This window comes from Bidens hawaiensis, unplaced genomic scaffold, assembly GCF_021521415.1.
Source record: "Bidens hawaiensis isolate Kalapana, Puna unplaced genomic scaffold, B.hawaiensis_p1.1 tig00017381_1, whole genome shotgun sequence".
Classification (NCBI taxonomy): domain Eukaryota; kingdom Viridiplantae; phylum Streptophyta; class Magnoliopsida; order Asterales; family Asteraceae; genus Bidens; species Bidens hawaiensis.
In genome coordinates, this window is record NW_027492633.1 from 282,287 (window position 1) to 424,908 (window position 142,622).

Sequence of the window (142,622 nt, forward strand, 5' to 3'; positions counted from 1 at the left end):
CATCAATGCTATAAACATGAATTAGGTACTTACGAGTGCACTACCGACGAAGAACTAGTGTTTTATTCATGTTTAAGATCCTTAATAATACAATTAATACAATATAACTAATGTTACATAAGCATGATCAGTTGATCACCAAGTTACTGCAAACAGGTTATTTGGGCAGCTGGCTCGAGCGCGAGTGCCCCTGGCCTGACCGACAACGATTTGTATATCTGAATTATCACCTTCTCATCGTATTCCTTCATGGGCCTCATCCCAAACTGACATATCTCTGCCCCGGCGCCATATCCGCCTATTGCTCCGCCTCTTACCACCGAAGAACTAGCCAACTTCATCATCATCCTCACATAAGCACTATGAACACTATCAACTAGCTTCTTAGGGTTCCACCTCAGCTTAATCTTCAACCTACGAGGCATCCTTATCCATGACCACCTCCCACGCTTTGATCTTGACTCATTAGTGGCGGTGGCGAGACGGCGGTAGCCTCGCCTTTGCCGGTATCTTTTAACTCTGCTAGTTAGATCACCCATTGTAATATTTTGTGCTCTCTTTAGGATACCAATGGAATATATCTATATAAGAAGAAGTTGTGGTGAAGATAATGGATATAATTAGTATACTTGTTTAATACTTTAATGTTTTTTGAATGGTAATGTGACTTTTTGTGTAATGTATCTTTCACTCACCTAATTTTATGCTATTGGTTAATAGTTTAGGGTTTCATGTCACTTGCTCCGGCCCAAATCTTTGGCACTTATTAACTTTTGACATTTGTCAAAACACAAGACTTGGTCTTTTTTTCAATAAAATAATTACAATGTGGGGAATGTGGTAGGAAAATTTTGTCGTTTGCTTATATTTTCGTTTCCAAATCTTTGACAAATAAAAAAAAACGTAACACGTTACAATTTATCATTGGTGACAATTTTAGTTCCTTGAATTTTCATTTCATTTGTGAGATTTAATTTCTTTTAATAAATATATTTTAAGAACCAAAGGAGTTTAACAATGGACATTCAAGCTTGGGACTTTGTGAGAGTAGACTTTTGTACTTGATGTTGGATGAATTTCATGTGTGGTTTAAGTTCTTTACATATTTAGCTTGATGTGTTATATAAATTAAGAGCATTTACATTACTTGTTTGCACACTCTTGAATTTCAAAACTATTTACTTGTTATGAACCGAATATATCTCAACAAAAACAAGGGGTTATAAATTATGTTGAATCTCATCGGTGCAGCCAGGTCATAACTTGTCAAGCATTTAATGCCAAATATTTTGAGAGGAACCAATGCAAAACAATACACAATGGATAATATCTTTATACCATGAACATCCTTTGCGTCTAGCTTATAATGACGTGCATGATAGGCGGGCTTAAGACACTGATTTTCATAAGCTTTTAATACTCTTAAATTGACTTTTGAAGAGAGAGAAAAACCTATATCATATATAGATATAGGGCATTAAGTATTCCTTCGCTACTCCTCTCTTGCATTTTTGATTCACGATCCCCGACACTCTAAGTTGTAACATTGTGCTCATATTGGAAGAGGGGGTCAATTGTCTTGGTGTTATTGACCACAATCATAATTTTATCTACAAGAACTTTGGTAGCAACGTTGTGACAGTGTTTGGTATGCAGAAATAAGAGACCGAATGAAATAGATTATTGTGAAGAAATAAAAAAAAGGATGTTTTGTTGGTTAATGGGATAGAATCACTTATTACCTTGGCCATGTTATTTATTCTAAAACACCTCAAACTCATTTCATCCACCTCATTTATTTTACTTTTTCATTCCATCCCATTTTTCACCTTGCATTACCTTCACCACACTCCCACCACCACCACCGACCACCGCTGCCAAACAACATCTACCACCGCCACCCACCACCATGAGCGCCACCACCATCCACCACCATGACTGCTACCACCACCACCCATCATCATGACTGCTACCACCACCCACCACCACCAACCGCCATTACCCCCCCCCCAATCCACCCACCACCATCACTGCCCACCACCTACCACCGTCACTCGCTACCATTTTAATTTTGTTCATACATGTCATTTCATGTCTACCAAGCAACACAAATTAATGATTCAATTCATTTTACGTGGTAATCAAACATCTCAATGAAATGATGATGATCCATTTCATTCATTGTTCATTTTATTACTTCATCTATCTCATTCCTTCCCATTTATTACCTCATATCAAACAAAGCATATTGTTTCTTCAGATAAATAACCGGCTTAAAATGAATATGACAAAATTAAGTTCGACCACATGTAAAATATATATATATATATAGGGTTGGTATCATTTAAGAACTCCGAAAAAGTTAAGAACTGTTAGGAACTCTAAACAATCAAACATTTTTTTAATTTTTTTATATACTAATATTATTTAAGAGTAGTTTTATCATATTTTATATAAAAAATTTTGATTACATATATAAATCACAAGTTTACATATGTGTAAAATTTATGTATTAACAAATTTACATAGGTGTAAAATAAAACTTAGATATGTATAAAAAACTAATTTTCAAAACTGTAATTATAAATATAGATATACAAAATGATGAAACTACACTCAAATAACATTAACATACAAAATTTTTTATAAAAAACGTTAGTTTTCAATGGTTCTTTCAAGTTCTTAAATAATTTAAGGGTTCTGTAATGATACTCATCCTATATATATATATATATATATATACACACCTATATAGGGGATGGATCTTGCGAGAAGTGATATTACAGCGAGAAGTGCGAGAAGTGAAGGTATAACTTCATTAATCCCTAATTTCACTCCCTTTCAAATGATGTTACATACATATATGTAGGTTGGTTGTATTTATGTCTTAATTACATATTCAAACCCACCTACAAACTTATAAATGTACCGAGCCACATTCAAAACTATGTACCTACACACATACAAACATACATACACATATACAAATATACGTACACATATACAAACATACGTACCTACACACATACATATGCACCTACACAACGCACCTACATATAATAAAGGGAGCGAAATTAGGGATTAATGGAGTTACACCTTCACTTCTCGCACTTCTCGCTGTAAAAAAACTTCAATACCTATATATATATATATATATATATATATATATATATATATTCATTTGAAGAAGATGACATTAATTATATATGTTTTAAATGTTTATGTCCTCTTTAATTAGTCACTTACCCGACCCCCCTCGGCCCTCCCCTCTTTATAATCCTTTCTTTATGTATTTTTTTGCTTAATCGCCTGCAAATTCACATTTAAATGGCTGTTTAACAAGTCACATCTTTTTGCTACAATAGTTTAATAAAGTATTCAAGTAACAATAATTATATAATTTCGTAATGTGTAATGTAAATGCTCCGAAACAATTTGTGCCTATTTACGCGTTTTAAAACATTCTATACTATAAGAGAAAATGTCATAAAATATATTACTACGTCTATTTGAATTCAGTCTATTTGAATTCGTAAAGATATGATATCAAGGTTAAATCCTATCCAAGTATTTTATTAGAAAGTTTATGTTAAATATCTGACGAGTTTCGGGGATTTTTAAAGGTTGTTATGTGTTAAGAATATAGACAAACATATAAACTAAAGTTTAGAATTTAAATAATAAACCGTTAATAATAAGTACATGAGTATTAGCATTTGATAACCCAGTTTAAATAACTACATGATAATGATGGTTTAAAATTTTCAAGAATACTAAATATTTGGATTATTCCAATTGTATTGTTCATTTGTTGTAGAGTGTTTGTACTTTCTATTGGCCCATTTGTTATAAAATGGTGTGGATAATTACATCTTAAATATAATTATAAGTTTAGTGACCAACATGATACATTACAGCATGTGATGTTAGATTGTAAGTAAGTAGGACTTATACTCAACTTTGTAAGATTATTTATTAGTTATCGATCTTGATTTGTTATTGTCTAGTCAATTGTATGTCACATTGTGCATATAATGACTTCCCCATCTCCCTTGAGACCACTAACATGTATAATGTATTATTGAGTTATTCCGTGTCCCTTTTCAATTACTATCAATATAAATCAAGTTGTCGAGATTATTAAGAGATTCGGTACTTAGAAATGCACACAAAATTGTTTATTAGTGTAGTCCCCATGTATGGTGTATATATACTACGCAATTTATCACATAGCAAAAAGTGTTGATCCTGAATTGTGATAACTACTATGAATAAGACTTTCAATTCGTCTCTGTTTTATTTAAATCATTATTGTATCATCAAAATTTATATGAACATATTCAAACCTTTAATGTACATTGTAAAAAATAACATGCGATCGAATTATTTGTTATAATACGTAAAAATTATAACTCGAATTCTATCAATTGATCAACTTTACCCTTCAGCCTCATTTTTTTTACTTTGGCATAAAGTTTTGTATTTGGATAGTACTTCAACATAAGAAGTGAAACTTGTAACTCTATACGATTGCGCTAAATCCTTATTAAAAAATGGAAGTCCATAGGTAAATAAATGTTAAAACTAATGTTATACATATACTCTAGTACAATACTAACGATTGTTGTGTTTTATATTTCGAGTTATGGATTATGGATAGTTGGATACCCGGATGTTTTGGGCTGTAAGTTGGATGGGCTTGGAGTTGGACCCGATGCTTGTGCCTTAAGAGTTTCTAAATAAAGAAGAGAAAAAAGAATGACACACTCGAGATATTTTTCGGTTACAAAGTTATAACACACATATATGTTTTGGGAGGAAAACGAGCTCCACAATGAACTGCACACCGGGCTCCCCTCGTTCCCGTGCTTGTTTTTCTAGGGCTCGTCGTATACACAACGAGATTGTGTGGGTTGGCTGTCCAATTATATGATTACTTGCCATTGCACCACTTAATTTTGAGCTTTGTTATGAAGCATTGTATCACTACGTCATTTTTAAAAATTTAGTCATTGCTGACTAAGATGCCATGTGTCAGAAAACTTCCAGTTGTGCTTAGTTACCACTATCGTAGGACTATTAACGTGTCGAGCCAGTGTGGTTTCAAGATCGAGCTTGAAATTAAATGAGGCATCTCAGTTAGGGTTGAGCTCGATTTTGAAGATAAGCAAGCCTAAGATCGAGCCAATGAGCTGAGCCATAACCCGAGGCGAGCTTGGGTTGATTTTGGCTCAATTATAAAAATGAGCAACTCTGCTCATATTGTTTAAAATCATGTTTTTTTAACTAGTTTTATTCAAGTTTTTATCGAACTATCAACGAGCCCAAGTTTTAAACCATGAGCTTTTTGAAAAGGAGTTATAACAAATAAAATAATTATACATTAAATTTAGTTAAAATCGTAGTATAAAACGAAAGAAAAAAGAAGGTATAAAAGGAAGAAAAGGGCATAAATTGGCAGTCTCCAGCTCCGCCACCACCGAAGGCGGCGATACACATCGGCTATAACCTTATTCCGGCGCTACCCTCAGAGGATTTTTAACCTAATTTGGAATTTGTGAGTTATTGTGTCTTTATGCTAGTTTTTGGAAGCTGGTTAATTCGATTCGATAATTGATGTTTGTGCTTAATTTGCTGCAACAGTTTTCCTGCTTTTTTTCTTGCATTGTTTGCTACTTTACTATATTATTATTAATCCTTGCTTAATACATTTGTTTTCATGATTCCTTCAAGGCTTTGTCTTATAAGAAGTAGTTGACAACTTAAATTTAAAGCTTTTTGATTTCTTATCCAACATTAGTTCTTAAATACATCCTGCAAAGCTAACACTACAAAAGTAAATAATTCAATTACTGAATATATTCTAGCAGGATTCAATGGAGGGTTTAGACAATGAAAATGATAGCAACATATTGATTATGGCACCAAAGAAAAAGAAAAAAACTAAAGACAAAACTTCAAAGCAGGTATGCTTGTCTTGATATTATTTACATAGGTTTTAAATCATTGTTGTTACATCTTTATATGCAATGTGTTTCTGTTTTTATTTTTTGTTTGAAGGGATCTCTAAAGTCAAAAAAGAAAGGAAAACTTAAACAAAGCAACTCCCAGAAGAGAAAGCTAAAGAAACTTGAGGTTTCTACACTGTTTTTTTGGTGTTTCAAAATCGGTTCAAATGTAACTGACTTCTTTTGTAATATGCAGGAGGACAAGGAGAAATCGCTTCTCTTATCTAAAAGCCTCGAGACATTAGAGTATGTGATGTTTTTTTTAACATGATTTAGTTTGATCTTTTTTTTGGTTTAACATTTATTTGCTTTTTTTAACTTTTTAGGAAATACAAAATTCAAGATGATGCGTATTCACTCATGTGGTCTTCACGCAATTTGGGCCAGGTTGAAACAGCCCGTGAGAAACGAAGAAGAGAAGTGCAGTTTGCTAAAACGGGTCTCATATTGCAACATAGTGACCGACCTTTAAAAAGGAGAAACAATATAAGTGAGTCAGCTGAAGTCGACTCTGATCTAGATAACGTAGAGGACGTTTCTGTTCAACCCATGAACGAAGAGATTGAAGTCACAAATGTCGAAGTTTCTCCTTTAAGATCTTCTCCTGAACCACCATGTAACAATGGAGCTGATGCTGATGCTGATGTCACTGGTGCAATGGACCCACCTTCATTTGCTAAGAAACTTGAAAACGAGCATAATGATACTTCTGTTCTAGAAGATTCTAAACCTCCGTTTACGAAACCTAGCAGTCCTGAAAGCATGGCAAAATCAGTGGTATGCTTTATTGAATGTTTAGTTTTACTTTTAAATATTTCATTAATACCAGGTGTGTCAATCGACAATTGTGCGAACATGACCCATATTTATATTAGTGTCAAAAGCATCAACCCTAACCCACGCACAAAAATTGTGTAACCCAGACATGACCTATTTAACCCATTTATCTAACGGGTTGGTGGGTAATAATCAAGTTGTAAACTTGTTAATTGGGTTTCATAGGTTGTAAAAATGTGTTAAACGGGATAGTAGGTTGATCTGTTTAACCAATCAGGTTGGTGTGTTGACTTGTTTAACTAAATGGGTTAAACAGGCCAACCCGCGCGTGACTCTTTGAATTAAATAGCCCATTTTTTTACAACCCACCAACCTGATTAACAAGTTTACAACTTGATTATTTTACAACCCACCAACCTGCTTGGCCTGTTTAACCAATATCTAAACATGCCAAGCAGGTTGGTGGGTTGTAAAATAATCAAGTTGTAAACTTGTTAATCAGGTTGGTGGGTTGTAAAAAAATGGGCTAAACAGGTCATAAACGGGTTAAACAGGTCAACCTGGACACGCCCTGCTTTGTTAAACATGTCACTAACTGAACATGATCTGTTTAACCCATTCATCTAAACGTGTCGAGCGGGTAGGTGGGTAATAATCAAGTTGTAAACTTGTTAATAAGGTTTCACGGGTTGTGAGAAAATGGGTTAAACTGGTCATAAACGCGTTAGTAGGTTGACCTGGTTAACTTAACAGGTTAAACAAGTCAATCCGTACGCGACCCATTTTTTAAACGAGATAGTTATGTCAACCCAAAACCTGTTTATTTTTCTGTCATCCCATGTCGGAAATTGCAACTCCTAATTATTACCAGCTTGATATGTTACAGGAGGTAGTTGCTTCCACAAACCGTACCGTTTCTTCACCGAAACGCATGGCTACCCCCATAGTGATTCAAGTATCAAGACCAAAAGAAGTTGAATCCAAGCGGATGGATCTTCCAATAGTCATGATGGAACAAGAAATTATGGAAGCAATATATGATAACATTAGTGTCATCATATGTGGAGAAACCGGGTGCGGTAAAACAACACAAGTTCCTCAGGTAAACTTATATTATCGCGTTTGAATTTATCATTGTTATTATAATTGTTATAACTGTTGCGTGACATGTCGCATTTTGCAGTTTCTGTACGAGGCTGGATTCGGTTCAAAAAACCATAATACTCGAAGTGGGATTATCGGTGTAACCCAACCGCGCCGTGTAGCGGTTCTTGCAACTGCAAGGCGGGTGGCTTTTGAGCTCGGTGTTGGTCTCGGGAAAGAGGTCGGTTTTCAAGTTAGGCATGATAAGAGGATTGGTGACAGCTGTTCAATTAAGTTTATGACCGATGGAATATTGCTTCGAGAATTACAGGTCTTTTGTTTTATTGTATTTTAGTTGTAACTATTATTGTGTGTTGATCTCGTGTTTATGTTGCAGAATGATTTTTTGTTGAAGCGATACTCAGTTCTAATATTGGATGAAGCTCATGAAAGGAGTTTGAATACGGATATACTTACCGGGATGCTATCTCGCGTTAAAGTAGAGCGCCATGTAAGCGGGATTTAAATTTTTTTATTAATAGTAACTAATAATATACTAATAAATTTAATTATTATTACTAATAATAATTAATAATTAGGGTGTACATGGGTCCGTTTTGGGCTCAAGCCGTACTAGAAACCGAATTTTGGCTTTTAAGTTTTTGAAAATCGTTCAGCTTCGGTCTTTCTGGTTGTCATATGGGCTTGAAATTATTGGAACTAAAGAACATTGGCCCAAATTTGGGTCTAAATCTTTTTGTTGATTAATAACTAATTTATTCTTACACATTTGAGCTGGCATACACTATTTATAAATTCTTATAAATTGCTTAAAATTTAAAATGAAAATCCACAAATTCGTTTTGGCTCAGTTTTTTTTGGTTTTAGTTACATGTAAAACAGAAAACCTATTAACCAAACCATTGGTTTTTGAGCCAGTTCGGTTATGGATTGGTTTTCATGAATATTAATTGATCTTGTGTTTTAATGGCAGAAAATACACGAGCAGCAAAAAGCATACGAGGTTTCAACCGGAAAAACGATTACAAGCGACAAGAAAATATTTCCGCTAAGATTAATATTAATGAGTGCTACCATGCGTGTTGAAGACTTTGTGTCAGGTGGTAAAATCTTTTCGAACCCGCCACCTGTCATTGAAGTGCCAACTCGACAATATCCCGTGACAACACATTTTTCAAAACAAACCGATATTGTGGACTACATTGGTCAAGCCTATAAAAAAATATTATCAATTCATAAACGACTTCCACCTGGCGGAATACTTGTGTTTGTGACGGGTCAACGGGAAGTAGAATACTTGTGTCGCAAGCTTCGCAAAGCATCTAGTGAGCTGACCAAGAGAAAGTCAAACGTAGGTACGGTTGTCACGAACGAGGACACGTGTAAAGATTTTGATACTAAGGAGATCGATGAGGCGTTTAAGTTCGAAAACCGTGAACAAACCGACCGATTTGGAGGTGATGGTGAAGATGAAGATGATCGTGACATGTCGGATGATGATGATGTGTCATTTGATTCGATTGAATCTGATGAAGAAAGTGATTTGGAAGTTGTTAAAGATTCAGTTACTCAAGATAATGAATTTGATAATGTTTTAACGGGAAACGATAACTTCAATGCGTTAAAAGCTGCTTTTGATGCTTTATCTGGAAAAGCTACCATAAAATCTGATGACAATTCAACCCAACAACCTACTGCTGACGTGCCACCTGGTGCATTGTCTGTTTTACCCTTATATGCCATGCTTCCTGCATCCGCACAAATTCGTGTGTTTGAGGAAATTAAGGAAGGGGAGCGGTTAGTGGTGGTTGCAACTAACGTTGCTGAAACGTCTTTAACAATACCAGGCATAAAATATGTGGTTGACACAGGTCGAGAAAAGGTTAAAAATTATAATTCTTCAAATGGGATGGAGACATATGAAGTGCAGTGGATAAGTAAAGCTTCTGCAGCCCAACGGGCTGGAAGAGCGGGCCGGACTGGGCCGGGCCATTGTTATCGTCTTTATTCTTCTGCTGTGTTTAACAACATATTTGAAGAGTTTTCGACTGCTGAAATATTGAAAACGCCCGTTGATGGTGTTGTGCTTCTTATGAAATCCATGGGTATCAAAGAGGTATTATTTCTAAATTTTAATCTCATATTTCCTTGGTCAAAATGGCAGTTTGGTGATTTTACATCTCATGTTTGTGACTATTTTTCGTTTTGTTTTAATTTGATTCAGATTACAAAATTCCCATTCCCGACACCTCCGGAAGCCAAATCCTTGCATGAAGCTGAACTTTGTTTAAAATCTTTAGAAGCACTTGATTTTGACGGGAACTTAACGCCTTTAGGCAAATCCATGTCACACTATCCAATGAGTCCACGCCATTCGCGTATGCTAATTACCGTTATTCAACTCCTGAAAACTGGTAATGGGCCTGCAAGAAGAAACTTGATTTTAGCATACGCGGTTGCATCCGCTGCAGCTTTAAGCTTGTCAAACCCGTTTGTAATGCAGTTCGAAGGCGGTCAAACTGAAAACGATGATGACATCAAGGACGAAAAACCTAAAAAAAGAAAACTAAAAGAAAATTCTAAAAACGCTCTTGCGAAGTTTTCAAACCCGACAAGTGACGCATTAACCGTAGCTTACGCGTTACAATGCTTTGAATTATCGGAAAACCGCGTCCAATTTTGTGATGAGAATTCGTTACATTTAAAAACCATGGAGGAAATGTCAAAATTAAGAAAACAGCTTTTGCATTTAGTGTTTAACCAGCAGGGGTGTATTTGGGATGATGGAAATATGGATGATGTCGAACGTGCTTGGATGGTTTATAATAATAAGCACCCGTTAATGTTGACCGAAGAGGAGCTTTTGGGCCAAGCCATATGTGCAGGCTGGGCTGATCGGGTCGCTAAACGGGTCAGAGGTGTTTCCGGGTTATCAGAACAAGACAGGAAGGTAAATGCAGCCCGTTATCAGGCTCACAAAGTAAACGAAACCGTGTTCCTTCACCGATGGTCGTCGGTTTCTCGAACGGCACCTGAGTTTATGGTTTTCAGTGAACTCGTTGAGCGGAAACGACCGTATATTCACGGAGCCACGAGGATAAAACCCGAGTGGCTCGCTAAATACTCAAGCTATCTGTGCAGCTTCTCGGCCCCACTTGTGGACCCGAAACCTTATTACGAACCTCGGACCGACATTGTTTATAATTGGGTGAGTGCAACGTTTGGGGGCCGGTTATGGGAGCTTCCGTTGCATGGTCAACCGGTCAAAGATGAGAAGGTTAAGGTTAATGTGTTTTGTTACTCTTTGCTTGATGGGCTTGTGTTGCCTTGTGTGAAACGGGCTCGAGAGTTTATGGCGGCCCAGCCCATCAGCGTTTTGAGGCCCGAGGTGGCGGGCCATAAGAGATTTGGGAAACTTGTTTTTGAGATGAGGAAAAGGGGTATTGATAGTTGTGAGATGTTAAGGAAGGTGTGGGAAGAGAATGAGAGAGTTTTGTATCATGAGTTTTCCGATTGGTTTAAAGAGGAATCTGATAACGAGGTTAAGAAATTATGGAAAAGTATGCAGCGGGAGGTGCGGTTAGATCCTCAGCAACGGTTTGTTAAGGCGGTTAAGAAAGAGAAGAGTAGAAAGATTAAGAGTTAATTAGTGGTGGTTTGGATTATGTATGTTGTGTTCTTTTTTAAGTTAAAGTTGCATTTTTTGGTATCTGGCACTGCAACATCTTTGTATGCAGTGTGTAGTTAAAAAAACATAATTTAAACAAACCCTTTTAAGGTTTAACCATTCATCTCTATCAAAGTTATAATTTTTTTGATCTCTTAGTAGTCTAGCTCCATTCACTAAATCTTTCTTATTTACTTCATTTGATATGCTAAATATGAACAGAGTGAGAAAATAGAACTTTAAGAATAAGAGTTTGTGCTAAAAATGAGGTTAAATTGTTGTGGTTATGACTTATGAGTGAGTTGTTGAAGGTATGTACAGATTACAAACCTCATATAATAAATAGACTATAAATATAGTACTGGTAAGAAAATACAATAAATGTAATATAAAATAAGAATAATTGCCGAAGTAATAACTAAAATCTATTACAAAAGTTGCGCGAAACATGCTTCTACGTGACGTACCTTCCTCTGCCAAATTAGTCACACCGTCCCTTTACCCACCAGGAATACGTTTAAGAGTATATACGTAAGAGTTTTATTTCATTCAAGGGATGGTTTACAAATGATGAGAAATTTTCATTTTATAAGCAAGGAAAAGCTAACTAACCTCAACCTCATAAGACAATAACATAAACGTAAGCCAATACATATGGACTAATCCTGACAACTCACTTTAAGAGTGATTAAACTCAAACAACACACAGAAAACACTATTATTACTCAACACACATAATTATTGAGAACTTTCACAAATTACGGCTTGGACCATCAATTTCCATTTGTATTGTTTGTGCGAGGTCCTGTTTGTTGGTCTTGTGCCTTCGGTTTTTCCATAATATCTTTTGGAGGTGTCTAAAAGCTCACCAAGACTTGAGGGGATTTATCTTCTTGTAATTCATTTTCATTTGGATTTTTTGAGATTCCATTCAAATCTATAATTCAACAATTTCTTTCTTTATTATTTGAGATACCCATATACACATTGGCTTCAAAGTAGTCGTTGGTGGCTACTTTCCATTCTTTTACACAAATGATTTGCCGTCCGGAAAAATGCACTCACTTAAATTGAAAACACAACACATGGTTACGATAAGCTTATGTTTTTGGTTGAATTGTTTTTTATCCAAAACATGTTACTTTTGAAGTACATTAAGATTTAGGTTTGCTGTACAGCCAACTTGTTAACGCCAAACTGACCAGAGTGACGATGAAATAAATTAGAAAGACATGAAGAAAAACAAAAAATACGGCAAATGCCACAAGTATAGCCAACATTAAACGAAAGTACTACAAGTAGGCAGCCACGTCTAAATAAAAGTGTTTTATATAAGATAACAAAAACAGCAACAAACATATCAAAAAAGTAAACCAAACTAACAAAAACATCAACATATTCTTCACCTGCCTCACTTCTTGGATTTCTTTGGTGCCCTGCCAAAACAAATTTCAATCATAAACATGTTACTAAACCACACACTCTTAACCTTAGCTTGGAAAAACAATTAACATCAAGACTTACTGTGCAGCCGGCTGTGATGCTGGAGCAGCCGCTGGTGCAGCTGCAGGTGCTCTCTCTTGTGGGCCCTACATAAAACCAAAAACAACATAAATCCATATGCAAGTATAAAGATTAGTCACCGAGCAATCAAGCAGACTACTATTACAAGCAACAAACCTGAGCCAAACGTTCCTCTCTGCGTGCTAACTTCCTTTCCCTGCTGGCCTTGTTCTTTGCACGCTTGGCCTCAAACTGGTCAGACAGTGTCTTCTCACGGGCCTTCTCAGCCTTAGATTTGTGAATACTTTCCATGAGCACACGCTTGTTCTTGAACACATTACCCTTCACCTTCATGTACATGTCATGGTACATATGCTTGTCAATCTTCTTTGCCTCACGGTACTTGCGAAGTAACCGCCTCAACACTCGCATTCTCCTCATCCACAAGATCTTTGTTGGCAATCTTGCCTCTCGGGTACCCTTACGCTTACCTAAAGTTTGTTACCAAATTTAATATAAAATCAGAAAAAAGTAACAAACACCCCGATATAAATCAATGAAACAAAAGTGGATTAGTTTTGAAAAAGATAGACTTAAAAGTTATTACCATATCCTGAATGTCGACCCTTTCTTTTTGCTTCCTTCATGCGACGAGCACGGGATCGTGAGTGAATCTTGGTAGGCTTCCTGATGATAAATCCATCCTTGACCAGCTTACGAATGTTCTGACCTGCAGTCACCAAAAATACAATAAACAAGATAAATCAAGCAAATAAATCTGTCTTACTAACCAATATATAAAATTAAATACAAAATAATTCATCAATAATCAAACTGTCATTTTTAGTAACAAAAAACACCAGCATCAAAATCAACACAATAAAAAAAAAATATTAATAAAAACTATAAACTTCAGCTTTGTTTATAAAAAAGCACCCAATACAATAACATAAGCTAGCAAATTATAGCTACAAAATCTACTGAACTAATTAAAATACATACCAAACACGGACCAGCTTTGAGATTAATATATATGATTTCAAGGTTTTAATGTTCAATACAGGTCTCGCGTTAAGCAATATGTAATCAAAATCTTATAAAATCGCACAGTTCTTAATAGCTTTCAGCTTTAAAACAAATTCTAACAGCTAAACATATCGAATCATTCAACAAAAATAATAAACATACACTATAGTCATAACAAATTCAAAACGAATACATAATCGGAAAGTAGAGTTTACGTGAATTGGCCATGGAGATTTCATTTCCTTCATTTGGATCCAGCCACACCTTGCCTCTGCCGCACTTGAGCACACTGGCGGCAAGCCTCTTCTGCAGCTTCAGTGACACCATATCTTCGTCCCTATCCGAGCCTCCTAGGGTTTCTGGTACCACTGATTGTTAACCTTTTATATCCTACCCACCTTATTTCTTACAATATGGGCTTTTCATGTTTGGGCCTTAAAATAAGACCATATAAAAGTCCAAACCATATTAGGCCCATATAAGAGTATAGAGGTGCACAAATCGGGTTTTCCAAATACTCGGGTTTGGGTATGGAACTAGGTTCGGGGATGACCGGTATTGGAAAATCGTGTATTGGCAATACCCCGGTCTGGGTCGGGCGCGGGTCCGGGTATTGTCTCTAAAAACCATACCCTATGTATCGGGTTTGGGCGGGGTATAAAACTGTGTATTTTAAAACCTGATATTTGAATACCCTATTACCGGATATTGAAAAAACCCTGTTTTCAGGCTTTTTTCCGATTATTTTTCTGGTATATATCGGACTTTTTTAAGGGGTTGCACTTTTTAAGGGGATTTTTGGGTATTTTTTAGGTATTTTTCGGGTATAGACCGGATATGTAAAAAACCGGTTTAGTGTATTGGAGAAACTCGGTTCCGGTTTTCGGGTTTACCTGGTATAAATTGGGTACGGTTTCGGGTACGAGTTTTGGTATTAAAATGCATACCCTATTCGTACCCTATAAATAGGGTGAGATACGAGTTCAGATATTAAAAACCCGAATATTAGAAAAACCGATTCTGAGGATTTTCTTCAACCCCGTTTCCGGGTTTGGATTTTATGTGCACCTCTATCTAATATATAAAGTTAATTTATTATTATTTTAGCATCGTGCTAGCCAATAATCATCCACTATGTTTGCACCTATTTGTTAAATAATGATTTGATTGTATAAGTAACTTATAATAGAATATCTATAAATATAAATAGGGTGTACGGGTAAACTCTTATAACACACTAAGGGCATGTTCGTTTCAAGGATTTGTAAGGAATTCTAAAGAATGGGATTTTAAATCCCATGAATTGATATGTTCGTTTCATTAAATGAAATAATGAGAATGGAAACTAAATCCCATCAAATCCCACATTTCATGGGATTTTAAAATCCCATCTATTTAAAAGGATTTTCTTATTAACAATAAAAACCTCTTCAAAAAAAATTCAAAAAAATTAATAAAAAAATCATAACTCAAAATATAAATCAAAAACGAAAAATGTAAAAAAACTAAAATGCTTCCGCCTTTGCCCTCGTTCTTCAAAAAAAAAACCATGAATGAAGAAGATTTCAATTCCAATACATATTAACAAACCAAACACATGATAGGGATTCTCAAACATTTCATTTCAATTCCTATTCCAAATCCTTTAAAAAAACTCCGTGAAACGAACGCGCCCTAAAAACATTTTTCTTAGTTTTAAAGTCTCCAAACATAACCAACAAGATGGAAGCGAATGCCACACGATTTGGTTCAGTTTTGCTTTTGTTGGCGGTGTTTGCGATGCTTGTGTCTGCTTCAGCTGATAGTGGTTATGGAAAACCACAACCCGAGGGATATGTACCATCGAAGACTGCTACACCAGAAGAGCATGATGCCTATGAAAAACCCATTCCCAAGATAGTAACAAAGCCGGTGATCCCAAAATGGGAACACGTAAGTTATGAGAAGGTCGATCCTAAGATACCAACTAAGCCTGTGATGCCAAAAGATGAACATGTGTCTTATGAGAAGAGCAATCCTAAGTTACCAACAAAACCCGTTATACCAAAAGAAGATCATGACACCTATGAGAAGAATATTCCTAAGTTACCAACAAAACCCGTTATACCAAAAAAAGATCATGACACCTATGACAATAATATTCCTAAGTTACCAACAAAACCCGTACTACCAAAAGAAGAACATGGTGCCTATGACAAGAGTTATCCTAAGATACCAACAAAACCTACACTGCCAATAGAGAAACACGGCTCCTACGAAAAGAGCAATCCTAAATTACCTACAATGCCAATGATACCAAAACCTGAAAAGCCATTGCTACCCGAGGTGCTTAAGCACCCGAAGAATATAGCCGTCCAAGGCCTTATTTATTGTAAACATGGTTCCAAGCTCATCCCACTCCAAGGTATGTAAAATGTGAAGTTTACATAAAATCATAAGTCAATAACAAAAACATAAAATAAATAATATAAGATTAATGCAAACATACTAGGATTGTAGAATCAATTTGTTTCGATTTTAAACCCTAACTAGACCTGAATCAAAACCGAAATTTTCAATTGCCTTTTCTTAATATTTACGCCGTATACTTAATATTTGATTAAAGATCACCAGGAACATTTTCGTCATCAGACTTTCGTAAAGGTTTTTTATATATTATAATTTTGATGAAAACTTAAAAATTAAGCTTGATGGTTTACAAATGTGGTTTGTTTTAGTTACTTTTAATTAATGGGTATTACATGTTTAAATTATTATTTATCAATATAAACAGGAGCTACGATGAAAGTGACTTGCTTGACCGTGCCTAAGAACGGATACGGATCAACATCATATTCGTTCTCGAGTTGTCCAGCAGACGAAAAGGGTTACTTCTTAGCCAAGATGCCATTATCGGAGCTACTAAAAGACGCTACATGGGAAATAACCGAGTGCAAGGCTTTCCTTGAAAACTCACCATGGACTAGTTGCAAGGTTCCGGAAAATACCAATGGAGGACTTACTGGTGCTCGTCTTACATTTTCTCGTCACCTCAACCGCGATGGATATTGTTTGTCGTCGGTAGGCCCTTTTATATACAACCCCGGTCAAAGAGTCTTTACCTAAGGAAGGTTATTAGAATCATCAATCCAATCATCTTGTTATTTTACCAATGCAATTCATTGTTTGTTTAGTATTGATTTTATTGTTTGTTGTTTGTTTTATGATGAGTTCACATTAACTTCATTGGATTATGTTCAATGTGACATCCCAGAATATCTTTTATTTCTGTTGAGTATATTATTATTAAAATTTAATTCTTTATGAAATGTTATTTGAGAAAATCTTTAAATTAAGGTTTGATGTGTGGAGGTGGAACCCATGATGTTTTAAAGCGTTACATGTGTCCCAAGTATAGAAAAAGAAATGTGAATAAATCAGAGACGTTCACGTATTGCCAACAACCAAATCCTCCGCACAACCTACCTACTCGAAAAAATGTAAATATATTGTTGATGATGCTATCCACGTTACTAATTCATAACTCACTTATATATTTGTATTATATTACTTTTTATATAGAATGATTTTTATTTTAATACTCACCTTAAAAATGGTTTCTAGGTTGGTTGGTTGTGACGGACCATGTTAAATCCATTACATGCATGTTCGATCACATCCGCCTCTTGACCATTGCAACATTCGTCATATGTCGCCTACAGTCTCTCGTCATCGTTGTCATTGATGCCTTTGCTCGCCACTCTGTCGTTCGTTCTTTTTTCCTTTCTCTCGAATCTGGTTTCTGAATAACTGATAATAAATAGGTTCACTATATAACTTTTCGGGGGTGTTTGGCCTAGTTTTTTTAACAAAGCTTATAGTTTTTTTACAAGATAAGCTTAACTTGGTATTGGTTTAGCTTTTTAAGCTTGTACTTATTAGCTTATATAAGCTAATTTGAAAAAGTTTATTTGAATATGGTTTTTTAACTCATTTGAATAAACTCATTTATGTAAAGGGCCAAACACCCCCTTCATAAGGAGTTGCATCTTACCAATAAGTCAATAACTTCAAACTCAATTTTCTTATTTAGTTGTCAGACTTTTATATATGTGAACCTAATTAACCTACTACACGTTACAACTTACAAAAGTTTTTTTTGTTTTTTTTTTTTTTTGGAAATAATCCTGATAAATCTATGAAGTAATAACCATAGGAAATATTTAAAAAACAATTCATATTCTATCTACAAGAAACACAATACATATTAATTAGATTTAAATTAAATACTTCTATAAACGTGTACATATAAACTGCAATCTTTTTACAATGCATTTCAAAACAAAATCATATTACACTTAAATACACTATGGACCAATAACCCCTATAAGTTACAATTACAATGTTCCTCAATAAATTACATAAAGGATATTCACAAATTATGCTTAATAAAATGCACAACAAAAGTCACTTTCCTGGTGCATAGACATTATAAACACTCAAAGCATTTGAGCATAACTTCCTAACGTTTTCATTCTTCTTAGCCACTTCCTCCACCATGGGACTCTTCCTCCCACCAGCAATGCTCTTCTCACATGTCTCCGCCGTCGTCATCGCCGCCGTTACATTAGCCAACACCTCGGTTTCCGGCCCAGTCGACAATGCACGAGCCGCCTTCCCCATAATTTCCACTAGGCTAATGTAACTCATGTTACAGTCCGCCAATGTCTCCTCTTCTATCCCATCCTCCACCACCTCTTTATTCTCTTCTCTCTTTCGTGCCGCCTTGATCAATTCTGACGTGGCGGTCGCCTCATTTGTGGCCGTCTGGATTGCCACCAATGCCGCTTGTTTCAAGTCGTTCACGTCGCTAATGGTTTGTGCCTTGAGTGTTGAAACACATAAATCTTTCTCGGGAGCTTGTGCACATGCCTTGTCAACCACTTCAGGATTCGAGATCAATATTCGGGGGTGGTGTAGGGCTGGATGCATCGAAGGGTGAATTCGAGCCTCGGATGTGACGTATAGAGACAAGAGGATGAAAAAACATGTTAAGAGAGTCATGATTTGTTGTGGAATGTAATGTGGTTGATTATGTTGTTTTTTGGTTTCTTATGAGTTATGAAAAAGTATGTGAATTGGAATGTGGTATGAAGTTATAAAGATGGAGATGAAATATGAGGCCGGATATACAAATTACTAAAGATAAGAGACTGGTTAGGAGAAGTTTACGCCTCTTAATCTCTTATCGCTAGAAACACACGGTTCCTATGTGTTTTCTTATTGAAATACAAATTTTTTTCTTTCTATAAGTTTTAATATATAATGTTTCATATAAATTTTAGGAAAATTGGATTTTAATAATCCCAACTTAGTGCAGTTGGCCGATAATAATCTCAACTTTAAAAATAGCCGTCACTCACTGGTCCCAACTTTCACACTATTTATTTTCATTGGACCTCCGTTAAACACTGGTCTCAACTTCACCTTATATTATCTTTATACACGTATAAAGATAAATACATTGTAATGGTGTATTCAGATTTATATAAAACCTTATATTATCATGTCTAATGAACTTGGTTTTAACTCGCACCTTTTATAAGAATTTGAAATTTTACTTAAAAACTAGATTCAAAATATTTCTTTTGATTTTTTTTAGTGACATAGTTTTACTTTAAGATCTGGTAATCTATGTTTTTCCAAATACCAAAAATGCTCTCCTCGTATTTCTTTGTTTGAATGTACATCAAAGCCGTAGTTAACGAATATAAGATGTCATTTTTAATATATTTTGTATGAGTAATTTTCCTTAATGTCTTAACTAAATTATTTTTCTAATAAAAAGAAATAAGTAGTTGAATCAAACCATATGAAAAAAAAAATCAGTAACTTCGGAAATGAAGAATAAAAAGGCAAATACAGCTTAAATTTTGAGGAGACTCGTATAAGAGAGATGGAAAACGATAGACAATAGGGAAAAAGAAAAAATAAGAAACAACCGGCCAGTCGGCCACCCCTTAGTTTCTATAATAATATAATCAACTTCCATGCTTTTTTCATTTCTAATTAATAATTATTGTTTTCCAATCCAACTACTTTGACTTCCAAATACTTCGTTTTCTTCAAATGTGACATGTTAGGCTATCTGTAGTGTAAGGGTTACAATCGGGGGCGAATTGTGATACGTGGCGTCCAGTCAGCATGGAGTGAAAATTTGTTTTTGGGGTGAAATGGTGTAGGGGCTACAAGTTAGGCCCACAGTGTGTTTTTTTATTATTTTCTTTTAATAATTAAACTAATTAAATAAAAACCAATTTATTTAAATAATTAAATTAAAATGCATTAAAATTAAAAAGAAATACAAAAAAAACATAAAAAAATACATAACTAAAAATATTAAAAAACATAACTAAAGAAAAAAAAAACATAACTAAAAAAGAAACTAATATCCGTAATATTCGCGCATTTTTTCACGTACGCGTTGCATCAATAATTTGGCATCCTCGTGAAACCCCTCCACTTTGAGGGATTCGTAGTCGTCTTTCATTTGTTTTAATTTGAATGTCTGGTTCAGCTTTTCTTGTTGTTTGTTGGATGCTCGAATGTTGGCTCCAACTACGGTGGCATTTGTTTCCAAACGACCGACCAACTCGTTTATTTCAACGGGCTCCGTATTGAATCGTGTTGACGACGAACCTTCCCCCTTATTTTTCCTCTATCCCCCGCGTGGTCGAGGCAACTCCTCTACCTCATATTCGTCGGGTATATTCAAATCATCGGCTAAATTGACCGTGTTGTCGAGGAAGAAGCTACGAGCATCGGAGGGTGTGTTTGGTGTGCTCGGATTTGTCGACGACGATGTCTTCGACCTTTTTGAAGGCCGGGATGAGTCGACTCGTCGGGCGGCCGGAACGGTTGGTATCACATTCCATTTCGAGCAACGACGTAGCTTTTCCCAAGAACTCAAATACTTGAACAGTTTCCCGGGCCGCTCAACAGTGTGACCCTGAGCTCGAAAGTCGCTCAAGGCTTGACCTATAATGTCGACGTCGTTATTTACGCTACGCCAGCCGGACCCCTTCAACCGGTTAATTATCCCGGCAAATTTTTGACAATCGGCGTTAAACCCCTTCCAATGGGCCGCTTCTTTTCCCCGGTAGTCTTCGGGTTTACCGGTTATCGCGAGCCAAGCTTCAAATACTTTCTTCCAAAACACCTCAGTGGTTTGAAAGTTAGCTACAAATTAAATTTATTTGTAACAATTAGTATATATTTTAATAAACACTAAATACATTTTAATAAATACTTAATATTAAAAAACTTACCGACGTCGGGATCCTCCGAAATGTTAATCCAAGCCCTTGCAAGGGCCACCTCCTCCTCCTCGTTCCAATGCTTGAATGGATCACGTTGTGCCATCGTCTCCCCCGGTTGTTTTTTTTTGTGTTTACGGGTCGGATTTTTGTTTGAACCGGAGGCCCGTGACGTTTGCGTATCCGGTACCGACTCCGGTGGTGTAGACCCGAACGCCGGCATTGTGTTTTGGGGGCTGAGAAAGTTGGCGTACATGTTTAGGTTCGGGTCGGAAATTTGATACGGATAGCTCGGTTGGTTCGTTTGGCTCGGTTGGTTCCATTGTAAGTTCGGTTGGTTCGGTTGGCTTGATTGCGAACCATACCTTTGACCAAATGCAGGGAATTGGTAGTTCGGTTGGTTCGGTTGGCTCGATTGCGAACCATACGTTTGACCAAAAAAGAGGGAATTGGTAGTTCGGTTGGTTCGGTTGGCTTGATTGCGAACCATACGTTTGACCGAAAGCACGGAGTTGGTAGTTCGGTTGGTTCGGGTTGTTTCTAGGATTCATTTTGTTTATCTTTTGTAAGAAATTGGGTATGATTTGTGTATAAAATGGAGAAGAATGGTGTATGTTTATTTATATATATATATATATATATATATATATTGTTTATTTTTATTTATTCATTTTTAAATTTGACCGTTTCACAACGGTCATTTTATTAATTTATTATTATTTTCTTCTTCAACGGGGCGACAAATATATCCCGCCCATTTTCGCCCAATTATCACCGGGGAGCGGTGTTCCACCAAAAAATCGCCTCAAATTCGCCCAAAGTGTCACCCAGTACACTCAGCCTTATATAACATACATGTACGTAGATACCGGCATAACTGCATAAGTGTTTCTTTGCTGTAATTACTTAAATCCCAAGCCATCATATATATTTTTACTATAATATGTAAATACTCATAAAAGCTTGGTAATTTATTTTTATTTTTATTAAGAGAATAAAACAGATACATCAAAATATGCAAATACTCATAAAAACTATCACTGGCTAGTTCTTCTAATAATAGTACGTATTTTTTTTTTGAAGTAGATGGTTCTTAGGAAACCAAGTTTTTCTAAATGAATGTGAAAAACCTAGTCACAATCGGAGAGTCCGGTATCTAAAGTAGCAGACTAGCGATTCACTTATTACGCTGGTCTACTAGTTCAAGTTATTGAATAACAAGTTTGTTTTATTAGAACGATAACTTTCTTGTATTTAGGTTATCGCGGTTAATAAATTTGTTAATACGATATATTTATGTTTTCATATTTATTATTAGAGGTGGGTGGGTGAGGTGAGCACATGAATATAAATATTGTTTCAACAAGCATTGTAATTTTGTCTTTAAACACGAGCCAAGATATACATGATACTCTTGTCGTGTCTTCTAAAAGCATTTATCCTTATATATCTAATCCAACATACACTTCAATCCCAACAACAAAAACACCACTTTCAAAGTCTCAACAAGATTCACCCACAGTTCTTGGATTATGGAGGAGATTCCTCGTAAACATGAAGACGACAGCAACAAGAACAACAGCAAAAAAAAAAAACCTGCCGGTAGCATTAAATATCGGAGCCGGTGGGCTTGGAATAGGAGGTGTTGTGTTGGTCGGTGGAGCTTTGGTCACTGCAACTATTGTATCAGCTTTAGCTTTCAAAAATAGACGTCAACGTCGAAGATCATCATCGGATAATATGAAGAAGAACATGTCACCGTCTGTAGATGCTCCAAGGTTGTTGTACGTTATCAATGAATATTAATTATGTCTTCAATTATTTTAAATATAAAACTGATTTGATAATTTGTATTGAAACTGAAGCAGTGATGAGGTTAAAGGCATAAAGGAGATCAAGACTGAAAACATTCAAAGTTTGACTTTGGTATGGTTAATTATATGTAATATTATTCATGACTATCTTAATTTGGATTATGTACTATTAATTTGTTTATTATTATTATTAGGACAAAAAACATGAAATGGATATCAAAGATCAAGAAAACACATGTTTAGAGAGAGATGATGGTGGTGGTAATGAAAATGATGAACAAGTTGATGCAAATTCATTGGTTTCGGATGAAGCTGTCATGTCGGCAGAGGAATATGAAGCAATTGAAGATGGTGAAGACCATCAAGAAACAGTGTTCATGAATACAGCAGCAGTGGAAGATCTTAATCAGGTTAAAGTGGAAGACAGCATTCATGATGAAATTGTTCTGGATAATTGTGAAGGAGACTTGAGTGATGAAACAGGTTATGCGGATCAGATTGTCCATGAAGTAGTAACGGAAGAAGATGAAGCAAGCCGATCGATAAATAAAGAAGGGGAAGACGAAGAAAGAGTGCAAAAAGTCGAAGAACAAGTGATTATAGAAGATGAAGCGGTTAAAGTTGAAGAGACGGATAACGCATCAAGGAAATTGGTGAAGAAAGATGAAACAGATGAAATCCCACAAGTTAAATATGGTAAAGAAGAACACGACAAGGAAGAAAATGTTATGGTAAAAGTAGAGTTAACTTCTGGTGACACTTCCTCCTCTATGCAGGAGGAAGCGTCACCAGAATCAAAGATCACTATCCACACGATTGAAGAAACTACGCAAGGCGAGGTAGAGATGATTATAGACCATGAGTTGGTCAAGAAAGATGAAATCCCACATGTTGAAACTGTTAAAAAAGATGAAGACGGTACGGTTGGAGTTGATTTACGTTCTGGTGTTAGTTCCTTCTCTATACAGGAGGAACTGACACAAGAAGCAAAGATCGATAATCACAAAACTGAAGAAACAATTGTGCAAGTCAAAGTTGAGATGATTACCGATCATGAATTGGTTAAGAAAGACGAGATTCCACCTATTGAATCTGTTAAAGAAGATGAAGACAGCGTGGAAGATGTTGAAGTAAAAGCTGAGCTGGAATCTAGTGTCAGTTCCTCCTTTATGCGGGAGGAACTGACACCAGAAGCAGAGATCAGTAACAAGAGTGAAAAAATCAACGCGCAAGTCAAAGAAGAGATGATTGTAGACCATGAGTTGGTCAAGAAAGATGGAACCTTATATGTTGAATATGTTAAAGAGAATGAAGACAATGAGAAAGACGTTACTGTAAATGCTGATCTAGGTTCGGGTGTCAGTTTCTCCTCTGCATTGGAGGAACCGACACCAGAGGCAAAGATCGGTAACCACAAGATTGAAGAAAACATGAAGGAAGACCATACAATTTTGGATAAAAATCATAAAGACAACCATGATCACGGAGTTACAAAAGAAAAGGCATTTGCAAATGAGCCATTGAATTCTAAACTAATGGCATTGTTTGTATTGATATCAGTATGTTGTCTTGTAGCTAGCTTGCTGTTCATTTTGATCTTGTTAGCCTCTCGTAATCGCACTACAAACTTGGTTAAATTTAGCGTAGAAAACTAGAAATAGAACCGTAGAAGCCCCAACATCTAGTTTTATTGTATCGGCACTAAAAGTGGCATTCTAGGACTCATGTCACATGTAATATAATCATCCGTAATAAGTTATATAAAAGTTAATATTATCAATAACTAGTCCTTATTCTATCCCCGGTTTGAATCCTAAGATAGTGTTAACGTTTTATCATTACCTCATTATCTTGTAATTTTGTTACATCTTTATATCTCAAACGAGTTGTATCGTGGTTTATCAATATATAAAAAGAATCCCTGAATATTTCGTAGTTTCATAATCCCGATGACCAAATTACTCTATTTTTCTATTTGAAGGCTTTCTCTTTCTATAAATCAAACACCAATCCTGACTTTTCAAAAATAACAAAAATCAATGCCGTGTTGCATAGACGTTATAAACGCTCAACGCGTTCGAACAAAACTTCCTAACATTTTCATTCTTTTTAGCCACTTCCTCTACCATGGGACTCTTCCTCCCACCAGCAATACTCTTCTCACACGTCTCCGCCGTCGTCAAGGCCGCATTCATCTCAACCTTCACATCACCCTCTGGCCCGGTCATCAACGCACTCGCAGCATCCGCCAGAATCTCCACAATGCTAATATAGTTCATGGCACAATCCGCCAATGTCTCCTCTTCTATTCCATCCTCCACCACATCCTTATTCTCTTCCTTCCTCCGCGCCGCCTTTATCATTTCTGACGTGGTCACCGCCTCCCCTTCTGCCGTCCGGATGGCCACATAAGCCGCCTGTTTTAGGTCGTTCACGTCGCCAATGGCTTGTGACTTGAGGACCGAAATGCAAAAGGCCTTCTCTTGAGATGGTTCACATGCCTTTGCAACCACGTCGGGACTCACTAGCCCCGTTCGTGGATTGGTTTGGGACGGGCGTATTAAAGGGTTAATCCTAGCGTAGGCTGTGACATAGAGTGACAACAATATTATTAACAAACATGTTGAGGGGGTCATGATATGTTGTCCTAAGTAATGTGCATGATTATGTTCCTTTGGTTTATTATGAATTATAAAGATGAAGCAGAAATTTCGGGCAGAATTTATAAATTACTAAAGATAAGGGACTGGTTTGGAGAAACATACGCCTCTAATTGCGAGAAACATATGCCTGGCCTTGAATTTTGGATACGTACATTATAGACCCTACAGTTTTAATTACAAATCAGTCCTTTATGAATATGATACATATTGCATTTAAGACAAACATGTGCCTGGCCTAAATTTCTTAACCATACTACTTCGCAGGAAAAAGAGAGAAAAAAAGGAATTTCTTAACACGTATAGGAACCGAATTTGAGCTCGCCTAAGATTAAGCTCCGTTCATTAACTTATGAGAATTTGAGCTCAAGCTTAGCTCGTTTCAAGATGTATTAGAAAAACTCGAGTTCGGCTCATTTATAATTTCTTAACTAGTTTTATATATGTATTTATAATTGTAATTGTAATTTTACATGTAACATATTGGTTATTACTATCATAATTGTATATACAACAATAGTTATATATTATTATATGTATATTAAACATCTGCAAAATTGTAAATAATAGGTATGCTTAGGCTTGAAGGCTTGCCGGTTTCAAGTAGCATGGACCGCATTCAATATAATGGTTCCAGTGGGGCATTTAGATGATTAGATCTCAAACTCACAAAGGAGTATATAAATGGTGGTGGGTTGGAGAAAACGGTGGCCGGACTTGAAGAATTGGTGGGAGTGATGAAGTTGTGAACAGCTTTATCAATCAAAAGAAGCTGAAAGAGAAGCATCACCTATTCACCTATATGACTTCATAAACAAGTTCTATTTAGTTGTAATTAATCCGATAAGCATTGTAAATTTGCAATAGCCAATAAGTATGTTTAGAAAATGGATACACTACTAAAAGATAAGGTTTTTCATCAACTTGAAAACTAAAGGCCCAACTTATATCCTAGCATTGCCATTAATATTGTACTAAGTACTAACATCTATAACAACATATGGACATGCCTAACTAAACGACCAAAACAACTGACCTAGGTTTTAAAAAATGTTAGGCAGACCTATGAAGCGTTTAGGTTCAGAAAACGAAAGCTTAAGGCAAGAGGTGTTTACATACATAAGGTTTTGCTATAATGTTAAATCTACAACCAAATAAGCTTAGGCAGCTTATACCACATTTCTTCTAAAAGTTTATAACCTCTAGATGTGCATGAAGTAACATCTTCATCTTATAAGACTTAAAATGAAACTCTATTTTTTTAAAACCAAAAAGCAAACTAGTTAAAAGAGGAACATTGAAGGTATACAATTACATAAACAAAATTTGTTCATTCAACTATTTAGTTCTAAACTCAAATTTGTTTTGTAATGAAGACTTTACATAAACAAAATAGCAAAAACATGATATTTAATCATTCCAATATTTTTATAAAAAATAGCAGCCTAAACCAAAAGTCCAAACCTCCAACTTCATTACCAAAAGAAAAATGGATGTCAATTGTCAACAACAAAACTTTCATAAGTATGCAAACAACTAAAAGTCTCAAGATAAAAAACACAATATTTGAAATATGGGAAATAAAACTTAGAAACAATAACTTAGTTTCTAAATCCCTTGCTGTTCCTTCTACCTCTCGCCTTCTCAAACTTTCGTCCCTTTGACCTCACATAGGGCTTGGTGTGACTGTGTGGTACACCAGGAGCTTCACCCATATGCTTAAGTGCTTCACGGCTCTTTGGACCTCTTAATAGAACCTGCATCACACAGCCAATTTGTCAATATGAATTATTCATATTACAAAAATCCAATTTTCCAGTCAAAAATAAAAAAATCGCATACCGTGTTCTGGCCAAGAGGAGCTCGAAGAGCCAGCTGGTCAAAGGTCAAACACCCGCCACCAGCTTTCTCAATTCTTGCCCTTGCAGTCTCGGTAAACCTCAGTGCTGCAACCTTGAGACATGGAATTTCATGCACCCTAACATCATCTGTAACGGTTCCCACAACCACAGCAATCTTGTCATCCTAAGTAAACAAAATAAAACATCAAAATCAGATTCATGCTACAAGAAGATACAAACAGTTAAGATGAAAAAATACATTCACAGCATTAGTATCGATGACAGTAACATTAAATCATAGAAATAGAAAACCATAAAATCGACAGTGTTTTGAAATCACAAGGCAGACGGACATTCACTGTATTCAATCTGTCCCAATATTTTAGTTTCTGTCAATCAAAAATGATGTGAGTGTAATTTGTTTTTGTTATGAGTTTAATTTTGTAGTTAGAATTTATTTCTTCTTTTTAATAACAGTGTTTTAAAATATTTATGTACATTAAACTTGAAAGAAAGTGTTCCAACCTATGCAATCAATATCAGAGGTATCTCGGTTATCAGTCTTCATGTGAAATAGTGTTTCAAGTCTTAATTTTCAACTTTTAGTGTTTATAGTTATTACTCTAAGTCTTAATCAGTTTTTACAAGTATTTTGCAAGTTGCAAAAAGCTAATTTGTTAATTTACAAAAAGCTAGTGTAAAGATAAAATCTGCATGATATTACAATATCGATATCGGCCAATATCCAAAAAAAATCCACATTAATTTCAAACTTTTAACCCCAAATTATAGACAGTGTTTCATATTTACAAATCTAATAAACATAATTTAATCAAACTGTTACAATAACTACTTAGCATAACTGTAAGAAATAATAATATCCAGGTTATATGAAAGATTTAAAAACAAATACCTTGGCGGACATGTAACGAATGAGGCGAGAAAGTGAAATCGGTGGCTTATTGACTTTGCTCATGAAGAGCCTCTTCAATATGACAGCATTGAAGTTGCTTCCAGTCCTCCTCACCAAAAACCGATAAAGCTGATCACAATTAAACACGACATTTGAAGCTACAACATGTTAATTGTATTTATGATTAATTGATGGTAAATGAGATGTGTGTTGTTGATACCTTGACGAGAAGCTTGAGGTAGATATCATCGGATCTAGGGGCGGTTCTTTTGGTTCGCTTGCTCTTACCTCCGGCAATAAGATCGATACCCTATCATCATCAAACACAAAAGTGAATTAGTAGTGAAGGAGTTAAGTTAAGGAACTCATATGGAAACTAGGGTTCCGGTGAATGAACGATACCATGACGACTACGGCGGCGGAGGCTAGTAAGAGGAGAGAAATGAAAACCTAGGGTTTCTGAAATAAAGAGAGAAGAAGAGGTAGGTAGGTAGGTGTGTGTATTGACAAATGATGGGCTGGCTAGGACCCACTAATTGAGCTCAGTTGGGTTGTTGGATGGCCCAACTTAATAAGCGACTGAATTGCAAAGATCCGGCTCTAGAGGTTAAAAAACCCAAACCTAGAACCAAACTTTGAAAAAAACAAACAAACTTGGAACCAAGTTTTCAATACATGAACTCGTATCTGACACTACCCCTAGGATACGAATAGGGTACGCGTTTTAATACCAAAACACGTATCCGGAACCGCACCCGGTTTATACCCGGTGTTACTCGAAAACCAGAACCGGTTCCATACCCTGAACCGGGTTTTTCAATACCTTAAACCTAGTTTTTCAAATACCTAATATATACCAAAAATTATTCGAAAAATATCCCAAAAAAGTGTAACCCCTTAAAATATCCAATATATACCCGAAAAATACCTAGAAAAAAAAACCCGCAAATAGGGTTTTTTTAATACCTGAAAATATGGTATTCAAACAAAATTTGAAAAATAGGTTTTTCAATACCCAGAAATAAGGTGTTCAAATGCATGGTTCTATAACCGACCCGAACATGATTCATAAGGTATGGTTTTTAGAGTAATACCCGGACCCGAACCCAACCCAGGTATTGTCAATACCGATTTTCAAATACCCGATCATGAACTCACCTTATTTATTCAATTTTGTGATTTGTTATTTACAAGTTTTAACTGATTTTAAGGGGAAAAAATGTGTTCATACAAGTAGTAAACACAAATTGACAAATGCACATAAACAGTAATTGACAAATGCTCGATACAAACTCATACAATTCTAGGATATACAACTCGCATAGCCCTATAGGCTATATGAACCGCATTTGATATTTGGATAAACAACATGATGTTTGTATTTGGATAAACTCACACAATTCTAGGTTACCTCTTACTCATTCAGACTTAAGTTTAACTCTTAACAAGTAAGAGGTTATGATCCATTAGGGCGGACAGGGTGGAGCGTGGTGAGAAACCATCACGCGTGATGGCATCACAAACACCGACACGTGATGGGGTTTTTGCGTGATGGCCATCACGCGGTGAGCCCCAATGAGGTGACCGTTGAAGCCCAGTAATTGAATCAGATCTGCAATAAATGTTACCGTTGGGGGAGAATTGAACCAGATTTGATCGGTGGTTTGCCGGAGTTTTGAAGTTCCGGCGAGGTGGTCGTCGGAAAGTTGTTGTTGGACCATGACGACATTGTTTTATTTATTTAGTGATGGGATGGATTGTTATTATTGTGGATACGCCGGTGGAAGCGGTGGACGGAATGGTGGTGGACGGCCGGAATTATACGACGGTGGCGGAGTTAGGGTTTTGGATGAAGTGGCGTGCGGCGGATTGTTGTGAGTGTGAGGTGAGTGGTGGAAAGTGTGGATGAAGTGGACGGCCTGTTTGTTTTTTACGAAAAAGTGGGTTTGGGTTTGCAAGAGGCTGCTTGTTTGGGTGGGTGTGGGTTTAATTAAAAAGCTATCACACCGTCACACCACACCCCTATTAAATTCCATCACTTGTGATGGAATATGATGGGATGAGGTGCCACACCACCATTAGGTGTGATGGATGATGGAAATGGAACCACCCATCCCCCTTATGAATGAGGTATACCAAACATCTCCTTAATCTCTATTGGAATACCCGTCTCCATATTTCATCAAATATCATATTCACTAGGCTATATTCCCGTGTGACACACGGGCCCGAAAAAATAAATGTGAATAAATCAAATTTGAAATTGTAGTATAGTTAATGATATATATGACATAAAATATAATAATAATATTAAAAAAAGTTATTACAAATTTCTAAAGTTTTTAACTATTTTGTTGTAAATCAAATCTTTATTGTTTGAATAATAAAATCTTATAAACAGATTCGAATTTTGTTATGTGTTATCAAATCTAACTATTTTAGGTATGTATCTAATCCCATGAACTTATGTCTTTGTTGGAATTCGTCCCGATGTGTGATTTTAGAAAAAGTTTTTGAAAGCATGAATAGGTTTCATCAACTATATGTCAACCCTTTTTATAACATGGATACTAAACCTATTTTAAGGTGTTTGAGGAAATAAAAGTAAATGTCATGTTTAGATAATAAAGTTTTAAAATTTTTTGTTGTACATCAAATCTTTATTGTTTGAATAATGAAAGCTTATAAATTGATTTGAATTTTATTATGTGTTATCAAATATTTTAGCTATGTATCTAATACCATGAACTTATGTCTTTGTTGGAATTCGTATCGATGTGTGCTTTTAGAAAACGTTTTTGAAAGCATGAATATGTCTCATCAACTATATGTCAACCCTTTTTATAACATGGATAATAAACCTATTATAAGGTGTTTGAATACTTCAAAGTAAGTGTCATGTTTAGAGAATAAAGTTTTTAACTATTTTGTTGTAAATCAAAACTTTATTGTTTGAATAATGAAATATTATAAATTGATTTGAATTTTGTTATGTGTTATCAAATCTAACTATTTTATGTATGTATCTAATCCCATTAACTTATGTCTTTGTTGGAATTCGTACCGATGTGTGATTTTAGAAAAAGTTTTTGAAAGCATGAATATGTCTCATCAACTATACGTCAACCCTTTTTATAACATGGATAATAAACCTATTCTAAGGTGTTTGAAGACATTAAAGTAAGTGTCATGTTTAGAGAATAAAGTTTTTAACTATTTTGTTGTAAAATCGAGTCTTTATTATTTGAATAATGAAATATTATAAACTATTTTAAAAAGATAACAATATGAAATATGAAAACATAAATGTTATTTTCTAGTTTTAAAATGTAGTTGGAATCCGATTAAGTAATGTATGTGTTTTTAGTAAAAGTGTATGAAAACATGCATAAGTCTAAACCAACTATGTGTAAAGCCTTTTATAACATGGATAATAAACCTATTTCAAGGTGTTTCAAGATATCAAAGTAAGTGTCTTGTGTAGAGAATAAAGTTTTTAACTATTTTGTTGTAAATGAAATCTTTATTGTTTGAATAATGAAATCTTATAAATTGTTTTGAATTTTGTTATGTGTTACCAAATCTAACTATTTTATGTATGTATTCAATCTCATGAACTTATGTCTTTGTTGGAATTCGTCCCGATTTGTGATTTTAGAAAAAGTTTTTGAAAGAATGAATAGGTCTCATCAACTATATATCAACCCTTTTTATAACATGCATAATGAACCTATTCTAAGGTGTTTGAAGAAATAAAAGTAAATGTCATGTTTAGAGAATAAAGTTTTTAATTATTTTGTTGTAAATCAAATCTTTATTGTTTGAATAATGAAATCTTATAAATTGATTTGAATTTTGTTATGTGTTATCAAATATTTTAGGTATGTATCTAATACCATGAACTTATGTCTTTGTTGGAATTCGTACCGATGTGTGCTTTTAGAAAAAGTTTTTGAAAGCATGAATATGTCTCATCAACTATATGTCAACCCTTTTTATAACATGGATAATAAACCTATTATAAGGTGTTTGAAGACTTCAAAGTAAGTGTCATGTTTAGAGAATAAAGTTTTTAACTATTTTGTTGTAAATCAAATTTTATTGTTTGAATAATGAAATATTATAAATTGATTTGAATTTTGTTATGTGTTATCAAATCTAACTAGTTTAGGTATGTATCTAATCTCATGAACTTATGTCTCTGTTGGAATTCGCAACGATGTGTGATTTTAGAAAAAGTTTTTGAAAGCATGAATAGGTCTCATCAACTATATGTTAACCCTTTTTATAACATGGATAATAAACCTATTCTAAGGTGTTTGAAGACTTCAAAATAAGTGTCATGTTTAGAGAATAAAGTTTTTAACTAATTTGTTGTAAATCAAATCTTTATTGTTTGAATAATGAAATATTATAAATTGATTTGAATTTTGTTATGTGTTATCAAATCGAACTATTCTAGGTATGTATCTAATCTCATGAACTTATGTCTTTGTTGGAATTCGCAACGATGTGTGATTTTAGAAAAAGTTGTTGAAAGCATGAATAGGTCTCATCAACTATATGTCAACCCTTTTTATAACATAGATAATAAACATATTCTAAGGTGTTTAAAAAAATAAAAGTAAATGTCATGTTTAGAGAATTAATAAAGTTTTTAACTATTTGTTATAAATCAAATCTTTATTGTTTAAATAATGAAATCTTATAAACTATTTTTAAAAGTTAACAATATGAAATATGAAAACATAAATGTTATTTTGTAGTTTTAAAAAGTAGTAGGAATCCGAGTTTTGTAATACATATTAAAAAAATTATTGTCTGTCTTGCTAGAGAACACTAAATGATGGTGAAAAGAAGATGTCTTCTAATATATCGGTATTAAATTCTTTTAAATTGTTTGACTTTTGTTATGTGCTACCATTTCTAACTATTTTAAATATGTATCAAATCTCATTTAACAAATCTATGTGATTTTAGAAAAATTTTTGAAAGCATGAATAGGTCTCATCAACTATATGTCAACCATTTTTATAACATGGATAATAAACCTATTTTAAGGTGTTTGAAGACATCAAAGTAAGTGTCATGTTTAGAGAATAAACTTTTTAACTATTTTTGTGTAAAGTCTTAATCTACTATTTGACTATGTATATGTCTCAATAAACTATTTGACCACAAGCATTTCTTATATGCATTTTAATGTTCTAAAAAATATCATGTATAAAGAGTTTAAAAAGTATGTTGAAAGTGGTATATAGAAGATTTGATACATTGAGTATACATCATGTCCAAGTGCCTACAAACATAAATATTTAGATGTTTAATATGAGATTTGCAATTATAATAATTCAAACCAGTTATAGGATTACCATCATAAGTTATAACATGAGATTTGAATTTTGTTTTATGAACTGAATTTAGATTTATAAAAGTTAATCTATACTTATAAAATTTTTATTTGAAAGTCTGTATATCTAATATAAAGTAGAAATCAAATTGTCCAAATGAAAACCTACAAGTGAACAAATAAAGCTAATCTAATAATTTGACACAAATTGAATTAAAAGAAAAAATATCCAAACCTGAAGAACAAACAATAGATTTGTTAATCTTAGTCAGATCTTCAATTGCTTCAAATCCAAAAATCAAAATGTCCAAAAGAAAACCTAAAAGTAAACAAATGAAGGTAATATAATAATTTAACAAAAATTGAATTATAACAAAAAAAATATCCAAACTTGAAGAATAAACGAAAGACTTTTAGATCATAGTCATATATGTAATTGCTTCAAATATACAAATGAAAATTGTCCAAATTAAAACCTAAAAGTAAACAAAATAAGATAATTTAATAATTTCAAATACATTGAATTAAAACAATTAAAGATCCAAACCTGAAGAATAAACGGAAGACTTTTGGATCATAGTCATAATTGTAATTGCTTCAAATCCACAAATGAAAATTGTCCAAATTCAAACCTAAAAGTAAACAAAATAACATAGTCTAATAATTTCAAAAACATTGAATTAAAACACATAAAGATCCAAACCTGAAGAAGAAACTGTAGATCTGTTGAACCTAGTCAGATCTTTAGTTGCTTCGAATGCACATTAACCTAAAAAAATAAAAATCGTCATGAAATAACACCAAATGAAGTAAATTCAAAGAAAAATATATTCATACCTGAAGATTGACTCACAGATCTTTGGTTGATTTGACTCACAATCTGATTATTGTGAGTAGGAGAACTATCAACCGGATCAGAAAATCAAGAGAAATCACATATAAATCTTTGAGAAAAATTTAGATTATTAGATTAAGAGAAATCCATATTTGAGAATAATAAGAAGAGAATGATTTGAAGAAAAAGAGAGAAAAGAAGAAGAAAAGAGGCAGAGTGAAAGAAAGAGGTGAATGTATGTGATGATATGTTTTTTGGGTTTCTCCAATGAACCGGTTTTTTATAATAATAAACCGGTTTTTTTAAGGAGCATTGTAAGGTTGACACATCAGCATGGTTGCTTATATAATTAACACATTAGCACTTTGAATGTGGGAAGGACACGTGTACAAATTGTTATTCCTTCTTTATTATATAGTAAGACTAGGTTATTGACCCGTGTACGACACGGGTGGAAATATATAAATCGTTAAATAACAACACTCGAGGAAACAATAGCATGATATATAGTTGTTAATATAACATATTCTAAAAAAAGATACCTCAACATACGTACAACCAAAATAACATTGTTTGTACAACTACTATTTACATAATACAAAATTGAAAATGATAATTTCATAAACAACAAAATAAAATTTGTTTTACAATTCTTTTATAGATAACAAAAACTCAAAAACTAAAATTTCATAATAACTTCATATATTACTAAACAGTTCCTTATAAACGACATTTGTAGTTTTATTTGTAACTTTACCCTCCTTATCTAAGATAAGCATTTTAACTCTGGCTCTACTCTTCACTCTGGATAAAGCCACATATAGCTGACCATGTGTAATTATATTATTAATAATACCTTAAGTCAGCAAACTCCATGATTCTTCGATTCTGATGTTGTGACTCTCGGAAGAATGAGTTATTGTTGGTTAAAAACCGGCTGACATGCCCGATTACATCTGTGATAAAATCCAACATAATGAAACATATATTAAACGGTCCTGTTATATGTAATGATTGAATGTAAAGAATGTAAAACTAAATTGTTAATAAAGAACCGAGGTAACCTATCGTTCCGTTTTGAGGTATGTTCTTGGCTTTGATATCATCAAATGTAGCAAATGACAATCCATACAGGTGACCTTTAAACTCATCGGTAATAGAAAGACGAGTTTCAGATGAGAAATAGAGCTTGTGTGGGCTGTCAACATAACGGTATGTTGACAGATTTGCATCAAGTGAAGGTTTTCGAACAATCAATGACTGATTCTCACCTAGCCAAACATTATGTTTCGGTATACAAGGTTTCCTTACATATGCTTGCATCCTGTCACCCTGTTACATTATTAATACAACAAACACTATTTGTTATTAAATCTAAAAAATGAGGCAGAAAAGTTTTGTCTTCAAAACAAATGTATTTCAAAAGATTAATACCATCTCATCTTGTAAAATCATTTAAATGGACCAATCCTCTCCGGTTTTATTGTTGTCCTTCAAACGCCATAGTTTGAGAATACGAACCTTCAATACACAGTCGGTTGGAAACATCCAAATCCTTGAACATGGTGATGTTTGATGCTTCCATGATGCTGTGTCTATAAAAATAAGATTAAAGCAAAAATTAAAATTTGATATTTAAAATTAGAAGAAAATAAAAAAACCTTGAGAATGAGACAAATATGAATGTTCAGTGAAGATGTGAGAAATGTGAGATCTTCTTTATTCGGTTTTGTAATATTTATAGATGAACATATTCTGTTACAAAATTTGAAATGTTAAATTAAAAGAAAATGTGTAAATATAGTAAATTTTTGGAATAAAATTAGGGATTTGAAAAGTGTAATTGATAATTCATATTGACTTAATTCTGTAGTAATAAACGAATGTAATTAGGGTTTGATTAATAAAACAGTAAAAATAATAACAATAATAAGTCATAACTCATATCATACGAATATTGAATATTTTTTTAGTTGATTTCAGAATCAGTTACACATTAAAAATTGAATATTTAACAAATACCATAATTGCCCGAAATAAATATAGGAAACTTAGGAAACAAGTAATATGATCAATATGAATAAATGAAATAAAATGGCCAATTCATGTTTACAAAATTAAACAACTAAGTTGAATTTGAATTTAAATTGAAATCCGTAAAAAGTTGTAAACTTATAGAAGTGATATGAGTTAATAAAAATGAATTATTGTTAATGAAATTTGGAAACAGTTACACATTAAACCATTTAAATTACTAATAAATACCATAATTTATTAGGAAACATATCAATTAACAATTACACATTACACATATAATAAATACCAGAATTTAAATTTCTTTAACATTACACATTGAACATTAAACATTAAAAATTACAAATCAAACAGAGGAAACATATAAATTTACATAAACAATTAACAATTCAAAATAATAACATAACAATGTAACATACTAACGTAGGTTAATAATCTAAAATATAGGTTAAAAAAAACATTAAACATTAACCATTCATAGGAAACATATGAATTAAACATTAAACAGTAAGCTAAGAATGTAAAATAATAACCTAGGTTAATATGTTAATGTAATACTAACCATCGATTTGAAGACACAAACCTAACAAATTAAAATACTAACCATCGATGTGAAGATCTGATTAACAATCGTCATCTATCTTCTGAAATCGATTCCAGGATCGATTCAAAGCAATCATTATTATCAAATAACGGACAGCTGGTTTTACCGTCGATTGGCCGGTTTATAATAAGATATCCGATGTCGATTTTATATGAACAACCTAATCAAATCTTTATCTGATTGATATACAATAATGGGCGATTGAATGGAGGCTGTGGCTGATTAGGTTTTTTAGGTTTGGTATGAAAGAGAGCGTGTACTCAATTGAGGATGAAAGATAACAAAATAGGAAACCGGGTTTCTCTTTCATGGTTACATAACTATTTTAATTAATTGTTTTAATTAATTTTATTTTTGATTTATTTAAATGTTAAGAAAAATAGAAAAGTGGTAGTCATATTTGGAAAATAAGGAATTCGTCCAATAGGAAAGGGCCGTGTGAAGCCAAAATAATTTGTTTTAATAGTATAGAAGGACTCACGTTGTTTATATTTCTCATTTGGTTGACACCATACCATCGTTATCCTCACCACTAAACATCAAACCACATAAACACTATCACACCACTCCCAAACCACCAGCTTAGCTTCTTCCTCTTCCTTCATCCATCCTCCCACAAACCACCACCCAACAATGGAACACCCAAAACCTCAACACCAAGACACCCCAGAAGACCAATCCCAACCCCAACCCACACTCCCATTCACCTCTCTCACACTCTCACTCCCAACCCACTTCATCACACCCACCAAAACCCCTCATTTCCCACCTAAAACATTCAAAATCCCAAACCAATTAACCTCACTCATTAACCTCACTCTCTCTTCAACCGCCACCAAACCCTTATCAAAATCCACCGTCTCAGCTAACCCTCTTCAAAACCCATTATCCCTCAACCCCCGCCGCCCTTCCGACCCTTCCAACGCCGCCGCCGCCCGCCGCACAACCGTCGTATGGTTCCGAAACGACCTCCGTCTCCACGACAACGAATCCTTATCCTCCGCCAACAACGACTCAATGTCGGTCCTGCCCGTGTACTGTTTCGACCCCCGCGACTATGGAAAATCGTCCTCTGGGTTCGATAAAACCGGGCCCTACCGCGCGTCGTTTTTAATCGAGTCGGTTGCGAATTTACGGAAGAATTTGCAATCACGAGGGTCGGATTTGATTGTGAGAATTGGGAGACCGGAAACGGTTATAACGGAATTGGTTAACTCGGTTGGGGCGGAGGCGGTGTATACGCATAGGGAGGTGTCTCATGATGAGGTTAAGGGTGAGGAGAGGATTGAAATGATGTTGAAAGATGAAGGTGTGGATGTGAAGTACTTTTGGGGGAGTACATTGTATCATGTCGATGATTTGCCGTTTAAGTTGGAAGATATGCCCACTAATTATGGCGGGTTTAGGGAAAAGGTTAAGGGGTTGAAGATTAGGAAGACGATCCAGGCGCTTGATCAGTTGAGAGGGTTGCCGGCTGCGGGTGATGTGGAGGCTGGTGAAATTCCGTCGCTGGTTGATTTGGGGTTGAATCCTACGTCTACGATGACTCAGGTAGGGGTGTTAGTCGTTTCGGATTGATGAGTTGGGGGTTTGATTTGTTCAACCCGAACACGTGCCATATTTTTATTCATTTCTAAAAATGACTCATTTAATAAACTAAACGTGTTAAACGGAGTGACGTGTGATAACTAAGTTGTATACGTGTTAATCGAGTTGGTAGGTTATGAAGAAAGTGGGTTAAATGGGTTACTAGGTTAACCTGTTTAACTAAAAAGGGTTGTCGGGTCAACCTGCTTAAACGAGTTGTAAAAAGGCGACATCTTGTTTAAACAAATGGGTTAAAAAGGTCAACCGAACATGACATGTTTTTTTAACAGGTTAAATATGCTAACCCAAAACCTGATTATTTTCATGTCGTGTTCGGGTCGTGCCGGAAATTGCCAACGCTAGAACCGGGTATGAATGAAGGTTTTTACAAGTTATAGCTGGTAAATTTTGAATTTGTATACCGTTTGCAGCAATTATGTTTACCTGGGGTGTGCAAGGGTCAGTTTCGGGCTCAGACCGAAACAAAAACGAAAATTTGGTTTTTTAAAGCTGTAAAGTTTCTGTTTTTTCGGTTTCCAAAATGGTTTTGGTTCGTTTTATTTTTTTTGTTTTGCCATTGGGCTTTAAATTCTTGAGCTTCGAAAAAAATGCCCTGAAATTGAGTTTCGGTTGTTTTGGTTTCATAAATGTTTGCTGTTGTTTCAGGCGAAAGCAAGTGAGAATGGCTCACTTGTTGGAGGGGAGACTGAAGCATTGGAAAGGCTAAAAAGATTTGCCTCTGAATGCAAGTCACAACCTGCAAAAGATGGAAGCAACGATAGCAGCATGTATGGTGCTAAGTTTTCGTGCAAGATCTCGCCTTGGCTTGCAATGGGATGCCTTTCTCCCCGTTCCATGTTCGATGAGTTGAAGAAGTCTGCATCTAGGTACGTTTGTTTGTTCAAATCTTTATCGTTTAGGCGTGCGTTTTAATTTAAAGAAATAATCATAACCAGATAATCAATTAGCTGTTTTAGTTGTGTTTACAAGTTCTAATAATGGTTGTTAAGATCCTGATCATCTTAATCATAAACACTTCTTAACGCGTTCAAATTCATGAGAGTTGTATTGATGAAAAGAGTAAATTGTAGAACGATTTCTGCCTCCTCAAACGGGAAAGATGGTGATAGCGGGATGAACTGGTTGATGTATGAGCTTTTATGGAGGGATTTCTTTAGGTAAGTACACGTGGGTTCTTGTTTATGTTTATTACTGCCATGATTTATATGTTTTAACTTTGAAGCTGTTTATTTGTTTCTAAATGTTGCAGATTCATTACCAAGAAGTATAGTTCTGCAAAACAGAATAATGCGGCTCCAGTCACCGCTTGCACAGGAGCAGCCGCGTGAGGAGTTTATGTTTTAAGAGCACGAAATGTGAGTTGGATTCTAAAAGAAAATATATATTATGTGTAGCTCATGTTAACATTTATTTGGATGAAGTTTGAACTTCAAACTATTGAATGAGCCATCTAACATTTCACCTCCAGTGACCACTCATTCTTTAGTCTGTCTTAACCTGTCATTTCCTATAGAGATCTTAACTACCTCCTTGCAATCAGTCTTGTGTAAGTGGTTCAATATGTCCATACTGCACTGGTGAAGAGTCCGGTTTAACCAGTCAGAATGGTCTTTGAATGATACGCTTTTCAAAACCATGGTAAAATCCGACTGTTTGTTGGTTAACTTCGGCTTGTTTTCTATGTGTATGACTGTCAACTTGGACAAAAGTTGCCTTGAGGTCTTGGATCAACTTAACGTTTTATCCTAAGTATCAATAGGGTTATGAATGAAGGCAAGTAAAGTTTAATAAGGGCGTAAAACAGATTTGATTATTAACAAACAAATTTTATAATTAAAAGTTTTTATACATGTATAATACGATTAGATTAATAACAGATACTAAATAAAAGTACTTATACATGATGATTATTATACGTGAAAGGATAATGTTTATTTTCTTTTGATTAAATCATAAAGATTAAAAGGAATCAACTCTAAATTGAATCATATTATGTAATCTGGCGGCATTCTAGGCAACATTCTCCGTTGTTTTTCCAACTTTTTATCTCGTCGTCACTCGTCAATGCTCTTGTCCAATCTGACCGTCACGGTCCTGTTTAGACCTTACACAAAATTATTCAGGCCCGGTCACAACTGGCCAGTTCAACCCAACTGACGAACTGATTCAATATATGCAAACCGCACTGCTTAAGGAGTCAGTATAATCGGCCAGTCAGGATGATCCGAGTTTCAAACTAATGGTAAAACCGACTGCTTGTTGGTTATTGGTTAACTTTGGCTTGTTTACCAAGTCAAGTCTGAACTTTACACTTTGTCAACTTTGCCAAAAGTTGGTCTTGTATGGTAAACACATATATATCAGCTTTGGTAAAATCGCAATTCATGCTTAACAAATTCCACTTTCAAAAGTTTAAAGACAAGTAATAAAACCACATAAAACAGACTAAATGATACGCAGACATCATAATCAAAGTTAGCTTAAAGTGCAATAAGTCAATAACGTAGGCGTTTTGATGATGACCATTGCGTTTCTTTCTTATCCTTAGGGTTTCTAAGTACAATGATGATGGAATCCCCTCGAAGAAACATCTTGCTGATAAACCTGTCTTTGTTAACCGGAAGCGCTTTCTTCTCACCTTTACCTGTTTTGGGCACCTGATAAAACACATAGCATATAAATAAACAAGGTTTTTATATAGATAAACATAAAGCTGTTGAAATTAACTAACCTCTGTCCACATCTCCCTAACGTTTTCCAACACCATGTTGCAGTGCCGGTCAAACGCTCTAACACGCCCCAATAGCTTTTTATTATTCCTGCAGTTGATGAGTACCTACACACACAAATATTCATAATTATAAACAATAAGAATAGTAACAATGATGTGGTTCAAGATGGTAAAGTAAAAAAAATCGAATTTATGTAAATAATCTTGCCTGAGTGTTATGTTTTATGCTTGTCATCAACACAGGCAGCGGCCCGGTATTGAACTCAACTTCCTCGTTTATGATCTGGAAAATATCAAGAGCAAATTCGATTAAGAAAAGCAATCAAACGTACGTAATAAAACCGTGGTAAAACATACATAGTTATTAGGGGCAAAAATCCCAGCTGATATCAGTGTTTAGAAGTTCTTGGCATCTTATTAGGGTTTGTGAGAGACTGGTATGTAAATAAAGCTTATTTAGTTGCACATTACAACAGTAAACTAATCTATATGCAGTTAATATTAAGTTATTGTAAACACAAACCGACGATAAATCAAGCAAAAGCGACTTACCGGTGCGTCTTCCTCCATCGGTTGACAGCTGCATATATGAAACAAATAATTAGATTCATAAATCGAATGGTAATAAAAAACATGCGGAATTAGCAGCTTAAGGCGTGTTAATAAACGAATTACCTCATGATGAATGTGCAAGATAAGCTGAGCTGAGTTGGTACGATCTAACAGTATAGATAACCTGGTAACACGAAGAAAGAAAACTAGGGTTTGGCGTTGGAGACAGCAATGGAAGATTAATTAGTGGGTTTATGAGTTTATAAACCCTTCGGTAGCTTTTGGTTTCGGATCGGGCCCCAAAGGAAATCGGGTTTAATAAATAAAAAGAAGATTTGCTAGTTTTTAAAAAGTGTTTGGGATTCTTTGTTTTTACCTCCTTCGACGTCACAAATTTATAACTTATTAACGTTTACACTCACACAATAAGTTATTTTAAAAAAGGTTATAAGTTAACTAAAATAAGTAATCCCAAACACCTTTGTGTCACGGTTAATTTCAATCGGAGTTAACGGCTAGAGAGGTGGTTCCTCAAAATACACCAACACTCACCAATCCTACAATGTCCATTTACACCATATGCTATTCTAAAATCACTTAAATAATCAACAACACCCCTCTCAGCTACCACAACTCTCTCTCGCCTCTCCACACACACACTCTCTCCATCGGGTACTAGTCATTAACTCACTCTCTTTCTAACTACTCTTAAACAATAGGGGGTGGTGTACCCCAATGGGGATACCCTACTCGATTCATGGTGGTCGAGGCCACCAGTAAGACGGTGTTTGGGATTGCTTATCTATGTCCCTTATACCTTATTAACTTTTTATAATAAAATAATGATATATTTGGCAATTTCATAAGGTTTTGTGTTTTAGCTTATAAATATTGTAAATAAGGAGCTTTTAATAAGTTATGAGACTGTAAATTTTAGAAAAAGTTAATAAGACCTTTTTGTCACTTTCAGTATATGATTTTGAAGGTTTATAATTAGGGAGTAAATGTTAGATGAATCTTAGAGTAAAGATTGTTTTGTGTCTTTAGTGTGTCTCCTTTGTTTATTCTTCTTCAATGTATGTAAAAGGGAAATGCCTTCAGAATTTCATAGTCGTTTCTTCATTCAAACCTCTTATGATTGTTTTTGGTGTTATCTTTGGTTTTCATGGTTCTATTCCCGAAAGATTCGGCTCATAGCTTGACGGGAAGGATCAAACTATATCTAGTATTTAATGCCTCTGATCGTTGTGAAAGGGGCCTTTATGTTGACTTTGACCTCTCACCTTAACATTGATAATGCGGTTCCTCCTATTTTTCATATTCCGAAAACCACTCATGGTTTCCGGTTTCTTAGTATAAGAATTGGAGCTCTTAGACAACTTGCATGTTGGGGGAATTTCTAAATAAAACGGGTATCTTGGAAATTTGAGAGTTGTGAATCACTTTCAGATCAAAACTATTTATGGTTCTAAAATGTTTTGATCAGATAAAACTCAGATTGATTAAGCAAGAAATTGAGTATAAATAGCTTTATTGAATCAGGATGTTTCATCATATGATCAAGCGTTGGTTATTAAGTTTAGGGATAGACAACTATTATAATTACCATGTTTTGAATTTCAAAATTACAAATCTCACTCCTATTTTGACATTAAAATTACCTAAGAAATTTAACAAAATTAAATTTCTAACACATTTTATAATTTATATAATGCAACATATGTCAAAAAAACTCGACCCCGGCCAGGGGCTCTGCCCCTTGGACCCTGTTATCAGCGGCGCTGCCCCCGAACACCCACCAAGGAGGCGTTACCCCCTTTGTAACCCCCATTACTTAGGGCTTTCACAAACGCTTATATATTCATATTAAAGAAAACGGAGGACATGAATCTAGCGGAAGATCAAAACAAAAACAAAGAGATTTCACAAATTTGTATGATGTTTCAAATCAACCAATGCCAAAGAGATAGACCGTGTCACATGCTTAAGGTGCAAAAGTGTTGTAGCACACATGCTTAAAGGACTAAAGGTATTAGTTGAAAGGTCTACACCCGTAATTTAAAAGGGTTACCTGTTTTTTCTTAATCATCTTTGATTAAACCGCACAAGAGACAACACTGTGATGTGCTACCACTCGAAGAGTTAAATCAACGACGGTGACGGTGAATATAACACAAGCTACCGTATATCAAATTAATCTTTCACACATATACAGAGTGAACTTATCGTGCATCAAATAAATTGTGCAGTTGATAGACAAGTACAAAAGCATAGTGTGCCCTCTCTTCATTTCTCATTAATTTTTTTTGTTTATGTCTGCTAAATGAATGACAATTCATTGAATTAAATTTTGAAGAGTAATAATGTAGAAATAGTATTTTTATCTAAGTTTCATTTCCTGGCATCCCTTCTACTCAAATTAGTGTACTTGTCTTATTACAATAACAAATAACAAGGTATAATTCATACTGAATATCCTAAAATTGTCTAAACCTTAAACTTCCTCAATGCACTGGCCGGAGCAATTGAACTTGTATGTACCAATCGTTTTGACTTGACCCAAGATTGAAGCAGTGGTGGAACCGGAAATTGTTTTCACTGAGGAGTGATCGGGGGCTTAACACTAATTTTAAGGAGGTGATCGAGATTTCCTTTAGGGTGAGCATGACCCCCCCCCCCCCCCCCGGATTGAATTAAGAACTTCCATTGTTTTATCAATTCCCTTGGTCTTTTCTCGGTTGTAACTTACCATGAACACTTATAAAACTTTCCCGTCTCTTTTTTGTGATGTTATAGATTTGCACCCGTCTCTTTTATTTGGAATTCCTCAAACTCTTCAGTTTCTCTTATCGTTTGGTAATTAAACATAATTGCTATGGGACCTGCTAGGATCAAACATGTGAGTTGGATACGTCCCTAATAGCTTTAGCCAATCTACTTAAAACAAACTGTGTTTTCTTTTTCCACAAACTATAGGGTATTTAAATTGAGTTACCCTTTCGTGAACTTTGTTGCCACAAACTATTGATATGGATGAGACAACTTCGCATTTTCGAGTGATTTCGCTTCTAATGATGGTGATTAAGGACGTCACATGAGCTTAAATATGTAACATTCTAGCGACCAATCTATAAAATTGACTTGTCTTGTGACCAAACGTGAAATTTCAAACTACACTATCAAAGTGGACTGAACTCAATTGTGTTTTAAATGATTTCTCTGATACAGAGACGTCAATTCAAATAGATTAGACATTCTAATTTCTAAACGTTCGTTATGAACACATTTCACAATTTCAATCAAAGCCGTAATTTCTTAAACTTGTTACCAAATTTATAATTTCTCAAACATTAAACGACGTTTAATTTAACAGTTGGTGACTTGGTGGAAGCGACTAATACCAATTGGATTAACATCAACATTATAAATAACAAAGGGAAAATGGTAAGCTACAACGTAAAACTTATCTCTGTAAAATGCCAATTAAGTTCCCAAATCACGTTTAACATAATAACAACAATAACAATAATAACAATAATAATAATAATAAAACCAAAATACAAGCCCGAAAAACTAATATAGCCAACTCAAACCCGAACAACGGTAGAGAGGGCGGGCATAAACTCTGCTACACTAGTTGTTCTGGGAACCTCCATATACGCCTTACTGGTATAAAAAGTGATGCAGTTTAAGCCGAGGTGGCACCACTGTCCTTATGATCCCCAAAGATCCTCTGCCTAAAGTCAGACACCATCATAGGCAGACCTTTGCGTAGAGGCACCTTGGGTTCCCAACCCAAAAGATCTTTGGCCTTGGTGATATCGGGCTTCCTTTTGTGCGGGTCATCTTCTGTGTTTGGCCTGAACTCTATCCTTGCATTCGGGTCGATTGTCTCCTGGACCACCTGTAAACAAAACAGCATTCGTGTCAACTGTCTCTTGCATTTGGGTCAACTTAGATGATCACATCATCATCTTTACTCTTTAGAGGGGGTAAACAAGCCAAGCTGTTTGTGAGCTAGTCTAGATTGACATGCTAAAAACTCAAATTGAGCCAAGCTTAACCAAGCTCGGGTCTAAAAATAAGCTCATTTGATATATGAGCATGAGCCCGGGCTTCACTTATCAAGCTCTAGCTAGCCTTTGAGTCTATTATTTATATAATTTATTAAATATATATTTTTATAAAAATTATTATAGATATAATAATAAATTTTGATAAAAATAAGTAAAAAATTTATAATATGTTATAACGAGCCGAGCTCAAGCTCTTGTAATTTAAATATATTATATTTTATAAATAAAACTTATAATTAAAATATATATGAAATAACTATAAATGTAAATAAAATAACTCATAATTAATTAACGAGCTGAGCTCAATCTTGAAAAACTACCACGAGCTGAGCTCGAGCTCGAATGAGTTAAATACAATATACAATATGTTATATATAAAAATCATCATTAAAAAATATATTAAAATAACTATAAATGTAAATAAAATAGTTAATAAATGATAAAACGATTCGGGATCAAGCTTGAAAATCTATTAAGCTCGAGCAATAGAAATAGAGCTTGAAACTAACCAAGCTCAAGCTCTCTTAAGTTAAATGAACCAAGCTCGAGCTCTCATAAGTTAAACGGGCCGGCCGGGCCGAGCTCGGGCTCAGCTTGTTTACACCCCTAAAGTATTTTGAAAAGTGGATAGGTGGCCTATACCTGAGCAAGTTCAAGCATGGTGAATTCACCAGGATTTCCAAGATTGAAAGGTCCAACATGTTCGCCTTCCATCAATCGCATCAAACCTTCCACCTTCATATTCAAAGCAGAGTTAGTTAAAAGCCAATATGCATTTCTATATCTGAATAATAATAGCCAGTTGGTTGACATGTGAACTAAAGAAAGTGTTTGTTTCTTTGTTTTTACAATACAAACAAATAAATATGATTGTAAAACTAATAATTGAGAGATAGGTAATCCATATTAAGAGTTCTAAAATATCAAAATTCCATAAAGGTTGGAACTATTTGGAAGGAATATATGTCGGTGTCGTGTTAAACTATTTTAACCCAAAGTGACCCACCCCAAAAGAAATATCCCAGATTAATCATGTAACATCCTAATTCCTAATTTTGTAACGCGAGACGTTTGTTTTGCCATACAAAACAAGTAAAAACCCTGTTTATGCATGTTACCCAAACAATAAAGATGATCGACACTAAATACATTCACTTTCACATTCTTTAGGTAGAAAACTAAAACACCCAAAAATAACATTTACCAAATTTAGGATAGCCATTAGCCTATTAGCATCATGACAGATTGACATCATCCCATGATTCATATAATTCCAAACAAGAGGAATCAAACAAACATACAAAATTAGAAAACTAAAAAACAATTAAAAACCTCAAAATGCAGGCGGCTAATTCGGTTAAACCTTAAAGAACAGAGAAAGACATACTAACCAAATCTGAAACAAACTGGAAGCTTCTTGTTTGTTTGCCATCACCGTAAACAGTCAAAGGCTCCTTTCTCAGTGCCTAAATCGTTGTTAATAACCAAATTTAATTATATGTTAACCAAACCGATTATTATATATTGAAATTCGATAATTAACAACTAAATACCTGAGCAACAAAGTTGCTAACCACCCGCCCGTCATCAATGCACATTCTAGGACCATACGTGTTGAAGATCCTCGCAATCCTCACCTACATTATTCAAACAAAGCAATTACTCAATTTCCCACAAATCAAATAACATTTGTTAATTCACAGAAAACCAAGTAACCGACCTCGACACCAGCACCACGATGGTAATCCATGGCTAGCGTCTCGGCCGTTCGCTTCCCTTCATCATAACAACTTCTAACACCTGCCCGAAATCACAAACACAGTCAGATCTTCATCTACAAGTCTACAACCACCAGATCTATATTCTAATTAACCACAAACTCACCAATCGGATTAACATTCCCCCAATAAGTTTCGACCTGCGGATGCTGCAGCGGATCACCGTACACCTCGCTGGTGCTCGTTAGCAGAAACCGCGCACCGACCCGCTTCGCTAACCCTAACATGTTCAATGTCCCCACCACATTTGTCTTGTACGATACAGATCACCGTTAAGAATTCACAATAATTAAAAACAAATAGCAATTAATAATTAATAAACAATAATGTTATCAATAATAATTATAATAATAATAATAATAAAGGATATGATGGTTTTGACGGGATTGTGTTTGTAATGAACAGGTGAAGCAGGGCAAGCAAGGTGATAGATCTGATCTACTTCTAATAACAACGGCTCAACGACGTCGTGTCGAATAAGTTCAAATCTAGGGTTACGAAAATGATGCATGACGTTATCTTTATTCCCAGTGAAGAAATTGTCAACGACAATGACGCTATCGCCTCTGGCAATCAACCGGTCAACGAGATGACTTCCAACAAAGCCAGCACCACCAGTAACAACGATCCGTAACCCCTTCCGTTTAAGCCCTAACGGAATCTTACCGCCGGAGTTCAACGATCCGAATCCGACGGGTCGCCTAGGGTTTATGAGATCGATGGTGGTTTGGAATGCGTCGTGGTAGGTGATGTGGCGGGTGGTGGTGGTGGATGGGATGACGGCGGCGCCGATGAGAATGCCGATGAAGACGAAGAGGAGACGTTGTTCACGGAGCATGTAGCGGATGGGGCGAATGACAGAGAGCCAGGGTTTGCTGGGCTTTGGAGAGTATGAATCCGACGTCGTTTGGGCTTCGTGGCCTCGGAATATTAACTCAGATCCCATCTCCGATATCTAAAACTAAAACTGAATGTATGTTTTATTATATGTGTTATGTATATGGGTGCGTTTGTGTGTTTATAATTTATAATTTATAAAGACTGTGTGTGAGAGAGAGAGATGGAGGTGAAGTATATGTAGGGCTAAAAGTGTCAGGTGGCGGTGGCTTAAACACTCCGGCACGTGAGGTGGGGTGAAAGAAGAGGGATGACCGTCAGCTTGGTGAGTGTGAATTGACGAAAATGGCCCTGATGAAAATTAAACGGTAGGTTCTGATAATGGCCCAACACGAGTGACACTAGATTAAATTCATAGTACATCAATTAATATTTTGGGGTTTATAGATATTTCGTTGCTCTTGTTTTTATAACGGTGATTTTCTATTTTTTAAAAGAAGTTTGAAAAAACATGTTTGGATTAACTTATGTGTTAGAGAAAATCAAAATGATTAAAAATGTCATTTAAAAAAAAAAGTGTAATGAGTTTTGAGGGTTAGAGGGGTGTAAAAGATAAATCAAACTCGTTAAGTTAATAAGTTACATATTCCTAATTTTTCAAAACTCGTTTATTTTTCCTTCTTCATAAGTTAAAGTTCATATGGACTTATGGTTTGTCAAACACCTTATCCATCTTACTAACTTTTCAAAAAGTTTATAAGTTGATAAAAATAAGGAATCCCAAACGCCCCCTTAGAATGCCACACTTTTTAAATTTGAAAAGTTTCGACGTCCCACTCTAACTAAACTACGATGTCTTAACCGGATCCACGCTGACTTAACAGTCGTTGTGCCACCATAATAGCAGAACTCTTTGACATAACACACGGTGGAACGAAAATCCGGATGAGCTCAGGGTTTGAACCGACAACCTTTACACAATGCCTAGCTTGAATTTTTCATTGTAAATACCCACCCAAAAGTGACATAAGTGAGATTTGAACTTAAGTTTTTATTGTATAACATAAACCTCCTACCATTGAGCCACATGTGGAGGATATATATTTCGTTGCTAATAATAATAATAATCTTTGTTTCATTTTCTGTTTAATATACATATTTTTTTTACATAAAAGAAAATCTCTCTAATACATAATTATATATTGAAATCTTTCAATAAAATTTTGTGACATTAAAGTTGCTAGACTTTTATATAAAAACTTATTACTAAAAACATTTAAATTAATGTTTGTTATTTTTAAATTAGACAAAGTTTTATAAAATAACATTCAACTTTGGCACACACAAAAAATATATACAATCCTATCAAAAAACATAGCAAGAAACTAATTTTTGTCTTTGTGATTTATTCAAATATGTTATTTTAATCCAAAAGTTTAAAATTGTAGTTCATCTTCGTTGCAATTTGCATCCCTGTGGTTTGTTAATAATATCTACTATATTTATTTCAATCTTAAATATGTTAACAAGAAGAACGAAAACTGCAACAAAACAAAATTATGAAGATAAATAGCACGGTTTTAACTTTTTAACTGAAATAACAAATTTAAAGAAAATTACATAAACAAAAACGATAGTTATCTCTTTGGGATACTTCAATCATAACTAGCCGAATTCTACTTCAAAGCAAATATAGAAATTTTAATACATCATAATTGTGTTAAAATATTTGTATTTCATTTTCTTTTTGTTGGCGTGTTGAAGTTGCTTAATATGTAAATTGAACTGATTTACTTTTGTGATAAATAAAAAAGTGTTTTAGTTTTTATTTTTAAATAATGACATTAACCATTTCATATGCTTTATTTTTATAATAAAGTATATCATCATATTTTATTCTTTTAAAAGGGTGATTTTGATAAAGCATAACAAACTTTAACCTAGATTGCTTTTTTGATTGTGTGAGTAACGTTTTGAAAAGTGGTTTTTGACGGAGAGGGTATTGAAGAGGTAGGTCCCAGCAGAGCCCAGTTGGTCCCGCAGGACTCACCTTGAACAGAGACGTCTGCGCAAAGGCCATCTGCTCCCGCAGGACCCACCATGCTCAGAGAACCTTACGCGCAGTACGCAAGCTGTACACGCAGGGAAAGCCTCCCAATGGTGAAGTACCCCGCCTGTTCCCGCAGTTGCGGATACAAGCCATCAGGGAAGGCTACCCGCAGACAGCAGGGCTACACGCACAAGACACTAGCTACTTCAGTAGTCACATGAAGGAATGAGCAAGGCGGGAACAATCCCGCCTAAATGAGCCAGTCTGTATGATTCTGAAAGATCTTTTGTACTATACCTACCGAGGTATGGATAGGACAGACGATCTGACCAGAACAGCCCATGAGTCAATCGCAGGGTGACAGCTCACCGACAACAGTGCGAGGAGGAGCACCCTCTAGTACTGTTTGTCACTATTAGCCGCTGCCTACTCACCAACCCTTACTGTGGGGCATGCGCAGCCTACAGTTGGTGGAATAGTGTTACTGTTGGCCGTAACCTATTCACCAACCAGCATGGCCTGCGTACAATCCACAGTATGTGGGACGTGCATAATCTACAGTTTGTGGAATAGTGCAGCCGACTTTGTTACTGTTGGCCGTAACCTACCCACCAACCAGTATGGCCTGTGCATAGTCCACTGTTGGTAGAACATGAATACTATTCAGCCGGCTGTACCTTCTAGGAAACCTACATTCGGCTATAAATACTACAACATCTTGGAATGGTGAGATCATCTGCTATCCTGTTATCTAGCAATCTCTTAATATACACTTATATTCAGAGCAATCTAGTCTGATTCTCACGCCGGAGGGTGGTCACAAGGAGGAACCCCCCCCCCCTTCTCAGTGACGAGCTTACGGTGTTTGTTTTGCAGGTCCCCTGAAGAACAACTGTCTCTGTTGGACCTCATTCTCGTGGGAAACATTACTTAACCCCCAGATTATCTATAATCTGCACCGGGTCACTTAGTGTTTCTTCATTGGCGCCATCCGTGGGACAATGAAACACAGATCCGGCTAGGTGGATGAGCTTCCGCACGTCCTTTGGGCAAACAGAACGCTGAAGATGGCCAGTACGGGAGAAACCCCGTTCAGTCTCACTTATGGCACTGAAGCCATGGTCCCAGTCGAAATTGGTTTACCCTCACCAAGGGTCTTGATCCAGCCAGAAGACAATGATGCGGAAAGACGGTTAGACCTTATGCTAACCGAGGAACGCAGAGACTTAGCCGCAGTGCGTGAAGAGAATTACAAACGACAAATGCAAAAGTACTACAACACGCGGGTAAAACTCTGCAACTTCAATGAAGGAGACTACATACTGCGTAACAACGAGGCTTCGAACCAAGAACGCCCAGGAAAGCTGGCCCCGGTCTGGGAAGGGCCATACGTTATCAAACAAGTTCTGGGAAAGGGCGCATACCGGCTCGAAAGGCTCGATGGCACTCCCATCCAAAGAACATGGAATGGAGCTCAATTACGCAAATGTTATATGTAGATCAATTCCAAACTTGTAAAGAAAAGGCCTAAGAGCCACTTCTAATGGAAATGATTCTCCTTTCACAATGTGTTGATAGCCTTACCTTTAACTTATGAACTTCCCATGTGTCGGTATTCACCGCATCAATGTGTGAAGAAGTAAGTAGTTGCGTGTGGAAGGCGGCAAAACCCGCATAAACACAACGCTAAAAATGTTAAAAAGTTCTAAGGAAAACCTACACGCAGGTCAGATGTAAGTAAAGTTTAGCCATCCTTGTAAGTGCAAGTGACGGTCTTACCCGCACAATCACGAACAAAGAAGCAAAACTTCAACCTATCATCTACCACGTTCAAAGGTTAACTTATTCTGAACACTTAGAAAATTTCAAAGGAAAAGATGAGGTAAACTTCCACGCAGGTTAAATGTAAGTTTAGCCATCCTACTAAGTGCAAGTGACGGTCCTACCCGCACAATCATGAAAGAGGAAGCAAAATAAACTTATAATTACCACGTCAAAAAGTTAACTTATCTAAGTACTAAAGAAATTGCTAAGTGTAAACATGCGTAAAATAAACAAAGAAAAGGACAAACACATTCTTTATTCCATCGAAACTAGAATATTACAAACATTGCTGGGTATATACCCGCATACAAAAGAAATACAAAAGCAAATATCTACGCTAGTGGTGGAAAGGGATCTTCTGGATCATGCTTCAGGACCACTTCCACTTGGACCCGCACCATCAGCAGAGTGTGACGGTTCAAGGAAAGCTCTAAGGACAGCAAGCCCATCATCAGCAGCAGCAATTTCATTCACCTTCTCCACCACCGGATGCGGGAAGGCAGCATACTGGTTCACTGCTTGGTCGTAAATAGTTTCAGTATCCGCATTATACAAAGGGAAGTTGGAAGGCGGGACGCCTTTCTCAGCAAACCCTAGACCAAGCAGGAAGCCGGTCCGCTCATAGCATCGTCGTAAGATGTCTCTGAAAAGACCCGATGCACAACCTACAAAGAAAATGTACAAGTGTAAGAAACTTCTGTCGCAAAGGAAAGCGTGAAGACAAAGCTAAAATACCTGAGGCAACGCTTCTCGAAGAAGCCATTCCTTGGCAACCAGAGCTTCTTGGAGGGCGGCTTGAGCTTGGGTGCGGGCGCGTTCGGCTTCGCTTTTGTTAAGGTTGGCAAGTAGCACTTCCTTTGCAGCAGCCTCTTCAACGCCCTTAAGCTTCCGCTCGGTGTGATCAAGCACGCCCCTCTGGTCCAGGATCTCTTGGAGCTTCTTGGCATCTTCCATCGCCAAGGCATCATGAGCACGTTGGAGAGCCTCCAATTTGGCCTTGAGCTTCTCGTTCTCCACGCGTAAAGGCTCAGCAACGGCTTCAGCCTTGGTGGCCCTCTCGGTCGCGTTCCTCGCAGTCTCCTTAGCTAGCCGAAGCTGTTCGTTAACAGCTTGGGCAGCCTTGGAACGGGCCTCGAGTCGCGCTTGAACCTCAACCTCGAGGGCCTTGAAGGCCTTATCCTTCTCCGCAGCCACTGCGGTTAGTTTTTGGTTCTCCTCCCGGAGAGCACGCGCCTGAGATACTTCTTTAACGCGAGCTGCTTTCAACTTGTCGTTTTCACGACAAAGCAGCTCGACGCGTGGCTGCATCCGGGCCAGGAGAACCCGAAGCTCGTTGGTTAGCCTACCCTCCTGGTAGCTAACCATGGCTTCCCCCAACGCACCATGGGGAGCAGCGTGGCGAGCCCAGTCCACGCACTCCACAGGTGTGCGAAGGGTTGTTCTTCGGCGAATGTTCCATCTTGGAACATACACTTCATTGGAATCCGACACTGCAAAAGAAACAAAGCAGTTAGGAAAAGATGATATAAAAAAAAATGTATAAAGGCCAAAAGAACCCTACGCACCTGTAGGGTCGATCACAGGCCGATAGCCACCGAACCCATCACCTGAACCTAAGGGAAATCCATCCAAAAGGTCAGGCAGATGGGAAGGTAACAAAGATTGGCGAGAAGCCTCGCGCGTACCTGAAGGTTCGGCCGTCGAGGCCGATGGCGGAGGAGGCACAGTTTCCGCCGCAGAAGATGGCGGAGGCATGGTATCCGCCGCGGTCGCCGCCGTGGAGGCAGCAGCAACAGTAACCGCCGGCTCCGTGAAGGATGCTGTAAAAATCGCACTCACGGCCGGCGGTGACGTCATCTCGGCTGGAACAGTCGGCTCAAAGGAGTGAGCAACTGGACCAGCGGATGCAGGCGCAGGCGCCTGGGTCGACGCCTCAGGTAGGCTGACCGAGCCTACCGTCATTGGCGGAGAGGTACTCCCCTGCGCTCCACCCTGGAATGCGTCAACATCCACGCCTGCACAAGAAGATAAGTTTCAATAAATTTAGTGATAAATCTACAAAGGACGTTTGTACTTACGGGTTTTCTTGAGCCTGAACGTACGGACGGGCGGGGACGACCCCGATGGAGCCGGTCTCTTGATGCCGGTCACCGTCGTCGTCGTTGGTTCTCCGGAGGCAACAGTCGTAGCCTCCGGAGCAGTGGTCTTCTCACCACCGGGGTTCCCCGCCACCTCTTCACTATCTGACTCAGTGTCAGATAGGAGCACGGGATCGGCTGTGGAGGCCACCTTCTCCTTCCCCTTTCCGCCGGCAGCATTCCTCTTCCGCACCAGCGAATGACCATCTGCGGATTCCTTAGAAGAAGGGATGTCATGAATTCCGGCAGCGGGTACAGCATTGAGGGATTGAGGGTAGAATATCGCCTTACCTGGCCGCCAGTGGCTCAGGATCTCGTGGCCCAGCGGATAGACCTCCACAAACCGATCCGCCGTTTGTTCCAGGATGGGCAACTCGCCCTCGTCTAGAGCACGAGTACCCATCCGCGCGGGACCGTCAGCTTCCCGCGGGTACAGGAGCGACTCCAAATCGTTCCCCTCTGAAAGAAAAGAAACAGTTAGAAGACAAACTCGTATCAGTAAAAAAGACAAGACATACCATAAGGAATAGAGTTCAAACCGTATTCGAGAAGTATGGGAACCTGAGACGCCTCCTTCCACACCCGGCTCATCCCCAACATCACCATCCAGGACTCCGCAAACCGGTAAACCGGAGATTGGACCAGGGATATCTTCGAGAACCATTCCGCCTCCTGGTAGTTGGGGGCGTGAAGGCTCGGAATTGCTTGGCCATTTTTAAACTTCATGGCAAGGGGGACGACGCGGGCGGATATGTAGAAAAACTCCCGCTTCCACGATCGGAGACTGCGCTCGGTCGCGCAAATCTTTAAACCCTTAATACGGGTTGTCAGGGTGTACCACCCCTGGATGCACCTCCAAGTATAGAAGGTCATCAGGCGGTCCACATGGGGCTCGATGCCCAAAATCCGGCACACCCACTCGAAGTGGCGAATCTTGGCGACCGCCATAGGGTGCAGCTCGGTCAAATGAACACCGTGCCTCTCAAGGACACGGTAAACAAACTTTGTCAATGGGAACCTAAGATTCCCATAGACAAAGAATGCTGCATAAACCCCGATCTTGCCTCTGGGGGCATCGTACACGGTCTGATGGGGTTCAGGAAACTCAGGCTCGAGAGGATCGAGCATGAACTTCCTAACAACATACCGGTACTGATCGCCGGGCAGAGCACACTGGCACTCGCCAGCAGTACTCCTATCATCGGTCGTAGACTCGAAATCATGTGAAGACATCTTGCAGAAGGGAGAAGAAAACGATTTCAAGGGAATGCTCGACTGAATAGAGTATTCACCGGAAATCGCTGTAAAGATGAAGAGAAAATGTGAGTGTGAATTGGAAAGGATCCTCCACCCCCTTTATATACTAATCGCAATTAATGCGGTGAATTTAATGCGGAGGAGTGAGAAATTGAATGTGCAATGAAACTATGACGCGTGGCAAAAAGCAAGCTGGCAACAGCTGTCAAAAGGACGCGTGCCAGTAATTTTGCGGCCACGCGCCCGAAAAATCGCGCCCACGCGCCTGAAAAAGCGTCTGGAATGACCATGTACTGTCACGTCACCATAACTTCCTGCACGTCCTGACACAGTCAGAAGAAACCGTCGCACGACGTTTCAGAGGTTTGGACTGTTCTTATCTTTCCACCAACCCTTCGAATTTCAAAAAATTCAAAAAGATTCAAAAAAGTAAGCGGGAAAATACCCCTTACCTTGGCAAACAAGTAACCATAAGCCGGGTGCGGGTACAGTGTTAAGGCAAAACCCTTCACATACCTAGCACCCGCAGGGAATTGAAGTCAAGAATACCTGGGCAACAAAGTAACTATAAGACAGGTGCGGGTACAGTGTTAAGGCAAAAGCCTTCACATACCTAGCACCCGCAGGGAATGGACCCCAGTACCTTGGAAGTAAAGTAACCGTAAGACGAGCGCGGGTAGTGTTAAGGCAAAACCCTTCACATACCTTGCGCCCCGCAGAGAATTGAAACCAAGAAGGATCTTCCGAGCAATGCTTGCGGATAGAGGAATAACATCCCCGCATAACGGGAACGTCGAGAATTATATTGTTTGAAACTCCGTAATGGAATTGGTGGTCTTAACATAATTGATCACTATGTTGAAAACCACCAGAACCCCATGGAGAATATATACAAGTGAGACTCAACGCTCCTGACTTGCGAGAAGGTTACATACCTACCCGCATCATACCCAAAGATCAAGCAAAAAAATCGGGAATTTTTGCAAGTGACATTAGGAAACCCGCAGGAAGAATCCCCACGGAGAACCTTAAAAACTAAAAACCCCTTTTCAAAACCCCTTGCTTAAAGTCCAAATGTTCACCTCACTTTATTAAACATTCATGAGAAGAACATTGAACTGGGGGGACTTGAAGAGGTAGGTCCCAGCAGAGCCCAGTTGGTCCCGCAGGACTCACCTTGAACAGGGACGTCTGCGCAAAGGCCATCTGCTCCCGCAGGACCCACCATGCTCAGAGAACCTTACGCGCAGTACGCAAGCTGTACACGCAGGGAAAGCCTCCCAATGGTGAAGTACCCCGCCTGTTCCCGCAGTTGCGGATACAAGCCATCAGGGAAGGCTACCCGCAGACAGCAGGGCTACACGCACAAGACACTAGCTACTTCAATAGTCACATGAAGGAATGAGCAAGGCGGGAACAATCCCGCCTAAATGAGCCAGTCTGTATGATTCTGAAAGATCTTTTGTACTATACCTACCGAGGTATGGATAGGACAGACGATCTGACCAGAACAGCCCATGAGTCAATCACAGGGTGACAGCTCACCGACAACAGTGCGAGGAGGAGCACCCTCTAGTACTGTTTGTCACTATTAGCCGCTGCCTACTCACCAACCCTTACTGTGGGGCATGCGCAGCCTACAGTTGGTGGAATAGTGTTACTGTTGGCCGTAACCTATTCACCAACCAGCATGGCCTGCGTACAATCCACAGTAGGTGGGACGTGCATAATCTACAGTTGGTTGAATAGTGCAGCCGACTTTGTTACTGTTGGCCGTAACCTACCCACCAACCAGTATGGCCTGTGCATGGTCCACTGTTGGTAGAACAGGAATACTATTCAGCCGGCTGTACCTTCTAGGAAACCTACCTTCGGCTATAAATACTACAACATCTTGGAATGGTGAGATCATCTGCTATCCTGTTATCTAGCAATCTCTTAATATACACTTATATTCAGAGCAATCTAGTCTGATTCTCACGCCAGAGGGTGGTCACAAGGAGGAACCCCCCCTTCTCAGTGACGAGCTTACGGTGTTTGTTTTGCAGGTCCCCTGAAGAACAACTGTCTCTGTTGGACCTCATTCTCGTGGGAAACATTACTTAACCCCCAGATTATCTATAATCTGCACCGGGTCACTTAGTGTTTCTTCAGGTATGCAACTCTTTTTTTTTTATTGTTGAAAAGTATTAGTAACATATTTTCTCATCAAAAGCTACGGTTAACACTTTTCCTACTTATATGTGTTTTTTCTATTCGAAAAAGAAAAACATGTGTTTGCTCTAATGACTTTTGCAATGATACGTCAAGTTTGTTGAAAAATATAGTGCATGAGAATAAGTATCTTACAAAAGCTAGACAAAATATATAATATAAAGGAACTAAAAGCAAATAAAAATTAAATAATACAGAGCTGGTAACCTAATAACATTTTTTTTCATTTAAACATTTTTTTAATAACCAATGAATAAAGTTCGGATATCCAGGGTAACCAAATAGCAAAAGATAATTCCACACACTTGAGATCGACAAATGAACGTGGTGTGGTGCTTATTTAGTAGAAATATCATATATAATTATAATTACTTTTTAAGTAATAAACTTCAATACCATTATAACTTCAAAAAATTGTAACTCAATAATAAAAGTAAACACGTCATTTACTTATTTAGGTTCAATTACTTTGGGTTTAGAAAAGGTTGCTAAACACGAGAGAGTTTGTTTGGAGAATCAATACGTGTTTATCCCCTTTGCCTTTGACACTTTTGGTTTCTTAGCTCCGGATGCCGTGGACTCTTTGAATAGGGTTCAGAAAGTTGTGCATAGTAACGTATCGGCCCATAAGAATTGAAACTTTGTTTTTAGCAGAATTGGGTTTGCTATCCAAAAGGGGGTTGCGACGGAGCGTCTTTGCCCGCTTACCTGCCACTTCATTGTAAATTGTTTGAATGTTTCTATGATATTGGTGATGTTCATTGCAAAAAATAATAATAATAATAATAATAAATAAATAAATAAACCTTATAAGTGAGAAACATTATAGAATACTAAATCATTGCACGAAAATGCATGATAAATCTAAAGTGTTTTTTTAATCAATAATATCTGGGTTTGGTAAAACACATACCCGTGAATTCGGGTCAAATGAATGAGGAGCCTCTATTTAAATATTAAGCAAATCTGATGACTCCAAAAAAAAGAGGAGCGACCACATTGCGACACGTATGATTTTTATGTTTTCATTTATATATATTATAGATTAAAAAAAATTGTTTTTCCGTTGCATAACACAACTCTAATGTATTTAGAAAATCGATACAAACCATTAGTCATACGTTCATGCCTCCAAGACCGGGCATGACATGATATATTTAGCGAATAATGAACCACGTTCAGCTAGAGGTGCACAACAAACCCGAACCCGGAACCGGACCCGAAAAAAAAAACCCGGAACCGGTTTTTTTAATACCCGAATCCGTACCCGACCCTACCAGTAGGGTACGGATAAGGTATGCTTTTTGGCACTAAAACCCGAACCGGACCCGATTTGTACCCGGTAATACCCGAAAACCCGAACCAGTTCCATACCCGGAACCGGGTAATTCAAATACCCGATGTATACCCGAAAAATACCTTAAAAATACCCCTAAAAAGTGCAAACTTTTATAAAATCCAATCTATACCCGGAAAAAACCCGAAAAAACCCGTAAATAGGGTTTTTTCAGTACCCGAAAATAAGGTATTCAAATACCCGGTTTTAGAATACCCGGTTCTATACCCGACCCGAACCCGATGCATAGGGTATGGTTTTTAGAGACAATACCTGACCTGAACCCGACCCGATTATTACAAATACCCGGTCATACCGGTACCCGATTATACCCGAACCCGATTCCATACCCGAACCCGGGTATTCTAAAAACCCGATTTGTGCACCTCAACGTTCAGCCAACCCATAATATACGTTTAATGTTCTTTATAATCTGACTATACTAATAAATGAATAATGAGGATGATGTGGCAATCACACATTCATTATAGGTCTAATCTCTCTTCTCATTCATCATACATATCCATGGGTTATGAAGCAAAACCATATTGACAAATGAGTTATAATGTCACACCCCGACCAAAGGCGGCGGAACATGCCGGGGTGCAACGATTGCTCATAAGCGCATGACACTATTTAAAGCGACAATATTTAACAAACTCATTTCATTTCACATCATCGAAAATGTCACATAACCAAATATTCATAACTCAAATACAACAAAATATAACAAAATATAGCAAATCAAATATTGTTCAGTTTTGCTAATATCCTAACGGTATTTGTGACGTTTTCTTCACCGAACTCCATAATCAACCTAGATGCAAACCTGTAACATTTCATAAAATAAAGTTTATCAACACAAAGGTTGGTGAGCAATTCATAAGTTTGAACATTAGATATATAGTATGAAAAGCCACAAAACTAGTATACAAAACCATAAATAATAGCTATAAACTTGGATAAATAGTTATCGCTAACAAGTTAGCGACACCCAACTATAAGGGGTTGCCAAATAGTTTAGGATTTTATAGTTATCGTTAATTGCATTACGTTAACGACACCTTGCCATGAGGGGTTGCCAAATGGTCTAGGATTTATAGTTCCACCATCCAAAAGCGATAAACACATAGTCAAATAAGCATAGAACACCAAATCGAGCAATTATTCAAGTAAGGTATACAACAACGTTTGTGGTTTAAGACCCAAGTATAAAACATTTAGTTTAGATAAGTTGAAATGTCACCCCCAAAATAAAAGATAGAAAACGGGGTATGAAGTTACTCACGTTCAAGTAATAAACTTGAAATATTGATTATTTGGAGATTTGCCGGAACGACGAGTTTAACGTATGAAGCCTAAATAAAAGAAAGTCTTGGATTTAGAAAGGTTGTCTTGAAGATCTTTAAATAAAATAATTGCTGCAAAAACTAATCAATTAAAGTTCAAGGTTTAAAATGTAACTATTTAAGAATTTATAATAATAACCCTTTTAAAAAATGTAAGTTTGCTCAAAACCGGGTTAAAGTATCTAACCTTGATATTTACTTAACCAATGTTAAGTAATAAGGTGGGGAAAATGCTAAAATGCAAGTTCCATTAGGCTAAAGATACTAAAACGGGTTTTTAACGAGTGTTCGGGTTGTCGGTTCGGGTCTTGACAAATGATCGAACCCAAAGTCAACTTTCCAAAATATTAATTGTTATGAGATAACTCATTAAAACATACTAACACTTAACCAAGTACGTAGATCTATTGTTTAGAACTAACAACGCACGTTAAGCGAGTGTTCGGTTTTGTCGGTCCAAACTATGTTATGAGATCAAGTTGGATCCAACGATTCCAAGTACTTAAGAAAAATAATTAAAATCAGTTTGTAAACTGTTTTTTAAAGAAATATACAAGTCTTGATAACTAAAAACACACTTGTGTGTCTTAAGCGAGTAAAAGTCGGTATAGTTCGGTCTCCATCTCACAAATAGTTCATAGTAAGCAAAAGTTTCGGTTTAGTTCGGTTTCCATCTCCCAACGAGTTCATAGATGGATTCCATATGCTTAATATCAAAGAACTTGTAAAAATGATTTTTGAAACTCAAATCTAGCAATAAACATGTTTAAACAACTATTTTAACAAAACTAGTAAACAAAAGTTCGGTTTCCGGTTTGGACTAGTTTCGGTTAAACCGAGGTTAGTCTTATACAAACCCACACCATGGAACTTGTAAATAAGATGAACAAACTAAAGGGTTAGAAGTTAGTCATAAGTGATATGTATAATAAGTTATGTGTGTGTAAATATATATCAAGAACACGAAGTCCTTCATGAAGCCTTGCCTTATGACATTCGAAACTTAACCAACCAAAGTCGGTGAAGTAACAAATAAAGGAAACAAGGGGTGTGTATTATATATATGTTGTACCACCATATTCAAGAGTTAGTAATGTCAGATGAACAAGTTAGAATGAAAGACTATAGTTAGTTTGACTTGAGAAGTCAAAACTTCAAAAATACATAAGAAATAACAACCTTGAATCTATGGAGTTTGAGAGAGTTTTTTTTGGAGATGTAGCAAGAGTAAAATGAAGAAGATGGGTGTGTATATATAGGGAATGAGTGAAGGGTTGGGTATAAAGATTATTTTATGGTTTGCATAAAAATGGGTATGTTTAATTGGTCAAACAATGCATAATATAAAAAAAACAATATTTTATATATTTTAAATGACAAGATCCAATATTTTATATATTTGAAATGTTCGGGTTACAAACGGGTCGGGTTTACATAACAAAAGTGACCCGAAATTGACGAATGTCACAGTATTCCCTACTTTAGGAAATTTCGTCCCGAAATTAAGATGAAGACGACGATACAAACAAATGTGGATACTTCTCTTTCATTGCGTCTTCTCGCTCCCAAGTAAACTCCGCGCCACGCCGTGATTCCCAACGAACTTTTACTAACCGAATACGACTACGTTTGGTTTTCTTCTCGTTGCGATCCATAATCTCAACGGATCGTTCAACCATAATCATAGACTCATCAACATGAACTTCATCGAGGGGTATATGAAGATTACCCTCGGTTAGGCACTTTTTGAGATTCGAAACATGAAATGTCGGATGAACACCGGCAAGTTCTTGCGGTAGTTCAAGTCGATACGCTACTTTCCCAACACGCTCAAGAATTTTAAAAGGACCAACGAAACGAGGAGCTAGTTTACCCTTCTTTCCAAAACGGACTACCCCCTTCCAAGGAGATACTTTTAGAAGGACAAGATCGTCAACATTAAATTCGATCGGTTTTCGCCGTTTGTCGGCGTAACTCTTTTGACGATTTCTAGCGGTTAGGAGATTTTTACGGATTTGATCAATGACGTCGGTGGCTTCTTGGACCATTTCGGGTCCCGTGATTTAAGCTTCACCGATTTCGTTCTAACAAATCGGGGAACGACATTTACGACCGTAAAGAGCTTGAAAAGGAGCCACATCAATGCTGGAGTGGTATCTATTGTTGTAGGAGAATTCGATGAACGGAAGATGAGAATTCCAATTCCCACCGAAATCAAGAACACATGCTCGTAGCATATCCTCGAGTGTTTGGATTGTACGTTCGGATTGACCGTCCGTTTGAGGATGATAAGCGGTGCTAAGATCGAGACGTGTTCCCAAAGCTTCTTGAAGTGAACGCCAAAAATGAGAGGTAAAACGGGCATCGCGGTCGGAGATGATAGACAATGGCAAACCGTGTCGGCACACGATTTCCCGAACATAGATTTGAGCAAGCTGCTCGACAGAATACTTCTCGCGGATCAGAATGAAATGAGCTGATTTGGTTAATCGATCGATGATCACCCAAATGCTATCGTTGCCTTTTTGGGTTTTGGGTAATTTGGTGATAAAGTCCATAGCAATGTCTTCCCATTTCCAAACGGGAATCGGTGGTTGCTCGAGTAGACCAAAAGGTCTTTGATGTTCGGCTTTGACTTTCGAGCAAGTAAGACATTTAGATACAAACAACGCTACGTCCTTTTTCATACCCAGCCACCAAAAGGTAGCACGAAGATCGAAGTACATCTTATCCGCACCGGGATGAACGGAATAGTGCGAATTATGAGCTTCGTCGAGAATACAAGTACGAAGGTCATCGCGATCGGGAACCCACAAACGATTGAGAAAATACAAAAGACCATCGGGTTTGGTTTCGAGTTGAAGTTCGGCTCCACATGACATTTCGTCATACATGTTACCTTCTTCAACGGATGTGCGTTGAGCTTGAAAGATACGAATTTGAAGATCGGTTTGAACAATGACGCTTAGAAGCAGAACAGATTTAATATTAACCTTTTGACTTAGGGCGCCGGCGACAACATTCGCTTTACCGGGGTGGTAGCGAATCTCGCAGTCGTAATCACTAAGTAATTCGGCCCATCGTCGTTGTCTCATGTTGAGATCTTTTTGGTCAAAAATGTGTTGAAGGCTTTTATGATCGGTAAAAACCACACATTTTGTTCCATAAAGGTAATGTCTCCATATTTTGAGAGCGAAAACGACGGCACCAAGTTCGAGATCGTGAGTCGTATAGTTCTTCTCGTTGACCTTAAGTTGCCTTGATGCGTATGCGATGACTTGACCTCGTTGCATGAGAACACAACCATGTCCTTGATGGGATGCATCACAAAATACAACAAAATCGTCGTTTCCATCGGGAAGAGTTAGAATAGGAGCATTGCAAAGCATGTCCTTGAGAGTACAAAAGGCTTCCTCTTGCTTCGAACCCCAATCGAAGGGTTGTCCCTTATGGGTGAGAGAGGTAAGAGGCAAAGAGATCTTGGAAAAATTCCGAATGAAACGCCGATAATATCCGGCCAAACCGAGGAAGGATCGAATTTCCGTGGGAGTCATTGGAGTTTTCCAATCCTTAACAGCTTCAATTTTAGCGGGATCAACATGAATACCTTTGTCGTTTACGATATGTCCCAAAAATTGAACTTACTCGAGCCAAAATTCACATTTGGAGAATTTGGCATAGAGTTGTTCGTTTCTAAGGAGCTCGAGAATGGAACGCAAATGATGTTCATGTTCGGCTTTGGATTTAGAGAAGATAAGGATGTCATCAATAAAGACAATAACGAATTTATCAAGGAATGGTTTACAAACGCGGTTCATGAGGTCCATAAACACCGCGTGTGCATTTTTTAACCCGAAGGGCATAACCAAAAATTCGAAATGTCCATATCGAGTACGGAAAGCGGTTTTTGGAATGTCTTCTTCGCGAACACGCAATTGATGATAACCCGATCGAAGATCAATTTTGGAGAAACAAGTTGCGCCTTGAAGTTGGTAGAATAAGTCGTCGATACGTGGCAATGGATAACGATTTTTAATAGTAAGTTTGTTGAGTTCTCGATAATCGATGCACATACGAAACGAACCATCCTTCTTTTTCACGAAGAGAACAGGAGCGCCCCAAGGAGAAGAGCTTGGACGAATGAAGCCTTTATCGGAAAGTTCTTCGAGTTGGTTTGATAGTTCTTGCATTTCCGACGGGGCTAGACGATAAGGAGCCCTGGCCACGGGCATCGCGCCGGGCACAAGATCGATTTGGAATTCAATCGGACTAACGAGAGGAAGACCTGTAACATCATCGGGAAAGACATCAAGGAAATCACGAACAATAGGAATATCTTGGATCTTCCTTTCCTTTTTGTCTTTTGTCACCGAGAGAGCTAAAAACGGAACATACTTTTGGCGTAAGTACTTTTGCGATTGAGCACACGACATGAGATTTAGCCTTCGAGACGTTGTGTTTCCAAAGACCTTAAGAACCTTGCCGTTGACAAGCGGAATGCGAATGAATTTATCAAAACAAACGACTTCGGCACGGTGCAAAGACAACCAATCCATGCCTACTATGACATCGAAGCTACCCATTTGCATCGGGATGAGATCGATGGAGAATTTATGCTTAGAAAGAATAAGAGAGCAATCGCGGACGACGGAATTGATGGTAATAGAATTTCCGTTGGCGACTTCAACAGAGAACGGTCGGGAAAGCTTAGTTCGAGGCATCGCAAGTTTCGACTCAAATTTCAAAGAAATAAAACTTCTATCGGCACCGGTATCAAATAAAATAGAAGCCAAATGATAGTTCACCAAAAACATACCGTTCACAACATCGTTTGCTACTTGAGCTTGATTTGCATTCATCATAAACGCCCGCCCTTGATTACCATGGTTGACTTGATGTGCTTGTTGTGGAGGTGGAGGTGGTGCTTGGATTGTTTGGATGTGTTGGATGAGTGGTGCATTGAGTTGGGGAATTTGGGGTTGGTAAGTTTGAACTTGGTAAGCTTGTGTTTGGTAGTATGGTATGGTTACGGTTTGAGCTTGGTTGGCAAAAGATAAACGTGGGCAATTTTGGCGGAAATGGTTGGGATCACCACAATTAAAGCAAGCTCGGGGTTGTTGGGGTTGGTTTGATGGGTATGGTGCATAGCGGTTTTGGGCATTTTGGGGAAAGTTTCTCGGTTGGGTTGGTGGGTTAAGTTGGTTGGGTTGGTTTCGTTGGGTGGATCGGCATGTGTTGGGGAAGTGACCAAATCGATTGCAAATTGTACAATGGCGACACGGCGAGTTCGTTGGGTGGTGAAGTTGGCAAGTGTTACATAGTGGGGAGTTACCAATATAAGGTTTTCGGTTTTGGGGAAGAGTTTGGGCTTGTTGTGGTGGTTGAGGTTGGGTGACGGCAAAGTTTCGGTAATTAGTCTTGGGTTTCTTCTTGTTGTTGTTGTGTCGGGAGGAGTTGGAGTAGTTTATAGCTTGTGGTGCGGGTTCAATCTTGGCTTGGGGAGCGGGCTCGGTTTTGGTTTTCTCGATTGTTTTCTTGAGGGTTAGGGTACCCTCATTCACGTGATTTTCCGATAGCCAACCGGCTAGTATGGAGAAGATGTTAGTGTTAGATAAAATATAAAACTTTGTTTATAAATAACAAAACCGAAAACAATAGTAAATGGTTTTTTTTTTTTGAGAATTTAAAGCTTAAAAATTTGATATTTTGAGATTTATAGAGTTGGAAAAATCGTGCATGAACCACCATGACTTGATATTCCAACACTAAAAAGTTTTATAAAACAACATATTGGAGTCTAAACATGTGTACGAACCACCGAAACTTTTTCATGTTTTCGACTCAAATAACGATAATAACACAATAAATCGAGATACAACGTCATGTCAAAACACTAGTCCACGAAATCACCGTAGTTCTATTGTTTTAACACCGAAAATTAGGATGGCGACCGGAACGCTTGTATTCGACTACTTAAAGTATTGACATTTATAACACGATTTATGGCCTAGAAAACGAGCATTATAACTCAACCATCCCAGGTAAGTAAATCACCTTTGATTCTTGGAATCTTTTTGTCAAATGGTCATTTTATAATTTCTTGTTTCCTATGATGGCTGCAAACCCGAAATAAACGCAACCTTTAAGGGATTTGAAACAACGGGATCCAAGTTAATCTTGTAATCCATAAAACACAATGAAAATCTACTTTTTGCGTTTTAAGGTAAGGATACCTTGGAAATACTATGAAAGTGTGTGTATGTGATCATTTAGGATATTTGTGAATTTTAAACAAGTTAATAAATAAACATGCGATATGAACAATTAGATAGAGTAAACACGTACGAACACACGTATAGGACCCTAAGCATAACAATTCTAGGTCGTTACGTCTAACCACCTATCTTAATTGTCATGGCTCTGATACCAATCTGTCACACCCCGACCAAAGGCGGCGGAACATGCCGGGGTGCAACGATTGCTCATAAGCGCATGACACTATTTAAAGCGACAATATTTAATAAACTCATTTCATTTCACATCATCGAAAATGTCACATAACCAAATATTCATAACTCAAATACAACAAAATATAACAAAATATAGCAAATCAAATATTGTTCAGTTTTGCTAATATCCTAACGGTATTTGTGACGTTTTCTTCACCGAACTCCATAATCAACCTAGATGCAAACCTGTAACATTTCATAAAATAAAGTTTATCAACACAAAGGTTGGTGAGCAATTCATAAGTTTGAACAGTAGATATATAGTATGAAAAGCCACAAAACTAGTATACAAAACCATAAATAATAGCTATAAACTTGGATAAATAGTTATCGCTAACAAGTTAGCGACACCCAACTATAAGGGGTTGCCAAATAGTTTAGGATTTTATAGTTATCGTTAATTGCATTACGTTAACGACACCTTGCCATGAGGGGTTGCCAAATGGTCTAGGATTTATAGTTCCACCATCCAAAAGCAATAAACACATAGTCAAATAAGCATAGAACACCAAATCGAGCAATTATTCAAGTAAGGTATACAACAACGTTTGTGGTTTAAGACCCAAGTATAAAACATTTAGTTTAGATAAGTTGAAATGTCACCCCCAAAATAAAAGATAGAAAACGGGGTATGAAGTTACTCACGTTCAAGTAATAAACTTGAAAGATTGATTATTTGGAGATTTGCCGGAACGACGAGTTTAACGTATGAAGCCTAAATAAAAGAAAGTCTTGGATTTAGAAAGGTTGTCTTGAAGATCTTTAAATAAAATAATTGCTGCAAAAACTAATCAATTAAAGTTCAAGGTTTAAAATGTAACTATTTAAGAATTTATAATAATAACCCTTTTAAAAAATGTAAGTTTGCTCAAAACCGGGTTAAAGTATCTAACCTTGATATTTACTTAACCAATGTTAAGTAATAAGGTGGGGAAAATGCTAAAATGCAAGTTCCATTAGGCTAAAGATACTAAAACGGGTTTTTAACGAGTGTTCGGGTTGTCGGTTCGGGTCTTGACAAATGATCGAACCCAAAGTCAACTTTCCAAAATATTAATTGTTATGAGATAACTCATTAAAACATACTAACACTTAACCAAGTACGTAGATCTATTGTTTAGAACTAACAACGCACGTTAAGCGAGTGTTCGGTTTTGTCGGTCCAAACTATGTTATGAGATCAAGTTGGATCCAACGATTCCAAGTACTTAAGAAAAATAATTAAAATCAGTTTGTAAACTGTTTTTTAAAGAAATATACAAGTCTTGATAACTAAAAACACACTTGTGTGTCTTAAGCGAGTAAAAGTCGGTATAGTTCGGTCTCCATCTCACAAATAGTTCATAGTAAGCAAAAGTTTCGGTTTAGTTCGGTTTCCATCTCCCAACGAGTTCATAGATGGATTCCATATGCTTAATATCAAAGAACTTGTAAAAATGATTTTTGAAACTCAAATCTAGCAATAAACATGTTTAAACAACTATTTTAACAAAACTAGTAAACAAAAGTTCGGTTTCCGGTTTGGACTAGTTTCGGTTAAACCGAGGTTAGTCTTATACAAACCCACACCATGGAACTTGTAAATAAGATGAACAAACTAAAGGGTTAGAAGTTAGTCATAAGTGATATGTATAATAAGTTATGTGTGTGTAAATATATATCAAGAACACGAAGTCCTTCATGAAGCCTTGCCTTATGACATTCGAAACTTAACCAACCAAAGTCGGTGAAGTAACAAATAAAGGAAACAAGGGGTGTGTATTATATATATGTTGTACCACCATATTCAAGAGTTAGTAATGTCAGATGAACAAGTTAGAATGAAAGACTATAGTTAGTTTGACTTGAGAAGTCAAAACTTCAAAAATACATAAGAAATAACAACCTTGAATCTATGGAGTTTGAGAGAGTTTTTTTTGGAGATGTAGCAAGAGTAAAATGAAGAAGATGGGTGTGTATATATAGGGAAGGAGTGAAGGGTTGGGTATAAAGATTCTTTTATGGTTTGCATAAAAATGGGTATGTTTAAATGGTCAAACAATGCATAATATAAAAAAACAATATTTTATATATTTTATATATTTTAAATGACAAGATCCAATATTTTATATATTTGAAATGTTCGGGTTACAAACGGGTCGGGTTTACATAACAAAAGTGACCCGAAATTGACGAATGTCACATATAATTTCTTTTCTAGAGGGGTGTTTGGAATTCCTTATTTTACCTCCTTATAACTTTTCATTAAGTTAATAAGTTACAACATTGTAACTTATGAAACTTTTCCTCTCACAATATAAGCATTCCGAAACACCTTATTACTTTTCAAAAAGTTTATAAGTTATAAGTTAGTGAAAATAAGCAATCCCAAACACCCCCTAATTCTCTAATCTATCATCTCATTTATCCTAACTATCAATTGGTCATGGGCCAAAATAATTTTGGCAATTGGGTTATAATTTCATTTTCAATTCTCTAATTTCTCATCTTATTTATCCAGCATATCCATGGGTTATGAGACAAAATAGTTTTGAGAAATGGGTTATAATTTCTCTTTTAATTCTCTAATCACCCATCTCATTTATCATAGTTATTCACGAGTAATTGGTCAAAACAATATTTGCAAATGTTGTATATAAAAAAATCAAATTTGTAAATTTGAGATTTTAGACTTCTTATTGTTTGTATCATATATTTTATCTTTTTTTTATCTTTAATTTTGTTTATTTCTTTCAGATAATAGATCTTTTTATTTTTATTATATGACAAATCCCGTGTAATACACGAATTCAAAAGCTAGTAATAAGAATACAATAAAGCAATGGGCCGCCACTAAAAATATAAATAGTTATAGCCCAAAAATATGGGCCTATGAAAACATGATGAACTGATCACCTGTTTCGTATCTGAAGCTGAAAGCTCAGCCGTTAGATTTAGCTTCCAGTTAACCATCGCACTTGCGTTACATCCTAACAAGTAACAACTCCATCATCGTCTTCTCTGAAACCCTAACGACGCTGGCGGCAGCCGGATCTATCACAAATTCAAAGGTAAGCGGCTTCATATTCGATCGTACATCATACAGTTACAATTAACGAATCCCATACGAATAAAGTATGTTAGGTTAGGTTAAAATTTGAGTTCCATATGCTTGTTTTAACATGAAATCGATTGAATTGTTACCACTTATTATGTACTGTTACTATTTGATTTTGAATTTGTAACTTTAGTTGTTTTGTTAATTCTGTTACATGTTCTTATTAGTGCTGAGTTTGTTTGTAAATGTTTTGTTACCAGAAACAATGAGTCGCTCCAGCAGAACGCTATATGTCGGTAATCTTCCCGGCGATATTCGCGAGCGCGAAGTGGAAGATTTGTTTTACAAGGTAACTAACTGCCTCTGGTTTCACATTAGATTATTATTGTTATTATTAAATTTGTTTGATTCTTAATTTGTATAGTTTTACCCTTTTTAGCTGCTTTTTTTTAATATTGTGTATGAATTTTATTAATGTAACGATAAACTAGGGTAAATATGTAAGAATTCAGGGTCTTTGTATTATAATGTCATATTTTCAGTGTTATATATTTCATATTGGAGAATCAGATTAGACTTTTGTTTCTTAGTAGGAAACAATCTCTGTTCTACAAGACATTAAAAACCGTGTGGTTTTTGTTGATTGATTTGAAGATTGAAGCTTTTATTTATTTATATTGTTTATTAAAATTTTGCAGTATGGTCCAATAGCTCGCATTGATTTGAAAGTCCCACCAAGACCTCCAGGTTACGCTTTTGTTGAGGTGAGTTTCATTTTGTTTAGTGGTTATTCACTTATTCTTTTTGTATTTCTTCTTTCTGATGTTGTTTGGTGTCTTTTCTTATAGTTTGAAGAGTCTCGTGATGCTGAAGATGCTATTAAGGGTCGTGATGGCTATGATTTTGACGGGCATAGATTAAGGGTAAGTCATACATACAAGGCGTATAATCACATATTAGTGATGAACTGTTAGGTTGGTAAGGATGGTGATTGTTTATAAAATAATGCTTTTATATAGGTGGAACTTGCTCATGGTGGACGCGGTAACTCGTCTTCTACAGACCGTCATGGCAGTTATGGCAGTGGCCATGGCCGTGGCCGTGGCGACGGCGGCGGCGGTGGTGCTTATGGTGTTTCTAGAAGATCTGATTACAGAGGTGCGGGTTATAGTGTGAAACTTTCTGTTTTACCATGCTTTTGTTAGAATACACTGTTTTCAAGTATGTTTTTTAATGTACTTTATAATGCAGTTTTGATCACTGGGTTACCTTCTTCTGCTTCATGGCAAGACCTTAAGGTTAGTATGGTTTAATCTGAATTATACTCTTGAATTGATTGTTTATCTACTTTAACTTTTTACAGAATTGAAATTAGTGTCATTAAGGTTAGTATGGTTTAATCTGAATTATACTCTTGAATTGATTGACTTGGGATGAGAGGATTAGGCAGGATTTGATAGACCTAAACCTCTCCGAGGACATGGTTGAGGATAGGAATTCGTGGAGAAGTAGAATTAAAGTTAAGGATTTTTAGAGAGAATTGAATACCTTAGGGCTTAGACTTAACTTATTTAGGTCACATACCATAATGGTGTTTCCCTTACATATATTATTATTATTATTATAATTATTATTAGCTTTTATATAGCTGTTAAACTGTGATCTTATTATTAATATTATTATAATTAGTAGTTGTTTTTATATAACTGTTAAACTTTGATTTCCTTTATTTTGCTTCATACACATGTACTTAGAGCCGAGGGTCTCTCTGGAAGCCACCTCTTTATTCCTTTGAATAGAGGTACGGTGTGCCTACATCCCACCCTCTCCAGACCCTACTTATAGCTTTGCTGTCGGTGGGGTTTTGCTGGGCATGATTGATTGATTGATTGATTGAAATTAGTGTCATTAAACATTAATCATCGTCATCATCAAGATAAACCATGTATCGATCATATTTGAGTTTTGATTCATAGATCGATAAGCTGTTATTTTTTTTATAAAGATTGTAGATGCCACTAATCAGTTATTATTTGCTGCAACAAACATTTTTATCACTGTTGTGGCTAATTTATTTATGTTTTACTTTGTCAAATATTCCTTTTTAGTTTTTCTAGCATAATAAATTGGTAATGCTAAAAGTGATTACTGTTTGGTTTGTCTAAATGGTTGTAGGTTTCATAATGTCATCTCTCTTTTATTTTATAAAGCCCACACTTTTTTTATTCTTAGAATTATTTTTAATGGTCACATTTTCTACAGGATCACATGCGTAAAGCTGGAGATGTTTGTTTCTCCCAAGTTTTCAAGGAGGGTGGCGGTAAGAGTTTTTAAGTAACTCTATTTTTTAAAAATCATGTGGATATTTCTACTTGAGAAGTAATTCTGAATTTTTGATAAGGCGATGCTAATTTTTTTCAGGCACTACAGGGATTGTGGACTATACAAACTATGACGACATGAAATATGCTGTAATTTTTTTTTCTATTGTCTTGTCATTCTTTTAAAGTGTTAGTGAAACATAATTTTCATTATTTTTTGCTAACAGATTCGGAAATTGGATGACTCAGAGTTTTGTAATGCTTTCTCTCGTGGATTCATCCGTGTATGACATAAACTATTATGATTATGGTTTTATATGTTTTAAACATTTATTTTTTGGGACCTGTGGTTTACTCTTCACTTAAAAATCTATCTACAGGTAAAAGAGTATGATTCAAGCCGCTCTAGGAGCCGAAGTCGCAGCCGCAGTTATAGTCGTAGTCGCAGCAGGAGCCGAAGGTGGGATCCTGCTTTCTCATTGATCATCTCTTTTGTTTTACTTTTAATGTTGTTTAAATTTGATTTTGTTTATTATTATCTTTGTTCAGCAAGTCCCCAAAAGCAAAATCTTCTCGTCGCTCAAAATCTCGTTCAAGGTCTGCGTCTCGTTCTCGTTCTGGATCAGAACCTCGCCCATCAGCAAGGTAACATATACCAAGTTAACGTTTCTTGTTTTCAGTAACTATTTATGCATTAGTTCATACTCTTGTTCTCTTCTTATGTTCTAGATGAATTAAAGTTGATTATTGCAAATGCTATATGAACTTCAATGTTTTTATTGTTACAGTTTTGTTGCTTATGCATTTTCTTTTATTACATTTTTATACCCTGTTATTGATATAGATGAATGTTGAAGTCAGTAGGAATAAGTGCTGAATGAGCGAATGTAGGATTAAAAATAAGCACATATTCTCTTAGGGTCCCGGCTTAATAGAGAGTAAATACATGGCTTCTGACATCGTTTACTCTACTAGTTTTACAATGTTTTAGATATGGGATATTATATGCAGCTTTCAGGGTATTGCAATTTGCATGTTAGGATTTTGGTGGGATTGTTGCAAATATTTTAAAACACTTTCACTTGCTAGATTGGATCAAGAGGGATCGTGTTCATGGATATGGACAGCAATCAAAAAGCTGGATTGTGGACACGCAATCACATATTTAACAGCTGGATCACCGATCATGTGATACTGTGATTGCTTCTCCAAATACCACGTAGGAAATAAAGCATGCTGTTTGTCGGCTTTATTGGTATTTTGTTTACTTGTGTCTTGTTTTTGCTCATGTGAATATTGGTTTCTGTTTGGCTGCTAAACGTGTGTGGATTTTCGGTTCATTGTGTTGATTATGGTTCCTGATTCTGACATGGAAGTGGAATCGAGGCTCTTGGATCAGAGCACTTAAGAGGAACTTTTGGATATTAAAATCTCGATTGTTTTTGGAACTTTTGCAGATCACTTTCAAGATCCAGATCTCCTCCACCATCTGTAAGTCAAACCAATAAGGCATAACCTCATTATATAACCTTGCATTTTGGTATTGCTAAGTCTATATAGCATTGTTATTCGTGGTTACTAGTTAATACTCTTGATATTGCTGTTATAATGTGTTTGCTACCAAACTCAGCGCCCAAAACGTGTTAGCAAAAGCCCCAAAAAACGCAGCCCTAGCAGGAGCAGGAGCCCAAGCAAAAGCAGGAGTCGTAGCAGGAGCAAGAGTTTATCGCGGTATGATAAAAAAAGTCTTGTTATCTGAAACACATGCAGATGCTGATAATAGTATTATGATGAAATGTGCAGGTGATGGGTCGGTGACTGTGGAATGATGGAGCGGGAAAGGTTACTTAGATGCGTGTTTTGTGTCTAAGAGCAGGTCATCCTAGAAAGTTAAATTTAATATGGAACATTTATCGTGTTTAATTATACCAGGAGTCGGTTTGAAGACTGTCATTGCCTATTTATGTTTTCTTAACCAAGTTGGATAAATTTGTTGAATTGGAATTTATTGTTGTCTTGTTGACTAGATTAATGTGTTTTCCTTTTGAGTGTTGCCATTAGATTTGTGTCTATAAGTGTTACATCATTAGTGGGCGATATAAACAGTCCTATGGGCTAAAATTGTCTTAAATCAGATAATGGTATTAATGTCATTAACTTCTTCTAGATACGAAACATATATTACAACAAAGGCTAATCAAGAACCACCAAACAAGCGTTGCCATTTCGGATGCCGTTTTAGCTTTGTTCGCAGTAGTATGCGAGGGTTGGAGGGTGAACATATATACACACATCAGAATTACTGAACTGACTGAGAAGCATGTTATCATACGTCGTTAGCTCAAAACGACATTCTGACTGAGGTGACATTGCGGGTCATCAACATCTGGCTCCCAGAGCGCGACACAAAATACTTCGTTTGGAAATTGGATACAACCAGAAATGCAGACGGTATAATATTTTGAGGGAACTAAAAGAACTAACCAATATTTTTATTGAAAACCTTTTGTAAAAATTTATTTATTTGAATTGATGTTGGGGATGTGGCACCGGGTTCGTGGACATGTAGCCGGCACTGACGTTCATCACAGTAACAATGGATGCACCAGCTAAACTAAAGGGCAATGAAACTCAAGAAGTAGACTACTGATTAACAACATTACCATCTCCGTGATATTCCGCTTTAGCACTAGAACGAACGAGATACAACGTTTGGCTCTTAGAAGACCAAACTAATAAGTTATCTTCCAAAAAAACCCATTACCCGAAAGAGGATTGACATGCATCTATACTTTAATACTTGATTATTTGGTAGATTAACAATTAGGGTAGATTTTCCGTATACATCCTCACACATCAGGGTGTGTCATTAGTCAAACTAAAAGAATGATATCTTTCAACCATATTTAGTCAGTTTCACAAATGCTATAATAAACAACGCTTGCTGTCAAGTCGAAAAACAGGAATCCAAAAACCAAGCACTTCAAACAAGATTTAAAAAGGTTACAGATTTACTAAAAAAGACTTCTGAATTCAACTGACTTCTAAACCATGCCCGCTTTGAAACTTTACTACCGCCCACGCCCTCCACCTGTAACAAGAACAAAAACATTCTTAGTGCAAGCACTAAGGATCTTCAAACGATCAAACCGGATCATCATTAAACAAAAAATAACAAAATAAATATTTACTCAACTACCTCTGTATCCACCGTTCCTGCCACCTGGCATGCCCCTGCCCCGCCCTCTACCACCTCCGTCGTGGCATCTCCCTCTTCCACGTCCCATCGCAGGTGGTTTCCTGTCTGAAAAACGCAATGCACATAAATAACATGAGTCATAATTTCATTAACTTTGTGTGGAAAATCAAAGAAAACAAATTTAGAAAATGATAACTTTTAAACAGAAATTCTGATCATCATGTAAAATGAAATTAAAGAAAGATTTAATTATACCTGCACGGTTATTTTTGTCTTGAACCTTATCAATAACCTGGTTATTAAATAACACACACAACAAAAATAAAATAAAAAATTACATATTTGTGCATAAATGTATGCAAAATAGTTATGCACATTAACATTTACATAATAACACAATCCAACCGACTTACCTCCTCTGGAACTCTAAGATACTTGATTGTATTACCACGAATGTAGCATTCAGGCATTCGCCAAAACTTCTTTCCGTCCTACACAAATAATCATTACAAAATGAGACTAAAACTGAATTCAAAGTTTAAATTTCAAAAGGACTTGAGCAAGATTATATGATATGATGCTAATACTAACCAGTGAGGTGCATATAACTTCACGGAGATGAATGTTCATCAACGTGTCACAGTTAACCAAATGCCCATTGTATGTCTCCCCATTTTTCAATTCAACTAGCTGTCAAATTCACAAGTAAAAAGTAAACTAACACAAACTTTAACTCATACCAAAGTAGATATATAATTTAAACAACTGATATTTGCCTGCAAAGTTACATCATGAATCAACTTATATTAATGGTCCAGTTAGTCAGTTTTGACAGAATTTTGGGCTGAACCGGAGATTTTAAAGAAAACGAGACGTTTTATCTTTTGAATGTTAAAGGTTTGCGAAAAAAGAAATTAATAGAACGAAATCGGTAAGGTAGAAAATATATACTTTTTATTATATATTATAATTAAAAAAAAACTTATACATACGTATTATAATTCGTTATATTCCTATATATGAAAAAAAAGTATTTTATTTTTATAAAAAAAACATATAGAATAAAAAATTATTGCTTTTTTTATTCTATAATATATCAACAGGTTTGGTATACCTGTCCGGGCGTCCGGTTAGAGCATGCGGAGTGGACCCGTGAAGAAGTCGGGGAAATGTGGAAAAAAATAGAGCCGGCTGGGAATATCATCCCTGGGTTTCTCTTAAAATCAGGGATTAATCCACGGTTTTCCCTAGACGGTAATTAGACCGTTAACTCTTTTTTATAAAAGAATCAACCTTATATATCACTCAAACCATTCAATATTTTCACATGTTTATACTCTCTCAACTTTCTACCCTTCTAAATCAAAAACTTATTCACAACCTTCGAACGAATCTCATCGAGCATTTGGAGATTTATAGCAGTTGAACCGTTATATTTTTATTGTAATTTTATTTTAGTTTCTAAATTTATTGATCGTTTATTTTTTATTTTACATATTGTTTGATATTAATTTGATTTAAAAATAAATTATTTTTTTCTGTTTTAAACATAATCAAAACGGAGAAAATTGAAATAAAATAGGACGATGCTATGCAGTTTCCGTTTAAGATAAAATGGAATGAAGCTGTTTAAGATAAAATGGAAAGAAGCTGGGAGAAAGCAAAAAAGGCTGATGTGACGCTGACATGACATGTAAGGAAAATAGAACGACTCATTATGCTCTTACAAATCTTGGAACCCGGTTTTCCAAGATTAGTGGGTTTCAACGGTTTTTGATCACCCATGAATTAATAACATAACGCATAATCATAAATCCATGATTTGGTGGGATGAAACATATATAAATCGAATTAATCAGTGAGCTAGTGAGAAGATCATACCATAGGATGGTCCTTTGCTGTCCTTAGTAGAGATAGAGTAAGCTGAAATATTAATCAACCACAATAATTAATTATTATACAACTTAAATATGTAAAGTTTACATGCAATTTAATTTAAGAATAAAACTCGATTCAAACGTACCATTCTCTTGATCAGGGTTTACAAAATTACAATAACCTGCGACCAATGCTGATTCCTTATTTAAGTCTTGAAGTTCGAACGTATGTGTTGGAACCCTAATTGAATCGTGAATGATTAAGCGAGGATTCGTGTGTTGTTCTAGAGTAGAATGGTGATTTGAGAGTGATTGTTATTATTACGGTGGATCAACAAGCAGGTCACAAGAATTACAAATGTTAATAGAAACTTACGAGAGTAGTCTCTCCAAACTCTATTGGTTGTGAACTTGAGGGCTGTGTGAGTGTGTCCCTTTTTAGTCTCAGTGAGAACCCATGAACAAGATAGAGTAAAAAAGAGTTCTATTATTTTTCTTGTGTCCCCTTTTACAAAGAGAAAATGTACATATATAATGGTCTAGGAGAATCTCCCTTCTAGACCGTTACTCCTTGAGTTCTCTGTATTGACTGCTGGTCCCTCTGACCCAGGCAGGGGACTGACTATTATCCACTGGACACTCTTTTCCCTCCAAGACTGGACACTCTTTCCCCTCCAAGATTCTGTCAACCTCATCTCTATGATACTCATATCAACAAGGACAGATCGATAGTTGACCTTGGACCTTATCTGAAGTACTTGGGCTGCTGTTGGGTTGGGCTGGACTTCTTGGGCTTTGCTTAGGCTCAGTTCGACCTAGTCTCCTCAGTATGATTGAATTATAAATGGGCCCATCGTCCACCGACCTTGGTTAAAAAATATTTCAATATTAGTAAATTTAAAAAATAAAAAAAGTAGTTACGAAAAATAATAAAACAAAAAGATCTTTTAATAGTCCTAGGATAATACCATGATTAGTTGCATACCACTTACGTGTACTAGATGTCTCAATCTCAAATTGTATTATATATCTACACAACTATTTCCAATATAATAGTATTTTTAAAGGAGTTGATAATAAAATATTTAACATGAATAGCTAGAAATTATGACATGAAGAATGAGAGTTTGGTTTGAGGTTGTAAGTTTGATCCTGACTTAGGAGGGTTTTATCAAAAGTTACGTGAGTTTTCCTTAGAATTATGTGATGTGCTGGTGGTTCATGCACTGATACATTAATGTATGAGCTTTTTCTATGAGGGCTGAAAGTTAATTTTACGAATACTTTGAGTTAAATTTTGCATTAGTATTGTGGTTTGGCTCAAGCTGTTATTTTAATTTAACTTTTTTCACCTATATATAACACATTGTAATTTGCAATTTTTATTTTTTGAAATTTTAGTCCATATAATAACAAAAAGAATAATAATAATAAATACATAGCTCATATTAAATAAAAATAAATAAAGAATTAATAGGCACCATCTATCTATACTCTATAGTTTAAACTAACATGCTTATAAAATGTTGTTTTTTTTTCTAATTTAATGGATCATACATTTTTTTTAATTTTCTTTATTTATTATGAGTTATGTTTAATCTTTCTGTTTATTACATTTATAAACACTTGTACATTGTATTAAAGTTTTGATAAAACGAATTAGCTAAAATATCCTTCGCATGAACATAAATAATGAATAACGTTTGCTATAACCAAAGTCTCATAAAAAATTGGATTAACGTGGCAATTTAGGCCAAACCTTCTACGTATAGGAAGCTAGCTAAAAGAAGGTCACAGTCAATGCCAAGACAGAACCGTACATCCATCGTAGATGTCTATTTAATATACATATAAAAGAAAGAATGTTTATTTATACATTTTTAAACTAATAATAATACACAATTATGATCTAACAACCTCACATATTTTAAAAAAGTTACATGTATAATTCGTTTGGTTAGGTTAATTCGGTTACACCAAAACTTCAAAATCGCTCATGACTTGACCAAACACGTTTGATAACTTGATTCGATTAAGTAAGTTAACTCGGTTATGACTCCGTTAACCGGTTATTAGCTAATCATTACAAACATATGTTTAAGATGAAAAAACTGAAGGACTGTTTTTGTAATTCCCACACCAACTTTTACCAATCTTCCGGTCAGCAAAACCTTCCACCCACCGCCGTCCGATGGCGATCGCCGCCGCCGCACGCAGCCGTAAACCACCAAACAGAAGATCGGAAACCATCATCCAAAAGATTTACAAAAACCCAAAAACCCATTTCGCTTTTGCTCTGCTTATCTCCGATGCCGTACTTACCGCACTCATTATCGCCTATGTTCCATGTAAGCAATTTATTTCATCACAAACTCATTCAATTTCAGCAATTAAATATTTCTGTAATTAAATACTTTAATTTTGTATTGATTATAGATACAAAGATTGATTGGGATGCTTACATGTCACAGGTAAGATCAATTTACCAATTTTCTTTTAAAGGTAATTAATTTATTCACTACTAAAAATTGAACAGGTTGATGGGTTTATTGAAGGAGAAAGAGATTACAGCAACCTTAAAGGTGATACAGGACCTTTGGTTTATCCAGCAGGCTTTCTGTATATATACTCTGCGATACAATATGTTACAGGAGGCAATGTCTATCCTGCCCAGGTCAATTTTCTAACATTTTATGGTTGATTGCTTACCCGAAAACAATGATGAACTTGTCCTCAAAACAATATGATATAAATTTCTACTTAGCCATTTTGGATCATTATAGAGTACCATGATCATGTCAACTGTCAAGTATTTGGGTCGGCTCGTTAGACTTGTTTAGCTGACTTGTATGGATTAAAGCCCAAATTTTGATATATTTAAATTATTACTCAAAAGTAGAACCAAAATTGTAATAAATATAATAAATTATGTGTATGTTAAAAGTTTATACATTTCTTTTTATATACATCAATATGTGTAAAGTTATTTTTTGTTAAATTTGTCAAATTGGCTCGAGTTTTTTACGAGTTGAGCCCGAGCTCAACATGTTAGCACGTTAAGATAGACGATCCTTGCTGGGAGCCTGAGCCCAACTTGGCTTAGCTTGTTTGCACCTCTAGGTGTAGCATGTTGAATTAAATTAATGTAAATCGGTTTTGGGATGACTGTCTGTTTACTGGTATTTTAGAACTGCAAGTGTGTTTGATTTTTGTGATTAGGAAAACCTGCGAATACCATCTTTACTATGAGTTTTATGAAGCTATAGATCTTTAAAACATTTTCTTATGAACTCTTGCAGTTCTATTTGACAGTTTGACACTGGCTGATTGTATTTCTTGTTATTTCAGATCCTCTTTGGCTTTCTATACATTGTGAATCTTGGAATAGTGCTATTCATTTATGTGAAGACTGATGTGGTATGAACATTTTCTGTTATTGACAAATTGTGCGTAGGATAAGAATAAAAACAATTCGATGCGCATTTAATAGTTACTCTAGGATTTTAATTTTAATATGTTTGCAGCTACCTTGGTGGGCCCTTACCTTGCTTTCTTTATCCAAAAGATTGCATTCAATCTTTGTTCTTCGCCTCTTCAACGACTGTTTTGCTATGACTCTTCTTCACGCCTCTTTGGTTCCGCTTCTTTATCAAAAATGGCATCTAAGCTTAATTATTTTCAGGTTTTTGTATTTTATTATCCATTCAAAAATATTTTTAAATGCTACTTTTTAGAATTAATATGCATTCAACTCGGTTTTGCAGTGCAGCCGTTTCGGTCAAGATGAATGTGTTACTTTATTCTCCGCCATTGCTCCTTCTTATGGTTAAGGTACACGAAACGATTATGTATACATTTTATTTATTTACTCAAGCTATCGTTTATTTGTTTTAGTTTATTATTTTTAATGCAGGCCATGGATTTTATCGGGGTGATATCGGCTTTAACTGGTGCAGCATTAGTTCAGGTGCTTATTTTTTACTGATTTTTTCATGTCAAATGTTTTTTTTTGTTTTTCATTTGAATACTTTATTTCATGTAACGGGTCAACATGTGTCCAAGTATTCTTTTTTATAAATAGTTAGTGTGTGTGTGTCAAATATGATTACAAAAACTATATTTTCACAACATTGATCTAGCATTTTGCATAGATTATTTTGGTAGAGTGTATGCAACTATGCCTTTTAAATTACATTTGGTCAAATTTGATCCATTTGACTTATCTCCCTTATAATAGTCTTTTAGTTTGACTCATTTGACCTCTTTGAGATAAATTTTAACCCAAATCAAACTATGAGTGTGCATGGGTCGGTTTTCGGATTTCTAGAAATCATTCGGTTTCGATTTTGCATCCGGGTTTGAAGTTTTTGGGCCCGAAAAAGCTCTAAAATTATGCATTTGGGACTGAAATTATGCATTTGGGACTGAAACTTTAGGTTTTTAAAGTTTTTGTGATTATTGATTAATTGATTATTACACATTCGGGTCTAGAATATTTGGGTTACACCATTTATTATTTCCTATAAATGACTTAATATTCTAAAATAAAAATGATTATCCATAAATGCAATAAAAAAAGTCGGTTTTTTCGGATTCGGTTCAGTTTTTTCGGTTTTTGGTACATGCAAAACTGAACCAGAAATTAGGTTTTGAAAATACATAAAACCAGATCGTCAGTTTAGGTTCAGTTCGGTTATGTCTGTTTTTGGTTACGAGCCAGTTATTTCGGTTTCATGCGCACCTCTAAATCAAACCTATTATTAAATAATGCACCAAAATCGCCAACTCTAATTTTACGTGATAATATTCTGGAATTATGCAGATTCTGGTGGGTTTACCATTTTTGCTGTCATATCCAATTGAATATATATCTAAAGCCTTCAATCTTGGGCGAGTATTCATCCACTTCTGGTATCCTTCTAACCCCATAAATTTGCAATATTATGAAACACAAACCGGATTTTCTTAATTTATTTACTAAATTATATTATTGTTCCGTTTTATCAGGTCTGTTAACTTCAAATTTGTCCCGGAGCCTGTTTTTGTGTCTAAGACGTTTGCTATTATCTTACTAGTTCTTCATCTAGGGCTTCTTATGATTTTTGCGCATTATAGATGGTGCAAGTAAGTATTAGATTTTATGCAGTTAATGAGTACTAAAATATCATATGAATGCGCGTTTTAAATTTATAAACTTTTGTAGGCATGAGGGAGGATTAGTGTCTTTCTTGCGTTCTAGATTTGTTCAAATGCAGCTCAAAACCAGCACCGGAGTAAAGATTATTAAAAAAGAGCGTAAGTATACTGTATTTTGATTTTGTGTCATGTTTTATTGGTTGTGGAAATTTGCTAATAATACTTGTTGGTTGATTATATAGATATTGTTACAATCATGTTTACTGGCAATTTTATTGGCATCGTGTGTGCTCGGTCTTTGCATTACCAATTTTACTCTTGGTAAGCGTGTTCTTTTCTTTTTTTTTTTCTGCTTCAATGTAGTACATTTAATTTTGTTTGTTCAAATTATACGGTTTCTTATTATATGATTTATTAAATGAGGGGATTTTGAGTTATGTTATATCTCTAACGGGTTGGTGGGTTAAGCTAAAAGATCTAAAAAAAAATTGAAATGAGTCACATGGGTCGAGATGGTCAAATAGGTTGAAAGTCGACCGATGCGTGCTCAAACGCATTAATACCTCTTAAATTGGTTTATTAAAAATTTTTTAAGTTATCTATGTAATAATATAGTTTCCATAATCATAGTTAGTTATTTACCACATTATATGTTTGTAAAATTTATAAAAATGGATAAAAATGAATTTGTTTTATGCAGGTATTTCTATAGCTTACCGTATCTTTTATGGAGAACACCTTTCCCGACGGCTGTCAGGTATGTTATTGTCAGCCAACCATCAACGTTCCACCACTTACCCATAAATTCTCATTTAGGACTCAAACGGGACTTGTTTTATATTATGGTTTTGCAGGCTGTTGTTTGCAGGGGTGGAGTTCTGTTGGAATGTTTTTCCATCTACTGTCTACTCATCCATTTTGCTTCTTGGTGTACATGTAATCATCTTGTGGGGCCTGTGGAGGGCCCCTCCTGAATATCCGTACGAAAATGACCCGTCGCAAGTGGAAGTGAAAGCCAAATGACCATTAAATCTTGTTTTTGTTTGCTATTATGTTGTCTGGATTATTAAATTTTGACTTGTAACTGATGAAACTTGATCGCATAACTAAAAAACATGTGATACAACAGAATATACAACAGTTAGCATATGCCCTCCATTATGTCCTAAAGTTTCCTATTAATCCCACACAATATATACTGAATACATTAATCTAAGACAAATTAACAAGGTTTAATTGCGATAACATGGTGACCAAAATCGTTATTTTGTTTCTTGATACGAGTTAAAATGGAAGGTTTGTCTCTTGTAGATTTGTTCATTTTTAACCATACAACATTGTGCAATGATATACCATTCATCTTAACTTCATTTTGGACGGAAATTTGGTTCGTTGCGAAACTCCCACATAATAGATGACAAACAAAGAATAATTACTTCTGCAGTTATTTGCGTCCAAAGTTGGTGAAAATCATATTTTACTGAATTTTCCAACAATATATTATACACGGCTATGTGAATCATCATATAGCCATCTTATAAGATATATTAAAACGCAAGATGGAAGAGATTACACATGGCTATATGCTTATATTTTGCATAGTAGTGCAACTTTCCATACGTAAAATATCTTCCGTTGTCTACACATACGTTGCATAGTTGTATCTTAGGGGAAAATTCATCAAACGTAAAATTGCGTTATGAATTGATATTACTTGCCTTTAAGCACAAGTGGTAGTAATGTGGCTTTCAACACATGCAAAAAACAATCTTAAAGAAATTTAGTAAACAAAATGGCATCCAAGAGTCTGCAACAAATATACTGAGACATAGTGAAACTGGAATACTTCGATGGTGGCATCTTCAAACTTCGACAAAAGAAATGCAATTTCCATTGGCAACACTTGGCGTGTGTTACGTCATCACCAACTTGTATACCAGGAAAATGTAAATGAAACAACTGCACAAGATCATGATCATCTCAAATTCGAGAACAACGATTTCATATGTTGAGATCACATCTTAAATGTTTTGTTTGATCCATTTTACAATGTTTGTCAAAAGATTGAACTGAAAGAGATCTTTGAAAACCATTTAGATATAATATGTTAAACTTTAAAAGATGACTAAACAGCAGTTAACTTTTAAGCTAGCATTTTCATTCATTCAAAACCATTAAACTGAAACTCTGCATTGCACTTTAATATAATCCACAACATATTGGATTAATACGAAACATTATCCAGAACAAACTCGCATGTTCATTAGTTCATATAAAACTCAACCACAGTCTACAACTATGAAAGTATCATTTGACAGCAAGTTGTAAAAAAAAAAAAGATTTAATCAAAACTTCACAACCTCATCTCATTTATGAGTCACTGACCATATGTGAAGACCCACTAAACACTCCATCTCCTAAGTCGTTTATGCAAGGCGCACCACAACTCGAGACAAGAGCGGTTTTACCGCGAACGCGCCTGCGGGTCCCATCTTCCAACCCGCCCCTCCGTTTTTTTGGGGTCAGAAATCCATTGGCAAGAGCTTCCAATGCTTTGGTGGTCAACACACGGCTTCTTCTACTCTGCCTTTGACCATTGGTTCCAGCACTCAACAACTCAGTCTGGTTATTCTCGGTTGTTTCGGTTAAATCAGATTGCTTATCACCATCCGTATCTGGACCCACTCGAGGGTTGCTCGAGTCCATCACTGTCCTTGTACGCTTCTTCTCATCGTCATCACTCGTGCTGTTAATCCTTATATTATTAATCTGTTGATGTTTTGGTTTGTGCTTGAAAACCAACTTCAGTTTCCTTACTGGTTCAGGATTGTTCATTTCACAAACTGGTGAATCTTTATCTTCCAATGTGTCATGATTCGCATCTTCATTTTGAGATTCTTCTGTTGTGTCATGTTCGGTTTCTTCAGAAACACTAGTCGATGCTTGCATATCAGCAGGTTCAGAAATAACTGTAACGGGCCTCACCAAACTGGTATCCACGATTGTGTACTTCATCAAATCTTGTTCATCATCTGGTCGTTGTTTCACACGCGGATCCACCAACTGGACCGGGAGAGGTTCGTCTTCAAGAAGGTGCGGTTCAGAAGCCACTTTATTCAGCACGTCCGTCATCGAGTCAAAATATTGACTTCCTTTCTCCAAACTCCTTCTAGAAAACTTTGTTACACCAGGTGCAAGAAACACTAAAGGATTTTTTGAGTTATGAAAAATGTAGCTTTTAGGCTGCTCAGAGTGCCATCCTCGTTCTAAAAGACGAGGCCACACGACTTCCCAAAAGAGGTTGTGTAATCGGGCTTTGCTTAGCCCGATTATGTCCTTCAAACTATCAACAATTTGTTCGGTTTTAAGAGACGCTTGTGTGAATTGAAACTTTTTGTTTCTTAATGTCCTTCTGGTCTTGCTAATAAGGTCTTGTTTTCCTTTGCCCATGGCTATGGACTCTATTAAAAGATTCATGCCCACAGTATCACGTAAAGCGAATACATATTTCTCAAATGAAAGTTTTCCCTCATCAAACGCTCTAACAACCTGAAAAAGATTGAAGCTCGGTTTTAAACAATCAGTTTATTTAAACCGCCAGGGGTGACGCAGTGGCAAGCGTTTGGTTCCTCTAGTAGAGGCCTGATTAGTGGGGTAGGGGTGAGCCCGGGAGTTTTCGAGTGATAGATTCTCATGGTTGTAAGGTTTAAAAAACAAATTTAAGACACGTGGATCGTGCTTAGGGTGTTAAACGAGTCGTGTTCTTGACTTGGCGGGTTGACACGAATACAACACGAACATGAAAATCGTGTCACACATATGAGCCCAAACATGAGTACACGACATGGATACTCGCAGATTGATATGAACACGACCCGTTTAACCTGATTTTTTTTACGGTTTATTTTTTTCGCATATTAATACTATAAAATTACAACTTAACAACAAAAAAATATATATACAAATGCATATAAAACAATTACTTTTAAGCTATAAAATCTTATGCCAATTTCTCTTTTGTTTTTTAACTTCTGGCATAAAATACCCAACCAATTTAATTATGACACAAAACACATTTTAAATAAACAAAAAAAAAGGTTCAAAGAGTCGACCCGCAAACCAGCCAGGTTGACACAAACATGACCCGTTACCTAAACAGGTTCACGGTTCAACCCACCCGTTTACATTAAACCCAAACCCGCGAATCTGTCAAGTAATAACAAAACAAACTAGCTTCTGCAATCTGTTATGCAGAGTGTGTATTAAAATTTATAAGTACCTGCGTCAAACTATTTTTGCATTCATCAGTGACTTTAGGAAGCAACCGAGATAAAAGTTCATGTCGTCTCCACCCACAGAAAATCCGTTTTCCAGGTATGGGCTTACGCCCTCGTTTCTTTTTATACACTGACCATTTTTGGTGCTCGCTGCTTCTATAAAATTTCCCATAATAATACGACATCACATTCGGCATTCCTTTGTTCCCCACAAACTTGTTTACAACGCGAAAATTCTTGCCAAATACATATAAACCAAAAACAAAACCATCGTGTTCAATCGCGCTCCAAGGTTTTTCATTTAACGAACAAGGAACCGGTGCCATGTTTACAGGATTTGACAGACCAAACCGAAAGCGGTCAACGTCGTTTTTTGTTTTTGTTATTAAAGATGGGATTTGTGCCTGATATTCATCCCCAATCCGGGTCGTCTTTTGTGGCTCACCAAAAATGTTCCCATCCGCTGCATACGGTTCAGAATGGAGCCACTCGACACGTTTATCATCGTCTTCCTTATGTTTATCCATCTGTCCACAACTAAACATAAAAAGAAAGGATGTTTAGTTAAAACAATAAATTAACAGAAACAACATAGTTTCTTGATCATATAAACATCCGATTTCCGAATACTTTCAAAAGGGTATCTTTATTCTTAACAATCCCAAATTGAACAGAAACTAAAATCAATGAATGCTACATCATAAACTATTAGATCAAACCTATATATGTATGTATATATATATCCAATTTATGAACACAACCCAGTGGTGAAGATCACATCTAGAACACAACCCAAAAGCTAGTGATTAGAGCCAAACAGAATCGAACCAAAAGGCTTGTTAAACTTGAATGTAACGAATCCCACGTGCAGACACAAAGTAAAACAAAATTCAAACAATTTGATAACTGTTTAAAGATTAATAATAATAAGAATAATAATTCATTTGGTAATCAAACACATATAGAAATGAAAAATGCAAGGATATGATATACCTTTGGAGACTGAGCGAAGACGAAGAAAGAAAAATAAAATGTTGGGTGCTTATTATTATTGCTTTGCTTGCTTATAATACGCGAACTTATATTCGGATACTCGATGTTACGATTTGGTCAGTGTTAAATGTTAATATTATTATTAGTATTATGTATGTGGCACTCATAGAATCAACCACACGTCTCACCGAGACTTTATATAATCGGATTAGGATTAAGATGTTATTTCTTGACTGTTTTCGCTTTCTTTCCGTAATGCTAAGACGTGGTTTAATGTGCAAGAGTTTGTTATCGTCGTGTTATAATTTGTGATTGGTGGTTAGTGAGGTGGGCCCACTAACAATTTGTGTTTTTAATGATGTTATGCATGTGGCTCTTGGCCTCCACATCGCGTAGGTTGTGTGAGGCGGTGCAGTGTTCATAACGCTAGCCTAATGCACAATATATTTTAAATAAAGAGTATTTAGATAGTGTTTGGTATACATGAATGATATACGGAATGAAATAGATCATCGGGAGATAATAGAAAAAATGAGTGTTTAGTTCGTCAATAGTATGGAATAAATCATTACACAGGAAACTTCATTTTTATTAAAATAATTCATTCCCATCCCTTTTTTTCATCCTACTTTCTTTCCACCACCGCCAATGCAGTCACCATCGCCACCACCCCACCACAACCACCATCATCACAATTGTCATCGTCATCATCACCACCATCATGATTGGGTATAGATGATTCATAAAACTAAACTATTGATATGAGGTCATTTAAACATAAATATAATATAAGTATATTATTATTAAATATGTTATATTTTTTATAATTCTTTAAAGGTAAGGCATTAAAGATAGTCAACCACACACATTAATATAACGAAAAGAAAAAGGATTAAGAAGGTAAAATGGTATTTTAGGGAAAAAAATCTCTATTTTTTATTATTTTGGTTTATCCTTTTTTTTCATTTATATTTATCATCATATGGTAACGGATGGATTTCTTCATTTTGATGATTATGTCTTAATTTTGTTTTAGGTGGCACTCATTTGAGTTTTCAAATTGTAAAATGAGGCGTTATTTTATATGCAAACTATTATTTTAAAATAACGATTCCTTTTTTCATTTGTGAACTTGCTGATTCATACTTTTCACATTTAACATTGCAAATACATGGTGGTGATATTGATAAATCGTGTCAGTTCAACTGTGCAATTGCGAAGACAAGGTCGTGCTTCTTTAAAATCGTAACAGCCTAATAGCGTTCTTGGTTTGTCCCGTGGTGCTCTTTGAAATCTTGTCAGTCCTACCATGACCTTGTACTCTCACGGTCGCGCCGATTTGTGTGGTTTGGGTTTGTTGTGGCACTACTAATGCTTCAATAATTGGCTTTGTAATCTTGGAGTGGCATTGGTGGGTCTAGCCAAACCTGATGGATTTCATCCGTTTTCATATAGGTTGCTCATTTTTGTAATAAATGTCATTTTGCTCCTACAATTTCAAGAAGAATTATATATAGTGTCTAATAAGATGGAAATACAATAAAAAGTAGTTTTAAGTATAGTGCACATTATGTCATAAAAATACGTATACTTTGGAGCATGTTAATTGACACCACCAAATTTGCACACTATAAGATTCGAAACGTTCATCATTTTGACGAGGGGAATACATTTTATAGTGGTTGAGATGGCTGGAAATGTGTTGGTGACTAAAATTTGAGTTTCTAATTCGTCTGGTTGGGAGATTTGTGATTTTGGAATTAGGAGAACATGCATTTTGGGAATTGAAATCTTTAAGATTAAAAACTTGCAAGAAAACAAGATTGTTAACCAGTCATGGGTTCATGTATCATTGGAATAGTGGAAATACAAAGTTTTTACACGGGTTAAGGTTTTCATCAAAGTGCTTTTTGTTTTACCAAATGTAAAAACGATTTGATTTGGATTCATGTTATCATAAGTATAGTGGTGAAACTTTGAAAACTTAGAGGAAGAAGTGTTTTAACGTGTGATAAAAAACGGACAAGGGTTGCATTTAATAGTTTCAATAGGAAGAAATTTGAAACTTCAAATTTGATTAATATACCAAAACCCTTGACCCACCCTTCCCGTTCTACTCATTCTTTCACAAGAACACCCCCAAAAGTCGCCTCAGTAGATACGAATACTATTGGACGGTCACACCAACCAATAATGCCCCAAAACCGAGACGTTATTGGATAACAACATGGGTGTGAAGTGTCAAATTCTGAAACCCAAAGGACTCTACCAACCATAATAAACAACTCACGCTATAAAATGTATCGGAAAGCCCTCTTTCGTCGTCTTCCTCACGCGCGAGCTAGGGTTTTACCGTATCATCTCTGATCTGCAATTCAGCTTCCATTATCGTAAGTTCATGTATTCCGATTCAATTAACTGTAATAGATGATATACTATGTCTCAGTTTGACTATTTGGCTGATGAATTAGTGAATGTTTGCTAATTAATAATTATGTGATGTTTTTTTTATAGAATCACAGATCATACACGCTGATTGGACGCAACAATGCCGCGGTGAGATTTTATTATTATTATTATTATTATTATTATTATTATTATTATTATTATTATTTATAATGTTTGAATTTGATATGTTATGGCCTTCATAAGTGTCCTGAACTAAAATCCCCAAATTTTGCAGGTATTATTGTGATTACTGTGATACTTACTTGACGCATGATTCGGTAATTCATCCGACATCCACTTTCTATCTATTTATTTAAATACTGCAATTTGTGTATCTAGATTTGTATGGTATTTATCATGACAAACTATTGTTTTATTTTTCCAGCCTTCTGTAAGGAAACAGCACAATGCAGGGTACAAACACAAGGTAATGTGACTGTCACATGTAATTTATTTAAACTGCAACATACACTAAACTTTAGAGGCTGAGAAATGTGATTGTTATTATTATTTACAGGCAAATGTTAGAATCTACTATCAGCAATACGAAGCGCAACAAAATCAATATTTAATTGACCAAAAAGTTAAAGAGCATCTTGCATTTCAGCAAATGAGGCCTCGTCTTCCCATTCCAATGATACCAATGATGCCTGGAATGAGGCCACTCGCCCCCTTGCCAAGACCGATTCCTGGTAATTTATCTAGTTATATATCTTATAATTTGTTTGTGTTTAAATATTTGGAAACTAGACATAAATATTATTATATTACATACTAGAATAAAATGCTCATAGAGCCGGTTAAAAGGGATGAGATTTAGTACCAACTCTAGACTTGTAAACTAACCGAGCGCTCAGTGAATTGTTCGATAGGAACATAAATGAACACAGTTGTCGACTCGTCGTTTAGTTGTTCATGTTCCATCGCTTGTTCGTTTAAAGTTAAATGAATGAACACGAACATGCTCCGTTCATGTTCCTTTAGTTCGTTTACAAGCCTAACTGGGTCATAACAGGTTGGATTGATCTAACAATATCTTTTGTCCATTGTTTTAACGTTTTATAAATAATTTTTTCAAATATGATTACAAAGACTGATATTAAAACAACGGTCCATGTTTTTTTTAATAAAGTTGAAGAATTTGTAAGCAATTGAGTATACTTTAGGTGACTTGAAATCGTTCAACCTGTTTGACTGTTTCCTTTTAGCTAATTATTTAAGTTTTACCCATTTGACTCGTTATTAATAAATATGATTCAAACTGACCCATATTCACTTTTTTCACATTAATATCATTATTCTTGTTAAACTGCTTACAATCGTGTTTTTTCGCTTGTTCCACAAGGATATCCCGGGATGCCTCCAATGCTCGGACCACCTGGTGCACCTACCATGCCTGGTCAGGTTGCTCAGGTCAACCCATCCATACCTGGTCAGGTCAACCCATTAGTACCTGGTCAGGTCAACAATGGTGTTCCGAGGCCCATAACCCTTAGTGCACCAATGATGGCTCCAGGGATCTCAGGAAACCCTACTTCAGGTGCACCACCTCCAATGTTTGCACCAACCATGTATCAACCCAACCCGACATCATCAGCGCCCGCACCCGGTGGTTTTGAAAGTCCAAATGCTAGTGCCCATTCTCAGGAAACTAACTATTAATCTATGAATGCACTGGTTATTGTTTCTTGCTTTAGAAATCAGAATTGGTCTTGTAAAAAATTGGTTTTGTATGAGATGTCTCTTTGAATTTACAGTTTCTGTTTCTCTGTATTCTGGTCAACACAGTTATTTGGTCAAATGGACGAGTCAAAATGGACTGGGTCAATTGGTCAAGTTGCAACACAAACACTTTTGTCACTCATAGTGTAATCCTACCATGCAGTGTGTAATTTGGTGATTTTATTTAGATAGAACATAATCTTTACTTGGTTCGTTTTGATAATCTGAGCAAACTAACACGATGTGTGTGTAATGTGATGGTTTTCTTTCTATGGAACGTAACTTGTTTTGATGATTATAGTCCTCCCTATGATAATGTGATCATTGTTACAGTCACGTACGCAACAATGTGTTGTAGCTAAACAAATTGGTTTGGTTCTAGGTTTTGGCACTGATAAAACAAACATAAGTGGTTATATTAGTTGGAGAGATAATGACCTCTATTTATATACAAAAACCGCAGTAAGCAAGGAAAAGATCCGTATTCTGTCCAAGACCGTTTAGGCGTTTACCACCCATGATAGAACCGATGATCAACACTTCTAAAAGTAGAATATAAACATTAATATTTGTTATTCTTATACTTGAAATAAAACAAAAATATAGCATCCAAAGTACTAAACTAATTACTAGTTGCAATTAGAGGTGCACAAAAAAACCGTACCCGGAACCGGACCCGAAAAAAATACCCAGAACTGGGTTTTTTTTATACCCGGGTATTCTATACCCGAAACCGGAACCAACCCTACCCGTAGGGTATGGATGGGGTATACATTTTGAGGTCAATACATGTACCCGGAACCGTACCCGATTTATACTCGTAAGCCCGGACCCGGTCATACCCTATACCCGATACCCGGTTATACCCAATACCAATTTTCTAATACCCGAAATAATACATGAGTTTTTATAGTATATTTTTATGCTTACTTCACAACTTTTATGTTTAAGTTTTTGTAAAATGCATATTACTAAGTAAATAAGTTGTAATTAAGTGGATTTATGGTTTTTGTAATATAATTTAATTCATTACAAAGCAAATTTAAATTTTAAACAAATTAAAAAATGTATAAAAAAATTACAAATTCAAACTGGGTATTAATACCCGGTCGTAGCCGGTTCCAATACCCGAACCCGATCATACCTTACGGGCTTACCCGGGTACATAGGGTTGAGTTTTTCTCCTCAATACCCTACCCGAACCCTACCCGATTTATCTCAATACCCGATCGTATCCGAAACCGGTTCATACCCGAACCCGGGTATTAAAAAAACCCGATTTGTGCACCTCTAGTTGCAATTCGAATGTAATGGGTCAAACGTTTCATATACAAATTGGTATATTAGACTTTTGGTACATGTTTTTAATTTTTGGCTTTGAATATATAATAGTTGTACTATACTGAATTTGGATATCACACACCACCACAATTGGCGGAGGCAAAATCAAAGTTGAAAGTAAGCAGAAAAGTTGATAAAGCTACATGTTAAACAATGTATGATTGAATGGCTTGAAACTTTGAATAATTAAATATATTGGGGTGAGTTATTGTACAATAATGACTTATCGTACATTACGTACGCGACACTGCTGGTCATCGATTTCAATTTCACGCGGTGGCAATTTGGTAAATAACCCGAATAGTAGTTCGCAATCAAATTCATCGATTTAAAATCGATTCCGATCCAAATTCATAACTCCTTAATCTATCTCATCCAATTTCTAAACTCTAATCACAACTTACAGTATGAAATCTCAAAAGTCAAAACCCAAATTGAAAAGAACGTCATTGAACATTAAAAATCTTCAAATTGATCAAAAATTGATGATTTAATCAATATAATTGATGTGTAGGAGGCTCTAGAATCATCAATCGATTATGAAATTGCATAATAATACACTTAATTGAGCTATGATTAGGATTCATGTTTAAACGTTATGCACAAAAACTTTAAATGTTCTGGACTTTTTGTACAGAACTTCTAAACTTTTTGTACAGAACTTCTAAATTTTTTGTCTAGAACTTCTAAAGTAAAAGGTTTAGACCAAAATGAAGAAAAAGTTTAAACGTTCTGACAAAAAATGAACAAAAAGTTTAAACGTTTAACTGATACGTTCTGATCAAAACTACAAATTTAAACGTTCTGACCAAAACGAACACCTTTAAACGTTCAAGTTTAGATGTTCTGTACCAAAACTTTAGAAGTTCTAACAAAAGGTTTAGAAGTTCTATACAAAAAACTTTAGAAGTTCTATACAAAAACTTTATACGTTCTGTTTAAACGTATTATACGTTCTGTTTAAACGTTCAGAACAAAAATCAATTAAACTTTAAAAGTTCAGTATAAAAAGTTTATACGTTCTGTTTATACGTTTTAGGTTAATGTTAATACGTTCAATGTTAAAACCCAGAACTCAAGCTCAAAATTGATAACTGAAACTTCAAATTGATAATTAATTGGATCAATTTCAAAGTTTAATTGATCAATTAGTTCATCAATTTCAATTTCAATTGATCAATTTGATAAATTAACCTGTGAACAACTCGTGACAGAGAAAGATGGTATTCACGACGGTAACGTCGATGGTCGCGACGGTGAATACAATCGTTGGACGATAACGAATTGATGAACGGTGATAGTGAAGGCGGACGGAATCGATGGGAGCAGTGGATCATAGTTGATGAAATTTACAATATTGCCATCGCGTGATTTTGAAATTAACAGTGTAGAAACTCGCGTACGTAATATATGATTAGGGATTATTGTATTGGATCTTTTATCTAAATATATTAATATACTTAAGAGTGATTATAATTTGGTTTATATGAAACATAATCAAATACATTTTATTCTTAACATGAAAAACAGTGAGAACCAATATGTTATTATTACATTTATTTTTATAGGTGTTTGCTGTTATTTTTTTGTCCGTATTTGCTAATTTTCGATTATGAGACGTTAAAAGTATTTGCTGATTTATATTTTGCTGTTATTATTAGATTTTTTCTTTTGCAGTCGTAAGTATTTTTTTGGTATTATTTTGTTCTTGATTTTGATTTTTTGTTGTAATTTTAGGTTTTTTTCTTTGTTATTATAAATAATTGTTTATGTAGATTGCTATTGTAGTTGGTATTGTTTTTTACGTTCTCATTTTTTTAAATTGGTATTGATTCCTACATTCTCATGCTAATCTTAAAATGTACATGAACATTCTCCTGGTTTATATAAGTAAACGTTATATTCTTTTACTATTATAAATTATTTAATTTACATATACGCCTTAAGTATGCAAGCATTACAGATAATGTTATGAGTTTAATGAGTTAAAAGTATACAAATTAATAAATTTTATACAAACTAATATTATTGGTTTTTTTAAAGTGAAAAAAATATATTTTTGTAAAAGCTTGTTACATTTGATGATTTGTTTATAATTATTTTTAACAAAATTCTTTTTGAGAATAAGAAGACAAAAGAGTCAATCGCATATGTACAATCTTGTCCCTTTCCTAAACCACTGGACACCCTGTTTTCACACAACCCCACCTCACCAAAATCTACTAATAAATAAATAAATCCGTTAAAATCATTTTTTTGCCATAAAGAAGCTATTAATACAAGCCCTTATATTTTGTTGGCTGGTTATGAATTTTACTATTTTAGTTTCATGTTATTGCTTTTTCTGGATTTATTTATGTAAGTGTATAAAAACTTATTTTCGTCTACCAGAAATTTGCTTTTAATCGAAATAACATACAATATGCATTTAGTGTCCTGGAAAAAAAAAAAAAGAGTTGTCAATTTGTCATTTCCCTACACGACATGAGGCTATGAAAACCATTCTTCTAATCCTTTCAAGATTTAACATGCATGTCGTTTTTGGGTTGCATTATGTACATCCTTTAAGAGAACACCCCTTTGTCATGATGGTTTGATGTATGTGATATTTACTAATGTTAATAATACGTGTAATCATTTCAAAGATAATAACTATAAAATTTTAAAGTTGAAATTTCACAAAGGTTGAAACAGTTTCAATTGCATGAAAAGTCTTCGCCAGTTGTTAAACTGGATGGGGTCCCTTGCCCTTTTTCTTCACGTATACAAATTATTTAACCGGGATTTCCTTTTAACAAACGATAAGCTATAAATGACAAGGGTTGGGTATAAATGATGATTTTTCTTTTCCTTTTTCTTTTTTTAAAAGGTTAGAATGTGGGTAATAAACACATACTACACATGAATTCATAAAACTATTAACTGTTTTTGATTGATTAAAAGTGTAATGATATTGATCAGAAGATTATCTGACCAATCGTAAAACCACGCGTAATGGTAACTAAACATATAGAAATATAGAAGGGTTGTGTGATATGTGATGGCCCAGTTAGTAATGAGGAGTTTTGCAAAACGTAGCGTTAAATGGCACAAAAACCCTTGCAATCATTACCTAATCAAACATTCCCTCTTACAACCTCTAGTTGTGAATTTATCTTCAAAAATACAACTCTTCATTTCTTACATGTATGTTATTCTATTTTCATTTTATACCAACCAAAACATTTTGAATTGACGAATATATTTCTATTTTGTTCTATATATACCAAAATATCCCAAAGTGATAGGCTTCTAAGTACATATCCAACAAGTTTGTTGTCGTATAAATGAAGCCCCACACATACCAGCTACTTATGTGCACACGAGGTTTTTATCTAATGATAACGTTGTTACTTGTTAAATTGAATATTTAAACAAATTAACATAACATCTCCCTTCTAAATTGCCATAAAAATTAGGATTGAGATTAAGCAAAGTTACTATGATTTAAGACAAGTAAAATATTATTATTATTGCTATTAATTATTATAATTGCTTTTTATTATTATTATTATTATTATTATTATTATTATTATTATTATTATTATTATTATGACTTTGAGAAAGAAAAAAGGTACACAAAACATGTTACTTTGTTGAACATGCCACCACTCTAATATTCCAATCCCATATGATTCATGAATCAATCATTCTAACATTCATTACATAACCACTCTCTCATCATCCTTCACTCTCCACACTCTTTCTTCCTCTCCAATCCCAAAACACATTCATTACAAACATCCTTAATATATGGCACTACCAACACTTATTTCACTTATGGCTTTATGCCTTTTATGTTTTCCTTCATCCCAATTATCACTTGCTGCAAAAACAATATCTTCATTACCATTACCATTACCATTACCACCACCATCTTCTTCTCCTACTCCTGCTTCATCTCCTGACATAACTCCTTTGTTCCCTACACCTAGTAAAGGTGATATTTCACCTAGTGAAGCATCACTGCCCATTATTCCTTCTAGTCCTAGTCCACCTAACCCTGATGACATGCCAACTTTTGGACCCAACACCATGACCAATATCTCACCATCTGGCTCACTTCCTGCTTCTGGTTCATGGACCTTTGGTGCTTCAATGATGCTTGCCTGTCTCTTCTATTATGGTGGTCATGTTAACTAGTGTCAAAGTGTGAGTGAATAGTGGTCTTTGAGGGCAATTTGGACATTTTGAAGATGATATGAGGCGCATTTATGATTTTTGATTTAAGGTATCTTTTTGTTTGGGTCTGAGTCAGCAACAAATTATGATTGTCTTTATATATATATATATTTAATTTTTTGTGTAATTATTTTTGTGTAATATTTTGTTAGATTCTTGTGGTTCATGTGATAAGATCTGTCTTTTGGAAATAAATTTGAAAAGTAAACAAAAAGCATGTCTTTTTAAAAGGATTGAGCTGAGCAAAGCATGATAGTTGTTGATCATTGTGGCATTATTGGTTTTGGCAAGTATTATTCTATTATTGTGAAGCACTAGCTATCATTTTATCTTATAGTTGTTTTCTACCTTTTTTTAGCACCAGAAGTTCAAAACCATGATCAAGTGATCATGGGTTTAGTGGGTATCCAACTATTCATCAATAATCAAACCCCTACAACTCAATGAGTACACGTCAAGGCGGTCATAAACTATTTAAAATTTGTTTTCCTTAAAAGTCTAAAATCAAGTCAAGTGTAAGTGAGTTCAAGCCTATATGAATAAGTCATTTAATAAACGAGCTTAACCAGACCCACAAGTCTAAAACAAGTTATTATTTACATCCGTAAAGTTTTTACATAATTAATAAATATAAAATTAAATAATAAGTTAAATCGAATTATACAAAGTTCAAACAACTAAATAATATATATTACGGTGTGTACGTAATCATAATTATACATATGTAAATAAAAACAGCTAATTGATTATCAAATAATAAACAATTCAAATCCGAGTTTAAAAAATAACTCACGAGCTTATATCAAGATCTCTTAAATAAAACAGCACAATATCAGGATTGGCTCAAAGCATTTATACTCTCATATTTGGGTTGTTAGTTTATATCTCTTTAACGATGTTGTAAAAGTAGGTCTACAAGGCCGAGTACTCGCTACAAGGTATGGTGCCGAGAGGAGTTTCTTTAACTCCGCCTAGTTACTAAAAATTGGTCAAAGGTGGTCAACATTAGCCTGAATCACATCTAGTCGGTTAACTTGGGTCTATTTTGACTTAAAAAATACAACATAATTTGTATTTTTATAATATTAAAGAACAAATATCATTATTTTTAATTAATGATTAACATTTTTTAGAATAATTTAGTGTTTAAAAATGTATTTCTCTTAATTTATATTGATATTCATTTATTTTGTTATAAATATTAGTAAACTTATGATATTTGAAATATATATATCACCCAATATCTAATTTTCTTTATATTTATCATGTCCGAGTACTCCGAGTACTCCCTCCAAGGGGGTCGGCCGCATAGGAACCGCCTAGCGACTTTTGCAACATTGCTCTTTGATCAATAAATCAAACTAAATTTGACGACTTAACCTCTTACGCTCTATATATATTTGAACAGCTTAACGAACACATAGCCGTATATATTGAACCCGAATACACACGGGCATCAAAATGATCATCGATCCCATAAAAGATCCCACTTCACATTTGATACAAATATTTTTTTAAACACACAAAATGAACCTGTACTTGACCTTTTAACATGTTCATTGTTGTGATTTTCCTAAATGGGGGGTAACTTGATAATATCATAACTAACTTGCAAAGAATATTATGACACAAAATATGCCTGGGCGACTCTATAAGGGAACAGCAGTAGCAGATTCACCATTATATAATAATCCCCAAAATACCCCTTTCAATTTGTTGAACTCAAGTGTGCTTTCACTGTTGTTGTTGTTGATGTTCTTGCAACAATCTTTATCAGTTCTTGTTTTAAGAAATACATTTTCTTGCTTGCGAAAATCGACAGAAAAACTAAGTTGTCTTATAAACTCTCTCTTCTCTTCATCAACTCTTCTTTCTTAAGCTCGGGTCATTTCTTGTAATGCATTTCTGCGTGTTTAGCGATTGAACCTGCATCTTCTTTAATGAGTTTGAGCATTGCTTCTGTCTTCTCATCAAGATCTATATCATCAAATGGTAATTAAAGATTAAAGTTACACGTTTTATGTGGATTTAGAGAGCAGCACTTGAAAGGCATAAAACAACAGGATAGAAGAAAAATATGGTTCCATCCATTAATGGTTTATATTATTTTTTAAGGGCAGCTATAGATACACACTAGTGATGCTATACAAGATATCAGATGACATTATCAAACGGGTGGTATGAAAGGGCGAAAAGCATCATATGGATCATTATCATATGACTTTGTCACTGGTAATGTCAACCACTAATTATGTGTGAGTGTACTACATACGGGCCATATAATTTGGTGACACCAAGTCATATGACCTGTATTATGAATTAAGGTCTGTATGATGTACCAGTTTAACATGTTTTATGACCTCGCATGACAATGGTGTCCATGTCATACGGTCAGTTGTAACAACTTAGTGATCAAGCATTCCCTTTTTAGTAGATCTTTATGTTCGGCGCTTTCCATAATAACCATAGATTGCCCATTAAATTGCTTGTATAGTTATATCTTCAACTCCTTAGAAGCTTTCTGCACACTAGGATATTCTAGGATTTCCTGAATTGTGGAGAAAAACTTGCACCTGGCCGTTTCACCCATGTGAGAGTAACCGACATAATCGAACTGGAATAACAAGACACGAAAAGATGAGACACGGGTTCTAGAGCCAAACCACATAAACCTCATGCTGTATCCTCCATGCCAATACCTTGAGTCGACAACACCATTGTCGTAGAAATACGACCGAAGAGTACACTCCAAAATAAACTGGTAGACGTCGAAAGAATAGAGACGGGTCGAAACGATAAAAGAAACTTCTAATAATTCACACATATGTTGAATAACTGCCTTGAACCTCGCCATAAACCACTGGTTTTTGCCAAGGATTGATGATCTATTTGACCAACTGAACCTCGCCATTAACCACTGGTTTTTTATAAAATCTCGCTGGAAACTACTAGTTTTAGTCGAATCTCATCAGAAACCGCAAATTTTGGTCAGATTCTCGTCAGAAACCAACAATTTTGGCCGGATTTGACGATTAACCGATTAGCCCAAAATTAATCAGTGAAATGGAAACTAACAGTTAATCGGGGATTAATCGGCGCCTAATTGGGATTTTTACGGTTAACAGAAAATGAACCTGAAAATAAAAATACAAAGTATGATAACTAAAATTGATTTCAATAGCTTCAAAATCTGTAAAACTTACAATCAAAGAGAGTTAACAAAATAATAATCAAATACCGTACAAAGTTGTAGGTTGAAAACATCAATATATAGATCTGAAAGTGTAAAACTGTTTAATGAAAAAACAAAATGGTATACGAATAACGAAAACATATAGCCTCAGATTAGCATGTTGCCACATTCTTCTTCGCATCAAGGACTCCACGGTAAGGTAATGATTACCGTAGATGCGCAATTATGTCCTTGACACTCATGGCACATAATTGTCCTCATTGGCCAACAAATCAAAACAATTTCAAAAATTAATATAAAAACTAGAGTGTTTCAGTTGAAATGAAAACGACCATCGGAAGCTACCTCAGCATCGTTCATCGAATGACAGAGAGGTGAAATTGAAATTGACGGCGTTGGGTTGCCCGTCAAATTGAATTAGGGTTTCATGTGAAACATGACGCCTTCTAATCATATATAGACGAGGCTTTTTTAAGATATACACATTGGACCAGTGTTAGTCCAACTAAAGATCCAGACCAATTTGTTCTTGGCCCAAATATCAAATACTATATAGTAGTAGTTGAGTGTAGACTTAGAGGTGTACAAAACCGGTTTTAAACCCAAACGGAACCAGTTTGGTCAACTTCTGATCAAAACCGGTTTGACTCAAATCGGTTCGGTTTATAAACCGGTTTTGAAGCATGATAGGATGACCTGATCACGTCGGTTCAGTCCGGCTTTCCTCAAACCAGTTCGGTTTTAAAACCGGTATGGTAGATTTTAAGAGGAACCGGTCCTGAACTGGTGGTATGGGTCAATTTGGGAACCTTCGGTTTGCCTAAACCGGTACTAAATCGGTGTTTTTGTACACCTCTAGTTGAGTGATGAAAAAAAAAAAAACTGGTTTCCCGACCTAACCTAACCCAACCCGAACCGGTTAAATGGTCGTGTTTGTTCATTTTTTCCAATTAAAGTAAATAAATGATGTTCATCATTCGTTTACAATCACCCTAAATTCTTGCACAGCTAATCCGGGTTCAATGGGCTAGTGCCCTGTTGGTAAGTGGAAAATAAGGTTATTGACGGACGTACTGTTGTGATATGGTCAAGAGGCTAAAGATTTTATGCTACTAAATATTCTGCAAAATATAGTAGAGGGTGTACCACCATTACAAAAAGAATATAAGTAAAAATACCGGCATGTACTACCATTATAGAATATAGATATCATTTTCATCATACACAGCCAAAAAGTATGCATATATGCATGTGATGTTTTCCAAGCATTTTAAACAATAAATCCAGAATAGTTACACAGAATGCACAAATATAACATCATTTTCATGCATTCTTGCCTGCTTTAATGTTTCATTTTTGCGCTTTTGACAAATTAAAAGGCTATTTAACACGCCGGGGCCAAGTGCAGTTGTTAAAAAATGTTACTTTATTTGATGGTTGTTTGTTGTCGTATGATTCCAATAGCTTATTACATATGTACATATTTACTGGTTTTTATATGCATGTATGCATATATATGTTACTTTATCAAAAGAGGAATATTCAGATCACAAAAGATCAAAGTAAGTCTAATGAAGAAGCTAGCATATATACCAGTAAAATATTGTTCTGGCACATTTTTTTTTCTTTTTTATTTCTTTTTGGTATAAGGGACGGCAGCCCGGTGTAATTTATTATTATGAAGAATATATACAAGACTGATCCTAAGTGTCAACTAATCCTCGGAAGGAAATTTATCATTGGGCATGACAAGTGGCTTATTTGCATTTTAGGAGAGCTCGGGCGGGGATATCATTTATATCTGTAGAGTGGTCAAGTTAAGATTCACTGGCCGGGGTTCTGATAAGGGGAATTGAAAATAAAAATATCGGAGTACCAAATAAATAAATAATAGGAGTAGTAAACTGGAATTTAAAGAGTATTCAGTACCTCTCTTTATTTAAAAGTAGAGCAAGAGCATATATCCTCTTTTAACTTTTTATGAAAATAATAGTTTAGAAATGTAAAAGATGGAATATATGAGCTACATCTTTGGCTGGTTTTGTATGATTCTTAACTCAAGATTACTCGTTTTGTATACATCAAATGTATCTCAAAGGATCGAAACTATACCATGATTTAGCCTCCTTTTGCTTTGGAAGATTCATATATATAATACACACACACATACAAGAAAGTTTTTAATAAATAATAGATCATAATCACATTCATCTGAAGCATATAGTCATGTGTTTCCAGCATGTGAACAGATTTAATAAGCTACATTCATAGTCTAGAAACTAATAATAATAATCATAGTAATTATCTAACAAGCAAATCTTGCTTACTATAGAATTAATAATCATAATAACAAGCTATTTAAATACTAGTAAGAATTAATAATCTAGTTGACTACTACTACTCATCATTCTTGAGCCAACCTTTATTTCCTTACATAAAATGTACCCATAAGTGCGATAGTGTTTCTAAGCCATGAGTGACTGATACGGTTTCAACAGTGGAATGAGGGAGCCGCTTAGGTGGAGCGACATGACCTCGTTGGTGGACCCCACAAGTTTGCCACCTATGAATACAGCTGGCACAGTAGGTGAGCTGCACCCGAGTTTAGGAAGAGCCTTCTCCATCTCCCGTCCTTCGGGATGTTGGTCAATCTCATAAACTATAGGGTTGACCCTAAGTTCATGGAACAGAATGGTGACAGCATAACACAAGCAACATGTACTCTTGGTGAATATCACAACTCCATTCTGTGATGTCAATGCTTGTATCTTCTCCATCTCAACGGATCAAAATCCGAACGAACTAGATCGCGATCCGATGATTTGGGAGATGAGATTTGCTTGAAGTTTGATGTTTTCATGCCACTTCTATATATATTAAAACGAAACAAGAAAGATCGAAGAAGAGATGCTTGAAAACAACTAATTTGAGCAATATGACAACATTATATTGACATCAAACTAAAAATAAAACGAAGTAAAACATACATGCGCGAGCTTCAAGCTCAGACGCGTTGACGAGTTTTAACTCTAAAACGTCAGAGCCTTAGCCCAATAATATGAGCCTTAGCTCAAATTACTCATAGCATCCATGCCACGTATTGCGCAGCTGGACCATAAAATACCTAAGCACAACTAAGGCAAAGCACATGCCAAAGCATAGTTGTTGAGGTTTCAGGTCGGGGCCGCGCATGGGATTATAATGGATATAGGCAGAGTAACACATACTGACACGTAAAGGCTAAAAAACTCGTTCATAATTCCCTATAATAAATGCACGATAACGTCGCGCAAAAGAGGAATAATGAAATGCCAAGGCACGTGTCAGCATATTCAAAATATCGCAAAATAACTTGAAATATGACAACTGTTAAGGAGTAAGTAAAAATAATTTCCTTACAACATTTTCAATGTGTAAGCATACTTTATATTCAACAAGCACACGCATGCGCCATCACGCATGCGCCACCGCGGTTCGATACACCGCCATCACGCATGCGCCACCGCGGTTCGATATACCGCCATCACGCATGCGCCACCATGGTTCGATATACCGCCATCACGCATGCGCCACCATGGTTCGATATACCGCCATCACGCATGCGCCACCATGGTTCGATGTACCGCCATCACGCATGCGCCACCGCGATTCAATACATCGCCACCACGCATGCGCCACCGCGGTTCAGTACATCGCCACCACGCATGCGGCACCGCGGTTCAGTACATCGCCATGAAGCAGCAGCGCGTCGCCGCGGATCACGATGCACCGTCACGGGTCAATACTCCGCCACCATACATGCGCACAGTCGCGGATTAACATTCCGTCAACATTCATTCGCGCCACGACAAGTGAACCTCGCCACCGTGTAAGGTCATTGCGACACCACGCGTACACGCCACCGCGGATAACCATCTGGCCGCCATGGTGCATCCCACCATGCATGAGTGCCACAACTATAAAGCAGCAGCGCGCCATCACACATGCGCGCTGGCGCCGAGCACCGCACCACCGCGATCCAACACCAACCAACCACGTGCATTGACAATTCGTTTTTAACCAAAGGGATGGAATTTTGCGCAACGCGCGTACAAGAAAAGAGAGAAAAAACAAGCCCTATTGAAAAAGCAAACTATTAAGTCTAATATCTATCTTACCTCGCTCGCGCGAGACAAGACACACATTAGACTGGGGGGGCTTGAAGGGGTATACACCCGCCTTAACATCGAGCGGGGTGGGTCAACCCACAAGATATAGACGAGGCTTAAAATCGGGATGTCATGAAGACACAGCCAAAACCTATGCGCGTAGCGCATATCACAAATGCTCACGCATCACATATGCTCGCGCATATCACATATGCTCACGCATCACATATGCTCGCGCATATCACATATGCTCACGCATCACATATGCTCGCGCATATCACATATGCTCACGCATCACATATGCTCACGCATCACGTGTGCTCACGCATCACGTGTGCTCACGCATCACGTATGCTCACGCATATCACATCTGCGCATGGCGCATATCACATGCTCACGCATATCACATCTGCGCGTGAGAATAAAGAGAAGACCTTGCGCAGGCCGCGCGCAAGCGACACAACAAATGAGAATAGTCTAATCCAAATCAGGATAAGGACAACCATGATTGTGCTCATCAGAAAACCTTCCAGAAGGTATCTTTTAAGGAATAAAGAATATGCTGATGCTGACAGCTGCCAATGAAGGGTGGACAACTCAGCAATGCCCATGTGCCACCACGTGATGGCACATGGGTCAGGTGAAATACCTTGGTCAGAGAATAATCAATGAAAAAGCACCAGGTGTCCTAAGTACACGTGACGCGAAGCAATAGGAGGAGGCCAAAAAGGCCCTAATTGGGTCTGTGCCCAATCATTGGAAACCCTAATACTATAAATAACACACCACCTCCACAGGTGGAGGCAGGCAGGAAAATATATCACCGTCATCATGCTTGCGGATCACCACTACGCAATCACGTCACAAAAGAACACTGCGCCACATGCGTGGGCGCCGTCGCTTAACAACACCGCGTCATTATGAAGACCACCATGCTTCTGTAATCCGTTCACGGCGTGTCAACCGCTTTCCCATGCGTGTAGGCGGACAAAAACAGGCACGGCGGAATAACACACGCCACCACGGATCACATACAAACTAGCATACCAACAGCGCCATTGTAGCGCAACAGCGCCACTATAGCAAGGTGGAATACAAGCCACGTTGCATGCGCGCTACCGCGGATCAACATTCTGCCACCGCAGTCGCAGATCAACCCTTCGCCATGCACGCGCGCTCAACTCCCGCCATGCATGCGCGCTCAATCCTTCGCCATGCATGCGCGCTCAACTCCCGCCATGCATGCGCGCTCAATCCTTCGCCATGCATGTGCGCTCAACCCTCCGCCATGCACGCGCGCTCAACTTTCAGCCGCTATGCATGCGCGCCCGCGGATCACCACTCCGCCGCCATGCATACGCGACCTTGGATCAACACTCCGCCGCCATGAATGCGCACTCACGGATCACCACTCCGACGTCATAGCAAGTGCGTTGCGGACGAACTCTCCTGGCCATGCATGCGCCGCATCGGAGGAACACCCCGGCGCCATGCATGCACAGTGCTGAGGGTCAAGACTCTAACGCCATGCATGCGCACGCAACCCTCCGCTATGCATGCGAGCTCAACTCCCGCCATGCATGCGCACTCAACTCTCCGCCGTGCATGCGCGCTCAACTCCCGCCATGCATGCGCGCTCAACTCTCCGCCGTGCATGCGCGATCAACTTTCAGCCGCCATGCATACGCGACCTTGGATCACCACTCCACCTCCATGCATGCGCGCACTGCAGATCAACACTCCGATTAGACCAACACTGATCACTAAAGAACGCATACATCTTCGCAGCGCAACTTTTTAAATCAACAAACTGGAGCGGAGGTCTTATTCTGCTCCGACAAGTATAACAAGGAAACCTCCCTCAATCAGAAAAGATGCTCGTGTCAGAGACGTGGAATACTTGTAGCCAAATACCATAACACTAACAATAGCACATGCTTGGTTACAAATTCCTCAAGTTCGGCTACGAGTCGCACAAGTACCTATGACATCATTATTATTCTGGCCGTTTGTGCCCCCATTATTATTTTGGAGACAAGCCGGGATAGTCATCCTGCGCAGAAGAGGCCCTTGTGGGCCAGTCATTATCATCATATTATAGCTCGTAAGTCGCCTCGCGCGCAAGCTTAATTATTTTTATAGCTCGTAAGTCGCCTCGCGCGCAAGCTTTATTATTTTTACAGCTCGTAAGCCGCAACTCTCGCATGCTTCATTATTTTACAGCTCGTAAGCCGCAACTCGCGCATGCTTCATTATTTTTATAGCTCGTAAGCCGCAACTCGCGCATGCTTCATTATTTTTATAGCTCGTAAGCCGCAACTCGCGCATGCTTCATTATTTTTAAAGCTCGTAAGTCGCCTCGCGCGCAAGCTTTATTATTTTTATAGCTCGTAAGCTGTCTCGCGCGCAAGTTACATTACATTATTATCGAGACGCGCACTTTATCTTTTATCAGGCCCCGCGCCACTATTGTTATGATGCGTGCTATATCTTATTCATGCCAGTGCACCATCATTATCATAAGGATCACAACATGTCACCATCATGGAGAAAACCTCTCAAAAATCAAAGACAATAAAGACAAGGCCGAAGAAAAGGGAAAAAACCGCCTCATGTCCTAACACACCTTATAAAGTCCAACGCTCCACCTAAACGCTTGAACGCCTAGGAGCAACACTGGACTTGGGGGGCTTGTAGGGGTATGGTACTAAACCCGGTTTTACGACCCTAAATTTATTATGTTTGGCTTATTTTATTATATGGAATAATACAATGTTATTGGGCTGAGGATGTTTTGTGGAGGTAACCCTAACTGGGCTAGGCCCATTAAGGTATCATGATGGTGGCTATGAGGCTCCCTATATAAGGAGGTCTCCACCTCCTTATCAAGGGTTGGTTGTTCTCAAGAAGAGCCACCACCATAACCATTTTTGTGTCTGTAAACAAGAGATCCTTGAGGTTTCTTAGCAGTCACCTCCACACCCCCAAAAACCATTGCAGATCTTAAGCTACCGGAGAAGAAAATCGAGTCGTGGTTCGTTCATCTCGAAGACCGGGGAACATCGTCATGGATCAGGTCAGATTCATTTCATGTTTCTACAGAAAGTATTGCAAGAATCTAAGAAATTTTAAAACATTTCATATGGATAGAACTCGTAGGGGTGTGCAAAGAAACCAAAATAACAAATCTGAAACTGAAGAAGCCGAAAGACCAAAACTGGAAAAATTTAACCGAAACTAAAACTGATGGTTCGGTTTTGATTTTTGGTGTAATAAAAACCGAACCGAATTTATTTATTTTTATTTTTATTTTACATGATTTATAAGAATTGAATAAATAGTTAACAATTAATAAAATTAACTATACCTAAAGTCGTCATTTTTGGTCAACTTTCTTTTCGGCATAAAATTTTCAACTTCAAATTGTAGCAGCCGAAACCGTGCCAAAACCAAACCGAAAAACCGAAACTGATAAAAAACAAAAGCGAACGGTTTCAAAAAACTAGAAACCGAAGTTTTGGAGTTCGGCTGGGTTTTACTCCAAAATTACACCGAAGCGCACCACACACTCCTCTAGATGATACGGTTACAAAGGGTGTATATTTGTCTATATTGTGAGAACTGAAGGTGGAAATTATTGGTCTATCTGGGATAGTAAAAGCAATACTTATGTGGATTGGTCTAGCCAGTAGGGTGTAAACGAGAATCATGAGCTACTTGGGATCGAATTGCTTTTCGAGCCAAGTTTAAACGAGCTCAAGCCTAAAAATAAACTTGTTTAAAAAATATACATGGCATTCACTTATAGAGCTTGAGTAGGCTTGCGAGCCTAAATGTGCCTAATATTATATAATTCTAATTTAATTTTTTAAACGTACGTACATATTTATAGGATAATCATTATATTTATACATAAATATGTTAAAAATAACTAAATGATAAACTGGCCGAATTTGAGCTTTTGTAAGATAAAGAAGCTTATGGTTAACTCGAGCCTAAAAATAACCTTGTTAAATAAACGAGCAAGAGATACATTTATCGAGCTTGAGTACGTTCGTGAGCCTAAACGAAAAAAAGAACTGAAACACTGTTTTTGTCTCATATGTCGCCATGTCGGTACACGAGTTCTTAACAAATTCAACGGTGATGGATTTGCTAAATGTAGCGGGCCAGGGAACTCAAGGTGGACCAAACGAAGAATCAATGAGGTTGAACCATGACGGGCCCAAGTTGCAAGCTGAAAATGGGGAATGTGGTTGAGTAAACACCAAGGATACCAGACAGATCGTTAACAAAATACAAGGAAGATATTCAGCGCATTTATGACCGTGGTGTGTATGTTGCAACTACAACTAGGAAGCAAGACATTTGGTAGCAGTATGGTTGTTGGGTGGAGAAGATGATAACTTCCATTTCCAGGTTACAAGGTTTGTAAGTGTCTAGACTCTAGATAGGAAATGGTTTAGTTATTTCTATCTTGTAAGAATGAAATCGAGATAAAAATATAAAATGATAACAATACGTTATGAATTTTCTCCAACACCCTCAAGTACATGAACAAGAGTAACCTGTTATATGAATATATTTTAGAGATTTGTTGTTAAATTCCTATGTGAAAATTTAAAGGCTTTTAACTATTAGTTAGGTTTTGCTGCGGTCAAAAGAGGGCAGCATGCACAGTTTTATGCAATTTTTGCCGCATTTTACTATTGTCAACGTGTAGTTTTCATGTCAATGTAGATTGTACCCCCGTCCGGCAAACCAAGCTCATACCGAACACATCCCTATGGCGTCCCCGCCACAACGCGCGGGCATACATACTAGTTTTATTTTTTATTTTTTATTTTTGATAGAATTAACGTTTTATTTAGTTTTTAAAATATAAGTACATATATTCCAAACTAAGGGTCAACAGAAAACCAAATTAACCGAACCAAAACGAACAACCGAAAAAACCAAACCAATAAAAACCAAATCGATGCATTAACCGACAAATATCTTATTAGTTTTTCGAAAAAACAATTTTTGGGTTTAGGTTTAGTTATCCATTTTAAATAAACTAAAAAAAACCAAACATTACCAATTTAATAAAACTATGTTTTCTATGTGTTTTTTAAGATGTTATGATTGAAAAACAAAACATCAAAAGAATCTACCATTGCCGTGATGAAGATTATGAAGATGATGAATATTAAGTCTAAACTTTGAAGACGAATAAGATAATAAATGAATATTCGGACAAATAAGATTGAGTCTAAACGTTGAATTCAATACATATATGAAGTACTCTATTTTTTAATTTTTATTTTTGTAATGTCTACTCACAATAAAAAAATTGAAAATAACCGAAAACAAAAATAATCAAAAACCGATTGGTTGGTATTCTAAAATAACTATAGCTTCAGTTTCAATTTTAAGTTTCACCAATAACCAAACAAAACCATGATCACCCATATTCCAAATATCAACCCTCACATCTTATCCTCCACCGCTTTCTTGAAGCACAAGAGTTCTAATGATGTTCAAACTAGGTTTAGTGTCCGAATAATATTTTTTTTTGCATAAATGACCTAAAAATTAGAACACCTTTGAATCTGGTAAACTTGTCTGCGGCATAGTAACTTTTGTATATTTGAATAGTTCATATAAAATTTTAGCCCAAATTCAATTTGATTATGCAAGTTTAGACGAAAATTTGAAACCAATAATTTGCAACCAGCGTATTAAACCGAATGCGAATCAGTTTTAAACTATTTTATATCGAATTAAAATCAAATTCCGTTTAAAAATTAACCAAACACAAGGTTTATTAATTGTTGCAAAAGTAAAAACAAAAATAAAAAAGATGGATCAGATTTCTGGCTTGAATTCTCTTTAAACAAAAAAAGAGAAATTGAAAATAGCGCACGGTATAATCAGATTCGATCATCTGGGGAAATAATCATCACTTCCATCCACCATAAATCAATTTTAAATCAAAAGTTAAAAAAATAAACATTAATCAGATAATTGTAGTCTAGAAGTATTTATCGATCGACATCGTATTTTCCGACAACTTTCTCATCAACTTAATGCCATTTATAATTAAATTATTTTTTTATTTTTTCTTTTTTTTTGAACGGCAAACTAGGATCATTTACTGACCACTAGAGTATCATCGTGTCACCAGCAGAACCACGCGATCATATCCATCTCCACTAGGCAATAATGTCTAACCATCAATTCAGAAAGAAACCTAATAAATCTTGAGAAAACCCATTTGTGAGATTCGAACCCAGAACCTTATGGTCCCTAAGCCTTATCCCACCACCAAAATATCACTAGGCTATAAAGCCATGGACTTATAATTAAATTATTAAGTGCTCGGAAGGATCCATTGGTTGTTTCTAATCATGAAACAAATCATAAAATAGGTAGATTTCAGCATCATCGCACCTCTAAATCATACAAAATAAAGCACAAAGAGAATATACAATACAGACCTGCAAACTGCTCATCGATGGTGTTCTGGAATTAAGTGGTGAATGGTGATGCGTATTTATACTTTTATTATTGTGGAGTTTGGGGTTTTAGGGTTTCTTGCATATTGCGGCGGGCCTAAGTTAGCGTTTTTGTCCTTCAAATATTAATACTTATCATTACGCACCCTTTACTTTTTTTTTTTCATTTGGAAATTAAATTTTCACTCGTGTATTCTAACTTCTATGCTAATGTCTAAATTAGGGGGTGGCAAAACACGTTTCGGAACCACTAGAATCGAGGAACTGGAACTGAATCGGTGCCTCAGTCTAAATTAATTTTATCATGAAAGAAGAATGCATATAATCAGTGGCGAAGCTTGGACTAATACACCGGGGGGGGGGGGATTCAAAACGTATAAAGAATTTCAAAAACGGAGGGGGGCAGGCTCAAATTTTCGGCCGAAAACGGCCAAATTTACACCACGTATACAAAATTTTGGAAGAAAACAGATAAATTTACTCTATTACGCAAAAAAAAAAACGGGGGTCGGGGCCACCCGGCCCTCACTAACCTTCGCCCCTGCATATAATTATATAAGCTTTTTTTGCAATTTGCAAAGTTTGCACAACTCATTTGATAAATAAACAATCAAACCGGTTATGCACAAAACCGATTAGCGAGAACCGACTTTACTGGTTCTGGAACTGAACCGGTTTACAATAACAGATTCCGGTTCCGGTTCTATTTCTCAGTCATTTCTTTATTCCGGTTCGCGAGTCCGAATTGTTGCACAACCCTAGTCTAAATGAAACACGACGCGTAATTACCCGACGGGCGTCCGAGTGTGTGTTAAACACATATTTTGGAAATGAGTTTAGAGTTGGTATTAATCTCTAATTTATTGTATTCATCTCATTAGTTTTTTAGTTTCATAAGTATATGTTTGAAACATTTTCTACGTATAAAGAGATTTATGTATAATGCTTGATATATAAGAAGACAATGTTATGCATTATCATCTAGTTGCTCTCCTTCCAATTTAGTCATGGTATCGGAGCTAGATCTCGACCAACAATTATTGTTATCTTTTTTGTCGCCGTGCAATAGATGTTAGCACTGCCCTCTTAGGTCAACATTGTTGAGTGTAAGTGGGTCTACTAGAGTACTAAATCAAACGCCACACGGATGGGTCTATGTAATACAAGGCAATTGCTACTCTGGTGTCTAGGTTGATTGCGGTGAAAGAATACATAATCTCTTGTGGCTTTACCTTTTGGATTTGTGTATATTATTACCTTTACATTGGCTTTCTATTTCTTGATCCTAAGAGTGAGAACTTGCTTTGGACTTGTGGTCCTGCTATTCTCGGAAGTTTTGAGCATCACGTGTTTCATCCATGTTAATTGCGGTATATTTCGCTCTAAACTAGTGATATGAACTAGGAACCTTGTTGATGATCCAATATTTAAAATCAGATAAGTATTAACAGTTTCATATAACTATTGATATATAAAAAAATAAGATGAAGTTAACAAATTATTGATCATTTTTCTTTTCATAAACAAGATGGCAATTGGCATTTTGGCAAGCGTCTATAAATCCTTAACCATTACAAAGTTAGTTTCATGACCAATTAACAAAGCACAAAACCCATTTGGCCCATTAAGTCCATTAACGCTCTTCAGGACCATTTTACTTCATCTTAACATAATGATCTCTTACAAATGGGCTTTGGCCTCCCGGTCTCATTCATCCCAAATGGGCTTTTCATGGGCTGAAGACTCCCCGTGGATAAGTTGTTGAAAAGGATTCATTACTTGACTTGCTGCTTCAAACCCATTCAACCGTTGTTGTTCTTGGATATTTAGTGGTCTAGATCCTCCAATACCTAAGAAATCAACTGTTAACGTGTCGTTTCCGCCATGACCACCGCCACCACCACCAAACTTTGACGTGCTATTCCCCATACCTTGAATGAAGACAGAGTTTTCATCACTTTTATCTTCGCGATTCTCCACATTCTTTGCAAATTGATTACTTTGATCTCCTCCCATTAACATTTCACTATAAATCCCTATATCATTCATAACGGGATTTGGGCCGGGCCCAAACATATCTTGTTGGTTGGGATTTTGAAAAATATTATATCCTTCACTACTCGCATTTAATCCAACCATAGTTGTTTGATTACGTTGGACATGAAAGTCATCATAGGTACTAGCCCGTTGAAAACCATAGGGTGATGTGGGCCTTGGCCCGGGTGAACTAAGTTGATCCGGGCCAGTCATGCTTGTGACAAAGGTCTTTTGCATCATTGGGGAATTAATTCCATTGCTTGCAGTAGCACCCATTTGGGCTGCTTTCTGAAGCAAGGCTGTCGCGGACATATGGCCCGCGGGCCCAGAAAGCAAACCTCCATCTTTACTTTCGTTTTGGAAGTACCCATAGCCCGACGAGCCATTTGGTGAGCTAAGTTGTAGCCCAGAAGATGATGAGGATCCACCTCTTGGGTTTCCAAATAGGGTGCCCGAGCTACTAGCGAACATGCCACCCGACATGTTCAATGGCTTGAACGGCATTGGAACTAGCTCTTGAGGAAGAGACTTGGTCTGGTGTTTCGGGTCATAATTGTTGAAATCTGGTAACCCGATTAACCCTTTGTTTCGAGAGTCGTTTAACTTAGATGTCATTAAATGATCATTAAGATGTTGAGGTTGTAATATTTCTTGGTTCACCTTGTTGTTTTCTTCAGCTAACGCATCACAAAACGCTCTATGAGTTATAAAACTATCCCTCCTGTAATATAGAAAAAAAACATTAATTTTATTTAGTAAAAGATTAGAGAACCATGGGTCATGACTGCATCCATAATTAACAATGACTATCTTGTAAATCAAACCTAGAGAAGATAGTCCCACAATCACACTTATACTCGCGAGTGCCACAAGTCTTTTGATGAGCCTTCCAGTCCGACTGAACCGCATATTTCTTTGAACACTTGTCACATTTCCATTTCTTTTCTCCATGTTTCCTACGATAATGTTTTTTGATCCCTGTAAGATCCCCTAGTGCCCGAGCCGGATTGTGATGAACACAAGATGGTTCAGGACATACATACACACGTTTCCGAGCATCTGTGCTAGTTCGTTGTCTCAGTTTCCATGGAAGATCATGACCTCTTCGGTGCAATTGTAGATTTTGGTCTCTTTGAAATCCTTTGTTGCACATTTCACAGACAAACCTGATTGTGGCCATTAGTGTCGTTGGTGATAATGCAATCACTTCTGCTGTAGGATCTGTGTAAATTTTTTAAAAAGTATTTAAGCTAGCTATTAATTGTGATAAAAGTAAAAATCTCATTTAATGAAATTCTTATAAATACCAAAAATTCTTAAATAAACGATTTAAAATAAATAATAGTTTCATTGATTTTTTTCCCATTATTACTTCATATTTTAAGTTAACAAAAGAATATAAGTACTATATAGTAACTAGAATCAATATAGTTTATTTTATTCACTTTTTTTTTTTTTAATTTTACATTTAAAAAAGTTTCAGAGTACGTAACTGAAACACCTAATAAACGTTTAATTAGTGACCTTAGAGTAATAATAGTTTGGATGATGTTAATGAAATATTTGTGAAACTTGGTTACTAGTCTATAAAATTTTACTTTTTATATTATTTCCCATGTACACTTGAAAATTGTGTTGTATGAAGTATGAACTATGAAGCTTCAAATCTTATAAAATGAGGCCATGGAATGATATGATTTTTCCAAGACAATACAAGAAAAAATCTATTTCTTTAGAAGATATCTAAACGTCTTTAATGAGTTAAAAATAATGTCACACATGTTTTCCAAACCTCTGTATAGAGGTATTGGGTTCAACTCTCATAGACGACACGGATTAAAAGAAATCCACGATAAGAATTATTAAACAGACAAACAAACCTGGAGTACCTGGTAGGTTTCTTTTCCTTTTAGGAGGTGGTGGTGGGAGTGTAGTTCCACCATGGAAGTTGGTTTTAAGGTCTTGAACTTGCTTTTCCTGACCGTCTTCTCCCGACGAAAAACTCCCTTCATCTGCTGCTATTGACATATCTTTTTGGCCAATAAGTTATAGAGTTTTATGTTGTATTAATTTAACAAGAAACAAGTAACCAAAATATATCTGGAATTGAAGGTTGGTGACGAAGACAAAACCAGAGAATAATTTCTAGTTTGAATTATTGAAGAAGATGAAGGAGAAGAAAAGGGTTTGCATGTATTATGTATGTGTCTTTGTTTGGCTTATATATTTATATACAAGTCGTCCTCCCTTCAACTTTTTTTAATATATTTAAGTAACATCCTTGATTGTCTATATATGATGTAATGGTGAGTTGTGAATTAAATATTAACCTTTCAATATGATGTTTTCGAAAAATATAGAGAGAAACCTATCTTTTTCTTCAACTTATTATCAAGTTTTAAAACATTTAATAGCTAGCAACTACTGGCTACCTTCATAACAAAGTTTCCTAAACCACTGTGACTTAAGAAAGTATTTAGGAAGCCATAATCCTAGATTTATATTTCAAGAACAATGTCATGTGTTTGTTTTACACATTTTTTGTTTATTTATGTTAATTGGCTTTGGATAGTGACGATTGTTTTGGTTGATTATAATGTGCGTGATTCACAATTTCTTTTAGTCACTAGACAATGTAAGCTTGTTTTAATTAACGATTTTGCTCTTTCGTTTCCCTTGTGGTTGTGACTCTAGGCAGCACGCCAACCTATGACTTGAACCCTGATAACTTCGGGCAAGGGTTTACACTAACAAGTAGGCGGGGGCGTCTCGCTGATGCCTTCTTGTTATCTTAATGTTTTAGGTCCACGAACTCAGATGGCTCAAAGTGACATTTAAGGCCTGGCTTTACCATCTGAAGCCATTAATTTCAGCGCTCTTAGTTCATAAGGAATGTCGTGCTTCTAGCTTAATCACTAACATATTTACATATTTGTGATACTTTACCGACTTTTTTATAAATATAACATTTATATATATTATCGAATAAATTAGCCTTTAATGTATAACTTTATTATCTATCGTGTCAACTTTTCGTGAAACATGACCTTTATACCCATTTAAATGTTATTTAACCAGTTTCATCAAAATTCATAGATGAGACGAAATGTCACTTTTCGTGAAACATAACCTTTTATTTTAATATAAAAATAACAATTCCATCTATACTAAGTCTAAATAGTTTTATTTTAATTTTATATTTTTTTAAAAGAGTGATTAGAATTTAACTACTCTAGTTCCAAATTGTTTGGTCGTTAAATACTAAATGTTTCCTTCACTTCATGTTCTTTTGTCTAATTGTTTCATCTTACTTTTACATAATTATAATCATTTTAATTTCAGGTGTTTCATCTCAATCATCGATCTTATTGAAGAAGATTTGAAATAAATTATGTACTCGGTCTGATATTCGATTATAATTCATGTTAATTTCATATCCGGTCCAAATAACTGCCAGATCGAGTGTATATGTTTCTATGTAATTTTCATAAAAACATATCATCATTGTTGTAATGTGTAAACGCTTAATATGCGATTGGCCGATGGTTGGAGTTAGTTGTTCTGGATCCGAAAAGGCATGCCAAAGTCATTGCCTGGGTAGAGGCGCTGCAATCGAAGAAATCGAATAAGGTGGTCGTCGAGGCTATTGTTTTTACGAATTGGTGGAAGCTGTGACGGATCAGGAATGATTGGGATTTCGGGATCAAGAACATATGAAAAGAGACAGTTTTTGATGATATAACTACTGTCTCTTTTTTATGGGTCAGTAATAAGAATCGGAAGAAAAACTTGAGTTGGGTGGAGTGTTTAAAAAAACCCCTTTTGAATTTGTAATTTTTTGATCATTGGTTAGCTTCTTGATAGTTGTTTTTACTTTTTAATAAAATATCGAATATGTAAGTAAAAGTTCATAAATTATGCTATTATCCCAAATAATATATTTGACCTATAACGCGAAATATTTTAAAACAAATATATGGTCCCGTACTCGAAATGCTCATTTCGTTACCCACCCCAAATGTTTCGTATCTGCCCATCGATTTCAAGTTTATTTGTCATCCTTATAATTCTCGATATGTTAACGTTGCTCGACTCCTTCCACACATATTGTCCCCTTCCTCTCTCCTCCCTGACAGTCCACCCCTTTTCTTTCATCTTCGACTCCTTCCACACATATTGTCTCCTTCCTCTCTTAAGTAGGTATCGTGTCATCTACTTTACCTCGCCCGAAGAAAATTGTTTAACTTACCTTACCTCTCTTTATTTAATGTAAAATTGATTGTTAAATTATTGTGTGTGTAGAAGATTTTAAAAGCCGTTAACATTTTAACTCACCTTGCATTTAACTACCCTTAACTCATGAAATGAGTGGTATGTTACTCGTTAACCATTGTCAACTTAGCTTTAATACCCTGGACGTTAAAGTATACCCCCGAGCCTAATAAATCTGTTATAAAATTAGAAAGAAGGCGACACAAATTAGAATATTAAACAAACTAACAAAATTCTAAAACTCCAGTCAATATAATTTTTCACATCTTAGTAATATTTTAATAAATGTGTTATAATTTATTGTTATATTTCTCCATCAATCACCCAAAATTTCCACATGGTTTCCATCGATGAATATCGATGTATCTAATGTAAAAAGATTAGCCAACAACGTAAAGACGATAATAAGTTTCCATAATTTTGTTTATTTTAATTTTGAACAAATCATATTTTAATATTATATTAAAGACAAAAATATATAAATAATTAAAAGATGGAGATCAAGACATTTACTAATTGACATAAACAAAGGAACCTCAAGGATAAAACCAAACGGCATGCATTATAATTTTCTGTTTTTTATTCCATAACTTGTCCTGCGAAAATAACACCATAAATTATCGTCATTAGTAAAACAAATTAATTCATATGGATACAGACATATTTATATATTGACACAAATAAAACAATTACATTATAACTTACTTCTAAACAAAGTTATAGAATACTTTTAACATTTATTTTTTTTAGGCTTTGATATATGAAACTTTTTAACGTGTTTTAAACAAAGCAAGGATTCTTTAAGCCATGGGGTATATATTCACACCCCTTAACTTCACGAACTATTGTAGACGTCACATCACCTACTTTACTCATTTCAATCCACCTCTAAAGAAATGGCTTAACGCCTCTTAACCCTTCACAAATTAATTTAAACATAAATTATATATTATTTTGTGTGTACGTAAAATGTTTTAAAGCCCGTTAACACTTTAACTCATCTTGTCTTCAACGCCCTTTTACCCATGAAGGAGGTGATGTTACGCTAGTTAACCCTTGCCAAATCAGCCTTAACGCCATGGACATTAAGCCATTAAGGTATACCCGAGGTTTTTATACGTGTGAATTGAATTCTTTCCGCATGTGTTTAACTCACATTTTTAGTCATAAAATATCAGTACTATATTATACTCCGTAATACATATGGTGAGAAAAACAAATTTAGATCATATTTAAAAGCATTATAATGATTACCATTTTTTTTATTAAAAGCATTACTTATTGTTCCTTAATCCATATTAATGAAGAAATAAAGTGAAGGAACCATCTCTACTACATAAAAGGCAATGTGATCTTCTTGCAAAAATTAATAATGGTACAACTTACATACTTAGTACTTTGCCTAAGTAAAATTTTAATTTTAGCTATTTAGCAAATTAAGCTATATGTTTAGCCCTTCTAATAATAATATAAGTTGTAAAGCCATACCAAATTAAGTTGAGTTAGTCTTGGCTCAACATAGCTTGTTAACAACGCGTTTGTTCCCTCCTCTAGTTTGTGTCTGTGTGTGTACACTACTAAGGTGTTTGCACAATGCGGCAAAGTACACATGTATTGGTAATCATGTAACATGCATTTTTTAAATAAAAACTATAACAATATTATACTCAAATTAAAGATTATAAAATGCTCGTTTACACAATGTATGTTTCTTTAAAAAATTTAATGTTTGGAAAAGTTATGACCATTTAAAAATCGTTGGTTAAGTTGTTCCAAATAAACAAATGAACACAAACAAACACGTACTCTTCTAGTTCATGTTTGTCCCTTAAGAAAACTAACGTGTTTTTTATCATTAATGTTCGTTATTATCTTAAAAAAACAATTCGCGAATATAAATGAACACAAATACAAATAAACAAACATCGATAAGAATTAAACGTGAATATTTAGACATGAAGTCCAAGTACCATGATATATTGTTACATCCAACATTTTGAAAGTAAACAAAGATAAAGTCTAAAATCCTAGAAAATTCAAAAGTTAAGTGGAAAACGAGCTTTGAAACACCATCTTCAAATCACACAATTATTCCCGCATCTACTCCAAAGAGTACTCGCTCTACCAGATGAAAAAACATTGGCCTATCCGGCTACCCATATACCTAGACATATGATTTAAACAAATTATATAAAGTACGCGCACTATACCGCACATGAAACAACAATCCATAACAGTCACTGATTTTCATCTAGAATTGCTTCAAATTTCGGGGTTAAATTTAAGTTTATACACAGAAATCTGTGACTGGACGCGTTATTTTTGTTTGTTTATTAAACAAATAACTTCCAACTGGACGTGTCATTTTGTAAATTAAGTTAATATTGAACACTCCGTTAGACATTTTCATGATGTTAAACTGTTTGACTAATCTGCACCCTTTATTTAGTTGTATTGACTTGTTATTGATATTGTGTGTTGACACCTTAAAAGACCGCAATGAAACCAAACACTTTATTGAGTTTTGACACGGTCAGATCAAGACCCGTGTTGCATAAAAATGAAAAACACAATTCTCATGCTAAGTCCTGAATTCTTCCTCATAAAAAAAATGGAAAACATCTTGATCGACATAAACTGATAATTAAGGGTATGCATGGGTCAGTTTAGGTTTAGGTTAATTTGTTTTAGGCTCAAACAAAAGCAAAACCTCGAGAATTCTGTTTTTGATTTAATCGTCTTGTTTTTGTATTTTATGATTTTTAATTTCTAGTTATGGTTATTTTTTGGGTTTTACGGTTTGGGCTTTAATGGCCCAAATGAACGCGTTAGTATTTGAGTAAAAAATAAAACTTCATTACCATCTTCTATTCGTCCAAAATATCATCGATCCAAGTAATCTAGTCGTAGCCCGTGATCATATATGGCATATTGCAATAATCAACACAACGTGACGACGAAATTCAGTTTTTCGGAACCATACAAAAACTGAAAGTTTGTTTGTTGGTTTTATATCTTTTGCCTTTTGGCGGTTTTGGTTTTATATCTTTTGGTTATTCCGGTTCAACTATGTTGGTTATTAATTCGGGTTAATGTCTATAAGAACTATGGTTACAGTGAACCTCCGGAGCAGTAAACCATAGTTTCTATATACGTGTACCCGTGGATGAGCAACATAATCATATCTTTAAAAGAGATGGAAATGGAAATAAATATTAAAAAACCGTAAAACTCTACACAATGAATAATACTCTAGAAGGAAGAATCAATAGTTCAATACGTTTAGGGCTGTTCACGAGCCGAACCGAACCGAGCGAAGGTTTGCTCGTTGCTTGGCTCGTTTACAACTGAACCGAACCGAACGGCTGAAATTCGAACCGAGCGATAACCGAAACGAGCCAAAATCGAATCGAGCATTTTTCGATCGAATATCGAGCGATTACGAGCATTATTTATTTGTTTTTCACTTTAATATTTTCAATAAGAAACAAGTTTAAAGGTTGTAAATTATATATTTTATAAATAAATTAGTAGTTTTTAGACAAACGTGTAATAGATTGCAAGTTTTTATTAAAAGTAAGTTTGAAGTGAGATAAATTGATCATGTAAACACACTTCTAGTATTCTAAAAACTTGAAGGGAACAAATAAAACTATAATATTGACGAAATAGGAAAAATTTGAAGGGGTTAAAAAAATTGTAAGCTTATATTTATTGGTTTTGTCTATATATTTATATATTTATTCATATATAGTTATATATAAAATAAATTAAAAATATTCGAGCCGAACCGAACCGAGCAGACCTTTGCTCGTTGCTTGGCTCGTTTGCAAACCGAACCGAGCAGAGCGGCTTGTTTACAATCGAGCGAAAAAACGAGCGAGTATTTTCCGAGCAACTTCCAAGCGAGCGACGAGCGAGTTCGAGCGACAAGCGGTTTGGGCTGCCCTAAATACGTTTACAAACCATATTGGGCCTGTTACCCCTGGTGTCATGTCATTTTTGTATCTACTACTGGGCCAAGATAATATCAAATTCCACAATGAAGTGGTTGTGTGATATGTGGAATTGTGGATTGTGGAGGTTGAGGGCCTGATGGGTTTTTGTTTTTGGATTTTGATTTGGACTTGGAATAAGGACTATCTAATTTGTATGGGCTGTCATTTTCATCCGAAATCCGACCCGAATGAGTATTAACCCGAACCCAAAAGTACTCGTACTCATGAAACCCAAACCCTAATCTTACAAACCCGAGTACAACCCGAACTAATACGAGTAGAGTATCAAGTACTTTTTTATGGGTTTCGGGTATACCCCAATAACCTATTTGACTAACTCTTTAATTCATTTATTTTATATCCTACCTTGACATATTCAACTCATTGGTAGTGATATGTGAAATTATTTTAGTTTTTAAATATCATGTGGCTCATGGAGAAAATTTTCACATTGCATCATGTTAATTTTGTTATATAGCATGTTTTAGAAAAAGTTGTATATAAATATTACTCAATTTCCCTTATATATAAAAAAGGAACTATGTGTTATCCTAAAACTATATGTATATTTAATAAGAAAAAACATATCAATTTTTATCAGTGTTAAGGTGTCACATATTTAATCAGCGTTAAAAGAACTAAATGTTAAAAGATTGTGTATTTTGGGTTATGTGGTTTGTTGTTTGCTTATGTAAGTTAAATTTTAAAGATGATATATTTGCTAGAATTTTAGCATATATGTACACTTATAGTTTTTTAGGTCAAATACTTGAAACCCGATTGACCTGTACTCATAAAACCCGAATCTGAATAACCCGAACCCGAGTAACCCGGGAGAGATTAGGGTCAGGTATGAGTACTCAAAATAAAATTTCCAACCCCGAGAAACCTGAAACCCAAAAGTACAACCCGAATAACACCGCTAGTCGATTATATATACGGCCTACTGATGGGTGACAAAAGCCATCAAAAAAATTGATTGAAACAAGAATTGTGAATTGTGATTATTATCTAACTAATACCATGCTAAGTTAAATTTAAAGCTGCATTCCACCTTGAGCTTTGAAACCCGAATACTTATTAACCCGACCCTAATAAACTCAAACTGATTAACACAAATCTCATTTGGGTCAGTAAACGGGTAAGATTCCTACAACATAAAACCAAAAAACTCGACCCAAAAAACCTGAAACCCGATTGAAAAACCCAAACAACACCCCTAGTTAAAAGTTATAACTAAACACTTATAATACAATATCAGTAACTATAATTAACAAAAGGTAAATCACCTAAAGAAAAAATGTCAATACGGTCGAAAGTAAATAGCACGTCATTTTGTAAGCAAAGAAATCCATCGTTCAATCTAGCTTAAACTTTGTATTTTCAAACCATGACACTTTTATTGAAACAAATGAAGTACTATTCAGGATTCATTAGATTTTTATGTTTTTAGAGGGCTGAAGTTCACCAGGTGATATTCTGATTTATTATAAGCATTGCATGTTTGGTGTTAAGTATTAGAAATCACCCGCGATACTTTATTAGTTTGGACTTTGGAGAGATGCAAAAACTATGTACCGAAATGGAATTCATGACTTTTCTTTTAGAAGAACCACACAGTAATAATATAATTCTCTTTAACTTTAAATTAGTATTGTTGTGAAACAAGCCTAATAGCCAAACATGTGAGAAAGAGATGTAGAGAGAAAGATGGTGATTTCATTAATCAGGTGTGTTCTACAATATGATACAAAGATATGTATATATAGGAGAAGATAACTTGGAGTAAAAGCCTAACTATATTTGGTATTAATAACCACAATAATATATATTTATAACACTCCCCCTTGGTTATCAACTCGATACGCTTGGAGATGTTGCCTCATTAAAAACCTTACTAAAAAAACCCAGTGGGACAAAACCATAGCTAAGGGAAAAAGAGTGCAACACGTATTGTCTCCCCCTGATTTATATATCCTTTAAAACGGTATATATCGATCTTCCGTGAAAGTTACCCAAAACTTTTGTGGTCAATCATTTGCGTCTTCGTCACTTGACATTTGAATCTTTAAGTTGAATAATGTTGTATGATCTTCACATGAAAACTTCTATTGCTTAATCTGGTAAACACTATGACCTTAATGTGTTTCTCTGCATAAACAAAACTAACCAAACTTGTTTTGATGGGTTAGTAAAATATAAACACATATCTTTCATACCTGAAATATATGTTTTAGCTCATTCGGATGTCTCCTAGCATGACACATGCTGATAAATATAAACAAGAAAATAATAATCCTATATAACTAACAGTATGACATAATGCATATATGCATTATGATATTTCCAATAATATTTCATATTCATATAGGAAATGATATAGAGTCATTATTTGACATTCTTTAACGTGCTAAATTGATTAAATTTGTCCATGATAAAATGTCTCAACATTTTTTAGTTCTTCGATGGATTTATAAACATATAATTACACATATACTCGAACTATAAGTCGAGCAATAATCACACATTGTCAAGGTCTTTGAAAAAATAATTTTCTCTTTAAAAGTTCATAAGTTTCTCTTGATGATGTGTACATCATGAGTGTATGATTTTGGTGAACTTTTAAGAGTGAAATTTTGATAAAAAGTATGGCTATTTATATCCAACTTATCTCCCTCTTTATCAAAATGTCTCTTGATTTGTATCAAGCTCAATCCGATTAATCCATACTTAATAAGCATAAATCCATGCATTTACCAATTCATCATGAACTTCTTTCCAACTTGACAAATTATGCATGTGTATTCACTTTATAGGATTTTTGCTGCATAAACTTGCTCATTTAAAAACATCAATTTTGTATTACGTATCATCCATATTGAACCATTTCTGTGTTTATTGAGATATTGTACTCATAATATAGATTCTCTTCTATGTGTATGCTTATTGATGCACAAAAATTCCATCATTAAGATGTATTAGTTAACCTTTCAGGTATTCAACTATCTCAGGAAACTCTTTAGGAGTTCTATTTATGTTCAACTTTCAATAACCGCAACATATTTAAATATGACTCTATACACAAAAATCATTGTATTCTCGAGAACTTACTTTTACATGATTTGTTAATTCAAATCGTTCAAAAACTTTCTTGTAAACTTTCAGTATCAACTGAATCATAATATTTATTGGACGCATATCAATTCTCTCTTTATATTACCAGACTTTTTAGTTATCGGAAAGTCATTGCTTCCACCATTGGAGAATGTGTCTCCTCAATCCTCATAATTAATCATGGGTCTTTGCAAAAAAAATTTGTGCCATCAATTTTGCTTTATATCACTTGATGAATTTTCATAACTCATATACAAGACCCGTTTGTATCTAACACATTTTACAACTTTAGTTGTACGGACTGCTGGTCCAACAAACTTTCCGTTATTTAAAGAATTCAACTATGCCCTGTTTGCGTTTTTCCACTTCGGCCAATCAATTTTTTATAGGCAGATTTAGAATCTTGATCCTCATCATCATTTCAAGCGCTAATTATATATATAAATAAAATTATAACGACGTCGACTTTATTTCAATTCCATATATCTTTGTAGACATGATACAATATAATTTATTGAGAGCTCTTTGTTTTCAGGTACCTAAGGTTCTTCAAGAACCATCATGTCTAATCTCTTTCATGAGACCTTTTTATTGTGCCTCGACTTGACCATCTTTATTACTTGCTCCAATTAGCGTGGAAATTTAATCTTTGGAATCGATTGGTCTACCATGTTACACGTGTGTATTAGACACATTATCAACATGCTTTTGTCCTTCTTAGACAACTTTAATTGGAGCATTAGCAGTTGGTATATGTCTTAGATAGACACTCTATTTTGGTCAGTGAATTGTCTGGTAATTGATTCGATAAGTTGTATACATGAATTATCCATTGTATTTTCAGTTTATTTAATCTAGTTTGAGGATCAATGATAATTCATTCCAACTAAATTCATTTTCCAACTGCCTTATATCTCCCCCTGATGTTGGGAACATCAATTCACTAAAGTGAAAACCAATGAGCCATAAGCAAATATCTCAATAATGGCTCTAAGTATTTAATCATATATAATATTTAATACCGACATAAATTCCCAACTTCCTTTGTGGTCTCATCTTTGTGTCTTGTGGTGGATTTTCAGTATATAACACATACGAAATATTAGATGAGAAGTATTTGACTACTGACAAAAAACCAATTGCAATGGGGAGGAAGTATCATAACTTGTTGGCTTGATGTGAATAAGTTTAAAGACATGTAAAATGTACTCAAATACAAACATGAATCTTTGCTCTCGTGATAATTGCCTTTGCAACCAATTACAGACGTTGAGTAATCGTATTTAACGAAACAATATATGTAAGAACATATTTATGAAGTTTAACACTTATTCCAATGATCATTATTAACTTAGAAATCAAATTCATTATTATAACCGAATGTAAATATACCAATATGGAATAATATGTTTGCTATCTTATAGCTAAGCCATAGATCATGCAAACTGAAGTTGCGATCTTGATAACCATTTAGACGATGCATCGATTTTGAAAACACTAAATGGTATCATGTGAGCATTTGTGTATCCTTTTCTCATTTCCATAATGTTTAGGGATTTACACCCTTTCTCAGTTGGTAAACAAACAATTCTCCTTGAGAGCAATATTACATGTATAAATTAGGAATAATCTTTTGGTTCTTCAATAAATTTCACATCACTGACTCGGTGTGGTCTAACCGGTCATACCATTAGATATCCATAAACTACAGGTTTATGATTGTATATGTATTATACTTATTTAATACAACACTATAAATATGAGAGAACATTGTATTATCGCTTCAAGCAATCATGTGATTTCACATTTGTGTTACATATTTTGTTCTCATATGTGATCAATCCATTTTCCAATTCTAGTGCTCGATCTCATTATTAGTATGATCATCCTTACTATCTTTTAAATTATGCCAATGATCACAACGATCAATATATATTCACTTCAGGGAATGGGGTATAACAAAACCAATTTCATGGTTTTTCATTATTCATCAAACAACTGATATAAAATCATATCAAACATTTCATATGTTTTAATGATATGCTACTTCAGGAGCATACTTAAGGTTTGACTGATGAAAAATTATCGTTTTCGATTTTTTCTCATAATTAATCTTCTCTTCATATAACAAGTATTGAGAAGTAATTACATGAATGAGTCATGTAAGTTTTATCATACTAAATTTTGGAACCTTCAACAATGAGATTTAGGAAATATGACACTTGAGGTGCCATATATAAGTACATTTATCTCTTTCATTAGAGTAATAAAGAAAAAACCAAAACTTTTGTCAGTTGTAAGCATACATAATGTGAAATAATAGAGTACCCACCATTATAACATTTCAACATATAAAATATAAGTTATAGTATAACATTATGAGATAAGAGTTTTCATTACTTACAAACAAATGTATATGATTTATGTACGTATTAACTATCAACCATTCACAAATATTTATCAATTTACTTGGAAACAAAAAATGACTATCTCTATCAACTTATTATTTCACTTAATAACACATTATCATTTATGTCTTGTGAAGTTTTCACATATTCGAATCTTATACAACTTAGGAATTATAATTAACAGTGTTATATGAAGATGCTTACGATAATATATACAACAATCATCATCATGGTGAATATAAAAATAAGACAAAACCAATAAAATATATATCAAACTTATTTACCATACTATATTGGTTCAATGCTAAAAGTTTATTAACAACACATTTGAGGTTTGACTACGAAATAAAAAGGGTTACTCAAATGCTCTATTACGATCCATAATTAAGTTATATATAACCATTATAAGAAAAATTTAGGTACCATCACAAATAAAATATATATATATATATATATATTTTTAATTTCCAAACTTGATTAATTTTATGCATGTTAAAAGTCATACATATTTTACGATGATACTCTTTCTTCTAATGTCGTAAATAAAATATTCAGTTTCACAAATATATACTTGTATATATGATTTAATCAAATTTTCAAATTGTTATATTAAATATAAAATCAATCATTTAATTTAAAATATCTTCAATATATTCAATATATCTTGACCCAAATTTGTAGTTCATCAGTTATAACATAATAATATCAACAATAAGATAACATCCATAAATATCGGTTTTATTTATATCACAATCAATTATAACATATAAAGATTTGATTTCATAATTTTTTTTATAAACTAAAAAAAACTAATTTATAAAAACATAATCTTCTTTGATTTTAATAGCTGAAGAAATCAAAAAATAATCTCCTTAACTTAGAGAAGAAACTTCTAAAATATGTGATATTGTGAAATACTTTATTATCATTATGTTACATGTGATGTTCCGGCCTTTGCATTTATCTTATTATCTCTTATAAATTCAAACAACAAAAAAAATCATAAAATAAGCATATCATAATTTTCTTTAGTAGTTATCACAATATTCAAATATATAACTATTTTGTTTTTAGGAGCATATAGAAGTTTATTGCAAAACGAACAAACACAACTCACTCAGTTAAATTTTAGAATAACTAAACCATAAACTGTACCGATCAAAATATTTAATTTAATGTCAAGTAGAAAGAAATCATATTACAGAAGCCATCTAAATTTAATTTAACTCTATGAAAGTATTACGAAGCATAGCCATGGTAACAAGATTTGGTTTTTAAGAATACATGATAAATCTAAACATATCCATTTAAATATCCATGTTGTAAAAATTATTAAACTATTCATTCTAGAAGGAAGAAAAATAAAAAAAATGCAAGGTTCCAATTGATATGAGCATAAAGGATTGTAAATTGAAGTACCTTTTGTAAGCCGTGTATTCAGATTTTAGTATAAACAATTGCAAGATGATCTGATTGATTCCTACCCACGGCTCATGAAGATGTAATCCGACTCCAAAAGCAACTCGTGCTGATAACGTGTTGTGAAACAAGCCTAATAGCCAAATATGTGAGAAATAGATATAAGGAGAAAGATGGTTTTCATTAATCAGGTGTGTTCTACAATATGATACAATAATATGTATATATAGGAGAAGATAACTTGGAGAAAAAGCCTAACTATATTTGGTATTGATAACCACAATAATATATATTTATAACAAGTATGTCAATGTTTAAGTTAATAAATAAATTAGTATACATTAAACATAGTTGTTAACAATTTAAAAAGTAAGGTGTAAAAGTAGAATTTTAAAGTATTAATATGCAAAAATTATTAAAGAAATATACATTTTCGGTTAAAAAAGGTTGTATTCGTATAAACTAGCTAGTGAATATGTTGCGTGTTTGGTTTTATGTGTGATACGAATTTTAGATACGTGTCATGAAAGCTCGATTAGCTAACCTCCAAACACTAGCCGCTTGATGGTCCTAACTCTATACATAGATAATTAGATACATATTAGTGCTATGTAATGATAACAAAAGAGAAATAAGAAGATGACTCCTTAAATTTAAAGCAAGTCGTTTCAAAAGAGCACATAAATATCATCAAACTGGAAGTGTTGATTTACACCGGTTGTCGTCCATGGATTGCATAGGTGAAAGGTGGTTCTCATGACCAGACCATAACATCAGATGGTTGGTGCCTGGTGGCTTGGTGCAACTTGCTATTCTTTTTATTATTATGTAATCATAAACTATATTTAAACTCGTGTATTACACAAAAAAGAGAGTGCTAATTAGTTTGAATGAACATGAACATTTAGAAATTACGAAATGATAATGTGAAAATCAGGGGTGGCTAGAGCCTAGGGATGTTTTAAATTTGGCTTGATTTTAGCTGATGTTTTATCTTTAATTTAAGTATGATGTTGGTGTATAGAAAATAATAATTAATTAAAAAACTTCAAAAGGTGGGTTTTTTTCTCAGTTTTGTACAACATTTTTGCAATGGAATACTACATTTTTTATGTTGAAATTTACATACTACATGTTCTGTCCTAATTTTTTTGTGCTTGATTTTTTGTACTGAATTTGTTTTGTTGTAATTTGAGAAGAAAATGTGACTAAAGCTTGGATTTTAGCACCTAAATGTCAAATTTAGGGGTCCTCACTTATATGGGTAATACTTTTTTGTTTTTTTCCTAATAAAGCAAACTATTGAATAATTAATATTTCTATAAGTCAATGAGCTTGTGATTCGTAAGGAAGAGATTTAGTGTTTTATGTAAACAATGTTTGATTTCTTCTCTCATTATTTAGTTTTAACGACACCAGGTGATGATGAGAGAGTAGATGAGTAGGTGGTGTTTACTAGTTGGATCCTTAAACTGACGAGTTTTATCTTACCACACTGTTGTGTCTTCGGACGAGTGTTCACGAGCCTTAGGTGAGGGTTTTTCCTAAAACCGGAAGACGAGTATATCATGATAAATTTAACCAATAGTCCATTTTAATGATCTAGCCATTAAAAAAATGTTTCTATAAATAATTCGCCAGTGATGGCTATTGTGATAGTTGCCTATCATAAATCGAGAAGTCAAAATCAGGCGTACCAGGCATGGCTTCTAGAAGGATTTTGGGTACAACGATGACACACCAATTAATTGCCAACCGCCAAACCATTCATGATATGTTCCATCCAATGTTCGTCACACATGACGGATAAAATGTACTCAAATACAAACATGAATCTTTGCTCTCGTGATAATTGCCTTTGCAACCAATTATAGACGTTGAGTAATCGTATTTAACGAAACAATATATGTAAGAACATATTTATGAAGTTTAACACTTATTCCAATGATTATTATTAACTTAGAAATCAAATTCATTATTATAACCGAATGTAAATATACCAATATGGAATAATATGTTTGCTATCTTATAGCTAAGCCATAGATCATGCAAACTGAAGTTGCGATCTTGATAACCATTTAGACGATGCATCGATTTTGAAAACACTAAATGGTATCATGTGAGCATTTGTGTATCATTTTCTCATTTCCATAATGTTTAGGGATTTACACCCTTTCTCAGTTGGTAAACAAACAATTCTCCTTGAGAGCAATATTACATGTATAAATTAGGAATAATCTTTTGGTTCTTCAATAAATTTCACATCACTGACTCGGTGTGGTCTAACCGGTCATACCATTAGATATCCATAAACTACAGGTTTATGATTGTATATGTATTATACTTATTTAATACAACACTATAAATATGAGAGAACATTGTATTATCGCTTCAAGCAATCATGTGATTTCACATTTGTGTTACATATTTTGTTCTCATATGTGATCTATCCATTTTCCAATTCTAGTGCTCGATCTCATTATTAGTATGATCATCCTTACTATCTTTTAAATTATGCCAATGATCACAACGATCAATATATATTCACTTCAGGGAATGGGGTATAACAAAACCAATTTCATGGTTTTTCATTATTCATCAAACAACTGATATAAAATCATATCAAACATTTCATATGTTTTAATGATATGCTACTTCAGGAGCATACTTAAGGTTTGACTGATGAAAAATTATCGTTTTCGATTTTTTCTCATAATTAATCTTCTCTTCATATAACAAGTATTGAGAAGTAATTACATGAATGAGTCATGTAAGTTTTATCATACTAAATTTTGGAACCTTCAACAATGAGATTTAGGAAATATGACACTTGAGGTGCCATATATAAGTACATTTATCTCTTTCATTAGAGTAATAAAGAAAAAACCAAAACTTTGGTCAGTTGTAAGCATACATAATGTGAAATAATAGAGTACCCACCATTATAACATTTCAACATATAAAATATAAGTTATAGTATAACATTATGAGATAAGAGTTTTCATTACTTACAAACAAATGTATATGATTTATGTACGTATTAACTATCAACCATTCACAAATATTTATCAATTTACTTGGAAACAAAAAATGACTATCTCTATCAACTTATTATTTCACTTAATAACACATTATCATTTATGTCTTGTGAAGTTTTCACATATTCGAATCTTATACAACTTAGGAATTATAATTAACAGTGTTATATGAAGATGCTTACGATAATATATACAACAATCATCATCATGGTGAATATAAAAATAAGACAAAACCAATAAAATATATATCAAACTTATTTACCATACTATATTGGTTCAATGCTAAAAGTTTATTAACAACACATTTGAGGTTTGACTACGAAATAAAAAGGGTTACTCAAATGCTCTATTACGATCCATAATTAAGTTATATATAACCATTATAAGAAAAATTTAGGTACCATCACAAATAAAATATATATATATATATATATATATTTTTAATTTCCAAACTTGATTAATTTTATGCATGTTAAAAGTCATACATATTTTACGATGATACTCTTTCTTCTAATGTCGTAAATAAAATATTCAGTTTCACAAATATATACTTGTATATATGATTTAATCAAATTTTCAAATTGTTATATTAAATATAAAATCAATCATTTAATTTAAAATATCTTCAATATATTCAATATATCTTGACCCAAATTTGTAGTTCATCAGTTATAACATAATAATATCAACAATAAGATAACATCCATAAATATCGGTTTTATTTATATCACAATCAATTATAACATATAAAGATTTGATTTCATAATTTTTTTTATAAACTAAAAAAAACTAATTTATAAAAACATAATCTTCTTTGATTTTAATAGCTGAAGAAATCAAAAAATAATCTCCTTAACTTAGAGAAGAAACTTCTAAAATATGTGATATTGTGAAATACTTTATTATCATTATGTTACATGTGATGTTCCGGCCTTTGCATTTATCTTATTATCTCTTATAAATTCAAACAACAAAAAAAATCATAAAATAAGCATATCATAATTTTCTTTAGTAGTTATCACAATATTCAAATATATAACTATTTTGTTTTTAGGAGCATATAGAAGTTTATTGCAAAACGAACAAACACAACTCACTCAGTTAAATTTTAGAATAACTAAACCATAAACTGTACCGATCAAAATATTTAATTTAATGTCAAGTAGAAAGAAATCATATTACAGAAGCCATCTAAATTTAATTTAACTCTATGAAAGTATTACGAAGCATAGCCATGGTAACAAGATTTGGTTTTTAAGAATACATGATAAATCTAAACATATCCATTTAAATATCCATGTTGTAAAAATTATTAAACTATTCATTCTAGAAGGAAGAAAAATAAAAAAAATGCAAGGTTCCAATTGATATGAGCATAAAGGATTGTAAATTGAAGTACCTTTTGTAAGCCGTGTATTCAGATTTTAGTATAAACAATTGCAAGATGATCTGATTGATTCCTACCCACGGCTCATGAAGATGTAATCCGACTCCAAAAGCAACTCGTGCTGATAACGTGTTGTGAAACAAGCCTAATAGCCAAATATGTGAGAAATAGATATAAGGAGAAAGATGGTTTTCATTAATTAGGTGTGTTCTACAATATGATACAATAATATGTATATATAGGAGAAGATAACTTGGAGAAAAAGCCTAACTATATTTGGTATTGATAACCACAATAATATATATTTATAACAAGTATGTCAATGTTTAAGTTAATAAATAAATTAGTATACATTAAACATAGTTGTTAACAATTTAAAAAGTAAGGTGTAAAAGTAGAATTTTAAAGTATTAATATGCAAAAATTATTAAAGAAATATACATTTTCGGTTAAAAAAGGTTGTATTCGTATAAACTAGCTAGTGAATATGTTGCGTGTTTGGTTTTATGTGTGATACGAATTTTAGATACGTGTCATGAAAGCTCGATTAGCTAACCTCCAAACACTAGCCGCTTGATGGTCCTAACTCTATACATAGATAATTAGATACATATTAGTGCTATGTAATGATAACAAAAGAGAAATAAGAAGATGACTCCTTAAATTTAAAGCAAGTCGTTTCAAAAGAGCACATAAATATCATCAAACTGGAAGTGTTGATTTACACCGGTTGTCGTCCATGGATTGCATAGGTGAAAGGTGGTTCTCATGACCAGACCATAACATCAGATGGTTGGTGCCTGGTGGCTTGGTGCAACTTGCTATTCTTTTTATTATTATGTAATCATAAACTATATTTAAACTCGTGTATTACACAAAAAAGAGAGTGCTAATTAGTTTGAATGAACATGAACATTTAGAAATTACGAAATGATAATGTGAAAATCAGGGGTGGCTAGAGCCTAGGGATGTTTTAAATTTGGCTTGATTTTAGCTGATGTTTTATCTTTAATTTAAGTATGATGTTGGTGTATAGAAAATAATAATTAATTAAAAAACTTCAAAAAGTGGGTTTTTTTCTCAGTTTTGTACAACATTTTTGCAATGGAATACTACATTTTTTATGTTGAAATTTACATACTACATGTTCTGTCCTAATTTTTTTGTGCTTGATTTTTTGTACTGAATTTGTTTTGTTGTAATTTGAGAAGAAAATGTGACTAAAGCTTGGATTTTAGCACCTAAATGTCAATTTTAGGGGTCCTCACTTATATGGGTAATACTTTTTTGTTTTTTTCCTAATAAAGCAAACTATTGAATAATTAATATTTCTATAAGTCAATGAGCTTGTGATTCGTAAGGAAGAGATTTAGTGTTTTATGTAAACAATGTTTGATTTCTTCTCTCATTATTTAGTTTTAACGACACCAGGTGATGATGAGAGAGTAGATGAGTAGGTGGTGTTTACTAGTTGGATCCTTAAACTGACGAGTTTTATCTTACCACACTGTTGTGTCTTCGGACGAGTGTTCACGAGCCTTAGGTGAGGGTTTTTCCTAAAACCGGAAGACGAGTATATCATGATAAATTTAACCAATAGTCCATTTTAATGATCTAGCCATTAAAAAAATGTTTCTATAAATAATTCGCCAGTGATGGCTATTGTGATAGTTGCCTATCATAAATCGAGAAGTCAAAATCAGGCGTACCAGGCATGGCTTCTAGAAGGATTTTGGGTACAATGATGACACACCAATTAATTGCCAACCGCCAAACCATTCAAGATATGTTCCATCCAATGTTCATCACACATGACGCAATACTACATAGTTGCATCCCAACTAGCATCTATATATAGTTCTATATAGTTACATGACTCAATACATCTTACATAATAAAAATTATTATATATAATTCGATATATAGTTCTGTCAACTTCATTTTATTTTTTTAATTATAATTTATTGGTATATAATAACCTATATTAGGCTATTAGCAATGCTTTAATTTTATTGTTATAACAACTCTGTCCAACAAAAAAGTAATACTGTGTTAGACGATTTTTAAAACAACAAGAGTGCTGTAAATTGTTTAAAATTATATAATTAAATGTAAGGGACAAACTGAACATTTCAGTTATAAGTAAAAATTTCTCTTAGGCTATACGTTTTCAGAACAATTTTTACATTCTGTTAGGCCATACGTTCCGGCTCACCCTTTATCCTCCTGAACACTCCACCCACATGTTGACGTCATCAACTTGTCATGAAGTGCCCAAAGACGGCCCGGCCTCAACTTTTCAACTTTTTTTTCAAAATGTTCTTACGATTTGATGAAACTATAAAAGTGTTGTTAGTAAATTCAAACACACTTAAATCACATAACAAATCTGTCTTTTTATAAGAGAAAGCTTACTTAACTTCTTGCGCCTTTTGGATAAGGTCATGTACGTCCACTCACTTGTCGTCGGATCCTTAATGGTGTGGATCCTCACGATCACCTCAACTATTCACGGTGCTACAACAATATGTTAAAATCATTATTAGCTATTAAACAACTATGACTTAAGTAAATAGTAAAAATTAATTATGTATGTCTGATGTGAAAATGATATCCACTAAACTCTATCCCGGTATCCTGATTGATAATTCATCCAGTTCATCCTATCTTTCTATTTTTGACAACTTACATTCCAAGTGAACAGATATATCTAAATCGATCTCATTTATTAGAGAACATGTATTTGTCTGGTCTATGAAAACTAGTACTAAAAAAATAAAAAATGATTTACATAGGATACGTGCTAAAGTCCAAACTAGGGTTGGGTTCCATTCTTCTAGAAGAAGTCGGCCGACACAAAACCTCCCTACTCCATCTTTTCTTTGTCCTGTGTCAAACATAACATGTCCCACACACGCTTTAAAACTATACTCTTACCCTATATAAATATGTGTATGCATACACATACATATGGGATATACATAATATTATTAAGGCTCTTGGCTTTTCTAAAAGTCTACAAATCCCATTCAACAAAATCTAACAGCGTATCAAGAAAGTTATAGAGAGAGAGAGAGAGAGAGATGGAATGGAATTGGCTAAGTGGGAATAATAATAATATGACTCCTTTTTTCTTATTTGAGTCTACTGGTGATTCTGAAGATCAAGTGAATCTATCACATGTTCATGAAGAAGAAGATGAAGCAGCTATGGATGAACAAGAAGGTGTGTTGTTTCGATTCAGTCATGATCATCAGGATGATGATGATGATGCTCAATCTTGCAGCTATGACCATTCATCCTATAATAAAACTGATGATATAGGATATGATCATGAGTCTCAAAGGTTAATCTCTAATGATGATGTTGATGATGATGATGGTGATGGTGAGATTGAGGATGATGAAGATGATGACAAGAACAAGAATCAGTGTCAGAGTAAGCTAATTTGTTCATCTAAGCAACAATGGAGATCAAATTGTGTTCATGATCCTTCAAATCAAAGAGAGAGTGATAGAAAATTCTGGGAGGCTTGTTTGGCTTCTTGATATTATTAATTAAAGGTTGCTTCTGTTTTTATTTATTTGTTTCTAGCTTAATGTAAAATCATAATTTTCTGAATAACTTTATTGTCAAGTGTAATGATTAAAGGAATCAGATGTAATTGCCTACCAGAAAAAATACATATAAATCATTTTCTTATGATTTGATTATATATATATTTAATACCAAGACACGTCAATGAATAAATATTATGCACTCTAGCTAATTGATATAATATATATATTGCATACATGTGAAGTGTTTTCGTGTATGATTTGACTTTTGCTTTGTTTTATGGTAATTTGTAACACAAAACTAATGAATTTCAGTCACGGTCTAATCGTTTGAAAATATGTTGCTAGTTTGAAATTAAGGGTTTGGATAATTTGATTTTTGACGGATATTGAGACTATGATTGAGCGACGATTTACTGATTATTTTTACAATGTAGTCACTATCATTAGATGTTTTCTGTCGAATACTGAAGAGGTAGGTCCCAGCAGAGCCCAGTTGGACCCGCAAGACTCACCTTGAAAAGGGACGTCTGCGCAGTTGAACCCGCAAGACTCCTTAACGGATGTCTGCGCGGTTGAACCCGCAAGACTTAACTTAAAGGGACGTCTGCGCAGAAACCAACTGGATCAGCAGGACCCACCACGATCAGAGACGTGACGTCCTTACGCGCAGTACGCAAGCTGTCCCCGCAGGAAACGCCTCCCAATGGTTTCCAAGTACTCCGCCTGTTCCCGCAGTTACGGATACCAGCCATCAGGGAAGGCTACCCGCGCAGCATGGCTACACGCACAAGGCTTAACTCTCATAATAATTCAGTAGTCACCTGAAGGAATGAGCAAGCCGGGAACAGTCCCGCACAAAGGCGGGAGGGGGAATACTCCCGCCCAAATGAGCCAGTCCGTACGATACTGAAAGATCTTTTGTACTGTACCTGACGAGGTATGGGCAAAAGATCTGACCAAAGATACGACAGCTCATTGACAACAGTATGGCGAGCAGCATGCTCTTGTACTGTATGTCACTATTAGCCGCTACCTACTCACCAACTCCTGTCATACCACGTGCATAGCCTGTAGTTGGTGGAAAAGGAATAGTACACAGCAGGCCTGGTCACTGTCAGCCGCTGCCTACCCACCAACTACCAGCATGGCACGTGCGTAGGCCACAGTTGGTAGAACAGGAATACTATTCAGCCGGCTACACCTTCTTGGAAACCTACCTTCGGCTATAAATACCCCAAATGGTATGATCTTATCATCTTATCATCATATACTATCTCGTATTACATATTATACCTGATATCTGCTCTAGCAATCTCTTAATATACATTTATATTCAAGAGCAATCTAGTCTGATTCTCACGCCGGAGGGTGGTCACAAGGAGGAACCCCCCCCCCCTTCTCAGTGACGAGCTCACGGTGTCTGTTTTGCAGGTTATCAGAAGAACCATCTTTGCCGGGTCTAACCCCTCGTGGGAAACATCTATTTAACCCCCAGGTTATCCGTAGTCTGCCCGGGGTCCGATTAGTGTTTCTTCATTGGCGCCATCCGTGCATAAAAGCTAGAACTAATTTTTCTCCGGTTTTTTCAAAACTTCTGGAAAGATGGTTAACGTTACTCCGGTCCCAAGGCCAACGAGTTACCAGGAAGCCCCGGTAACCACAACCCCAGCTACTGGGGGGAACACCGGCGAGCACACAAATTTTACGAACACAACCCGGTTACCCAAGCCGAGGCAAGTGCAGTAAATTTTACGAACACTACCCCGGTTACCCAAGCCAGGGAAAGTGCAGTAAACAACCATCCCCTGGGATTCAGTAATACCCAGGCGGAAGGACAACAGACGAGACTCCCCCGCCAAACACTTGAACAAGTTAAAGCATGGGCGGAGGCACGTCAGAAGGAATTCCAAGCTGAGTTGGACGAACGCTTTCGTTCCGTCCAACAGGCTGACGAATTTGGAAGCACTCGCCAACAGCTCAACATGAGCAGTGAGTGCGAGTCCTCGGACGATGATCAGGAGGAATCCGACACCGACGCAAACCCTCGCCTTAGGGCGAAAGGGAAGCGTAAGGAAACGGACTTCCAAACGAGACGGAATTTCGGAGAAACCATCAAACAAAGGAACGCGGGGGGAAACCCACGTGACTTCTCCAAAACCTTCAGACCAACTGCTGCAAACGCGGGAACATCCAAGTTTGCAAGGGACATTACGGAAGCAATCGCCCCGAAAAGTGCCAAGCAGATGCCCAACATCGGCACTTATGATGGTATATCCGACCCAGATGATCACCTGAACAGATTCATAGCGGGGGCAACCGTCAGCAACTGGACGGAACCCACGTGGTGTTATATGTTCCAGATGACACTGGTTGGAGCGGCTAGAGCGTGGTTTGACCGTTTACCGGTCCACCACATCTATGATTGGGCGGACTTCCAACACAAGTTTAGCCAACACTTCAGTCAACAGAGGAAATATATTGAAGAACAGTGGACGATCCTCAACTGCGTTAGAGATAAGGATGAACCTTTACTAGACTTCATCACCCGCTTTAACTCGAAAACGCTGAGCCTGGGCGTTATAAGCGAGGACCTTGTTCGCGCCGCTTTCATCCAAGGCGCCGAATACCCAGAGCTTATCCGCACGTTGACGGGTAAAGATGGCATGCCATCCACATGGGATGCCATCATGACGGCAGCCAAGCGCTTTGCCGAAACGGGGAAGCAACTGGGTGGGAATCTGCCCCAGACTACAAACTTCTACACGCAGAAGACTAGAGAAAACAACGTCCAGACCGCCTGGCAAAACAAAAGGAGGAAGCCAAGCATGTGGCAGTCAAGGGTAAACTTTGACACCTCATCCAGCTCTCGCTCCCTATTTGGCGGAAAGGGTAATACACACCCATCAAGCCGACACCCCAGGTGGACGCCCCTCACCAAAAGCGTCACAGTGCCACTGAGAAACTCCCATGGCCAAAAGCTCCAACGGTCCGACAACGACCTGACGCGGATCAGAGCAAATACTGTGACTTCCACGGCACAAAGGGTCACACCACTGAGAAGTGTTCATCTTTGAGGGATATTATCGAAACATTCGTCAAGGAGGGCAAACTTACACACCTGGTGGCATCAATCAGGAATAGAGGGAAGAATGACAACCGATACAAAAGCAACGGACGAAAGCCCGTCGACATCAGCATTCACATGGTTCGTGGTAACATCAGAGGAAGAAAAAGACGGACGACAGAACCATGCGCGTGGAAAGAAGCTGAGGTGCGCTTCCCGCGAGTGCCAGGAGGACCCAGCAAAGAAGGCCCTATCGTCATCAAAAGCCAGCTGGGGCACTACATCACTTCCCGCACTCTTGTTGACAACGGTGCCTCGTCAACAGTTATGTACAGGCAGTTCTTCGACAAGCTAGATGATGAAGACAAGGAACGCTTGGAAACGGTCTACGCCTCGATGGAAGGGTTCGACGGCAGCACAAACACCCCTCTGGGTATCCTATCTTTCCCCGTCACTCTCACAGACGGAAAACACTCCCGCACAGAGGATGTGGACTTTGTCGTAATGAGGAAGCCACACCACACGTACGACATTCTCTTCGGGAGAGACGGGATGGCAAGATTCAATGTCGTAGTATCTTCAGTCCACGGCATGATGGGATGGCCAACAGCTGAGGGCGTGGCGATGGTCACCGGTATTCCCCAGGTATGCATCGCATCTGTCTCATCAACACCCAAACCAAAGATGACTAAACCCACCATCACCGAACCAGAAGAGTGGGCTTTTAATGGCAAATACCCCGACCAGGCGGTTACCATTGGCCCAACAATAATTGATCCTACGCGCACATTACTCAAACGCTTACTACAAAAAAACACTGACATCTTCGCATGGAAACCAGCAGACATGACTGGTGTACCTCGAAGTAAAGCAGAGCATAAGCTCAAGTGTGACCAGGCTTTTACGCCGGTCATACAAAAGCGTAGAGTAATGGGGGCGGAACAAGCTAACGCGTGTAGAACCCAAGTCAAGGAACTCCTTGACGCGGGCATCGTACGCGTTAGCAGATATCAAACTTGGGTTGCAAATCCCGTTATGGTACCGAAGTCTAACAAGCAATGGCGCATGTGCATAGATTTCAAAGACCTAAACAAAGCATGCCCCAAAGATTGTTACCCGTTACCCGAAATTGATCTTAAGGTAGATTCGTTATCACCGTTTCGCCTTAAATGCTTCCTTGATGTGTATGAAGGGTACCATCAAATCCACATGGCCGTTGATGATCAGGACAAAACCGCATTTCGGACGCCCGATGGCACATTCTGTTATCAAATGATGCCATTCGGACTTAAGAATGCCGGGTCCACATACCAACGCCTGATGGACAAAGAGTTTCATGCCCAAATTGGGAGGAACTTGGAAGTATACATGGATGACCTGGTCATTAAAAGCCTTGACCCAGAAGCGATGTTGAAAGACATCGAAGAAACATTCAACACACTCAGAAGGATAAACATGAAGCTCAACCCGAGCAAGTGTTCCTTTGGGATGGAAGAAGGGAAGTTCTTAGGAGTCATTGTTACAAAAGATGGCTTCAGAGCGAACCCTGAAAAGGTCGAAGCCATTATCAAAATGGAATCACCTACTACCATCAAGCAAGCTCAGACACTGAACGGACGCCTAGTTGCACTTAACCGCTTCTTGGCAAATCATGCGGATAGGTCGTTCCCATTCGTTTCGACGCTGAGAAACTGTCTAAAGAAAACGCACTTCCGCTGGACACCAGAAGCGGAAGCAGCTTTTCAGGAAATTCGGTCACGTTTGATCGAACTCCCAACGCTCACAGCACCAGAAGCGGGAGAGGAATTAATCCTATACCTCTCCGCCACAGATAGAGCAACCGGGGCCGTCCTGTTAGTCGAGCGAAAAGGCATCCAGATGCCAATCTACTATGTTAGCCGTCTCCTAACAGACGTCGAAACTCGGTACTCTACCCTGGAAAAATTAGTCTTAGCACTTGTACAGGCTTCACGCAGGCTAAGACGATATTTCCAAGGTCACCCAATCACTATTCTCACCAACTTCAAACTTGCAAACGTTTTAGGCAAACCCGAACTTTCGGGACGCCTAGCCAAATGGGCAATAGAATTGGGAGAATACGCGATAAAATACAAGCCAAGGCCAGCTATAAAAGGCAAGGTCTTGGCCGACTTTATTGCCGAAGTCCCCGCATCGCGGGAGAAAGAGTGCCAGGACGAGGCTCAACCCTCTCCAGCACTAGA

General features: G+C 35.8%; 17 protein-coding genes, 1 non-coding gene and 2 pseudogenes across 24 annotated transcripts; 7 read left to right on the forward strand and 13 right to left on the reverse strand.

Annotated features, from left to right (window-relative positions):
• Window positions 1-143: 143 nt before the first annotated feature.
• LOC143553829 (uncharacterized) lies at window positions 144-539 on the reverse strand. Its single transcript, XM_077043730.1, has one exon. The coding sequence runs from the start codon at window positions 537-539 to the stop codon at window positions 144-146; it is 396 nt and encodes a 131-aa protein (XP_076899845.1).
• Window positions 540-5,458: 4,919 nt separating this feature from the next.
• LOC143553844 (ATP-dependent RNA helicase DEAH13-like) lies at window positions 5,459-11,696 on the forward strand. Its single transcript, XM_077043744.1, has 10 exons — window positions 5,459-5,557; window positions 5,871-5,966; window positions 6,061-6,135; window positions 6,205-6,254; window positions 6,335-6,785; window positions 7,672-7,887; window positions 7,969-8,199; window positions 8,266-8,379; window positions 8,863-10,005; window positions 10,114-11,696. The coding sequence occupies exons 2-10, from the start codon at window positions 5,877-5,879 to the stop codon at window positions 11,533-11,535; spliced, it is 3,792 nt and encodes a 1,263-aa protein (XP_076899859.1). The 5' UTR covers window positions 5,459-5,557; window positions 5,871-5,876; the 3' UTR covers window positions 11,536-11,696.
• Window positions 11,697-12,810: 1,114 nt separating this feature from the next.
• LOC143553845 (large ribosomal subunit protein eL19x-like) lies at window positions 12,811-14,472 on the reverse strand. The gene is made up of 5 exons (XM_077043745.1): window positions 14,301-14,472; window positions 13,667-13,789; window positions 13,237-13,550; window positions 13,081-13,145; window positions 12,811-12,992 (listed from the first exon to the last, which is right to left on the reverse strand). Exons 1-5 carry the CDS (start codon window positions 14,410-14,412, stop codon window positions 12,968-12,970), a joined length of 639 nt encoding a protein of 212 aa, XP_076899860.1. The 5' UTR covers window positions 14,413-14,472; the 3' UTR covers window positions 12,811-12,967.
• A 3,915-nt stretch (window positions 14,473-18,387) lies between these two features.
• On the reverse strand, window positions 18,388-19,331 carry LOC143553846 (uncharacterized). Its single transcript, XM_077043747.1, has one exon. It carries the CDS (start codon window positions 19,126-19,128, stop codon window positions 18,532-18,534), a length of 597 nt encoding a protein of 198 aa, XP_076899862.1. The 5' UTR covers window positions 19,129-19,331; the 3' UTR covers window positions 18,388-18,531.
• Window positions 19,332-22,836: 3,505 nt separating this feature from the next.
• LOC143553847 (uncharacterized) lies at window positions 22,837-24,875 on the forward strand. Of its 2 annotated transcripts, none has more exons than XM_077043749.1 (3): window positions 22,837-23,168; window positions 23,271-23,306; window positions 23,389-24,875. In XM_077043749.1, exons 1-3 carry the CDS (start codon window positions 22,935-22,937, stop codon window positions 24,847-24,849), a joined length of 1,731 nt encoding a protein of 576 aa, XP_076899864.1. In that variant the 5' UTR covers window positions 22,837-22,934; the 3' UTR covers window positions 24,850-24,875. The 2 variants fall into 2 exon arrangements, with proteins under 2 accessions (XP_076899864.1, XP_076899863.1); XM_077043748.1 differs by having other exon boundaries at window positions 22,837-23,158; window positions 23,246-23,306.
• Window positions 24,876-25,230: 355 nt separating this feature from the next.
• On the reverse strand, window positions 25,231-25,830 carry LOC143553830 (uncharacterized). The gene has a single exon (XM_077043731.1). It carries the CDS (start codon window positions 25,828-25,830, stop codon window positions 25,231-25,233), a length of 600 nt encoding a protein of 199 aa, XP_076899846.1.
• A 1,470-nt stretch (window positions 25,831-27,300) lies between these two features.
• On the reverse strand, window positions 27,301-28,941 carry LOC143553818 (large ribosomal subunit protein eL18y-like). The gene is made up of 4 exons (XM_077043719.1): window positions 28,829-28,941; window positions 28,609-28,737; window positions 27,697-27,879; window positions 27,301-27,611 (listed from the first exon to the last, which is right to left on the reverse strand). The coding sequence occupies exons 2-4, from the start codon at window positions 28,669-28,671 to the stop codon at window positions 27,456-27,458; spliced, it is 402 nt and encodes a 133-aa protein (XP_076899834.1). The 5' UTR covers window positions 28,672-28,737; window positions 28,829-28,941; the 3' UTR covers window positions 27,301-27,455.
• Window positions 28,942-38,029: 9,088 nt separating this feature from the next.
• LOC143553848 (blue-light photoreceptor PHR2-like) lies at window positions 38,030-40,502 on the forward strand. The gene is made up of 4 exons (XM_077043750.1): window positions 38,030-38,982; window positions 39,685-39,905; window positions 40,110-40,196; window positions 40,289-40,502. Exons 1-4 carry the CDS (start codon window positions 38,065-38,067, stop codon window positions 40,365-40,367), a joined length of 1,305 nt encoding a protein of 434 aa, XP_076899865.1. The 5' UTR covers window positions 38,030-38,064; the 3' UTR covers window positions 40,368-40,502.
• A 964-nt stretch (window positions 40,503-41,466) lies between these two features.
• On the reverse strand, window positions 41,467-43,489 carry LOC143553831 (uncharacterized). The gene is made up of 6 exons (XM_077043732.1): window positions 43,452-43,489; window positions 42,442-42,506; window positions 42,323-42,348; window positions 41,979-42,053; window positions 41,771-41,875; window positions 41,467-41,696 (listed from the first exon to the last, which is right to left on the reverse strand). Exons 1-6 carry the CDS (start codon window positions 43,487-43,489, stop codon window positions 41,535-41,537), a joined length of 471 nt encoding a protein of 156 aa, XP_076899847.1. The 3' UTR covers window positions 41,467-41,534.
• A 2,278-nt stretch (window positions 43,490-45,767) lies between these two features.
• Window positions 45,768-49,148, reverse strand: LOC143553849 (UDP-glucuronic acid decarboxylase 2-like). Its single transcript, XM_077043751.1, has 7 exons — window positions 48,546-49,148; window positions 48,283-48,429; window positions 48,119-48,198; window positions 47,952-48,035; window positions 47,790-47,864; window positions 47,041-47,133; window positions 45,768-46,226 (listed from the first exon to the last, which is right to left on the reverse strand). The coding sequence occupies exons 1-7, from the start codon at window positions 49,120-49,122 to the stop codon at window positions 46,011-46,013; spliced, it is 1,272 nt and encodes a 423-aa protein (XP_076899866.1). The 5' UTR covers window positions 49,123-49,148; the 3' UTR covers window positions 45,768-46,010.
• A 21,430-nt stretch (window positions 49,149-70,578) lies between these two features.
• Window positions 70,579-74,994, forward strand: LOC143553850 (serine/arginine-rich-splicing factor SR34-like). Of its 4 annotated transcripts, none has more exons than XR_013138906.1 (14): window positions 70,579-70,740; window positions 70,988-71,076; window positions 71,426-71,491; window positions 71,576-71,650; window positions 71,747-71,885; window positions 71,979-72,025; window positions 72,990-73,047; window positions 73,149-73,198; window positions 73,276-73,332; window positions 73,429-73,508; window positions 73,598-73,693; window positions 74,138-74,303; window positions 74,425-74,539; window positions 74,679-74,697. XR_013138906.1 is itself a non-coding variant. In XM_077043752.1 (14 exons), the coding sequence occupies exons 2-14, from the start codon at window positions 70,993-70,995 to the stop codon at window positions 74,853-74,855; spliced, it is 891 nt and encodes a 296-aa protein (XP_076899867.1). In that variant the 5' UTR covers window positions 70,579-70,740; window positions 70,988-70,992; the 3' UTR covers window positions 74,856-74,994. The 4 variants fall into 4 exon arrangements, 3 of the variants coding, with proteins under 3 accessions (XP_076899867.1, XP_076899869.1, XP_076899868.1); XM_077043752.1 differs by lacking the exon at window positions 74,138-74,303 and adding an exon at window positions 74,852-74,994 and having other exon boundaries at window positions 74,506-74,539; window positions 74,679-74,779; XM_077043754.1 differs by lacking the exons at window positions 74,138-74,303; window positions 74,679-74,697.
• A 1,192-nt stretch (window positions 74,995-76,186) lies between these two features.
• LOC143553833 (sm-like protein LSM4) lies at window positions 76,187-78,819 on the reverse strand. Its single transcript, XM_077043733.1, has 6 exons — window positions 78,748-78,819; window positions 78,129-78,170; window positions 76,839-76,937; window positions 76,661-76,738; window positions 76,503-76,539; window positions 76,187-76,352 (listed from the first exon to the last, which is right to left on the reverse strand). Exons 1-6 carry the CDS (start codon window positions 78,817-78,819, stop codon window positions 76,240-76,242), a joined length of 441 nt encoding a protein of 146 aa, XP_076899848.1. The 3' UTR covers window positions 76,187-76,239.
• Window positions 78,820-80,297: 1,478 nt separating this feature from the next.
• LOC143553819 (dol-P-Man:Man(5)GlcNAc(2)-PP-Dol alpha-1,3-mannosyltransferase-like) lies at window positions 80,298-84,703 on the forward strand. Of its 2 annotated transcripts, XM_077043721.1 has the most exons (13): window positions 80,298-80,472; window positions 80,561-80,595; window positions 80,661-80,798; window positions 81,473-81,541; window positions 81,649-81,806; window positions 81,889-81,955; window positions 82,038-82,091; window positions 82,947-83,035; window positions 83,132-83,248; window positions 83,328-83,419; window positions 83,503-83,581; window positions 83,961-84,017; window positions 84,115-84,702. In XM_077043721.1, the coding sequence occupies exons 1-13, from the start codon at window positions 80,316-80,318 to the stop codon at window positions 84,281-84,283; spliced, it is 1,281 nt and encodes a 426-aa protein (XP_076899836.1). In that variant the 5' UTR covers window positions 80,298-80,315; the 3' UTR covers window positions 84,284-84,702. The 2 variants fall into 2 exon arrangements, with proteins under 2 accessions (XP_076899836.1, XP_076899835.1); XM_077043720.1 differs by having other exon boundaries at window positions 83,961-84,703.
• Window positions 84,704-85,622: 919 nt separating this feature from the next.
• Window positions 85,623-88,577, reverse strand: LOC143553820 (uncharacterized). Its single transcript, XM_077043722.1, has 3 exons — window positions 88,531-88,577; window positions 87,540-88,074; window positions 85,623-86,809 (listed from the first exon to the last, which is right to left on the reverse strand). Exons 2-3 carry the CDS (start codon window positions 88,062-88,064, stop codon window positions 85,631-85,633), a joined length of 1,704 nt encoding a protein of 567 aa, XP_076899837.1. The 5' UTR covers window positions 88,065-88,074; window positions 88,531-88,577; the 3' UTR covers window positions 85,623-85,630.
• A 2,277-nt stretch (window positions 88,578-90,854) lies between these two features.
• LOC143553822 (U1 small nuclear ribonucleoprotein C-like) lies at window positions 90,855-92,919 on the forward strand. 2 transcript variants are annotated; one of them, XM_077043723.1, is made up of 6 exons: window positions 90,855-90,920; window positions 91,045-91,086; window positions 91,214-91,256; window positions 91,364-91,405; window positions 91,496-91,670; window positions 92,324-92,918. In XM_077043723.1, the coding sequence occupies exons 2-6, from the start codon at window positions 91,079-91,081 to the stop codon at window positions 92,638-92,640; spliced, it is 585 nt and encodes a 194-aa protein (XP_076899838.1). In that variant the 5' UTR covers window positions 90,855-90,920; window positions 91,045-91,078; the 3' UTR covers window positions 92,641-92,918. The 2 variants fall into 2 exon arrangements, with proteins under 2 accessions (XP_076899838.1, XP_076899839.1); XM_077043724.1 differs by having other exon boundaries at window positions 90,903-90,920; window positions 91,053-91,086; window positions 92,324-92,919.
• Window positions 92,920-97,833: 4,914 nt separating this feature from the next.
• Window positions 97,834-98,223, forward strand: LOC143553834 (classical arabinogalactan protein 26-like). The gene has a single exon (XM_077043734.1). The coding sequence runs from the start codon at window positions 97,834-97,836 to the stop codon at window positions 98,221-98,223; it is 390 nt and encodes a 129-aa protein (XP_076899849.1).
• A 5,399-nt stretch (window positions 98,224-103,622) lies between these two features.
• Window positions 103,623-104,282, reverse strand: LOC143553823 (glutaredoxin-C13 pseudogene; annotated as a pseudogene).
• A 7,166-nt stretch (window positions 104,283-111,448) lies between these two features.
• Window positions 111,449-111,557, reverse strand: LOC143553855 (small nucleolar RNA Z103; annotated as a pseudogene).
• A 402-nt stretch (window positions 111,558-111,959) lies between these two features.
• Window positions 111,960-112,042, reverse strand: LOC143553856 (small nucleolar RNA R41). The gene has a single exon (XR_013138907.1). It is a non-coding gene; the product is annotated as a small nucleolar RNA R41 (small nucleolar RNA).
• Window positions 112,043-113,728: 1,686 nt separating this feature from the next.
• Window positions 113,729-116,312, reverse strand: LOC143553824 (zinc finger protein GAI-ASSOCIATED FACTOR 1-like). The gene is made up of 3 exons (XM_077043725.1): window positions 116,021-116,312; window positions 114,965-115,361; window positions 113,729-114,861 (listed from the first exon to the last, which is right to left on the reverse strand). The coding sequence occupies exons 1-3, from the start codon at window positions 116,166-116,168 to the stop codon at window positions 113,811-113,813; spliced, it is 1,596 nt and encodes a 531-aa protein (XP_076899840.1). The 5' UTR covers window positions 116,169-116,312; the 3' UTR covers window positions 113,729-113,810.
• Window positions 116,313-142,622: the final 26,310 nt, after the last annotated feature.

Coding starts and splice junctions, on each gene's coding strand:
- LOC143553829 (XM_077043730.1), bottom strand. CDS start 539: ATGGGTGATCTAACTAGCAGAGTTAAAAGATACCGGCAAAGGCGAGGC.
- LOC143553844 (XM_077043744.1), top strand. CDS start 5,877: ATGGAGGGTTTAGACAATGAAAATGATAGCAACATATTGATTATGGCA. Junction 6,786..7,671: donor AAAGCATGGCAAAATCAGTG/GTATGCTTTATT, acceptor GATATGTTACAG/GAGGTAGTTGCTTCCACAAA. Junction 8,200..8,265: donor TATTGCTTCGAGAATTACAG/GTCTTTTGTTTT, acceptor TTTATGTTGCAG/AATGATTTTTTGTTGAAGCG.
- LOC143553845 (XM_077043745.1), bottom strand. CDS start 14,412: ATGGTGTCACTGAAGCTGCAGAAGAGGCTTGCCGCCAGTGTGCTCAAG. Junction 13,551..13,666: donor GGGTCGACATTCAGGATATG/GTAATAACTTTT, acceptor AACAAACTTTAG/GTAAGCGTAAGGGTACCCGA. Junction 13,146..13,236: donor GAGAGGAACGTTTGGCTCAG/GTTTGTTGCTTG, acceptor GGTTTTATGTAG/GGCCCACAAGAGAGAGCACC.
- LOC143553846 (XM_077043747.1), bottom strand. CDS start 19,128: ATGACTCTCTTAACATGTTTTTTCATCCTCTTGTCTCTATACGTCACA.
- LOC143553847 (XM_077043748.1), top strand. CDS start 22,935: ATGAAGACGACAGCAACAAGAACAACAGCAAAAAAAAAAAACCTGCCG. Junction 23,159..23,245: donor CCGTCTGTAGATGCTCCAAG/GTTGTTGTACGT, acceptor TTGAAACTGAAG/CAGTGATGAGGTTAAAGGCA. Junction 23,307..23,388: donor ACATTCAAAGTTTGACTTTG/GTATGGTTAATT, acceptor TATTATTATTAG/GACAAAAAACATGAAATGGA.
- LOC143553830 (XM_077043731.1), bottom strand. CDS start 25,830: ATGACCCCCTCAACATGTTTGTTAATAATATTGTTGTCACTCTATGTC.
- LOC143553818 (XM_077043719.1), bottom strand. CDS start 28,671: ATGAGCAAAGTCAATAAGCCACCGATTTCACTTTCTCGCCTCATTCGT. Junction 27,880..28,608: donor TTCGTTACATGTCCGCCAAG/GTATTTGTTTTT, acceptor TTGTTTACTTAG/GATGACAAGATTGCTGTGGT. Junction 27,612..27,696: donor CTCCTCTTGGCCAGAACACG/GTATGCGATTTT, acceptor TGTGTGATGCAG/GTTCTATTAAGAGGTCCAAA.
- LOC143553848 (XM_077043750.1), top strand. CDS start 38,065: ATGGAACACCCAAAACCTCAACACCAAGACACCCCAGAAGACCAATCC. Junction 39,906..40,109: donor TTGAAGAAGTCTGCATCTAG/GTACGTTTGTTT, acceptor AGTAAATTGTAG/AACGATTTCTGCCTCCTCAA. Junction 40,197..40,288: donor TTATGGAGGGATTTCTTTAG/GTAAGTACACGT, acceptor TAAATGTTGCAG/ATTCATTACCAAGAAGTATA.
- LOC143553831 (XM_077043732.1), bottom strand. CDS start 43,489: ATGAAAACCAAAGATAACACCAAAAACAATCATAAGAG. Junction 42,349..42,441: donor GCACATTCATCATGAGGTAA/TTCGTTTATTAA, acceptor ATATATGCAGCT/GTCAACCGATGGAGGAAGAC. Junction 42,054..42,322: donor CGATGGAGGAAGACGCACCG/GTAAGTCGCTTT, acceptor GATATTTTCCAG/ATCATAAACGAGGAAGTTGA.
- LOC143553849 (XM_077043751.1), bottom strand. CDS start 49,122: ATGGGATCTGAGTTAATATTCCGAGGCCACGAAGCCCAAACGACGTCG. Junction 48,199..48,282: donor GGGGAATGTTAATCCGATTG/GTGAGTTTGTGG, acceptor GATTTCGGGCAG/GTGTTAGAAGTTGTTATGAT. Junction 47,134..47,789: donor TCCAGTTTGTTTCAGATTTG/GTTAGTATGTCT, acceptor TTGAATATGAAG/GTGGAAGGTTTGATGCGATT.
- LOC143553850 (XM_077043752.1), top strand. CDS start 70,993: ATGAGTCGCTCCAGCAGAACGCTATATGTCGGTAATCTTCCCGGCGAT. Junction 73,333..73,428: donor TCTCTCGTGGATTCATCCGT/GTATGACATAAA, acceptor ATCTATCTACAG/GTAAAAGAGTATGATTCAAG. Junction 73,694..74,505: donor GAACCTCGCCCATCAGCAAG/GTAACATATACC, acceptor GAACTTTTGCAG/ATCACTTTCAAGATCCAGAT.
- LOC143553833 (XM_077043733.1), bottom strand. CDS start 78,819: ATGAGGTTGACAGAATCTTGGAGGGGAAAGAGTGTCCAGTCTTGGAGG. Junction 76,540..76,660: donor ATCTTAGAGTTCCAGAGGAG/GTAAGTCGGTTG, acceptor TTTAATAACCAG/GTTATTGATAAGGTTCAAGA. Junction 76,353..76,502: donor AGACAAAAATAACCGTGCAG/GTATAATTAAAT, acceptor TGCGTTTTTCAG/ACAGGAAACCACCTGCGATG.
- LOC143553819 (XM_077043720.1), top strand. CDS start 80,316: ATGGCGATCGCCGCCGCCGCACGCAGCCGTAAACCACCAAACAGAAGA. Junction 81,807..81,888: donor CTAAGCTTAATTATTTTCAG/GTTTTTGTATTT, acceptor TCGGTTTTGCAG/TGCAGCCGTTTCGGTCAAGA. Junction 83,582..83,960: donor CATTACCAATTTTACTCTTG/GTAAGCGTGTTC, acceptor TGTTTTATGCAG/GTATTTCTATAGCTTACCGT.
- LOC143553820 (XM_077043722.1), bottom strand. CDS start 88,064: ATGGATAAACATAAGGAAGACGATGATAAACGTGTCGAGTGGCTCCAT. Junction 86,810..87,539: donor GCAAAAATAGTTTGACGCAG/GTACTTATAAAT, acceptor AATCTTTTTCAG/GTTGTTAGAGCGTTTGATGA.
- LOC143553822 (XM_077043723.1), top strand. Junction 91,257..91,363: donor CTTACTTGACGCATGATTCG/GTAATTCATCCG, acceptor TTATTTTTCCAG/CCTTCTGTAAGGAAACAGCA. Junction 91,406..91,495: donor ATGCAGGGTACAAACACAAG/GTAATGTGACTG, acceptor TATTATTTACAG/GCAAATGTTAGAATCTACTA.
- LOC143553834 (XM_077043734.1), top strand. CDS start 97,834: ATGGCACTACCAACACTTATTTCACTTATGGCTTTATGCCTTTTATGT.
- LOC143553824 (XM_077043725.1), bottom strand. CDS start 116,168: ATGTCAATAGCAGCAGATGAAGGGAGTTTTTCGTCGGGAGAAGACGGT. Junction 115,362..116,020: donor AAACCTACCAGGTACTCCAG/GTTTGTTTGTCT, acceptor AAATTTACACAG/ATCCTACAGCAGAAGTGATT. Junction 114,862..114,964: donor TGTGGGACTATCTTCTCTAG/GTTTGATTTACA, acceptor TCTATATTACAG/GAGGGATAGTTTTATAACTC.